A 102371-nucleotide genomic window follows, 5' to 3' on the forward strand; every position below is an offset into this window, starting at 1 on the left:
GTTATGCAACCCGTATTACTTTTTTTTTTTGTCAACTTAGCGTATCAACTTGGACACACATGGTTTCCAATTCTAGGCCCGCCACTACTCGCACGATATGTCGGCGATGGTGGTAATAACGGTAGTGTGGTGGTGGCGGCGGGCAGTGGTGATGGAGGTGGTGGCGAAGGAGAGGCGGTAACCCTAAAACCAGGTATAAGGTTAATATTTTTTATTGCAAAAGCATTTGAAGATTCATATGCAAATCCGGTCCAACCCTAATGCATCCCAATTGGACTAGAGATCTAGCCAATGCTAATTTCCCGGTGAAAGGTCTTCAAGGTTATGGGGACATTTTGGGGGCTAAATGTTATAGTATATTTAATCATAGGGTCTTTCTCACTAATAAATTTTGTTTTTTAACGAAAATTTATGTATTTTATATCTAATATAATTACAGTTTTACTGCTATATTATTTGTGTACTGAAACCTTATTGTTTTACATACTGGTGATAGTGAATTGAAGGCTCCTAAGACTTTTAATATTTGAACCTAATACGTTTGGTTTACTAGTCTTGCTTTGAGGCTTGAGCTATCATTGATTGAAAAATAGTCTTTTTGTGGGTACACCGTACACCATTCATGTTTTAAAACTGAATGAAGAATATATTATATGTCAATTATTGTCCTCCTAGTCCTACATATGTTGAGTTTTACAATGGCATGATATAACATGTCACGTTTTTTGACTTGCAAATCGCTGTCTCAATATGTAGGGCCGTAGAGACGAGTGTTATGCTTTCCGGTATTAATTAATATTATAGTAATCACAAGGTCTTTGATTTTGAAAGTAAGTAATCTGGATTCAAGTATCTCTTTATATTATAAGCCGAAAATATATATTACATATATATGAACTTAAACATAAAATTTAGATAAATTATCACAAATCGTTCATGTGGTTTGCTCGATTCGCATTTTCATCCTTGTACTTTTTTTTATCATTAGGCATCCCTGGGCTTTTCATTTTCATTGTCAGTCGTCCCTCATACAAACGTCCGTCACTTTTTATCCGTTAATGCCCTCACGTGCTTGCCACGTGAGGGTAAAATCGTCCATATTCATTAAAAACAAACCACAAGGACTATTTATGGTGGGGACTCTCAATCAACATCATCATCAACCTCATCTTTAACATGACAAGAAAATAAAACACAGATTCCCTCGACAATAAAAACAATAACAAATGTTAAAAAAAAAAAAAAACAATAACAACAACATATTCATATCTATTTGATCAATCCTTTACCAAATACATATACAATTTGTAAGCTATATACAACGAGACTTCAAAGCAAAAGGTGTTAGATTGTTAAATTCACTCCAAGACTATACCCTTTTGTATTGCTTCCACATAATTAACTTTGTTTATTGCTACTGACCTATGAATCCCTCACATAATTAAACTTACTATCACAATTCCCAACCTTCACCACCACAATCCACCACTGCCACCACCACAGGCCCAGTAAATGCCACCTCTATCATCGTCGTAGGCCTATCCCCTGCCACCACAAGCCACTGCTGCCATCACCATAACCACCGTCGTCGGCCAACCATCACCACTACCATCCGTTTCCCTCTTGTTCATCTTTATTCTTTTCTTTCCCTCATGTTTAATACAAGTTTAAATATTGAGGATGGAAACCCACATCAAAGATTCAATCTTTTTTGTTTTCATTCGGAAGCATAACCCAGATCTGGTGCTACCGTCGACCAGCCATGGTGGGTTTTCACGAGATTTTCTTTATTTCATGAGATTTCATTTAGATAGATCGTATATATATATATATATATTATATATATATTTGAATGATTATTGTTTTGTTGATTAGATTTTTTGTTGGAAAAATTGAAATTTAGGAATGATCTTATTTGTTGAGTGATTACTTTGGGGAGTAATAACAAATGTAAACATATATTTGTGTATGAATGTCTTTTGGGAAGAAATTCTGAAGATGTGAAGGTATGAAAATGTATGATTATTTTTACACAAAAATATGTATACAGGGACATAGATATAGATTTACAGTTATGTTTATGTATTTACAAATTCACTAAAATCTAATGTAATTTATGAGGAAGGAGAAAATTAGTCCCTGTGGTTTGTTTTTAATGAATATGGACGATTTTACCCTCACGTGGCAAGCACGTGAGGGCATTAACGGATAAAAAGTGACAGACGTTTACATGAGGGACGACTGACAATGAAAATGAAAAGCTCAGGGATGCCTAATGATAAAAAAAAGTACAGGGATGAAAATGCGAATCGAGCAAACCACAGGGACGATTTATGATAATTTCTCTAAAATTTAATATACCAAACACATTTTTCGTATTTTGAGCCCACGGTTGGAATCTCGACATGATGTTGGTTGGAATTCCTACGTAGGAGAGGTTGGCATTTGCATGTTACCGAACAAGCAAATAAAATGGGGATTTTGGTGAAGGTTATGATCATTGATATCCGGTTGGTTTTGCTTATTTGGGTTTGGGAATCGGATGTTTGGGTTGTAGGTGTATGGATGCATTTTGAGAAGAAGAATGTGAAAAATAGTTTCGGTTTGAATGGAAGAAAAATAGAGAAAATGGATGTGAAAATGTGGTTTTGGTGAAAGAATGGAGAAAAAAGGGTTATATGTAATTGGAAAATAAATTCTAAAAATAAAATGAAGTTGTTGGGGTTGGGGGAGTGAAAAATGGAAGGTGTTGGTCAAAGAGTAAGAAGGCGTTTGATTTTAAATGGGAAGAAATTTCTTTTTGAGCCGTATCGCACCCTTGGGGCGGTGTGCTCGGCGTTACATGGATATTCTATATGGTCACTTTTTAGGCGTGTCTTTTGCATCTAACGCCTTAGTCTATCTGGCCTAAATGTTAAATATAAATATAGGCTATTTCTTAAGTCTGTCGTTTGTATTAATCTGTAAAACATAACAAAGTTTGTTAAATTTTTTAAATTGAAAAAATAGCATAAAAATAGTATGTATAAAATTAAAGACATAGATATATAAATTAGGGTGTAAATCTTTTCAAGTTAAAAATAACTGGAGAGATCAAGTTAAAATTATTTCAAACCCTTGAATGAAATTTAAGGGTTAATATTTAAAGATTATCTTTAAATTTTAACACTTCATTTATTCGAGGGTTAAGATTTCTTCAAATTAACTAAAGTTGAGAAACTTAAGGAATATCTCACCCAATAAAGACAAAGGTCGATCGAATGAAAGGAATCATGTGGTATACTATTCGTTCAGTATAAACATAGAAGCATGTACACTTTGCATGTGCAAACTAATTCTTAGCGAATTGAAGAAAGCATTTATTTATATTATTAATTAATAAAAAGTATTGCAAATACTTGAGAAACAACCATAACCACCCATGTCAAATTGTCAAGTTGTCAACTACACTCGGACATGCAAAATCCATGTCACCAAGCATTACATTACATTCTACTTGTAAACATACCTACCCTATAAAGACCAAAATCATAATGTATCTACAGAGTTTACCAACAAGGTGAAATCTATTTATAAGATGTTATATAATAAGTTTAAACTTGTGTCTTAGAAAAATAGCTTGTAGGTGGCTAAAGAAATGGCTGGAAATGCAATACCAAAAATAGAAATAAAGTTTCTTAGGCATTTATATCTAGTTTTTTTTTTTTTTTGAAAGGTGTTAATCAAGAGATAATTGATCACCATCTCCGGCAACTTGATTGAAAAAATAATAATAAAAAAAAAAATCTTCCTCTACCCTTTTTAACAATTCTTGAGATTACCCATAATTTATTAACCATAGATTGGTAGAACCGTAGAAGTCGGTGATGCAAGAACGACAATAATCCCCAATAAGTTACGTTAAGTTACCCTCACGTAAGGTCAAAATATGTTCAAAATTGAATAGCCTTGACTTGAATTAATGTTGTACTTGGTCAATATCCGTTGTTTCTAACCATCAAATTTGACTTATATGGATATCGGAAACGATAATCTTAACTTTGATGTATCTCCCTTTCCACAGTCGCCTTTCGTATCAAATGGTCAATCAAATATCTTGCGTCTCTCATTTCCTTGCTTAAAGCATCATGGTTTTGAATAAGTGGTAAACACCTTGGCCTCTGAAGACAGAGGCCATGAATTCGATCCTCATCCCATGCAAAGGTTGGAGGGTCTTTTCTACCTAGTAGAAAATGAAAGCAGCCTCTCTACTTAAGTAGGGGTAATGTCTGCCTACACCTTAACCTTCCCCATACACCGTTGAGGTATTGGGACTCAAAACCCGCAGAAAGCGACACTGAGCAGTTCTCATTTCCTTGCTTAATTCCACGTGCCTTCGTGACTCAACGTGAGAAATGGGCTTTTTCTTTTAGCAACAAGTTTTAGTAATACATTAAGATCGACTTTATAAGAAAACGTCGAATTTTAAGAAAAGAAAATAACGTCACAAAGTTCGGGGCAGTCTACCACATGCATAGACCACCACATACAAATATTACGACAACAATTAGATATCATAAATGAAATCGATAAAATAATTTTGAACACATCTTCACTCGATTCGGTCTATTTTTAATACCAAATCTTTTGAAGGCCAACCTAATGGAATCAATACACCCAGTCGGTGAAAAACATGAGATGTTAATCCACAAGCAGTTATTGATAATGTTCGTAGCTTAGTCGTAATAAATACAGCCACAAATTCAGTAGATTGACTTGCTATAATATTTTTCTAACGGCAGAATCACTTGCTAGAAATTTAACCGACTGAAGAGACAAGACAACAAATTGATTATATCAGAATGTCAACATTGAATAAACTAGGGAGTAATTAATCTTCGAACAAGCACATTAACCTTTTTAGGGATTAGATTATTCCATCTCGTTGGTTGAGGTCCTGATTGGACAATCATGTTACGAATCCATTGAATAAACTACAAACCGATAATTTTTAAGAACCAAAAAAATTCCAACCCTATCGATCCTTTGGTCAGACATGGATACTAACCGTAGACATTGAACCTTTTTGTAGAGTTGAGCCGATTCAACACCATCAGGTATTGAACATCTCTAGTTCCATCTCCACCGCCCAAGCTCTTGCAATAAGCATTAGTCTATGTCCAAATCAAATAGGTTAGGGTATCCAAATTCCAAACACCAAATATGTCCCTCTAAACCAAGGCTCGTTCTATAATTTGATATTCGAGTCATACCGGACATACCCCAATCCTATAGTAGAGATTACGAAGTGTGGTAATTCATTTTTGTTGCCTTTACCCTTTTTCAAAGAGTTTTTCTTTGCACAATAAGACATTGTTTATTTTTTACTTAATAAATTTAATAATTAAGAACTTAATCATTCAGTCAAATTTCATATTTCTTTTTTGACTTAATTATAAATAAAATAACCGTCAATTACATATATTTTACTTAATACATACAGAGATTCTTAATACATTTAGTCACTTAATACATTCAACACTTAATGAGTAAAAAAATAAACGGGCCCTACCTAGTATGCATAATAACCGTTTTTGAGTGTACTTACTTTAATTCCATTTGCTAAATCATAAACACATGGATCACCAATTCACCAAATGTCTTAGAACTTTTGTTACTGTTTATTTCTTTTAACTTCATGAACATCAATTTCATATGAAGTCATCAATATATCAAGTAAAATTTTCATCGGTCAAAGAATTACACATATTTCACCAAAATAGAAAGGGCCGAGGTTTAATTTCATTGGCTAAAAAACACTCGCACGGATAACCAACACTAATCTAATATATACACACTTAATATCAAAAAGTAATAGACTATAAAAGGCCGAGATTTAATTTTGTGACGAGAGTTTCACTGATGTAGATATATAAAAAAAAATAATAATAAATAAAATCAATGGAGTATCACATTAATAACCATTCACCAGTGACAATATAGTTAATAATAAACAAGGTACGAAATACGCCAAGATAGGAAAGTCCAAGGACCAAAAGTCACTCACACTTGTACCAACAGTATCGACTCACACGCACTTTCACTCTCTCACAAGAGAAAAAAAAAAAAAAAAAGTACAGAGAGATAGACACACTACACTTTCTCTCTTTCTCTCTCACACACACAAATAACACACACACCGACGATGCATCCTCACCCTCTTCTGTCCGCTTCTACTTCCACTTCTACTAACCGACGAGATATTCCCCGCTGTCAAAGATTCCTCCACCACCGTGGAGGGCCCCATTAAAAACTATTACTTTCATTCCCCCCCACCCCCACCCCCAAATCTAATCTTAATCTATTTCTTTTCTTTTCTTCCAATTTTTATTTTGTGTGATGGGGTGTGTGGGTTCCAAGCCCGAAGAATCACCCGCGGTGGCGTTATGCCGTCAACGCTGTACTTTCCTTGATGATGCGATCCATCAGCGTTATGTTTTAGCAGAAGCTCATTTAGCTTACTGTTATTCTTTAAAAAACGTTGGTGTATCGTTACGTAAGTTTTTTGATGTTCACTCTGCTGTTGCTGCTTCTGGTCACGGCGGTGATAGTCCGCCGTCACCCGTGCTTAATTTACCTGGACATAAAAAAGGACAGGACCCTGCAGTTGCTCATCATCGTCATTCGCATTCGGGTTCGGGTTCTTCTCATCTTCATTTTCATTCGGATGATGATGAAGATGATGATGATTCGGATTCCGAAATCGGTTTACACTCCGTAAATGACGGTAACGGTAACGGCTTTTCACCTCCGCAACGGTATCCTCCTCCTAATTTAATTTATAATAATAATAATATTAGGAATGATCAAAATGAAATTGAAACTGAAACCCTGGGTTCTAGTTATTACCCCCCACCCGGTTATCCTCCGGTTAATTATCCCCCAACCGGTTTTCCACCGGTTAATTATCCGCCTGCCGGTTATCCTCCTGCAGGATATCCACCGGCAGGCTACGGTTATCCTCCTGTGGACTTTCCGCCCGCCGGATATCCACAGGAGGGTTACGCTACTACTCGATATAACATGAATTTCATGAGAAAGCAACCAACGCCGTCAGTGGTGTACCAGCAACGGCCGATGAATCCGGAGGCTATACATTACGGTGAAGCATCTACGTCGTCTTCGTCGTATTATAATAGCAATGGTTATGGTAATTATCAGAACAATGAGAACCCGAATGCGTCTTATGCGTATAATAATGAGTATTCTGGATATGGTGAGTTGTTTGGGGGGTCTTCTAGACAAGCTCCCTATGGTGGTATGGTGTCAGCACAAGGGAATGTACAGAACGAGGCGTCGACTTCCGGGGCTAAACAACAGCCACCGCCTCCACCTCCACCTCCGCCTCCAGCTAGCTCAAGTTGGGATTTTTTGAATCCGTTTGAGACTTTTGATAGTTATTATCCTCCGTATACACCGAGTAGGGAAACAGCAAGTAGGGATTCGAGAGAAGTGAGGGAGGCAGAGGGGATTCCTGATTTGGAAGATGATGATTACTATCAGGAAGAAGTTGTTAAAGAAATACATTCTACAAATCCGAAATTCGTCAATGATGGGGGCGGCGGTGGTGTAGGAGGCGGAGGTGGTGGTGGGGGTAATTTAGATTCGAAGAAGGCGCCGGTTGTTGAGGAAGAGAGTGAGAAAAGTCCTGCTGGCGATTTGCAATACAGAAGTGGGCCGACTGTTCCTGATGAAGAACCTGTTGAGTTTGAGGTTCATGTGGTGGAGAAAGGCGAGACATCTAGAGGGGATAAACCTCCTAATGAGTTTCATAGTGATTCAGAAGTTGTAAAAGAAATTCAAATCCAGTTCGACCGTGCTTCAGAGTCTGGGAGTGAGTTAGCTAAGATGCTTGAAGTTGGAAAAGTTCCACATAACCGAAAACATGCTGCCTATCAAGGTCCAGATTTTTTATATAGTTGATTATTGGTTATTGTTTGTTTATGATGTGTCTTTTTTGCAAATTTGTTGGAAGATGCTGACTTTTATTATGGAAATATGTATGAATCAGTTCCCTCAAAGATGTTGAATGTCTTTTCACCGTCATTAGCTGTAACAGCTTCTAAAACCTCTGATCCTGACAACTTAGATGTCGATGTAGATTTAAGGGCAAAGTCTAATAATCTGTCATCTACTTTGCATAAACTTTATTTGTGGGAGAAGAAATTGTATGATGAAGTCAAGGTATTCAAACGTTATTCCCGCTAATGTAACTATAAATGATGTTTCTTTTTAAAGTTGTTTCCTTTAGTTAGTATGATAACACGCAAACTGGATGCAAGCTGTAGGTTGAGGAGAAAATGAGGTTACTCCATGATGAGAAGGATAAAAAACTAAAACGTTTAGATGAGAAGGGTGCTGAACAACACAAAGTTGATGCAACAAGAACTTTAGTTAGAAGTCTATCAACCAAGATTAGAATTGCAATTCAGGTTGTTGACAAGATCTCTGAGCAAATCAACAAATTGAGAGACGAAGATCTGTGGCCGCAACTAAATAACTTCATTCAAGGGTACGTGTAACTTTAGAGTAATCTTATTTTCATTTAGGATAACCTACGCACAGCTCATTCAAAGTACAGGAAATGTTACACTACTCAGATCCCTTCATATAAAATCAATCAGATTTATCAAACCCTATACTGCGAGGATTTGGTCTTAATAGTTTTGAGGGCATTTTGTCATTCTGCAACTTATGGCCTGAATTGGCATAAACACCATCAATTTGATACATGGGTGGCTTGAAATGCTGTTTGGTTATCTGGGTGATCTTAGTGTGATCTTTTTAATACTTTGGGGGGGGGGGGGGGGGGGGGGGGGGGGGGCTTGTTTATGCATAATCCTGAAAAAAGTTTCTTTTAATGATCAAACATGCTGGAAATTAGGATTTGATTTGTAAGTAATTCGTGTTTCCAGGTTAACAAAAATGTGGAGGTCAATGCTCGAGTGTCATCGCAGTCAATGTCAAGCCATTGGAGCAGCTAAACGGTTAGATGCCATTGCTTCCCACAAACACTTTTCTGATGACAGTTTAGAAGCCACATTACAACTTGAACATGAACTTCTAAACTGGACTCTTCGATTCTCATGTTGGTTTGGAGCACAAAAGAGTTTTGTGACATCATTAAACAACTGGCTTCTAAAATGTCTTTTGTACATACCTGAAGAAACCGCTGATGGACCAGTTCCGTTCTCGCCTAGCCGAATAGGTGCACCAACCGTTTTCATAATATGTAACCAGTGGGCTCAAGCCATAGACCGGATCTCTGATAAGGAAGTGGTGGAGTCGATGCGGGATTTTGTGAAAGTTGTTCTTCAGTTATGGGAACGAGATAAGCAAGAAATGAGACGGAGGTTGGTAATGCATAAAAACATGGACAGAAAGGTTAAGGATTTGGAGAGGGAAGATCAAAAGATTCATAAAGAGTTACAAGTGCTCGATAAACGGATAGTTCTTTCTTCAGTTGACGATAATGGACTCTCAGCAGTTTTTCAGAGCGAGACTAGTAAAACTGTTAGCGCACAAACGAATCTAAGACTTGTTTTTGAAGCCATGGAAAGATTCACTGCAGCATCTTTGAAAGTTTGTGAGGAACTATTGCAGCGTATAGAAGAAGACAAAGTTTCTCGAGAGCAACAGAGAGTTTCATGACATACCATGAAAAGAATTATATACAACCAAAGAATGGAACCAAAAGGGTTGAGTTATGGTCCATTGGGGGTCACAGCTAGATCGTCTAGCTGATCATGCATTCAGGAGCTCCAACCCTGAGTTTGCAAATGCTTGACATGATTCAGTCAAGGGTTAAGATACGTGGAGTCCTTGCTTTTGATTGCAGCTGGCACGCGACTCGATTTTCAAATGAAAGCTAGATGGCCTTCTAAAGGCCTCAATTTTGGTAAGTGAATGTAGGCTGTTTTTTGTTTGTTTATGTTTTAACGTAGATACAGTAGATAGTACTTAGTAGGATAGTCTATGTCCAATTTTTGCATCCATTTGTTTCGTGTAGCTTCTTGTTTTCATCTGTGTGCGCCTCATATTAAAGCTACAAAATGAAGGCGAGAACAAGGTAAAACAGTATCCCTCTTATTAATATAGTTCCTGTAAATAGCCACTCTGTTGTCTATTCTTTGAGTTTAGCTATTCAGCTTCCTCACAATTTTAAATGTAATTCATTGTAAGTTAATTTTGTTTTCTCTTTTACGTCAATAATAACAATATTATAGGCATATCTGTTACAATTAAAAGTTAAGTTTATTGGCACAAGGAGAAGGGGTGTAAATCAGATTTTGTAGCCATGGGCTACGAAACTGTGAATCTTGACACCAATCCGTGTCCCTTTTTGGCAATCGGAGTTCTGATAGCTTTTCTGCTCCTGTTGGTAATTTCAGGCTCGGTTCCTTGCTGGCGTCACTCTTCAAGTTGGATTCAACATTGATTGATTTTATTGGTAGTGGTACCAACGAGTCAAGATGCTGACTATGAATCGAACTTGGAGAGGAAGGGATCTGTACTTCTTCCATGGCTGCCCTTTGCTCCAACACCTTGATGGAAGTTGCCTTTCGGTATACTTTACACAGCACCATTTCCTGCTAATAACCAATCAAGTACGCCAGCAGTTCAAATGGAGACCAGGCAATTTCAATCTTTAGTCTGGTCAGATTTGGGCTTTATTTTACATCTATCAATCTCAAAGCAGAAAACGGGTTTAACAATTTCAAAAATGGCAAAAACGGGTCAAACAATGTAAAGTGACATTTGACAATATTAGTTACTTGTATTTTTCTTAAATAATTGAAGATGTGTCAATTGAGCCCATTTTCAAGCAGCTTTTGTATATTTTGACCCGTTTTTAACCCATACTCTCAACTCATTTGGCACCTATACGGTTATAGTGTTTCTCTATGAAACTCAATTTATCATTTATCATGACACTTGCTTTTGGATAAATAAAGTAGATCAGAACTATAAAAATAGCCAGACAGATATTATCCTACAAAGATTGTTGCTAGTTTCTACCTTTGATAATGGGGAAGACTCGGGCAACCGGTACTCACTCATGACCCAATCTGTTTTGCTTCCGTTAGGTGCCCTGCCTTTGTAGAACACCAAAGTTTTCTTCAAGCCAAGGTACTTGTTTGTCTTAGATGAAGAGAATATTTTACGATCCGACCCAGTTGCCTTCCAAAACCCATTTTTGGTGGTTCGATTTGGTCTTCCCCCGTTACCATTCTTTATGCTCCTTGGCACAAAAAAATACCATTCTCTCTCCCCAATCTTAGAGAGTTCTACAGTTTAAACATTTAAAGATATTTATCATTTCAGTTTTACCACTTTCTCAACATACAAACTTTACTAATCACTTCAATCTTCCAAATTTGCATCTTGGTGATAATCACTTATAAGTTCTAACTGAAGCAAAACAATGAATACATAAGCTGGTATTCCAAGTTGGGAAAGTTACCTGGCAGGATCCAAGGATCGTAGAGGTAAATGTTGAGAAATCCGATTATTTTGGCACAAGTATTGCTGCCAGAAACCATCTTTTTGAGATAATATTCTAGCAACTCTTCTTCGGTCGGGTGAAATCGAAATCCAGGCAATTCGAGCTTCAACCTAGTATCCTCCATGTAGAAAACTATTGCACAATAATGATTATGTTCATCTTGTTATGGAAATCAAGATATTATATCAAGGGATAATGAGGCACGATTGACTCGAAAGTCTTTGTGGAATTTCAAGTGCTAAGGACTTGGACGTAGTGGAGTGGGGCTAGCTGTGGAATTTTCATTCTTTGTCTTTGTCTCTATGAAAATCTAGATCATTATAGTGGTTATTTGATGAGCTTACGATGGGTTTAATTAATAAAAATTAAGGATTGAATATCTTACGTTTGTTTAATAGTGTCTAGGATAAAGCAAAAAAGGTATTGATTTTATTTTTAGAACAAAGACTGTAATCGGTTCTTTAAAAACAATACCTAATACGTGTTTGTGTAATTCATATGTACATAACATCCAAAAAAATCAACATGAGCCGAGTTATGGTGAGCTTAATCGCTAACCAATTTTGCGATTTTTGGCCTTTGCTATTTCAATTGCGTAGTTTATCTATATATAATTCTAAAGGGTATTTTTCAAAAAAATAAAAATAAAATTAAACTCTTAATAGATGATTGAAAAAAAAAAAAGAAAAGAAAAAAAGAATCGCACCGACTGCATTGACCTTGACTCCAACACTACAAGTTGCGATCTTGACTCCACGCTTTGTATTCTTTGTTGCACTTTCCTCTTGAAAATCATTCTCTTGAATTGTACTCTTAACCAATGTACCAACAATGCAGACTTTTTCAAACAAGGTCGAGTGCTCTACGTGCTCTCCTAAATTGTTTTAAAAACCAATTCACTAAATTTACAAACTTATTCACCATAAAATTTAAACCCGCAACCTTAGTTAATCGATGGACCATTTCACATACAAAAAGAAAGAAAGAAACTGCTTAGTGCCGCCTTTTGAGCCTCATTACCTCGTTGGTGTATAGGGGAGATTAAGATATAGGCAGACCTTACCACTACTTAAGTAGAGAGACTGATTCCATTTTCTACCTAAATGGTAAAAGAAAAGGCCCAATAACGGCCTGGGTGTTTACCACTTATCCAACCATGCTGCTGGACCATTTCACATATGTACCATTAAAACCAAGGTTGTCGTTAGTTGATCGATATGTTCTGAGATCCTCATAGGATATAAATATATAGTTCTCTCTATGAAGTTCCTTTTTTATATCACTTTTGTTAATTAAACAAACATTTAGGCTGCATTGTTAGAGTTTTTTTTCCAAAGGAAAAGAAATGGAAAGATAAGAAAAATCACCTTTTTGCATTCTTGAGTTTTTTTTCCAAAAGAAAAGAAAGCGAAGGGAAGGAAAAATCAAGTTTTTTTCCCCCAAAAGTTTTCTGACCATTTTGGCTTGATTTGGAAGGAAACTCGTGGAAGTGGTGGTTGCAGGTTTTCGGTGGTGGTTGCAGGCGATGGTTGCAGGTTTCCGGTGGTTGTTGTGGGTGGTGGTTGCAGGTTTCCGGTGGTGGTTGCGTGGAAGTGGTGGTTGCAGGTGGAAAGGGTGGTTTCCGGCGGTGGTTGGAGGTTTCCGGCGATGGTTGCAAGTTTCCGGCGGTGGTTGCAGGTTTCCGGCGATTGTTTCGATTATTTTTCTTTCACTTTCCTTTCAAACTCAAGAATGACTTTTATAAATCTAATCTTCTATCCTTTCTTCTCCTATCCAATCTTCCCCTTTCTTTTCTTTTAAAAAAAACTCAAGAATACACTCTTTTTAAGACTTAACTTATACTAAAATTTATGTGATATATAATATAATCTGAGACGATAATACATGCATGATATACCCCATAGAAAATGGGTTCGATACTACATCAACATATATGAGTTTTCTCAAATGACATATCTCTCTATGACATTAATTTGGAGAACTATTTCCGAATCTATTAATCACATTGTCCGCAACCTTCTTCAGCAACATCATCGATTTGGACACCAGAGTCATACACGACTCCAGCGTTCCAATTAGCCGGGAGGACACTTTTGGCCCAAATACTTTTCCGATCATATCCAGAGGTCACCACCAACCGAAATTGCAATGCTCCTGCTGGAACTCGACTTGTGTCCCAAATAGCACCTGACTTTCTACTAAGAAAGCCCCAATTTGTCGAACCAACCTAAAGAACAAACGATTATGTAAGTTTTCATGTAGGATTAATAATTATTTATGTTTGAATTATGGTTATAATAACCAAGATGTAATTACGTACCCTTGCAACATTAACAGCCACGATCTCGGTTTGGCCACCTTGATACAAGAACTTAATGGCAAGATAACTACTGGGCTTGTTGCTTGATTCTTCCACCCTCACAGCTAAGTTCTTTCCTTTGTAATTACAAGGTACCCTACACACAGAAAATAACAGAAAATTCGTGAACGATTTGGTCTTATAGTTTTTTTTTTCTTGATTTTTTGTGATACAATTCATGAATGCCCCAACAATATTTGAGATGATCATGAATCTCGTTGTAAACAAATATTTCATAGTAAAATATGTATAGATGTTGGAGGTAGCGGAGGTGAAATTGTTTCACATTCGATTTATGTGAAAAACCCTCCATATTTAACTTTTTAATATGTTTTGTAGAAAATAAGAGACCCATTTATTTATTTTATATTTTATTTTATATAAAATAATAAAAAATTAAGATGTGAGAAAGCTTTTCAGACAACCACATACTCACGTTTAAGGGTGTTAAAAGGGGCTATTCTTTTGAGAATGTCAATTTGATGAAAAATATTCTTATAACGTAACATGCTATTTGGTTCGAATATTATCTTTAAAAAATTTTGATTGAATAAAATTTAATTAATCTATTTTTTATGTTAAGTTAGTATAAAAAATTTCAAAATTCTTTGTAATTAGATTCCTATAAGTTTTTTTTTTTTTTAAATGTTTGTTCTAAATATATTTCGTTTAAACTTGTATTTCTGTTTTTTTTTAACAGTTAGTCAGTATTCGATATCAGAGAATACCTTACCGTATAATGATGAAACTCTACACGCATTCTAAACTACGAAATGTAGATCATAACCCGTTTGACTTATATTTCTATTACTGTAATAATAATTTTTGAATCACTCGTCACGAAGGAAAGAAATTAAATGACCTCCTTGTGGGCTGCAGTTTTATTTCTGAAAAAGTCTACTGGTCAACAAAAGAATAAAATATTTCCAAAGCCCAGTTTGGAGCCCACCCGTCCATCACAACAAATACCAAAAGAACAAAACATTGCTAAATTTTATACGAGTAGTTTTTTCTGTAGTTTTTTATTCTGCTTTCCAACTTAGAAATAGAATGAAAATGCCATAAGACATATAATCGCTAACTGGCTTTTTAGCTAGATTAGTTTAAGATTGTCAAAAAGATCAAGTACACATACATTTAAATATCAGCAAATGCATTATTTAATAAATTAAACTTGTAGTACCTTTTATATTCCACATTGGCAGCACCAAGTTTTAATATATTTTGCTCCATACCCTTGTTAGCCATTGCCATTAAAGCTCTACTGCTCAACACCAACTCAGCCTTTGTGTTCTTATCATTCAAATCAGTCACTATCACTTGTGTTCCAGCTTTTGAACACAACTTACCATCCATGCACCTCACCTGTAAAAATTAATTATTTGACAACATTTTCATCTTTCAAATTAATTTACTTTTTTAATTAGCTGTCTGTTAATGTTGTAAGGACCAAAACAAGAGGGTCAAATATATAAAAAATTTGTACCTGGAAACAAGCACCACAACCTGACCCAAGTTTGAAAATGCTAGGAATAGCAGCAGCAAGATGGCCATTATAGAAGCTTGGAGCAGATGAACCATACCCACATGCTCCATCTACATATTTTGGAAAATCTAATTAATACCCATTATGTGAAATCAGAAAATATTATCATAGTCAGTGTCAAGTTCAAATTTTTGTATAAAAAATAAAATGTACTACATGAAAGAGCAGAAGCATTGGTGAAAGCAACAGCTTTAGATTGATGCAGACATCTATCACAAGCACTACTAGCAGATGCAATTATTGTTGAAATAGTAAAGAGAAAGTAAATGAAGATTGACATTGTTCTAATTAATTTGCAGTGTGTGTTTGTAGATATGATCGATACATGCATATGTGTTTATATATGGGTTCTTTACATAGATATTTGACAGCTTACTCTACCTATGTCATTTTTATATATATCTTTTTTTGACGATGTCGGTGAACATGGATTTGTCTTGGGAGTGTATCATGATATATTATTGGTGGTTTCTATTTAAAATACCACGATTTTTTTTAAGTAATCCAGTAAAGGATAAATGGTTAACGCCTTTCATCCGGATGGTTCGACTTTTAGCAACCTTTATTACTGTATTAGATGAGTATATTTACCTCATTTACATATGTCATATATGAACCTAAGACCTTTGGGTAGGAAACCACATTGTAAGGCAACCCATATTTGTACCATAAATGTTTATTAATCTATCACACTATACAACTGAAATAACACATGGTACAAGTATAAATGCATAATGGTGATGGATTTATTAAAAGTTGTACGATTATCAAATTTTTTTTTTGGAATTCCCTTAATCACTAGGCTAATACCCGGATTTTCATACTTTCTCAAATATTTAAAAACTTAATATTCATTCTATATTCCTGTACGTTTTTCTTTATTCGATAAATGCTCAAAGCCTCGAACTTTAAAGTGATTCCACACATACGGACGAAGTAACGATCGAGAGTTTTATACAAGTAAACATTCAACACAGTGTCTTCGAGTTCGTTATCAAAAATATACTTCAAGAGAGTCAATTCTCTGCAATCATAAAGATAGATTGTTGTTTTAACATTTTATTAGTAAACAACTTCATGATGCATGTGCACATGACTTTGTCTATGTGTTAAATACCCATCCATACACTTGCCACAAGCTTCTACGATGACTTAAGAGAATATCTAGCTTCTTGAATCAAAAGTAAAAGAATAGTTACATATATGTTATTAAGTTGTTCAAAATTGAATACCGACCATTCTATTTCTATCGATCCATCATGGCTATGATGTAATGAATTGTCTACGCGTTGGCATACAAAATGAAGGAGATTTCTTTTTGCTAAGTTGAACTTATTTTTTTTATAAAAAGAGTCAATTACGTACTACATGTTATATGATTAAAGAGACATACACCAGTGAAAATTTTGTAAACGTATCGTTATTTAGTCTTTGGTCCGCCACTTGTTATCTTAAAAAATAAGAAATTGTTTAATCTACAATCGAAGATTGGATCGATAAAATTCTCTCTATATATTAAACTGACATGCGTTTCATTATAAATTTTCTTATTGTTGTGTTGAGTTTTGATTAAATTAAAACTGATAACCAGATGATTAACAACTTAATTAACATCAGCACCAGCTTGACAACATTTTGTACCTCTTTTAATAGAATTTTGGATTCTTACAAAATGGAATATTTTGAAATGGTATAAAACATTAAAAGGAGTTAAAAATGTGAAATGAGTAAGAAACTAAGAAAGAGACAAAGCAGGAGGGCGGTGTTAAATGGGAAACAATCGCTAATGCATGCCACCGACTCTTCTGTAAAACTATTTTCGGTAAAAGTACATGTTAAAATTTTAAAAGAAATGCTAACTACAGCCCTTTATGTATATAAAAAAATTTGTACTTTTCGTATTAAAAGTCTGCCTCCTGATTTTCATGGTAAATGTACAAACAATTTATCCACCTTAAATACAACGCTGTATTTAGCAAACCCCAAAGTTTAATATTCACATTTATCCTGAAAAATAAAATCGGATGCCGATACTAGCTACATAGTACGGAGTACAAAAGATACCTTACTTATCTTATCTATTTTTGACGGTAAATTAATTTTTAATTATCTGATTTTCTATATCTTTAATAAAGAAAATGTTAAATGAATCTTTGGATTGATCACTAACATGCATAAAAAATCTTTATCTATTCATATCAAAAACCCATCTCTTAATTTTATGGCAAATGTGCAACTATATAACAAAATCTCTTAGGCTTCGTTTAACAAGACCCTTAAATAAATAACATTGTAGGTAGGGTTTTGTGTCCTCAAGTTCGAAACCTTCTTCTAAAATATATATATATATATATATATATATATATAGTTAAGTTATTGTGAGAAGTAATAAAATGTCGAGAACTGCGAGAACTAATCAAGACCATTAGATTAATTAAATCAATGGTTAAAATGAGTTGATGGCATTTATGTAATAATGTTGAATACATATTAATTTAATAATAAATAACAATTAGTTAAGGGCATAATAAGAATATGAAAAAGTAAAAAAATGAAAACGGAACACACGTTTAGTTAGTTCGAAAATCATGGAACTCACATTTTAAAAGTTTGTCTAACTTCTTCTTAACTTCATATTATATTAATTAATATTAATAATTATTGATGCATATATTTTTTTCAATTTTTTTTTATTTTACAAATTATTTATTATATTAATCAAGAAAAATATAAATAATATTTTTATTGAAAAAAAATTTATTTTTTAGTTAGAACACATGTGAGTGTTAGCTTGTACACCTGTGAATGACCAATTTCACAAGTATTGTACACATGTGAATTATCCTATTCAATTAATTTTTTTTTATTATAACAAAGTATATCTTTTATTTCATACACACGTGAATAATCCAATTTATAAGTGTATAAGTATTTTTTTATTGTAAAAATATATACATTTTAGTTGGTACACATGCGAACGTTAGCGTGTACGCATGTGAATAACTAAATTCACAAGTGGTACACATGTAAATGACCCTATTTACAAGTCTATACATATATAAAAAATATCTTAAAAATCATAAAAAGTCCATTTGCTTCGTTATATATTTTAAAAAACCATTTATTATTTATGCATATTAATTATTTATATTATTATTTGAACCGTATGATATATGCTAGTTATTAACTATTATTTATTTAAATTAAATCATTTATGAACTACTCTGTATATTGTATATATGCTAGTCTATATATATATATATGCTATATATTATTATTTGAACCGTATGATATATGCTAGTATATATATATATATATATTATGTTAAGTTGAACAAGAAAGTTTCATCGATTAACGAGTGGGTTTTAACGACAGCGGCATTTTGAAGTGAACACTAGGAAAACCTCGCTAGTTTTGATCACATGATTTTTTTAAGGGAAGTGACATTCGTATCAAATTTTTTGATTGATGTACCACAATTATGCATTGCTGACTTATACAGTTAATTATACAATTTGTACATAATGGTACATTAATCAAAAATGATGGTACCAATATCACTTCCCTTTTTTTAATATGTGATTTTTCTCATCGAAATGGTAAACATCTTGTGAAATACCTTTTTCTTGGTGTTTATGTGACTTTTAATTCACGAGGGTGTAGTGGGCTCAGAGCACAGTAACTTATCAGGCCCACTTCTCTGTAGCCCATACTGATCTTCCAACATCTTAAAAGCTCCAACATCATTCGAGGTTGTTATTTTTTATTATTTTTTTTTCCAATATTGTAATCCTTTTGAGTCATAACAAAGTGTAAAGGGGGATCTAAAAATGAAGATATTGTGGAATTATTGTCAAGGAAACCCAATAATGCATTTATAAGGCAGTTGGAAGAGAGATAATTTTGGAATGCTTATAACAAGCAACATTATGTGTTAGTTATAGCGAATCCAATTGTGTCAAATACCGTGAAATATTAAACATATTGAAGAAACACTGGTTGGTGTAGAGAAAGAACATATATAGATGACGAAGGTACCGATTTTGCATATGAAACCAAACTATTTTTCCATAATGTTGAAATAAGTGGTTGGGACATTTTGAGAATTGTTTGACATGGGAATGGAATAGGGCGTGTTTGGTTCACAAAATGTTTTTGGAAGGAATGGAATTTGACGTAATGGTTTTCATTTTTTGAAGATTTAAGTGAGAAACAGAATAAGATTTCTTCCCCGTCCCCATGGAATGTAGATTCCATCAAATGAGGGAATGTTAACATTCCAACGAAATGATATTCCTTCATCATTGAGCAACCAAACGCACTAAGGAATGAAATTCAATTCTAATTCCATCAAATTCCATCAAAATCTACGAACCAAACACAACCTAACACGTAAGGCTTCCCCAGATAATGATTATTTGTAGTTGTGTTGATGGCCAATAATACCAACCACCAAAGCATGTGTATGTCACAACCATGGTTCGATGGAATGGAAGCACTGAAGTATAATTAACTACACTTACGACTTACTTTTGTCCTTACATGTTTGGTAAAACTAATTGATTTTTTTATTTATTTATTTTTAGGGGGGTCTTTTTTGTAGTCCTACCCTGAAAGAATCTAAATCGTGTAGATTCAATCTGTGTATAGATTTATAATTGTAATCGTATTTTTTTGGTCCTGACATCTTGTTACTTGCAACAAAGACTTCTAAATGTAAAATCGTATAAAAACGAAAAAACATCAAATCAGTCACTTGCAACAAAGACTTCTAAATTTTGTCAAAATCAAAATTAACTACTTGTAAGTTGTAACATAAGCTAGTGCGTAGATATGTTAATTGAAATCTATACCTAATCATAGAGTTTTATTCATGTGAAACCACCAAAATTGGTAAAAACCCAAGGGCTCAATCTGAGCCCTTGGATCAAATCTAATGAACATTCAATATTAAAGGAAAATCTTTATCTCCGGTGGTTTTCCGTCGTCAGCTCTGGCGATCCCTTGATCTCCGATGAAATTCCGGCGATTATTCTGGTCACTACCTCCGGCGATCTACTCCGGCCAACCAGTATCCAATCAAATCTAATTGGTAATCATCACCGCCGTTGAAAAACAGCGGCGAATTACTCCGATGTCGTTTTTCGGTGGATACGGTACGGGCCAGTGGCCCTTATCCGTTCTAAGCTGACTATCAAGGGACGCATATGGGAATCGTATGAATTTGATGGGCGGCGATACAAGAGATGGTGGCGGTTTGATACGGTACGGGCTCCGACCTTTATGTCGACGCCATGGTTTGCTCGCCGGAGAAGGAGGAGGAGGAGGTGGTGGCGGCGGCGGCTCTATCGCCGGAGGAGAAAATGAAGCAGGTGGTGGCCGGCGGCTGTTTCGCCGGAAAAGAAGAAGAAGTCAGTGGCCGGGAAAAAAAAAGAGAGGAGAGGGGAGAAAGATGATTAATCTCATCCATTGATGAAGATAAATCAAAGGCCAAAATTTGGTCCTTCGGTTTCACCAAAAATTAAGGATTCATATGAACAATCATTCCCAATCATAATAAGTAAATCTCCCCAAACAAATTGCTGTAAATTATCCTCTACTATATATATGTTGGTGTATAGACTAAATTGGTCATCTAACATAAATAGACCTATCTTGGTAAGAAAGATGGACCAACAAACAAGATGAAGCAGCATACAGAACGGGCCAACACTTAAGATGGACCGGTAAGCATGATGAACCAACAAGTATGATGCACTAGCAAGTATGAAGGACCGACAAGTCAGATGGACCAGCGATCAGAATGAACCAATGAGTAAGTCGTACCAATCCTCAAGAAACAGCTAAGAAGGGACTCACTATTGTCCAATAAATACAAGGATACATAAGACAAGGGAAAGTCTAATACCCGGGTGATGAAGCACTCCCAAAGCGAAGCATCCTATTACCCAAACTGGGCACTATAAATAGGTGCTCTCAGATTATCATTCCAACATTACAATCACCACACTTACTGCTCTCTCTCTCTCTCTAAACTATGATTATCTCTCTCATCGGAGGTTCAGTCCATATGAACCGTGGCGTACCATTCCTCCTATATACGAGGTTTGTGAGTTACCAATAGGGAATCGCCACTCAAAGGAGGTCTCTCCTCCGGCTCTCTCATTGTTGTGTGTTGTTCCATCGTATTCAGTTTATCTCTGATCCATCAAGCATCCGTCTTAAAAGAACTGGACCACTTCTGGTCCGGTATGATCCAAACTCTTGCACATCCATTAGCACGTCTGGTCGAGTTGACTCGAGCCAACTGCATCATCCAAAAAAGGAGCAAAAATACCCTTCGACAATATACAACGTTTCTTTTTTTTGTCTCTCTATTATAACGTGTGTATGTATTCAATTCCCGTCCTTCCTCGACAAGTAACTATTTGATCATAAGACACATGGATGAATTAAAACCATGTTTCGATATATGTCTTATGAGCCTAACAATAGTATACTATGATCAATATATTTTACCACCTTATGAAACAAATTAAATGGTCCCGGAATTGAACTTGGATTCAAATACGAAAGGGATTTGGATATTGTGTGGTTTGTGTAAAACGAACAAAGATGTCCTCGTATTTGGTGGTACGAGGGACATTTGGAGTTTCCATAACTAATCACATGATATTGTTGACTAGCATTCCAAACCTACGTACCTAGACCTCTTAACTCCATTATTATGCCCCATATAAATATGAGATATTTCCTTTGTTATATTTTCATAATAAAAAAAAAACACATCTAAATTTGTGATGGTATAGTTAAAATTATTCCATAACAACTTTACATGTTGTCAACATTTTCGCAGTTTGGAAAAAACGTACTCAAGCGCAATATAGTTCACCATGACGCCTAAGAAAATTGCAAAAATTGTGAATAAATGGCGGAAAGAGGCTCTGAAAAGTGGTTGTCACAACAAAGAAAATGGTTCTGTGACAAACAAGGGCCATTTTGTGGTTTACGCTATCGATCAGAGTCGTTTTGTGATGCCATTGCATTATCTTAACAACAATGTTTTCTTGGAGCTTTTAAGGATCTCGGAAGAAGAGTTTGGGTTGTCTAGGAATGGGCCTATCACTCTACCTTGTGACGCGACTCTTGTGAAGTACTTGATCGATGTTTTCGAACGAGGTTTTTCTGATGACTTGGAGAAAGCATTGCTTGCTTCAATAGTCGGCGATCAATGAATTCATTAGCTCGGCGAATTGAAGGCCATTATTTTCTATGTACAACATGCTAGATTTTATTTGTTTAGGTCATTTAGGCAAAGAAATATCTTATCATTTGTACGTACGTACTATACACGGAAAAACATGTTAATACAATTCAGGAAATAATTATCTATATATATCTAAAAGTTCTATGGTGAAAAAATTAACGCATTCTTAACGCTTTATCGATTGTATTAAATAAGGTTAATTAGGGTACTTAATAGGGTTTTAGCACAATAATTATAATGAAATATACAGGAAGAGTAATTAACTTATTACTTTCATTCATTTTTGTATCTAATCTATATATAGTAAATGGGGTTAAGTAGGAGCTTAATTGAATTTGTTTAGTTACTATGGTAATATGTTTGTAATACCATATCATCATAAACGAATGAGGTTAGTGGGGTTAATTATGTGCTTAATGCATTTGTTTTACTGCTATAATTGATAATTGATCATTGTGAGAGATTTATTGAGCGTCCATCCATTCACATATCTTTTGATTCTCCCTGGGCAAAAGAAAGGTCGAATATTTATTCTGGTTGCCAATAATGATAAAATTAATGCAATTATATATACAACAAGCCAAAAACAATTTGATGGGCTTACACCTACGGGAATTTTTTTATTTCTCGCTCCATCCAACCGACTCTCCACTATTCTTTCCCTCTTCTCCTCTTTTCTTCATCTGCTGGTCTACATATGTGCCCTAATTTTTGATCGTTTCTTCCATGTATTTAGGTGTGTTTGAAGTGAATCTTTATATATTTTCTCTTTGGAGGAATTTTGAATTTTTTTAAAAATTTTAATCCATTGTTGTTGTTGGTTGTTGTTTTTTGTGGATTAAATTTGTAGGTGCGAATCAGTATTAAGTTTTGCAGCTTCCATCGAAGAAATAAAATATCAGAGTAAAAAGCCAACGGTTGAAAGGCTATATGTAAGTTTCTTTTCTTTTATATGTTATGCAACTGTTATTATTTTTTAATTTTTTTTGAGGTACTATTTATTTTACATGTAAATGATAAGGCCAAAGGTTATACGGAGTATGCAATACAAAGATCCTATGCTATGTCTAAATTGCCTCTTATTTTTGGTAATTTTGACTTTTAGTATTCTGCAATATAGCCATCAAACAAAACTGATGACTAGGCAGGCTTGCTGGTAATCTATAATTTTCTAACTTGGACCATTGCACAAATCGACTCATTTATGAGTCCATGTATCGAGTTTTCCATCTATAATCATATATATAGTTATTGAAGCCAACTAAACTAATATAATGATTTTGGTAGTACGTGTCTAAGCATGCATAGTCACAAGATGATTTAACCAAAAACATCTCCCCTCCCATTCTAATGTTGGCTATTTCAAGTTTGAAAAATTAGAAACTCTAGAAACGAACTGGTGGCCTGCAGTTTCAAATGGATTAGAAATTTAGAACAAAGCGCCATTCTTAAGATATCCCAAACATAAACCGTCATTATGAATGTCTATAGGTTTAATTCCTACCAGAGCAAAATATGCTTGCACCTGTCTCTGCGGATGGGTAGAAGTTCATGTGACCAGCACAATCTTTAACAAGATCGAGACGCTGAAAGATCACAGTGACTTGTAGCTGCATGTACTTTTAAATGACCAAAATATATTGATTATGGGTGTAATATTGTTGTGTATAATTACATTTTGTAGACCTTGCTGGATCCGAGAGAGCAGGTTCGAAGAGGTTCGCTTGAAAGAAGGTAAGTGCAAATGTGAACAGTGTACCATTCAGTTTTGAATAATCACCTTACACCTTTCATTGATAACTATGACACTTCTCTCTCTTGGTTTCATCTTCGGTTGGAAACAGGTATTCAAATCAATATGGGTCTCCTGCACTCGGGAATTTCATCAGTGCACTCAGGGATGATAAAAATGAAAAAAGGGATCGCATATCCCACAACGAGACAGTAAACTTACTCGCCTGTCGCAGGTTTGTTAAATACTGTTAATTTTTTAAAGGATCTGTTGTGGCCGGTGGGAAAGTGTTCTTGCTATAAAAAATCTTTAGCATGCTTTTTATTTGTTTATTTTCTTAATGCATATCTTCTATATAAAATGGTGTAGGTATTAATTCTCAGGTTTAACGTCGAAAACAAAGGTAAAGTCATATCAATATATAATAAGTCAAGTTGAAAAAGGCATTCTATTAGATATATGGATGTATGAATGTATATATTTGACATCACTACAACAAATATGTCATTTGCTCACATTTGTTTTTTCATATATTTAAAAAGTGTGAAAAAATATGTTAATTTAATCACATTTAAAAGTGTCTAAAAATAATTTACATTTAAAAATGTGAAGAATTTTAAAAAATCACAATATTTACACACTTATATATATGGAAAATAAAAGTTCACACTTTCAAATGTGTAAAAATATACCAATTGTTCACACTTAAGAGTGTGAAAGTTAATTTGCAACACCCAATTTCTTCACACATGGAGAGTATGAAGAAATTATGTGTTACAAGTTGACTTTCACACTTTTAACTGTGAAAATATTTGACAATTGTTCACACTTTTAAGTGTTAACATTTTGTTTATACATTTATAAGTGTGAAAAAATAATGATGTTTAAAATTTATTAACACTTTTAAATGTAACTTTTTTTTCCACACATTTTTAGATGCGATTAAATTAATAAATTTTTTTACATTTTCTATAACCAAGCGTGAACAAAGGATATTTTTTTTGTAGTGCATGTATATATAGTATTAAAAGTTTATTTTAGCTGATATGCGACCTGTTTCTAACACTTTTGAGATAAATTATAGCCTGAATTCATCCATTCGTAAATAAATGGGTTGACCTTGCAACCTTAGAATCTACATTTTTAGTATCCTTAGTTTCATAATATAGCAAGATCCATGTGCATGCAGCTGCCCGGCCAATCATGGTTTAGTCTCTTACCCCCTTCTTAGTTTAATATTAGCCCTAACTGTAATAGTTTTTCTGTCGAGGTGACAAGATGGGTGGGCTAGATAATGGTTAAAACTGGGATGGGTAGGAACAAGTCATTTTAGAATTGGTCAAAATCAACTGGGTTGGTTCGGATTAACCAACACACACCTTATTTTTCCATTTTATTTTTTTAGATAACTAAATATTGCTACAAGAACAATAGTTACTACAATAATCAAATATATAATGTAAGTTGATTCGTCATATTGTCTATTTTAAAAATAGACTTTTGGAGATTTTAAAAGATTTTAACCCGGTTCCTCTTAGTTGACCTGTTAGACATAACATACAACTTATAATGACACATTTAGAAGTAAATGGGTTGAAAATGTTACCTCTAGATTTACATCATATACCTTTGTTCTTTCAGACTTTGTCCTCATGGGATGCTTCAAGTGTCGAAGAGACTGCTTCAACTGGTCCGGTGTTTGCTTTTTTCAACTCTATGTGAGTCCATGTATCCTTATTCAAAGAATATCCACAATTGTCACATTAAACAGTTTTTGATCGTGATTTGTTCTATTTTTTATTTTTTTTTGATATTAATGAGAATTGATCATGCGTATGTCGCAAAGTTGTATTAGTAGAAGACAAAACCAGTATGATTTTTAAGTGCGTAACCATTGGTGCATGTGATTACTTGGAGGTTTTTCAGGTGTTATTGCAACATGTTGCGTGCAAGGAGTTTCTTCGTTTACGCTCTTGAAACAGATCGATAATGCGCGACAGATGAACCAAGTTGATAAGGTGGACAATAAAGAATTGGTTGGAGTGATTCTGAAGAAGAAAAAGAGGTATGCAGAAGCTTGGATGGTGCTCCAGTGGATCATGAGGGGAACGATAAGGAGGATGAGCAAGAAAAGATCCAAGGTAAAAAGCAACGCTTGGTTTGGACTCACGAGCTTCATCTAATATTTGTCAAAGCTATGAAACAATTGGAATTAATACTATGGACTATATTATTGAGCCGACAGTGATTATTCCATGACATATTTAACAACATAGGCTACATATTTATAACATTTTTCAAAAAAAAAAAAGGGATTATGTCTCAATATTGGTGCATGTAAACTACAAACATGCCATTATATATCAACTACTTCACCATACATGTTTTGCGTACCGACCATTCCAACCCCATGATTGATGTGAATATGCATCTCTAAAACTGCATTGTAAAACCTCAATACATAACTAAAAAACCGCACAAAACGCATATACGAAACAACCTACCAGGTTGTGCATCGGGCCTTTCACTAATAAATAAAAAATTATGTATGTTCTCTTTCTATATTCTATACTATCGATCTCATTATTAATCCTTAAAAGAGATAAACAAAAATTGCCCACCTTTATTCTCACATCTGATCTAAAAACGAAGAAATCACCAATTGGCCCAATAACGTGCTCTCTTGCCAGCATACCACGACACCCGAAAATAGACGTAAATCCAAATTGCTTACCTAGCCGTGCAACGCACAGGTCTTCACTCTAGTTTATCTAATATTATTTAATTGGGGTGTAACATTACGACGTATTGTGTTTACACAATGATGTTTGGCAAAATTCCACATCTACTTACAAAATAAAGTAGTGTATATTTGCAGCAGTAAATTAATTCATGGTCCAATTGTCGTGTTCATTACCACTTACCAGTTTTGTCAATTAATATTGAAAAATGATTTATCTTTTTGAAGTTAGTTTAAAATCCTTCTAAAACTATTACAGTACATTATAACATTGATTTCATTGATTCTTTTTTTTAATTTCTTCTTTATTTTTCCACATATTTTCATTTTTCCACATATTTTCATTTAATAATTAGGAGAATTTTAAGTTACTATTTTAAAAAAATTTATCATTTCCCATTAAAATTAATTGCCATAAACTTCGACTTATATTATACTAATAGAGTAGCGTGTTCCATACCCACATTTCGCCCCCTATCGGCCCGGGGGAGCATGGACGGAGCTACAATGGGGGCAGTGCGGGCAACTGCCCCCAGTCCAATTTTGGTACAATGTAAATTTTTTTAAAGGTATATTTGTATGTAATTTTTTTTAAAAGTATAAACAAATAGAGAATACATACAAATGTCATCTTTGTTGTCAAAATCCTCTTCTTTGATAGTATATCACTGGAAGCATTAATTTTGAGATAAATCTTTCTATTGGTAAAGTAAAAATCTTGAATTATTTTAATTATTAATAGATTAGAAAAAGAAAGGTTAAAAAAAAGGGTTTTCTTTGTTTTGGTAAACGTATAATACATTAATAATATAGTGTATTTGTAAATGTTATTTTCTTTTCAAATGATTATATAGTAATCATAATAGTATAATGTAGAAAAGATATGTAGAAGCTTATTTATGTCATTGATTTCGATGAACTTACCCTTATTTTGTTTAATATAACGCAACTCTTTCGTCATAACATGTTTCAAAATTTCAAAGACCGATGTTAAAGATAGTCATTCCCATAGACTGCACTTATCTTAGCGAAATTCGACCATCTCAACACCGACTGTTGATAATTTGACTAAACCTGAGGTTAACCAAATTCTTTAGGAACTCTTTTTTTTATATAGCTAGAGCCTTTTTTGACAGTAAATTTTTTTTAGATGACTTTGATTAATATAATAAACAACTGTTAAAATTGTCACCTTACCAAAAACATTCTGGCTCCGTCCCTGCTGGGGCGTCCCTGTCGAAATTTTTGCTTGCTCGTTCCATTTCTAACGCGTTTGCCCTTTTGTCGTGTAACCTGCATCTAACCGTTGGCTTCCATTGGGTTTTGTAATTTTTTTTTCCTTTCCCTTTAAATATATATTCTATATACATATATATACTCTATAAATCTATATTCAATTCTATGGGGTATTCTCTCACTCCAAAAATAAAGAAATATCCTTCTTAATGATTGGATGCCACATGACATGTTTTGATAGGAGAAGGGATACTCCCATAATGAGCTACTCCTTTTAGTCTTAGACTATCTCCAATGGGTATGTTTTTGGGCGCCCTTGGGTGCTCTTAGGTGCCTTTGAATATCCTTTGCGGTTGAAGCTTGTCCAAAATTATAGATTTTTTTGATGCATGCCCTTAGGTGCCCTTACTTATATTTTTTTTGTTTTTAGTAGAGTTAAAGAATATGTAAAGATGTTTGTATGGTTGGAGATAAAATTATAGGATTTTAAGGATTTATAAGGATGTGTAAGGATTTGTAAGGATATGATTTGGCAACTCAAGTACGCCTAAATCCATTACTATTTCTATCCAACACACAATTACACATGTTTCATATGAGAAATTTAGTTTTTAATATTTTTCACACATTATAAGTAGAAAAGTTTTTAATTTAATAATCGATCGACTGAATCTAGAATGCAAGTTTTGACTTGTTTACGAGAATGCATATAATACACGTATTTCTATCATGTGTCTGGATAATGGCCCGTTATCAATTTCCCAATACACATTGCCAATAGGTATATCACGGAACAGTAGGATTAGTGAGGTATATAAAAATTGAGATTTAAACCCAAATTAGGACTTTTTTCTGTTGTATACCCCCTTATCATTAAAAAACTTTCGGCTTTTTATAAAATCTTATAAAAACTAGTACTTGTATTTATCAGTTGTACAAGTCTTAGACTATGGAGATACTCGGTCTGGTCCGCCACGCAAAAAAAAAATAGCTACCTATGTACACACTGAGCCACTATTTTTTTTTATAATGTTGATACACGGATAAAGATCCTCTAAAGTTGTTTTCAACTTCATAGGTGAAGTTGAGAACATTTTAACCTTTGGATTAAAATCAAAGATCAAGATTCAAATATAGTTTTTGAATCTTGACCTTTGATTTTAGTTCAATGATCCAAATGTCAACTTTACCTATGAAGTTAGGTTTTAACTTTAGATGATCTGAATCCGTTGATACACTGATAAATAGTTTCTAAAAATACATTTCAAAATACACACATAGCAGGAGGCTATGATAGTGTACATAGCGTGATCAGCACACGAGAATATGTAATGAGCAGTGACCAACTGACCATAGTGACACAGTGTGGTGTGAAGCAAATAACACTACAAAAAATAAGTCAAATATTTACATATTTTTGATCAACTATTCGCACTTAAATGAGTGACAAATTATTAGTTAGTGTGGGTAAATATAATATAATAAGTTAAATATGAAAATTTTACATTTAAAATTATGAGATTTTCAAACTTTACACTTTATAATGTTGATAAGTTTCTATACATTTATAATTGTTGACTTTGTAATTTATCATACTTATTTCTACACATTTAAAGTGTAAATTTTCAGTTTGATATACTTTTACATACTTAAAGCATGATAAAATTTTTATCTACAATAATTAAAAGCCTTGTGGACTTGGTTTAATCCACGAATTTTTAATAAAAATTAACAACTCAAGAAAGCAACCGAATTGTATGATAAGACCATATGTAGGTTTTACCATAACTCCATAAGTTGATAAGTACGCAATCATAATCTGAGGCCACCATTCAAACAACCATTCGTCTAGCTGGTATAATAGACTTTTAATAGCTTTCTAAAAATTGGGTTTCATAGTCCGACCGTTAAGATTTCTCTCTAGAGAGGGTTTCGTTTCTCTCAAAATCTGAGATCCCTTCTTTTGCTTTGGTTTTGCCGTCAAGAATTTTTTTCAAAGGTTAAAGCTCTAGGCCGGAGGTCCTTTTCAAAGCAGCCTCTTTAGATTTAGGTAAATATAATACTGTCTACATCTTACCTTTCACATTCCCGTTTATGCCCGGATTGGGTACCGTTGTTATTGTTGTTGATGCTAAAACTAGGTTTCACATTCTGATTAATGTAATATTGCGGTTGTCGTTCAATCGAAATGGGTCTAATCCTGTTGAGAATAAACTTTGATAATGGTCACTTACATAGTTGTTCGATGTGACTCAATATGATTCGTACAAGTCGATTTGTACGAGTCGATTCGTAATTCGTAAAAGTCTAAGAATTATAACTATGACATATATGAACAATACACATGTAAATAGTTTTTGAATAAAACTTGTATATGTGTATTTGTACTTGGGTACTTCTGATCTTTCTGAATGTTGATGGCTCTAAGACAAGCATGTCTTATCTAGAGACAACTGGCGTAAGTTAAGAAACTTGTGCCAATACCTTGTAAGAAATCTCAAGACATCCCAACCATTTGTTTCTAAAGTGGTCCTTCAAAATTGTTTTGAATAGAGAAAAAGGTACTTTGGTTTTGTGGTTTGTGTAAAAACCCAAATGCTGTTGTATCTGGAGACATTTCGATTCGCCATAACTAATCACATGATATTGCTAGCAGCCGATCATTTCAAAAGTAATTTACTAAATCGGCCCCCCTTTGCACTATAATAATGAGACTTTTGTATCTATAGCTTTTTCAGCCAAGAGGTAGGCATGATCCAAGCTAGGTTTCGGGTTTTTACATCTAGACCAATTTAACATGTACATATGTACATGTTACCATCCAAACCAAAATTGCAATGGTTTCTGCAAATCAGTCTCACTCTTTCATGCATGATCTTTCCATCTTAAAAAGGCATTGACTTGCACATGTAATAGACTGTAGTAGATATCATAAACTTACTTCGTACAAAAGATTCAAGCAACCGAACTGTCTAGTTTGACAGACGAGACCACAATCAGAATTCAGAATCTCAGCTTGCCCGATTCTGAATAACAGAATTGTCAAATAGCGGACCTGCAAACAGCTCTTCAAAATCTGGCTTTCACGTTATGATTTTGAATTCCCAAAGGTATGTGACACAAAGTCAGCATTACGAATTTGACTATAGCTGAGTTAAGAATTCAAAGTTTGACCTTGAAATCGAGATAAAGGAAATGAGATTCAGACAAAAGTTACATCTCAACGGACATCTCAAATTGTGGTATTAATTTCTAAAAGTAAATTTATTCAAACCTATATATCTGGTACAAATATAACTTTAGGATAATTCAAGGAGTGATGCTCTTGTTTTAGGCACAAACAAGAACCCTTGTGCGAAGAGTAATTTAAATCTTCTTTTTTTTTGTTGATATAGTAGAATACACAATATGATGAAGTAATTTGAATTAGATTGGCCAATGAAAACGTCCATCAATTAGCTAGAAAATGGTAATAAACCTAAATATCATGGGCCACTAAAACCACATTTAATATTTTGCACATAATAGTTACTAAGAAGTAAGAAGTCCAGACAAGTTAACGGGGCACGTTCCATTGAGGTCACTGATCAGCTATTCAGCTTGCACACTGAATAGCCTGCTCCCAGACCATCTTGGACCAGTGAAGGTTAAATCATATCCTTGACCACCTTGCTAATACGAGTCAGTATCCAACCATAGATGACATGAATTGGCACACTGGCATCGTTGATTTCCATAGTCACCGACTATGCTTTAGGTGAGGTCCTATTCATCCCCACTTGTTGTATAGCTGGCAAGACTGCCACAAGGGCCCTCCTCTAGGACCCTGCAAGGAGGGCGCAAACCCCTTGACTACTAATATTTGTGTCCGAGTTGTCATTAACTTGATACGCAAACATTGTGTACTAACTCATTTCGAAGTCAAGTGACAAGATCACTCAATTGCACTAAACAAACCAACACTCTGGTCATGAACTCCATCATTAAAAGAAAACATTTTATAGACAATGGGCTGAAGAAAATAATTTTTTTTCAGTATCATCTAACAGATCCCAAAACATTCCAACCATTAAATTTGTTTGATAAAAAGGAACCTTGATTCTGTGGTTTGTGTATAGCCCAAATGGCAAATGCTCTCTTGTAACTAATGGTATGTGGCATTTCGATTTGTCCTAACTAGTCACATGATGTTGCTAGCAAATATCCTAAAAGTTCACCAAAACTACTACCATAAGTCCATAACAATACCCCCATCATTTAGAAAATATGATTTAAGAATCTTCCACAACCAAATGTTATCCAAAGCACACACCGCATAAATCCCATGCCCGGTAAGTCACCATTCTCACACATGGATCACAAGATATAGGAATTCCACTTGCCTTTGACAAGTTTTGAACCTATGACCTCTAGCTTTCATCTATAGGCCCATGTAATCACATGATCACGGTACCACATAATTCCAGCAATGCGGGAGGCACAAGCATGTGTTCTGAATGCTTGGTCTCTAGCCATGAAATCAATCGCAAATAAACATCTCTAATGCATTTCCATAAGAAAAAAAAAAACATTTCTAATAGACAACTGGCATGAGTCAAGAATCATGTTTAAATATCATCCAACATACTAAGATATCCAAAGCACCTCAACAATTTATTTCAACAAAGTGGTCCAAAACATTGTTTTAAAAGTGTGGGATGATATTTTGATTATGTAGTTAGTTTGTAACCCAAATGCTCTCTCATATCTAACGAGACGAGGCATTTCAATTTGTAATAACTAGCCACATGATGTTGCTAGCAGCCTAGCAAGCATTCCAATGTTCACCAAATTTGCCATAATCCGAAACTATACGGTCTATACATCTATATAGTATAAACCCTTTTTTGCACTTTAAAAAAAAGGAAGTTTAACCATTTTATATATATAAAGCCTTTCGGGCCAGGGGCTAGAATGCTAGATGAATTAATCTTGGATTTGCTTGCAAAAGGACACTTTCATGAATCATTACAAATAGCACCAATCCATATAGCTTGACATTTCAATTATGTACTTGTGTTACCTACCCAGACATAATATGCAAATACTTCCATGAATTAATCACGATAAATGCAAGAATCAGTCAGGTTGACATGTTTGCCAATTTGGTTACCTCGTAATGTGACCTGGCACAAAACATTTTTGTAGAATTTGGGTTTCACCAACTTCCCTAAGATGTATGCTCTTGACCTCATCTTGAATGTCATATTAACAGGAACTATTACATTCTTGAGATGGCCGATAGCGGCATTGAAAGGCGACACCCCACCATATAGTGGCATTTGACACCCTAAAACATGTGCAACGATCAATCTTTCACTCTTTCTTGATTGGTAAAACTTCCTCACCTGTTTTAGTTAATGAATCATCAAACAAAGAAACACCTTCTAGGTTACAACCAGACTTTATACATTGATAATGTTCACATTTTATCTCAATATGTAGTCTAATATAACAGTCAATGATCTACTCCAAGTCTCCAAGTAAACAAAGGGATATGCATCAAAGTAGTACCACAGTACCACGTCAATATGTAGATTGAGATTCATCATGAATTTATTGTTACAAAGGTTTAAGTAACACAATTCCCCAAAGGCCCAAACCCAATTACAGTAGATTGACCCGGTATTCATGTGGTTGTTCATTGTCATCCAAGATGTTTACTTTTTCATTATTTAAAATTATCAGTAGTAATTTCTCATGGGAAAAAAGACTAATATGCCCATTCAAGAAATATTCATGTGACACGGGATGACAGGGTGCATTCACATTTCACTTTCAGCATGGGCCCAAAAAATACAGTGTAATAAACATAAAAATGTCTTGAAAATTGTATAACTATGATCTACTATCTCTAGACATGAATCAACACTTACACCAACTTGGAAATATAGACCCTCTTTTGCTAGTATTAATTACACCAAAATATACCCGAGTTCAAATAATTGAATCAACCAACTAGACCCTTCAAAAGACTAGCCTAGTTCTTCACCAGAGCTTCAAGTTTCAAATCAAGATCAATGTACAGGTTCTATAACACAATGTACATGTTATGGTAATATCATTGTTGTATTAGACCCAAATAGATAACTATTTGGAGGGTGTCAACCAGATAAACATCTTGGAGTAACCAAAGAAGTATCCGGAAACACTTACACGGAAGACTCGTCCAAAACGGGTCTAAAAAACTATGTTAGCGACTTAGCCCTTGCTTCTTCTTTTTTTAATTTTAGGAGTGGGGGTCACCTTAAATTATTGGATTTTGCTAACTTTGAAATGTGAAGACACTTTCTTGAGTCCATAATTACTGCAATTTTCTAGTATCACACTCACCCCAAAGCATATATTCTTATTAAATACAACAGTGTTGACCACAGAGTGTCCATTACATTTGAAAATACAGTAATTGAAATGAATGCCTGATGTGCTTTTCAGGCATTGCTTACAATAAATTATTTCATGCATAACTATGTTGTTTTTTTATGTGTGCTTCTGTTCATATTCAACTAGTCTAGTGAAAAAGTTTAAAGTTGGGTCCGAAGTCATTGAGGACACGAAGGAAAACGTGCTACTAATGATGCAAAAGTTATATATGTCTATACAATCAAGATTCTAGTTAATGGGTCTCTTGTGAGCCATTCGGAATACATATAAAATATGTAATAATAAAGTTACACATATGACAAGTGAACATAATTAAGCTTGCAGTGTACGTTGGCAAAAGGCTTGGTAAGAAAATGGATAACCGGCCCGTTATTCATTTTCTTGAGCAAACCTTTTGTTAAGGTACAGAATATAAAATAAATTAAGCTTAGTCAGGTAGAGCATATATGTCACAAATTGTGAAATCAAATTAAATGACATAGAAACACACAAAAGTAACAAGTATCTAATACATCCAAGAGTCTTAATGATCTGATATTTGATAAAATTATCCAAAAAAGGGTATATGATGGGCACTTACTAGTTTAATAGGCAAGTTGTGGTGAGCACATAAATTGGCCATCCGTAAAGGCAAAAAGTTGTATATATGACTTCTTTATAACTTGATAATACCCAACTCACAAGTATACGCTTAGGCAAACTTACTTATACGTCTTTGTGACTATGTGAACCGGATTATGTAATATAATAATTGGTGTATACTTTTATTAGTCCATCATATGATCGATTTGGTTGATTTGCCATACTTCGTTAGCAGTCTCTTCAACCATCCAATAAGAGTATGGTCTACATTTCACCTTGAATTTTGTTGTTGTTGCACTATTATATTCTCATCTTTTAATTTTGTCAGCCTCTTTTTCCAACTTTTAAGACCTTTATACAGCTTTAATTAAGATATAGTAGAAAAGTTCCACAAACTCAATCTTTTGATACTACATCAATCTGAATCTAAAGTGTGATAAAGTATAGGCTTCAACAATATTATCAACAATGCCTTTTAGCATAAAAAGTACGGAGTAACATTAGTTATTATTAAAATATAGTAGAAAAGACCATTGAACTTACATGGCCAGAAGCAAGCTTGAGTTGAAAATAATGGATTTCAATAGGACTAACAGTCACATGGACACCGAAAAAAGTCGCCGGATTCCGGTAAAAAACCTTGACCGTTGTATTCAAAGTCAACATATCCGTTGGTACTCCTGTTGCATCCATCCCAGATTGCACATTAAAGTTGTCAAACATCATGCTCTGCCCAAAAGCCACCACGCCATTAATATTAATACAGTAATAATAAAGCTTTCAAAATTCAAAAAAAGCAACCACACCGGCCCTTTGACAGAAAAAGTACATCCTAAACCAGTCACATTGTCATCACACTGAAGAGCTTATTCAGATTTTATCTGACTTTCTCCTTCAAGCTTTTTTACCAAACAATTCAATTAATGTAACATATTCAACTATTTTATCTAACTTGCCCATTTTGTCCTAACCTTCAACTCTCAATGATATTCAACTATTTATGTGTTTTGTAACTAAAAAAAAATAAATAAATAAATAAATTCTGTAAAATAGTAACTGTAAATATTTAGAATACCTTGACAAAAACCTTTGGTTTGTAAGAAACACTGGCAGCCCACAAAATCAAAGAAAAGATACTAAACAAAATCACAAACGACAACACAAACCACAACACATAAAACCTAAACGGAACCACGTCATCACCATCACCACCATCCACGTCGTCATCATCATCTTCAATTCTCTTCCAAGGAGACACATCCCTGCCACCGTGTCCACCATGATGGTTAGCCTTAACGATAGCGTTTTTAATAGAAGCTGAAAAAGTTCTAGAAGTAGAAGATTCACGAGAATGATGGATTGGTGAACAATGGTAATGGGTTGGGTGACCCGGTGACCCAAAGGGGCTTGACCCGAATGACATTTTGTCATTGGCGTCATGGTTAGATGGGCTTTGGACGTAGTAGAGTGGGCGGCGTGGTGATCGGGGTGGTGTGAGTGCTTCCACGCTTGTTGCATCGGAATCGGATTTTACATGCATTGTTACGCCCATTAATGTGTGTTTTTTAGTGACTCACAGATTGTTTGTATTTTTGTTTTTTAAATGACAAAATAAATAAGAAACGAGAAGACTGAAGTGTGTTTGGATAGAGAGGTTTTGTTTGAAAATTAACGTACGTGACGTTCTTCTATGGAATTGGTTTTTGGGAGGTCGTGCCGAGTGAAAATGATTTTTTTTTGTTTTATATTTTATGAGGGACTCGGTTTGTATTCCGGCCAAAATGTACACCCCGTTATTCATTTCGGTCTTAAATAAACATTGATATATCCGATTAATCATTAAAATAATTTGTCTTTTTAAAATGATCTACGTTGATACTTGATAGATTGTTGAGGTGATTCTGATTCATAATCCCTTGTACTTTGGGCTATAAAGACTTGGATAAAGTAAAGATGATTTGTTATTCACTACTAAGGACTTTGTTGGGCCATATCTTTTTTTCGCAACTGGGTATAAATGGGTCTTTACTTCATGTCCATTTTTTGGTGGGCTTGACCCGGGCCTTTCTCATGTATGCTGTGGAAATGATTATTAGTAATATAATTTATAAGTTTTTGACATTTTAATCTTTGCATGCATAATCTAGAATTCTAGAGAGTTGATACTTTGAAAAAATAGGAAAAGAGAAGACCAACCATAAAACTCATCTCTTAAAACTTAAATACGTAGATTATAATTTTGAGCATAATTAATTACTCATGTAATACTCTACTATCTAATATGGTCATATAGTCTCAAGTGTGAGATATATCTATACTTCTATATATCTATACTAATATATAAAAATTATAGTAATAATGTTGGAAGTTAAAACAAATATTATAGTAATAATGTTGGAAGTTAAAACAAAATAGTACAAGCGAATTTAGCGAACTACCCTTAATCTATACTAATATATATAAAAATTATAGTAAAAATGTTGAAAGTTAAAACAAAATAGTACACACGAATTTAGCGAACTACCCTTTAATTAATTAAATCATCATCAATCTTTAATATTAAATTATACTATCAGTCCATTATATTATGAAATATCAGTATTACCTCTTTTAAATCAAATTGTTTACATCAAGTACCTACACAATTTGAAATCACCATTGTCACCAGGGACGGCTCCACAATGGGGCAGTGTGGGCAACTGCCCCCATTCCAATTTTGGTACAATGTAATTTTTTATAGGTATATTTTTAGTTTTATTCCTAAATAATACTCGTAACAATAAACAAAAAATACATTATAAATACAAATGTCAATCGCTGTCATAAGCCTCTTCTTTGGAAGTATGTAACTTATGTTGCGAGCATTAGTTTTGAGATAAAATCTTCTATTGGTAAAGTAAAAATATTCGGTTATTTTGATTTTTAACGAAGTTGAAAAAAGTGTTTTATTTGTTTGGGTAATTGTATCAAAATTTATCACATGCTCTAAAATTGCAAAGAACAATGTTCAAGTTAAAGATAGATGTTCTCATAACTGGCACCCAGACGAAATTATTTTAAGGGTCCATTTTTTCTAAATTCTCCGTTGAGAGTTAATTTTTGTTTAAAAAGTTTTTTTCCCTCAAAGATGACTCTAATAAATATAATAAGAGATTTTTAAATTTGCCCCTCACAAAAAAAGTTTTGGCTTCGTCCCTAATTGTCACCATCTGTCGCATTGCGTGTTACCCCATTGAAGATAGTTTGATGAGAGCTTAAACTTGTGCAGTTTATCACATTTTGACTTTACATCTGAAACATGTTATGTACTATTCTGTTTCTATTAGTATTATAAGGTGATAACTAAGACTCGACAGGTTATCCATATAACATGTAAACATCCATAACTTCAAACTTTATTCGAAAAATAAATAAATGTACATATTTATTTTATTGATAATTGAGAAGCGTGATCCTTTAAATTATGAGATTTTTATTATTGGATTAAAATCAATTGTTAAAATAAAAAAGTCATCTTTAAATCTTAATTGTTAATATTAATCTAATGGTCAAAATTATTATAACTTTACCTATAAAGTTACTTGAACTTTAAAGGATCTTTAGATTTTTGAGACTTGTATCAAGATTTTGGATATACTGTAGCTGAGTTATATTTGTAGTGGCATTAAGTTTGGACCTTTGTTTGGTGTGGTGGTGGTTACTTTGGAATCATAGAAATCAAGTTGTTTATAGGGGCATTAATGATTCATGCGGTGATGTTTTTCAGTCCATTGTTTATATGTCACATTGTTGGATATCTAATCAGGATATAAAGTCTAGCTTTTCTTGGTCGATATGACTATCGAATCCTTCGTTGCTTTTGTAACTGTTTTGTAATATTTAATTGCTTAGATGCCTCGCCGAAACATCTTTCAATAAAATCATAGTTGTTAAAAAAAAAGTTTGGACCTTTGTTGTTTTATAAGTATTGTCTATTTAGTTTTAGTTAGTTTAGACTTTAAACTCAAGTGTTCTTTGTTTAGGATGACATAGTTTTATAGGTTTTTTTTCCAGAATTGTGTGTTAAAGAAAATAGTGATTTAGTATGTTTGATGGTATAACAAGAATAAATTTAGACTTTTTGACAAAGTGTTCGAGACTTCGAGGTAGGAGAAGACCTAGCGAAGAATATTGAATCATATATCACTTCTTTGGATCCGAAATGTTCACGTTTTGATGAGATTGGGGATATGTCAGGTCCACATGTGCCAAGTCACTGAGCCCAAGAGGGGGACATCATGACCACACCATCCCCATTCCCCACCCACACGACAATAAAAAAGGGATATGTTCTTTCCTTACGTTAAGTCTCTCCGTTAACGCCGTTTCTTTATTTTTTTTCCCTGGGCCACTAACCCCATATTTGTACCCAAAGTTACTTGTTAACTTATTTACCAACAAGCTCCGATATCCTTTGGAAAAATCATACTCCGTATATTTTTGGTTGGTGTGAAAAAAACCTAAATTAATTATTTCATTGTGAAAATCCATTTTCACTTTAGGATGACATAATTTATAAGAATTGTGTGAATTTTATACCATAATCATGAAAATCCATTTTCATTTCTTTTAACTTTGTAAATACTGATATAGTCCTCGACTAAACTTCTTAAAATGTTTTGTTGGTGTGAAAAATTCAAAGTGAGGTTGGTAACTTAATAGACACATGCAATATTATCGATTATAGATTAGAAAAAAAAACTGCATTATTGGAATTATGTTTTAAATCAATTATCAAATTATAACATTTGCAAAATGCAAATAATTAAAAAAATATGTGTGTCTATAAAAGTGATTAATCGTGTTTAGTTGGAGACAAAACGTATTGTTGAAAAGTTTTAGCAGGTAAAAACATGTTTTTCACACAAAATCTAATTTGAGCACAACCCTAAGAGCCAACTTGAAATTGTGTTTTTCAATTGAAAGTGTGTGCAAAAAACTGGGGGTTAGGTAAAGTATGCAGTACTTATCTTAGGTAAAGCAGGGGGGATTATGTAAAATTTAGGGGGCTATGTATGTTTATCAAATTCAAAGGTTTAATTTATAACTTTTTTAAAGTGACAGTACCTAAGCTTAGGTAAAGTCTGCAGTACAGATCATTTTCCCAAAATTTAAATACCTTATTCATGTTGCTCACCGGCTACAGTGTAGCTTTTCTTCTAACAACAGGAGTGGTTGGAAATTTCGGATTCTGCTTGAGCATCCTTTTCTCTCTTAGTTATGGCAAATGTGTTTATTTTAAGGATAAACCTATTCAAAATATTTGAGAAAAATTAGTATTATCTACTTCAATACAAATAGCTGGTGATTGATTTCTAACATGTGATTATTTCCTATTTGACCACCTTCAATATTAATATTAAATAAAATTCAAACTTGAAGCTGATTTACATAAGTTTGTGATAATAAATATCAAGCCATCTTAGAGGTGGTTAGCGGTCGTGAAACCAATGTTTAACACAATCCTCGAACATGAAATCAAAATATACTTGTCAACCTAATAGGATGTGACTTCATTAGTTTTGTGAAGTTTAAGACAATGAAGTGCATTATTTGATGACAATTAGCTACTAGGTTGAGATAATAATATAGTTGATTAATTTGACAAGTTCATATATATACTTACAAATTTAGATTCTTACTTCACATTATTTAAAACGAGAGGGGTATCTACATAATGCGGTGATAGTGACGGCGACGGGTGACAATGGTGCGGTAATGGTGTGATTAATAATGTAAAATTAATGATGTAAAAAGGGTAGCGTAGTGTAGTAGCTATTTTAAAGGTTAAAGGAAGTATGTTGTATATATCTATACTATATTATAAAGCAAATAAGGTTTCAACTTTCAGTTTCAACAATGTACACATGATAATGCATGATGTGACATACATCAATGCCTATAACTTTCTCTCTCCTCCATAAATTATTTTATTCTTCTAATTCTTTCAAAAAATTTTATCTCAAAAACCGTACATCGATAATTTATAAAAACTATATGGGTTTTCTTAAAATTTAATGCTCTTTCATTAGAAATGTCATTCGATATACTTTCGACGAATTTTTAAATCCGAGGGCGGAGCCCCCCGTACGGCTAACGCATTTGGCTATAACACTTTATGGCATATCACGTTTAATAACCTATCACACTCCATGACTTATCACCTCACCGTCTCACCGCTACAATGTGCGGGTACTTGCTATCGTTTTTATTAATAGTGTTATAAGTATATTAAATGAAAATAATAAATAAGAAAAGTAGTTTGGATGTGTAGCATTAAAAAATATTTTAATGATATTTTGGGTAAATGTTATGTAGTTATAAATTAAAAAATTTATAAGTCAAAGACTATCTATATTTCACCTTACGGTATTTCGGTTTAAAGGATTGGGTCATGTTGTTTGTAAATAAAAAATTAGCGAAAACATCGTTACAAACTGTAGGATGTGAATAAACATTAAAGTTTGAGGGGCATTTGTAGAAAAATTTAGGTCCCCATGTAGAAGAAACTACTGTCTGCTGTAAAATTCAATTCTGTTGTGTGTAACGTGTGGTGTCTGCATTTCATCCTGCAAATTTACAGCTTTACATCATCTTTTTTCACCCACCATCACTACCACCACCACCATCACCCTCACCACCACCTATCGATCCGTATTTTCACAGTCCTTTTGTCTGTACTCATATCCACACAACCACATTTCACACCAAATTTCTTTCTCATAAAAATGCATCACACACACACACACACACACACACTAATTAATTACATCTTCTTCTAATCTATAAATCATTTCATCAAATCCTTTAACCATAATTTATTAATTTATAATTTATTTATTTATGTTATGGCCGCCACTGTATCTATACCTGTATCATCTATATCCAAAGAGGTAGAAGAAACCGATACAAATGCTACCAGTGACAGATGTTGTGATTTTAGTTACAGTCTCAGTGCTGACGTCAGCGAGTCTGAAAGCTCCAGTAGTTTCTCCGGCCGCCGTTACAATCTCGGTGGCGCCGCTTCCAGCTCCTTAACGTCGTCCCCGTTCCGTACACTTTCAGTCACCGATCCTATCTTTCCGTTCTTGTTTGGCGCCAATGATGACGTCACCGTTTGGGAAAAGAAACAGCAACCTGTTAAAAAACCTGTCTCCGATTTATCCGGTTTGTCTCCGTATCTGTCTATATGTATATGTATACGTGAATGAAGTATTTTTATATTATGTGATTATGTTATTATTTTATTTATACATTTTAGTTATATATATGATCTGTATGTACAGGACATAGTTATATTAAAACCAAAATTTGATTTTATTAGATTTAATGGCAAATTATCTGAGTGTAGCCATTTAGGTGTTGAATATTACACATTTTGCTATTATATGTATTTGAACAAAAATATGTCCAATTTATAAAACTGTTAGATATTCCTATTGTATGTATCTGACCTCTTATAACATGTAAACTGGTGAGGTCACTCCTATTAGGATGATGTGGCAGTGTATATGGCTGTCATATTGTTAAAAATTTGGTGACCTGATGAGGAGGTCATGGGAATTGGGATACATAACTACAGGAGTAAGAATTAGAAGTTTAATACTTCAATACATACAGAAGGATGTTTATAAATATGAAATGTGTAAAGTGCGAAACATTTCTTAATAGTTTGCCGTGGATTTGGAAATGTTTCACTTTATTGATGTGGTGGGTTTATTTAATTTTGTGGTCATATGTTTGTGGGAATACAGAGGTTGACATGATGAAGGAACGTTTTGCTAAGCTGCTTCTTGGAGAAGACATGTCTGGAGGGGGAAAAGGAGTTTGTACAGCCTTAGCGATTTCAAATGCTATAACAAATCTATCTGGTTAGTGCCGATATGTATGTATTTATATATGTATGCACCTTTGTGGAAATTTGTATGTAGTATTGTTTTCTAATTGGAATTCGTTTGTGATTGAAAAACGACAGCTTCTGTGTTTGGGGAATTGTGGAGGTTGGAGCCATTGGCGCAGCAGAAGAAGTCAATGTGGCAAAGGGAAATGGAATGGCTTTTATCTGTAAGTGATTCCATTGTGGAGCTTGTGCCTTCGATACAACAGTTTCCTGGTGGAGGCACGTATGAAGTAATGGTACCACATCCGCGCGATGACTTGCATATGAATCTCCCTGCTTTGAAGAAACTTGATGCTATGTTAATTGGTATGCTTGACGGGTTTTGCGATAGGGAGTTTTTTTATATTGATCGTGGGATAGTTTTAGCTCAAGGTGACGGTTGTGATGCGTATTCATCAAGTGTTTCAGAACCAAGGCCTTCAATTAGGCAGGAAGAGAAGTGGTGGTTACCATATCCGAAAGTTCCTTCCAAGGGGTTATCAGAGGATTCCAGAAAGAAGTTACAGCAGTGCAGGGACTGCACAAATCAGATACTTAAGGCAGCCTTGGCTATAAATAACAATGTACTTGCTGAAATGGAGATACCAAGTGCTTACTTGGAAACATTGCCCAAGGTATGATTTCAAGCACATTTGATTTTTTTCCCCTCCTAGTGATATCTTCGACTCCCCGATTTAGCTACTGTCTACTAGTAACTTCCTTTTTTCAAATGGCGTTTATATCCATGTCAATTTTTATATGTTAGTAGTTTCAAGTATCAGGAAAGTAGATTTAAAATTATTTTTAGTGAATTTCACTTAAGTGCCTACAACATAATGGATAACTTGATTTTTTGTTTGTCCGATATAGTGTATGCAACTTATCATAATCTTTGCCTCTACTTTTTGTTGTCACAAGCGAGGCAAACAGTGGTTGATGAATTCTAGATATTTGATTTAGATACACCCAATCAATTGATCATAGATCAATTGGTACCACCACCATGTGACCACATGGTCCCACAGATAAAGATTGCAAGTCACAGGTTCAAATCTTGCCAAAGTCAATTGGAGAAACTATATTTTGTGATCATGTGTGAGAATGGTGAGTCACCGGGCGTGAGTTCTATGCGGTGTGCGCTATGGGTACCACGACAGTACATGGGACCAGAGGGTTCCCACCCATTTACCCTTTTGATTTAGATACACATACACCCTTCATATGTTGTTTGCTGTTGCAGCAAAACTTAGTTAGAACTTTTAGGCCAGACGGAGTGGGAGTAGGCACCGACCGGTACCGGGCCGGTACCGGATGGCACACCGCCCCGACCCTCCGGTACCGGTTGGGTGGGGAGTGGACTGGGCACCGTGGTGCCGGTTTGGGTGCCGAGTATTTGACCGTTAGAAAAAGAAAAAAAAAAAAAAGAAATGGGGCCCACACTCCAACGTCTCTCTCTCTCTTTCTTCTTCCCTTCTTCTTTCTTTCCTTGTTTCTCCCTTTTTGCATTTCTGTTTTTTTTTTTTTTTTTTCTTTCAACACACAAATCACACACACATATATCTATATTTTCGGAATCATGAACCCTTTCTTCAACAATCCTTTATTTCTTGACAATCACGACCCAACACCCCCAAATCTCCAATCGGACTCGAGTTCATCCGACGAGACGGAACGGTATATTAATCTATTCACAATGGCACATTATGCGATTCAACAAGATGTCCGTGATACTGCCTCCTCTTCAAGAACGTATACAAGACGCGACGATCGCAGTGAGTCTCACAACCGTGTTTTTCGAGATTATTTTGCCGAGGAACCGAAATTTAATGAGACTTTTTTTAGACAAAGGTTTCGTATGAGTAGACGGTTGTTTGTGAAGATAGCTTCAGATTTGGAAAACAATTTTAGTTATTTTCAAAGGAAGATAGACGCTCGTGGTAAATGGGGGTTTTCGGCTTTACAGAGATGCACATCTGCAGTTCGCCAGTTAGGATACGGTAGTAATCCCGACAGTTTAGATGATTACCTAAATATGTCGGAAAGATCGTCACGTGACACCCTTAATGCTTTTTGTGATGGAGTCATTAAGTTGTATCGGCATGAATATTTGCGTAGGCCAACGCGTACTGATACGCAACGCATTCTTGATCATCATGCGTCTTATCATGGTTTCCCCGGCATGTTAGGTATATCTATACTTAATATATATTTACTTAATGTATATATGTATATATATTTTACGTAGTTTAGTTAATAATGTATATATATATATATTACGTAGTTTAGTTAATAATGTATATATATATATATTTTACGTGTTTATAGGGAGTCTTGATTGTACACATTGGGGTTGGGATAATTGTCCAGTAGCTTGGCGTGACCAGTACACGCGAGGTGATCATCACGGGCCGACGATATCGCTTGAAGCAGTTGCATCACAGGATTGTTGGATTTGGCACGCATACTTTGGTGTTGCCGGTTCAAACAACGACATTAATGTGTTGAACCAATCTCCTTTGTTCAATCCTTTTGAAGACGGCACAGCACCGTTGGTGTCATTCACTGTAAATGGAACTGAATATCAGTACCCGTATTTTCTCGTGGATAGGATCTACCCAAGATATGCGATGTTTGTGAAAACGATTTCCTATCCAACCGGTGAGAAAAGGATTCAATTTGCTAAGGCACAGGAGGCTGCAAGGAAGGATGTGGAGCGAGCTTTTGGTATTATAAAAAAAAATGGAAAATACTTAGAGAACCGGCAAGACAAATGGAAGAAACCCGTATGTATGCGTGTTGTATTCTTCACAACATGATTTTAAAAGACGAGGACCACGCTATAAGTCCTGATTACATTCCAGATCCCCCTGTTGCGCCACAGCCATCGGATGAACGACTGTTTGAGATACAGAACCCAAACGTTCACGAGGATCTTAAGATGGATCTCATTGACCATATTCATCGCACATTCATCCCGGGCATCGATCGCTAGTTTATTTATGTATTGTGTTGTCGTTTCGTTTAATATTGTACTTTGATGTTTTATTTTGTTGTTTGTTTTATATTTCATATTTGTATTAGTTTTAATTTATTAAATAAAATGTTTTACTTTTAAAAATAAATAGAAATGAAATTAAATAGAAAAGGGTGGGGAGGGGAGGGGAGAGGTGGTGAAGTGCTCCTAGGTTTCGGGGAGGGGAGGGGAGGGGAGGAGAAGAAAAATCAGGGAGGGGAGGGGAGGAGTGGGGAAGCCCTCCCCCCACCCTTAACAACTATAGTATTAGATAATGTGACCCATGGTGGCAAATACAAGACTTGTCCTTTGTATTTTGTTTACTTGTTTGTATGATTTTCACCTTTACAAAATGGCAGCCATATTCTGCTGCTTGGGAATTGGAGAAGAGGTTGAAAAGTGTATGCAAAGTCACTTGGTCTAATTAAAAGATGTTAATGTGATATTTTTCTTTCTTTTTCTGTATGCTTGTGGCAATGCATTAGCCTTTCAAGTATAATTGATACTAGGTTAGGTAGTGACAAGGATGATGGTTGGTGGAGTGGTATGTATAAAACTATAAATGTGCTGTATTTTTCTTTTCAGGCTGCTGGTCAGCACTGTGTGGTTTATCGGTTCTAGATGCACCAGCTTTTTGTGGTTAAAGTCTAGTGTACTTTTACAATCATTATTCTACCTACTTGAGTCTCAATATATACGTTCTGGTTGTTATCTGGGAACTAGACTGCAAGACTGACATGATATACTGAAATGTGACATGCATAGATAATTATACTGCAAATTTTATCTGGATGGTGTAGAATATCATACTTTTATATGGTCACATCAATGATGATTATTTATTACAGTATGTCTTAGGATATTAAGCATGTTCCATGTGAAAGACCATCTGTTTAAAAGTTTGAAAATATACTGAAAAGTTCATCCTCCGGCTGTTAATCTATCTCAATACATTATGCTTTGAGAGTTAGGGTTAGACTTTAGAGCCCCCTTGTTATAAAGGAAGGTACACACGTGAGATTTTTCCCTATCCCGGTTACGCAGGGAGGGAGAGTCTTTTTGACTCGGATGTAAATATATGATTATACTTTGGAAATTGTCAAGTTCTTTTGGGATCTCGGAAATAATGTGTTGAGGTTATATTCCACCAGATGAAAATATTATCTTGGTCTGGAGCAAAGTAAAAATAGGTTGAAGCAATAGATGTTATGACAATGTATACAGACAGTCCTAATATTGTATTTAAGAATGTATCAAAGACTTGGATTGGGGTTTTATGTTGCATACTGGATTAAAATAAAAAAAAAACAACCAAAGTTCAAATTTGATCTGCAACACACTTTTCTGACATTTCTTGTCTAGGGCAGCTTCCAATTTTAAAGGAAGACATGTTTTTTCCCCATATTGTTCTTTAGATGTATGTGATACAATAATTGATTTTGCTGTCTTTTTATATTTTGTGGTCCAAATTGATGCAGAATGGAAAAGAGTGTTTGGGTGAAATCATCTACCGCTACATAACCGCAGACAAGTTCTCTCCAGAATGTCTTCTTGATTGTCTAGATTTGTCTTCAGAGCATCATACGTTAGAAGTAGCAAACCGGGTTGAGGCCGCCATCCATGCATGGAAGCTAAAAGAGCTTAAAAAGCATCCAAATCATTCAAAAGCAAAGCGTTCATCATGGAGTTCAAAGGTTAAGGGCCTAGTTGCTGATAATGATAAGAACAGTGCGCTGGTACTAAGAGCGGAGACTCTGTTACATAGCTTGAGACTTCGTTTTCCTGGCCTTCCACAAACTTCATTGGATATGAGCAAAATCCAATATAACAAGGTATACTTATAAGACCATCCTAAATCCTAATATATCTCTATGCAACATTGCAATTCTTCAGATTGTTGTTGTACAGTTTTGTATGTAAGATCAATGCATGCACATAATTAGTCATTAGGTATTTAGAGATGGCAATTTCAAGCCAGCTACTTATGAAGATCGTGGTTTAAAGTAAACAAATCAAACAGGCAATCATATTTATTAGCAAGGCAAATAGCTTAAATGTTTAATGGGTTAAACGGTTTGAAACCTGCACAAACTTAAATTCTTTTTGGTGCATATAACCTCCTAAATCAATTCATTTGAAGATTTAGATTACTGTTGTAATCATATTATAACTATAAACGTGATTAACACATTAACTAGTTATCATTTTCTCTTTTTATTGAGATATGGGCAAGAGATGTTTGTGGATCAAACCAACCTGGACTAGCCTGCTTTGACAGGTTAACCCATACTGAAAAGTAAAAAGGACTCATATCAGCTTGAAACATTTTGAGCCCAACTGCCATCTTGCCACTTCTAATTCGACATATCCCGGTGTTATTTCTCTATCTGATGGAATTCTTGTTACAGGATGTTGGGCATTCTATTCTTGAAAGCTACTCAAGGGTTATGGAGAGCTTGGCGTTTAACATAATGGCAAGAATCGATGACGTTATCTTTGTAGACGATGCTGCCAAGCGTTGTGTTGCTTCAGAATCTTTGTCAATTTTCAACAGAGGAGGTTTAGGAGGCCGCCCCGTTCAAAAGAGAATGTCCCCTAGTCCATTCTCAATCCAACATTCCCCTTATTCCTCCCCGTTTGCCACTCCAACATTCTGCTCATCTCCACCAATCCCCATAAGCAGTGACAATCATCTCAAGGTTGCTGATCCGGATAGGCCATGGACATATGCTGCAGGCAAAGTACCTGCTAATGCTCCAGAGCGTGATTAAGTTATTGGCACTGTCGTCCCATCTGTGAAGCTAAGGAAGACAGCTGATTTTTAATATCTGTGCAGGTCCTTAGGAAGATAGCTTATTTTGTTATTCAAGGTTTTTATCATTTCTTCTTTTACACAAGGAGTAGATGAACATCATATGATTTTAGCACGAGCAGGTTATTGTCAGGGCAAGTTATTTATATTATACAGTTTGATACTAGTATGTATTAAATATGCTAGGTGCGGTTCCGTTGCTCTCTTGTGCATATTTGTATGCAAAGGAGTAGCAGAATTGCAGAAATATTCAATGAGTAATCGCCCTTAGGCATTTCACTCATGTCAATTAAAGCTCTTGACATAACTAGCATTGTAGGATCTGTTTGTCCATATTTTGTGGTAAGTGGATTCCCAATAACTTCATTTTATCTGAGTGGGGCATCTAAATTTTAAAGTAGCCTTGTATTATTGAACTGAAAAGCAACAAGAAAAAAGAGCAAATCCTTATAATGTTTAGGGGTTTAATGTGTGTGAATGTACAACACTTAAAAGAACAAATACTTAAAAAATGTCTAAGATCGAACATTCACGAACTAAGGAAATTATATGTTAATGTTCATTTCTCATCAAATCATAAATCGAATCTTGTTCATGTATAAATAATTTTATAAACTGTTCACAAATATACCTTTTGTTAGTCTTAGGCAATGCGCTAATGGTCAAAATGTTTGGTTAGTATGTCCAGCATATCGAACTTTAGTATGCTTTCATTGTACATTCAATACGCTTGTTTAGTTTGCTCCTAGTAGGGATGAACAAATTGTCCGAAAACCCGTGACCCGGCACAGACCCGTCCGAACCCGATCGTCGGGTTTTGGTCCCGGTCGCCCAGGTTTTAACAAGTGAAAGAACAAAAATTCCTTGAGAAGCGAACTGAGCCCGCCCAAAACTGACCCGACTGTAACGGGGCTAGGTCACGGATTTGATTTTGTTGCTTTGTCGGGTCGGGTTTTGACCCCTGCACATGCCTACTCCTAAGCATACTAAAGACAAATTGAGATTGTCAGGTCAATTTGATTTTTTATCTTACTTTTAAATCATATGTGTATGTATACCGTGTAATTTAGTTTTATATGGATGATGATGATGTGACATGTATAAATTAAGTTTCGATATGTTGGGTTGAGGGTATTATTTTAGTGTGCTATTATAGTTTGCTGATGTATTACTAAGGTGACTGGTTTCTGTAAATGTCATTGGAAATGGCGTTAAGAGTATTATGCATTAGGAGAAATCGGGTTTGGTATTATTGATATGACAATCAGCATTGATGGTTTCTTGGTTTCCCCCCCCCCCCCCCACCCCCCCCAAAAAAAAAAAAAAAGAAAAAGACACACAACGCAAACATAAATTTAGTGGCGAAGATGCTTTAGGTTTTTCATTAGAATGCTGATGTTTGACAAAACATTTATGTGTGAGTATACGTATTTATTAAGTAATTTAAAGTTGTTTATTTTTGACATAATAAATAAATAAACAACTGTATTGACTATAATAAACTATTCAGCCATTTTATCAATTAAATCATTTGGTAGTTAAAAAAACAAATTTTTCATAAATTTTTCCTAATAAATAATAAAAACCAAATGACGATATGTTTTGGATCTTAATGGGTTCTTAACCATATTGGTGCTCTAACTAAAACCATTTTGCAACCTAAGAATCTTACAAGCGTGTCAAATACTATGTTTCACACGGCGCACGATTCCATGGATAGTTTCATTCGAGATCGTGATGGGGAACACCAATGCCAACCAATTTGATTTTTAGTGCTACAAATTGTCCTAATCAATTACACAAAAGAAAAAGGGAGAGTTTATGAGTCATGACATAAAAGAGAATGGGAAATATTAAATATTGTTAATAGTATTAATTCTTCTCTCATAAATATTCCCATGTTTGTCATATGTTAAATCAATAATCATCTCCCTTGAATGTGAGGGCAACAACAGCTGTCTAATTGCTGTTACACTACCCACATTAGTGAACCAATCTAACCCGATTTTCAATTAAAAATTAATTTATCTCTCTTCCACCTATACAACCCAATCTAACTTAAATTTTCACTCTCATCCACAACCCAACTTAAACCAATTTTTTAATATATTAAAATGATTTATCAAAAAAAATACTTTTTTTTTAAATAGCCCTGTTTTCAATTAAATTTATGTTAAAATGTTTGCAATTGAAAAATATAGAATATTATGTTTTTATATTTTTATAAAAAAAATTATAAAATGTAAGATATTAAAGAAAAACCAATAAGATTTATAACTAATTGTATACAATAAAATATAATAAAAATATCTACCAATAAAGATACAAGATTGATGGCACAATCTTAGATTGTTCTTAAGTCTAGATTGATAGAATTTAAAAAAAAATCTTTTATTTTTATTAATTTTCTATTTTACAATTTCAATTAGAGTTCACATATAATGATAGTCTTTAACAGACAATCCCAAAAGAGAAACTTCCCAATCCTATACATCACAAACACAATCAAAATAACATAACATCATCAAAAACAAAACAAAACAAAAACAATAACAATAACATCCATCCATTAAATTTCCCCACCTCCAAATCATATAAAATCAAACCCCAAAAGTTTTCATAAGTCTATCATTTCCATTCCCATTAACCAAAAGCCAAAAACAAATGGCAGACTGGTCCCAACTCCCTCGAGAGCTCCTTGATCTCATATCCAAACACCTCCTTACCGAAACCGATCTTCTCCGATTCCGATCCGTCTGCACTTCATGGCGATCTTCAATTCAATTTTTGCCTTGTCGTTTCCCCATTCTCCCCAACACAGGAATCTCCGATACCACATGGGGTTTCTATCTTTCCAAACGCACCATTTTCCGAATATCTTTACCACCTGATTCCCAAAATCATAATAATCAAAATCTGCCATGGATGATTAAGTTTGAAAAAGACAACCCAACAAAAGGCCACCTCATGAATCCATTAATTGGGTCTGAATTTATATCCCTTTTGCCCAATTTCCCTAGATCGCTTGATTTAATTAATTTTAGAGTTCAAGAATTAGGCCAAGAATATGCCTTACAAAATATTAGTTATAGGCCTAATGCTAATTCAATTGGGGATTCTATTAGTTTATATATGGAAAAGGTTGCATTTTGCGGGTTGGGTAATGATGGGTTTTTTGTTTTATTGACTATTCATGTTTCCGGAAAATTGGCTTTGTTGAAATTCGGCCAAAGAAAGTGGAATATTATCAATGATTTGCCTTCCCCTTATGATGATGTTATTTTTTATAATGGGGATTTTTATGCTGTAGATAGTACTGGTAGGACTGTGATTGTTGATTGGGAAGTGGTGTCGCTGACAGTTGTGGCTGGGTCGGTTTTTGGTGGGGATAAGAAGTTTTTGGTCGAGTCGGATGGGGGTTTGTATATGGTTGATAAGCATTTGAGTGTTGGACCTGAGAATGATTTCGATTATGATGATGAGAATTATGAGTTTTATGAGGATTTTGATTGTTTTATGAGTGAACGAACGGTTAAACTTGAGGTTTATAAGTTGGATTTTGAAGGACAGAAATGGGTTGAGGTGAAAGATTTGGGTGATAGGATGTTGTTTTTAGGTGATAATTGTGGGTTTTCGGCTTCTGCCAAGGAGTTTCCAGGGTGTAAAGGGAATTGTGTGTTTTTCACGGGGCAGAATAGGGAAGACGATGGTTCCATGAAGAGTAAAGGGGTTGGTGTGTTTGATTTGGAGAATGGAAATATTGGGGCTATTCCTAATAATTCTGGTTATTCTCAGTTATTTTGGCCCCCGCCTTCTTGGCTTCATCCCAGTCTCGCGGCTTTGGAAGTAAGTGTTCAAGTTTGACTGTACCTGTCTTTATATCGATGAATTATTGATTAAAGTAGGGCGAGTTGGTAGCTGATTGCAATGTAGTTGATATAGTAACTATTGAACTCTGAAGGTGCTTGCAATAATATATTAGCACACTAAATTTGATTGTTTTGTGTAATGCCTTATGACTCATGTTTTAGTTTTCTCACCGATTAGTTTGGGGATGGGTGTTTATATGTGCTTTTTGAAGTGTTTATCATGACTTCGAGAATCAAATATAGATAATTCACTAATAACATAATTAGGTGATCAAAGCTAGGGATAAATAGGTAGTTTTGCGTATATCTAAAACAACTCTTTAGATGCTTTTCCAAGTTGTTTTGACCATTAAGGCATTAATAATTATAAAATTAATCGTAAATAGTTTTGTCAATCACTGTGAACTGTATAGTTCGAACAAAAAAATCCCCTAAAACCAACATACTCGATGCTGCTAAATAATACACTTCTGTAGCTGGTCTAATAATTTCGTTCAGTTGTTGAGCACTTCCTTATCTTGACATTGGGATATCTCGTGACTGTTCCCTTGAGTTCACAATACAGGCCTTTAGGATAAATGCTCCAACATTTTGGATTTTCAGTGTAACATTTAATTTTTCAAGTAATTTGTAAAAATTCTGCGTGTCATATAATGTCTTGATTGAACTTCTATTTTGGGGATTCAAGATTTTATTCATCTACCTGCAAGAATGTTGATTACACATTAGGGATCAAGAGAGTCACAGGTTCCAGTCCTAACCATAGTCGATTTGCAAAAGTATGCACAAAGACTTTTTGCCCATTAGCTATAAGCGTATAAGTTGAAGTATGTCAATTTACACATCGTCTTTGTATACTGAATCATTTGTTTCTTGATTCCCTTCAATTATCAACACCTATAATGTTTGTGTTAACTTGTCTTAAAGGGAACTAACTTACGTTTGTTGTATGACCTTGCAGGATGGATTGGATCATCTTAACATCTAATCAGATCCGTGCAAGGCTACTTTCAATGCCACAAGTCAAAACATTAAAGTGTATATATGCTCTTCGTGGCTCGTGACCCTGCACTACTCAGCGTGTAAACCCGATCATCTATTTTTCGATTATGAAAAATAATTCTCATGTTAATCTTTGTAATTTATTTTAATAATTTTGCGTTTTCACTTGTATGCTGATACTGGTTGTTTATGGCTTTACATTCCTTTCAGCTATTTGCTTTAGGTCCAAGAAAATTCAAATGTTTGTCGGTTTGGTTTGTAATTTTAGATTTTTAGTTTTTAGCCAAAACCGAATTTCAAGTTTTTATTATCAAATGAAGTTTTGAATTTGCTCAGTTTTCTCGTTATATTTATTTTGATATTCATATCCAACTAGGAAGTGTGAACTCTGAGTTGTGGGGCTTCACTTATCGTGTTTGTTTTGAAAACGAGCATAATACCCGCATGTTGCGGCGAATTTTATTTTAAGAATGAGATAGATTCAGGGGTAGTTTAGTCCAACTGTAGAGATGGGTATAAAAAGATGTATTAAGGCTGGTGAGGGGCATTTTAGACTTTTCAGGTTCTTAATGACTTAAAATTAGTTTGCTTTATAAGGAAGTATAGATATTTGTAAAAGAAAAACAAAAACCGACAAAACTATTCTATCATCCTCTTATACAAATGTTATAAATCAAATACTTGACTGATGCAGTTATAATCATCATAAACCGTTCACCTAGGAATATAAATTTATTGGAAAAGATACCAAAAACGAGAAGAAAAAAAAAATGAAATTTGGGTAGTTAAACATATCGGATTCATTTACTTAGCTTGGTTTATAATACAGATAAATTTTCCATGTACTTTAAATGACCGAATCTTTGATCCGCAAACATACAAGATAATCAAAGTAATCCCGTTTTCAAGTATTTTTTTTGTCAAATACCTTAATTCTTTTTGGTTTACGTATCAAGGGTTGATCAAATATCTTTTAACCATTTGGATTTGATCAAGTGGCCACCTATTTGCAACACTTAGATGAATATCAGCGCAATGCGGCGGTGACGACTTATAATGGCAACGACGACGAGTAAGATACATAATTGATGTAAAATAATTCATGTAATTTAAGGAGTTAATGAATGTAATTTACTAAATAAAAAATGTATGCTATAAATGGGGTAGGGAAAGGTTTTATTAGAGAGTCTTATGTTCGAGTCTCTCTCAGTGTATCCTTTCGAGAATAATATTTGTTTACTGAGAGATCGTGAATCATGGTTTGAGTTTCAATACTGTCTAATTGGATATCATTATAAAGCCTTAAATGCTAACTAATAACACACGACAACGACAACGATTCTCAATACCGGAAAAAATCGAGGCACGGGGAATGTATGATGTAGACAGACCTTACCCCTAATAACACACTTTTAACACAACTTTTAAAAAATAAAATAAAAGAAATCTCTATTGTAAAGTCCATCTTGAACTTTTTATTAAAAACTAAAGTGAGGGACTAATGTTATATTTAACTAAAAGTTAAGATATAAATACCCAAATAGGACACAAGAAACTCTGTTTCTCATTCAGTCAAAAGTCAAAACCCTCGCAGTCCCGGAACTCTTCCGACGATCATCTTTCCTCTCCTTATCATAATAACAATAAAAAAAAATGAAGAAAACAGCCACTAAAAAAGGGGAAAAACCCAATAACAGTTACAGTAAGAAGATGCCTTCATTTGGAGGTGAAAAGGACGCAGCTTCACTTGTAATGGGAGGTATTGTCGAAAAAGAATTTAACCAGACGGTTTCGCAACCGCAGCTCACTGTTCTTCCATTCCCGGTTGCTCGACACCGTTCGCACGGGCCTGTAACCTTTCCTTTCTTTCTTACTTACTTACTTCTTTAGTTTATATTCTTGTAACTTTATTTTATCTAATTGGTGACAACCAAAAAAATATATTCTTGATTATAATTGTTAATGTGTTATCCCATTCGGACAAATATCATGCTAGTTAAGTATTTATCGTACTATTATATATAGCGCACCCCTTTTCATGATTAAGGAGCTCCAATAGGATTACAATACATCACCCGGACCGAAAGAATACAAGATGTTTTGTTTCCAAAAAACCAAACAATCACAAGCTGTCACATTTTCTACATCTACGTTGCACGGGACCATGCTAGTAGTATGTAAGAACAGTTTTTAAGAAAGACTTTTGTAGTGGTAGACTGGTAGCACAAGTTCTTTAGATATTGGCGTGGACCATTAAAAAACCATGCTTGTCAGGAAATGGTTGCACTTCCTCGCTCTTGTAGATGTTAGATGGGGTTTCAATGTACACTGTGTTTTGGCCACAAGATTATGATTTATATATGCAACATATGGTTGCATAACGGAAGTTTGAGATAACCTTTTGAGTTCTCACACTCTCTCGTGATTAAGAAAGATATATATGCTGTCAGATGGTTTCTTTATTTTTTCTTTGTGAAAAAAAGATACGGTATATATTTTTATTTGTTTGTTATTCGGAGTAAGTTTGGTCGATTTACTGAGAAATTTTTCAGAGAGATTAATTGATATAAATGTTGTTATTCGTAGCATTGGGCTCCGAGAAGTAGAAATTTGAGGACTAATGGGAAAGATGAGGAAGATGATGATGATGGAGAAGATGAAGAAGATCTTACTAACTTTGATCTGGTCGCGGCTGATGCTAAACCTATAAAAAGGAAACAGAAGAAAGGTTTGGATATTAGTGAGTGGAAAGAGCTTATGAATGGTGGTGAAACTAAATATGCGCATAATGTCAAAGAAGAGAAGTTTGATGGTAATGGAAAACCACGTGATGTGAAGAAGGGATCAAGCAGCACAAAATTAGAAGTAGCAAAGAGCCATGAGGATATGATATGTGATGTTGGTATCAACGATTCCCTGCGTATTTTTGACCATGGTATGCAGACAGCCAAGAAGGCAGAGAACATATCTGAAAATGTGAAGGTGGAAGTTCAGAAAGAGGTTAAGGTAGATATGGGCGACTTAAATAAGCACACATCACGTATGACTAGAGGTGAGAAGTTATAACCCGTTTTGTTATTTAAGAGGTGAAAATAACGAGTTGGCTACCAAGAAAGTGATTCAAATGGGTCAAACAGGCTGACAGTTGACTAAAAGTCTTTCAAATCTTATAATTATTCTTTTAAAAAAATTTGGTTAGTTATTTAGATAAAATAATTGCATAGATGTGTTAATACATGACTTATATATAAAGTTTCAAAAATCGAAACATCAAGTGTTAGCGGATCAACCCGACCCTACCTTCCCATTTTGTCAGCTTTACTTAGGACTTTGAATTCTGTTTTGTAGGTCTAGACATTGAGAAGGGTTCTACAAGTATAGAGAGTGAGATCGATGCTGAAAATCGTGCTCGGTTGGAGAAAATGTCTACTGACGAGATTGCAGAGGCTCAGGCTGAGATAATGAAGAAGATGAATCCAGAATTGATAAAGATATTGCAAAAGAGGGGGCAGAGCAAGATGGCTAGGAAAAGTTCTATTAACTCTGGTGCCATTGGTTCTTTTGCTGAAGCGGTTCAGGACAAATATGAGAAAGAATCGATTGTTGATGATGGTCAGAACAGGGTTATAACAAACCCCTTTCATAGACAAACGGGGTTAGAGAGTAAAGAGATGCCAGAAGTTAAGTCATCTGCTAGCAGTTTGTGGGACATCTGGAGCACAAATGTCGAGGCCACAAGGGATTTAAGATTTTCTTTGGAAGGAGACGTTATTAACAAATATGGTCAGTTTCCAGGTATTGAAGTGCCTTTTTCTATGAGATTGTTGTTTCTATTAAGTTAAACAATTTCTCTTGATGTATCCAATCGTTGTTTATTATTATACAGCTAGATGTTAGCTTATGAGATATAACTTCTTCCAGGTGATACAAATGCTGTGGTTAGTTATGCTCCTGAAAATGCTTCAGAACGTGACTTTCTTAGAACTGAGGGTGACCCTGCTGCTCTTGGTTACACTATTAAAGAAGCATTGGCTCTCACTAGAAGCGTGGTTGGTCAATATTTTAATTATATTTCTTCCTTTTCAGTTTGTACACGCCCACATCGAGGCCCCTTACTTCTTTTGACGTAGAGTGTTAAGCAGTCTGCTTGTTAGGTTACAGAATCGATGCAAGTCTTTCTGTAATTTTGATAAACTTAAACTGTATTTGTCAACTTTTTTCAAATACTTGTGAATTATCCAATATGTGTAGAAGGGAAGGTGTCTGTTTGATAGCGTACACCTTCTTTTATTATGTAAAATTTGGAATAATGATCTGTTTCATCAACCTTGACATGCAATATTATCTTATACTAGTTTGCGTTTAATGCTACATATTAGGTTCCTGGACAACGGGCGCTTGCTTTGCATCTTCTGGCGGCTGTTCTTTATAAAGCACAAAATAATATCTTTGGAAACCAGAAAGGTTTGACTTTGAAGTTCAGCAATCAGAGTAATGATGTTGACTGGGAGGCTCTTTGGGCTTTTGCATTAGGTCCAGAACCCGAACTTGCTTTATCACTCAGGTAAATATACGAATTTGATTTTCTTAGGCATCTAGCACCAGCATTATTTAAGTGACCACATTTTAAGAAGTTCAACTTCACTTTAATATATATTTTATTGTTCAAATACTTATACAGTGTGTGTGTGTGTGTGTGTGTGTGTGTGTATATCCTGGCATGTTCAATCTCACAAGTCAAACTGTATCTATCTTTTTGTGCGTGCATTGTAATAGATAGTTGTTAGCAATCATTATTTGGGAAGCAAAAATCATTTTTTATTATTATCTGCTAATTCCCGTACTTGTGATTTCTTATTCGACTTGTAGGATGTGTCTTGATGATAACCATAACTCTGTGGTTACTGGTTGTGCAAGAGTGATTCAGTGTGTCCTGAGCTATGAATTAAATGAGCTGTTTTTTGATATCTCTGAGGTAAAAGGTTACACAAGTGAATTCTTCTTTGTTAATTTATCTAATAATTACTCACAATATACTTTTTGCATCCAGAAAACTGGAATGTATGATAAGGATGTCTATACAGCCCCCATATTTAGAAGTAGACCCAAGATTGAAGTTGGTTTTCTTCATGGCGGCTTTTGGAAATACAACACAAAACCATCCAATATTTTTCCTTTTGATAAGATTATGAGGGATGACGAGGCTGAAGATGAACATACTATTAAGGATGACATTGTGGTTGCTACACAGGATATTGCCGCTGGTTTAGTTAGAATGGGTATCCTTCCAAGAATACGTTATCTATTGGAGGTAGGTAGTATTGACTTTTTGGTCAAAAATGCCATTTTTCTGATTTAGATTTGTATAACTAATATGTTTTAGACGTATGAAGCACTATTAATGTTAATGAGTTTTCCCACCTTCCTGTTAGTGGATGCTAACAAGCTTTGCTGAAAGGAAGATATAATGATAGTTGGACCATATCAAGCAACTAATTTAGTTGACGATAAACTGTTTCTGTATTATTTTTGCAGTCTGATCCTTCAGCAGCTTTGGAAGAAAGCCTATTTAACATAATGCTTGCAATAGCAAGGCATTCCCCTACATGTGCAGATGCAATCATGAAATGTGATAGGCTCCTTCAAGTCATTGTCCAGAGGTTCACAACAAAAGACCAAATGGATGTTGATTTTTCAAAGATAAAGTCTGTTATCCTTATAAAGGTAGGCTCCTTCTAAATTTTTTTGGTGTTATTATGAAACCAATAATGTTTTCTCAATCTTTTTATGATAAAAGGTACTGGCTCGATCAGAGAGAAAAAGATGCATAGAATTTGTGAACAATGGAATATTCCGAAAGTTGACGTGGCATTTGTATCGCTGTGCATTTTCTCTTGATGACTGGAGGAATATCAAAGCAGATAAATTTAAACTTTTATCATCGTTACTGGTGGAACAGTTACGCTTGTGGAAGGTCTGCATCCAGTACGGCTATTGTGTCTCTGACTTTTCAGACCTGTTTCCTGTTCTTTACATTTGGTTAGATGTTCCCATATTTGACCAACTAACTGAAAAAAAGATTCTTCCTGAATTCGCCGCCATTACTAAAGAAGCATATCTGGTCCTCGAGGCCTTGACTAGAACACTCCCAAACTTTTACTCAAAATCTCACAAGGTTGACCAGTCTACAGAAGATCCCATGAACGACATGGATACTTGGCGATGGACCCATGTCGGTCCCATGATTGATTTAGCTCTTAAGTGGGTATCACTGAAAACTGAGCCATATCTATCTAGCTTATTTTCCAAAGGAATAAAGAAAGAAGGAATGACTTCGCTGTTATGGGTAATATCGTCAGTTATGCAATTTCTTTTTGGTGTTCTCAAAAGCGTGGTTCCAGAGGATAGCTCCATTATTATATGTGGAAATCTTCCATGGCTACCTGAATTTGTCCCAAAGATTGGACTTCAAATAATCAAAAACGGGCTTCTGAGTTCTCCCCAAGTGAGCGAACGTGGTTCGTTCCTTGAGTTTCTATGTCAATATAGGCATCAAAATGATCAAGAAACATCATTGGCTTCTGTATGTGTTCTTAACTGGTTAATAAAAGTTATTGTTTTAGTTGATAAGTTGATTCAGCTCGCCGACACTAACACTGAGATTACCAGTTCATCTATCGATCACCAGAGGTTAGAAGATGCCAATAAAGTTCTTACTGATGGCATGTTAAAGAGTTCTATATCTGAGATGACAACCTTACTGACAACTTTCATGAAGTTGACTTCTTCTTCAGCTCAACTAATGCAATCTGTTGAGATGTTTGGAAGAGGTGGTCCTGCTCCAGGTGTCGGTGTTGGCTGGGGGGCTGCCGCTGGCGGGTTTTGGTCTTTAAACATTTTGATGGCCCAAATTGATGCAAGAATTGTCCTGCAGTTACTTGAGGTCTTTCTATATGAGCCTACTGAAAATAAAGAAAACCCCACAAACGAAGAGATAAATACTATATTGGAGAGACTAACTAGTGCTTTTGGCTTATGTCTACTTGTGGGACCCAGAGATGAAACTATAATGGAGAAGATAATCGATACCTTGCTACAACCTCAAATTCTCAAGTTTCTTGATTTTGGCATTCGCCGTTCCCTTACATTTGGGTGGCAATATACAGAAGAAGAGTACTTGATTTTTAGTGATAATTTAATTTCTCACTTCAAGAACCGATGGTTGCAAGTAAAGAAGTCAAAGTCAAAAATCAAAACTAGAGTTAATCAACATGCAACCTCCAAGAAGACCAAAGTTTCTCTTGACACCATTGAAGAAGACATGGACACATCAAACACAAACAGTTCTTTGGTGGCGGAATGGGCTCATCAGAGGCTACCACTACCTGATCATTGGTTCCTCAGTCCAATCTCAACTGTTGACTACACTAAAGTGGCCGGTCTTCCTGCCAAACCAAATGTCCTCGAACTTACCAGATGTGGGCTGTTCTTTATTTTAGGTCTTGAAGCAATGGGAAGTCATGTTTCTTCTGCTACATACTCCCTTGGCAGTGTGCCAGTTATCTGGAAACTGCATGCTTTATCTGTAACTTTGTTTTCCGGAATGGAAATTCTTGAAGACGAGAAGACCAGGGATACTTATAGCAGTTTGCAGGAGATCTATGGGCAACTTCTTGACAAAAAAGTGTTAGAAGTTGGACGGGATAATAGTGTTGACCTTTTGAGGTTTGACAAGGAGATACATGACAGTTATCCCACATATATAGAAACTCTTGTGGAGAATTTTGCTGGTGTATCGTATGGTGACTTGTTATATGGTAGGCAAATTTCAGTATATTTACTTCGTTGTGTTGGAGCTCCAATTCGACTTGCTGCTTGGAATGCACTATCAAATGTTAGAGCTCTTGAGCTTTTGCCACCACTACAAAAATGTTTAGCCCAGGAGGAAGGATACCTAGAACCTTTGGAGGTAATTCTTCTTTTTTCTTTTTCCTTGTTATCTTGTAGGAGAATTGCATAACGGGAAGGTTGGGTAACGGGTCTCAGCACTCCCAAATCAATACTAATTGTGTAATGGGCTGAAACAGAAATGATTGGGTGGTTCATTCAAAACCTTTTTGGCCATAAGTCGATTACAGAACTTATATTATTTCAATGGCAATAAAATCTTCCAAGTTCAGTCAGTTAGAAGGTTTCACACATTCAAAAGACATTTTGAGTTACTTAGATCTGGTTCCATGTAAGTTAATTTGTTTTTCTATTTTTTTTTTTTATGTTGCCGGTTTGAGATTGAAAGACAGTATAACTCGATTTGACCCCATTTATAAGTAAATTGCCATCTTCAGTTTGGAGTTTTGAACTAAACCAGTTATACACCATAGTTTTTGGCACTTCTGCAAGCTTGTTGAAATTAAAATGTTGAACTCAGATTTTTTTTGGAGTTTATGTTATTTTACATACTGTTATACTAATGCTACTTATTTGAAATATAATCTTAAATCTAACATACAAGCTCTACAGGATGATGAAATGATTCTGGAAGCATATGTAAAATCATGGGTTTCTGGTGCTCTAGACAGATCAGTAACTAGACAATCTGTTGCGTTCTCACTGGTTATTCACCATTTATCATACTTCTTTTTTGGTAATAATGCTGGTGACAGAAAATCATTACAAAATAAGCTGATCAAATCTATCCTCCGAGATTACTCACGAAAATCAGAGCATGAGGTATGTTATCTACATCAACGTTCTTTTAATCTATTTTGTTTTTCATCTTATTTTTGCATAAAGAGTTCTTAAGATAGAATATGGAACAACCTAAGATCTGTACACGCCTCCAATTGCATACACCTGGTCTTGAAATTTTCATTTCTTAAAGGTTGTGAAAAAAAATGTACATTTAAATTCAGGCTTATAGTTTTTATGTCTCTAATGATAGGATATGATGGTGAAACTCATAAAATATAAGGCAACAACTTATCAAGGACTAGATCAAGCAGAAGATTTGTCACTGCAGGGTCTAGAGATAGCAAGGAGATTTACAGTATTGACTGAAGCATGTGAAAGGAATTCTACCCTTTTGAGTGTAGTAGAAAAGCTCAAGAGCGCTCTCCTAAAAACCGAATAGTTATGTTGTAGAGGCAACAAGCAACATGTAACGCATGACATGTAAAATATGTTATGGAATCGTGAACGATTATGTTGAATATGGGAAACATTATGATTTTGAAAGTAACGGCAATTTTGGAAATGATAACGAGACATGCAGAGCCATGGATTCTTGTTTTTCATGACAGATGATCATAACCTGTAGAATGTAGATGATGAAAGATGATACTTCTAATTGATTCCGAAAGTAGTTTAAATTAAGATTTTAATTTGCATTTAATTATTCAATCATTATTAAAATCCATCACCTGGTAGGATTATTGCCTTATTGCTTGCTCTAGTATATTAAATATAGAGTTTTGTTAAAGGCAATCTTAAGGGCTGTAATTAATGTGCATTAAATAGTTATATATTTATCATAAAATTCAGATAAGTAATTCATCTATCTATTTTACTCTCTCAGTTGGTTAGCTAGTGTCATTGTCCTTCTGCTTGGGGAATTTTTAATGTGAAAAGTATAAGTTTTGTATGAATATTAAGTGCAATCCTTAAGGCTAATGTTAGCTATACACTAAACCAAATCCCAAGTGGAAATGACTTCTGTATAACGAATTGTCTTGTGGTTCCACTTTTTCTAAAGGAGTAAAACTTTGAATCTATGTCCAGCGAAATGACTAAATTACCTCTATATATTTGTTTATTTGTTTGTCAGTTTGTCTAGTGATTTATTACTAACTCCGTTTCAAAATTATAGTTTACCATAACAATTATTCTATTACATGGATTCAATTGAATCTCTAAATATATATATAAAATAGAAACCTTAATCTATAATTGAAGAAATATAAAGCTCAATTTTTGATTATAGTCATTAGATCAAATGATGATGTCATATACCTTATTCAACTTTTTTAGATTGAATTTTATATTTTAATAAATTTAAATTATTCTTATTTGCTTACTTAAGTTTGTAGAGATTAATAATTAATGTTGTTAATGATATAATTATGGAAACTAATATTTTTATATTTTACATCATTTTTCTATTTTTAAAATTAACTTTTAACGTTTTTATGATAATTTTTTTTAATATAATACGTTTTTATTAAATTATATATTTGTATAAAATTTTTATCATACAACGAATAAAATTTGGTTATATGGATTTTTGTATAGAATTTTTATCATATAAAGTTTTAATTAAATCAATGTTTTGAAAAACGGACCGGATGTCAAACCGACCTTTTTTTATAAAGAACTAAAAAACAAATATGGAGTCTATACTAAGCTATCACAATTATATATCAGAAAAATAATTGTGTGAAAATTACAATGGTATTATGCATAATTTTAAGTTAGATTAACACAACATGCGATATATAGATTGATAATTAAATTGCTTAGTAATTTTAGTGTATAACTAAATTATTCGACCAATACGTTAAAGCACAAGTATAATGACAATACAGACATATCTGGATGAATGAAAGACATTCAAAAAAACGAAAACCTTACTTAAGGAGACTACTAATAGATGATGTGTCTATCTTTCAACTGTATAGTCATTGTTAACCGGAATCTAAACGACCACTAATGTAACTTCATGTTTTTTAGTGGTTTACTTTTTACCTGGTTAAATATTTTTCAACTTATGACATTATAAAAATTTAACATGTCATTAATTATATATGTTTTCCCGCTTATTACGTGAGTAATAATCTAGTATAATAATCAATACTAAAAGAAATTGTCCATTTTCCCTTCTTAATTTTAAGAACCTGAAATGACACATTTACACTCCATCTTAATACATCTTTATTTTTAATTTATAGACTATGACTAAAATGCCTTAAAAAAAAAATTCAACATTTATCACTCCTCATGCAGAAACAAATAGAAAAAACTCTAACTCAAAATTCGCCCTCTCTTCCCCATTTCATATCCCACCGCAACAATTCATTACATCTTCGGCCGCAATGAAATTATTTTTATGTTAATAACCACACCATCACCGTTGGCGTTAACGCCGCTACATTACGCGGATACCAATTTAGTATATTTATTAAGCCTTGTCTATTGTCAATCTCTAAATTGGATGCATAAGCAAGAAAACTTTCAAATTGTAGTAACCAATCACAAACCACAATTAGGTGCTAACGGACAATTATGAATTATCCATGCCCATAAATATGATTTTAATCAATCTTTATAAAAGGATATGCACCTGTAACTAGAATTACATTATTTTATCGATATATAATGAATGTCATAACTTTATGAGAAAAAAAATAGGGATAAACATAAACTCAATTTTTTTAAGTAACGATAAAAGTTTCATCAAAAATTTAACTTAGGGATCAAACATTTTTTATTTTATTATTATTAAATTAAAAAAAATCTCCTTTCACTCGGCATTAAGGTTGATTTCATCCCTCCTTAATGTATCAAACTTATTATTTTCAAATTGATATGAAATGTTTCAAAGGCTCAACATACCTTTTTTTTGTTTGTGTTTAAACCCAATTCCTACAAATACAATGATGAATTTACACACAATTAGAATTTAAAAGAATTATGCAAAAGCTTAACAAGATGATCATGACTAAAAAATGATCAACAAAAAACAATCGATATTTCACGACCAAACTGTATCTCATAAATCGAATATAATTGGTTCAATTCAACACGAGTAAAAAAAATCAATTAATAATAATTTAATAAATGATTATAAAACAAGTTAAATATAAAAAACAGAATTTGGATAAACATAAACCCGCACGCAAATGATATGTAAAAGATATATCCGCTTGCTTGTTGTATGATTGTATCATTAATAATATCCAGATCCAATGCGGTTACTGCCGAAATCATTAATAATTTCCGATTAAAATGGCGGAATCTTCTGATCGGAGTGTCAAAATTAAAACGAAATCTCCGGCACCAGAACTCGCCGGAGATACGACACTCGACCGATTATCATCTGAAATCATGGCAACAATCATGACGAAACTTGACGTATCTTCAATCTGCTCTGTTTCCCTTACTTGCAAATCCTTCCGCCTTTGTTCTCAACATATCCTCACTTTCCTCCCTAATTTCCACCTCCTGGTAATCCTCTCTCTCTCTCTCTCTATATATATATATTATGTGTGTAGGAAATTGATATGTTATGTGTGTAGGAAATTGCGGCACCGATTGATAGGATAAGGAGGTTGTTGTTACCGAATGTTTGGCTTAGAAGTGTGAAGCTAGATTGCAGGAGGTTGAACGAAACTTCCATGGATCATCTTCTACAGCCTGGATTGCGTGAACTGTCTCTCCGCAATTGCTTTAAGTTCAGCGGAAGGCTGCTTTCTGAAGTCGGAGCACGGTGTAAAGACCTAAGGTGGTTGTTTATTTCCTTCTGATGTTTACCTGACTTTGATTCTATAGAATTTAGGTTTCTGCTTTGTATATGTATGTTTTGTTGTGAGCGTATGTAGTTATATACTTATCGGCAGTTGTATATAAGTCGTTCCTTCCGTTGAACGAAAGATGACGAATTATGGAAATTGGTAAAGCACATTCCCTGGCTAATAGATTTGGTTTGAGTAGTTTATGACGTTCTTTCTTATTATATCTTGTATTACACTATTAATATATGACCGTTTAGTTCATATTTGACAACCTTTTTAGTTTTAGCATTTGCTAGATACTAAAGAATCCGAGGATGAATTTTTAAGTATATGCAATTAATTAGTAGCATCAATTACGTTTTCTTCAGGTCTCTGTATGTGAGCTCTATGGCTGATAATCGAGGACACTTACATGATGTATGTGACCTAGAGGGGTTACTCAGGGGTTGCACTCAATTGGAAGTAAGGTTCTATTACCAAAGTTGCTTTATAAATGTAATCAAAATGGCAGACTGATTTCATTTGGTGTTCTCATTTATGGGACTGAGTAGGCACCTTCAAGGTCCAAACCCAATTTCACAAAACAAAATGTTTTAAGTCCTCGTATGCTTGGCATGCCAACGGATGTTTTTTGAATTCCATTGTTTTCTTTTCCTTAAAGACAGAATTTCGAGTTTAAAGTAAGCTGTTACTAGTGTAACACGCCGCTAGAATGTTAGTCTGTTTGCTAAAGCCTTACGCTTACTTATGTTTTTCACCAAACATCGACATCAATTATCTAACCACTACACCCTATGATGGAAAAGAACATAATATATAGATTTTTCGTTTTAGTAATTGCAGCATCTGATAAAATCAGCAAATTGGTCTATATCTTTGAAACTGGCATTTGTCATTGAAAATTCCAAGATGAGATTCAGTTTCTAAATAGAAAGGTTCAGTTTCCAGATATAATTCAACCATCACTAAGTTGGTCTAGTGGCAAGGAGTCCTATCTCCTCACAAGTGGTCTCAGGTTTGAATTCTGCCTTAGGCATATCTGGCTGGAACCAGCCACTGGCAAAGCCTGGTTAAACCGCTACAATGAGTCACAGATAGATCGCCTTCTCAGGGTAGCCCTTAACCAAAGGAAATCTTAATAAAATGAAATTAGAAAGAAAGGTTCAGCTTCCAAACTTAGTAAAATTGTGACTATCGCTTCGTATTTTTGTAATAATCATCATGCAACCTCTACTCCATAGAGAGAAAGCATCTTCTTTAGCTGACATCTTTCAAGTCTATTACCTTTGACAAAAAGAAAATCAATATAAGAAAACCGGTCCCTAATTGGTTCTGATATGAACTGGAGATAACATTAAAAGGCATAGCTTATTTATCAATCCATGTTTACTCATTACACAAAGTTCTTCTATAAAGCTCTTGATTTGAATGCAATAATAGTATTCTATTTATTTTGCTACAGTTTCATTCTTATATAGTATACATTTAAGCATCTCATAGATGACAAATTGTCTATTTTTCTCCAAAAGCTCTAGTTGGAAAGAAAGTTATTGCACTGGGAGCAACTCTGTTAGTTGATATGTTAAATTGATACGGCTATCTGTTGGAAGATATTATTTTAATTAAAAATATGAGGATGAAGTTGATGGTTTTATATATAAACAATTATTGCTGAAGATGAAATTAGTAGAGTTTTAGACTGTAAGTGCAAAAGCATAAAATAGTAACCTTATGGACTAAACCTGTAGATTGAATATTCGAGGTCCAAATCATTTACCCGTTTTAATTCTTTTTATTAGTAATGGTGTTTTACAGTAATTGTGATAGATCGAATGTAGTGGCATCCCTTGTAGTTGAACGTGTTGCTAGACAATACCCTCATCTAATTAGAACTTTTGTCCCCCCCCCCCCCCCCCCCCCCCCCCCCCCCAATATTTATTCTGAATTTTGAAACCTTATTTTGTTCCCCAGGAACTTGTCTTGATGTTTGATGTCTCCATATTTCATCGGCCAGACTTTGCACGTGTATGGAATTTAGCTTCTGCAAAACTCTCGTATCTACAGCTTGGCTACATAACTCAAGTAATGGTTACAGAACTACTTAGCCCCATTTTACCACCAAATCAGTCATCCATACATATCCCCCCACCAGTATTTCCAAATATCCAGAAACTTTGCCTTTCAGTGGACTACATTTCCAACACTATGGTCAGCATAATATCATACACTCTCATACAATTAAGTCATTTGGATCTTCGAGATCAACCCATCATTGAGCCCGGACTTGCATTTGACCTTACAGATGAAGGTCTCCAACTAATTAACCAACATGGGAAATTAAAACACCTTTCCCTTATTCGTAGCCAAGAGTTTAGTCCATCATTCTTTAGAAGAGTTACTGATCAAGGCATCCTCTTCATGGCTGACAGATGTACAGTTATGGAAAGCATATGTCTTGCGGGATTTTGTCAGGTCACTGATACTGGTTTCAAAACGCTCCTCCATGCTTGCACAAACTTATACAAGCTTAAGGTATTCAACGGGACCCGAATGACCGACCTTGTGTTTCATGACATGTATGCAACTTCCCTTGCTCTGACCCTGGTTAGCTTAAGAAGCTGTAACCTCTTAACAAATTCTGCTGTTCAGCAGTTGTCGCTAAATACGGATCTTATTATGCTTGACTTTAGAGATTCTAGAAATATTGGTGATAAAGCCCTTCAAGCTATCAGCAAACTTCCAAACCTTAAAACTTTGCTATTAGATGGAACAGATATTACTGATATGGGTTTATCATACTTACAAAAGGGTGAAAGAAGCACTCTTGTTAAATTATCCATAAGGGGTTGTAAGAGGCTCACATCCAAGTGTATATCTTCTATCTTTAATGGCGGGTCTAACAGAAAGTTACGAGAACTGGATGTGTCTAATCTGCATAACCTCACAAATGGTGGTATTCTTTTTCTTGTGAAGAATCGGATTCCACTAGTGGACCTACGAATGCGACAATGTGCTCTTATTGGTGATACATCAGTGATGGCATTAGCATCAATGACGATGGCTGATGGTGACAGGTGGCATGGTAGTAGCTTGAGATCATTGGATATATACAACTGTGGGGGGATTTCCAAACTTGCATTCCTGTGGCTGAAGAAACCTTATTTCCCAGGTTTGAGGTGGTTGGGGATAGCTGCTTCCATGAACCATGATTTAGTCGACTCCTTGGCACTAAACAGACCATTCTTGAACTTGATGACTCGTGGGGAAGAGCTCGGGACCGATAAGTGGGATAATTTGGATGATATTTATATGCACGATCATGAGGAGATTGATGAACTCGAACAATGGATATTCCAAGATGGTGAAAACATTAATGATGATGATGGTGATGAGGAGAACGAGGATGAGGATGAGGATGGTGGTGATGATGATGATGATGATGATGATGATGATGACGATGATGGGCAGGTGGAAGCTGAAATCGAAGAGTAGAGTGAATCCCATCTCTTCTTTCTGGAATCTGGTTAGGCCGTCTAAAACTCTGTTTATATCATGTTTAATATTTAAATCTAAGTGTCCTGTTGTTTAGTCCATTTCCTAGTTTTCATTTTTTGGTCTCTATATATTTCTCACGTGATGGAAGTAGAACCCACAAAAAAAATGCTTAATGAGTGAGATGGAAATAAAAGAAATGACCCTGAACATCTAAATAGGACGTGTGTGTGCTATTGTCATGTTACAAACTGTGAGCCTGTGTTGGTTAAGTTGTAACCTTTTAGGTGATACCCAGTATGTGTAATATATGGGTCAGTGACAGTAGTACTATGGAATGTGTATTAAACCTGGGTGAACCATGTAATTTATATGCTCTCTTTCTTATCGTTTGCTGTGTCGTTAGAAACATCTGTTTCGATACATCTTATTTGATTACATTACATTGTAAATGAAAACTGTTCGTTGACAAGCCCAGACTCGTGTTAAGAAACCAGGTCGTTAGTTTACTAGCTCAGACTCGTACTTGAGGCTTGAACGCTATTTTGTAGCGCAAGATGCTGAAGAAGAATTTGGTTATCGAATCCACACACTTATTTCTAATTTCTTAATTTCCTTACACCTTGGATAATGGATATATGAGCTGACATAATAAAGGAAATGTCAGACCTTTAGTCTCGGTGCTTATCTCATTGTTTGATGCCAATTTAACCTAAAATAATTTATAAGAGTTGAAATGAAGAATCTACAATTTTGTAATCTGTTAGACGCTTTGTGGTTTAGAATTTAGATGGAAGTGTTATCATTATGGATATAGTCATAGAGAAGCCTTAATTTTACGAGATTAAAAAAGAAAAAGAACTTTTATTACTACAGAATGTTTCATAGGTTGTTTAACGTCGCTTGATTTCAAGAGAAATCTCAAACATCGTACATATGACTCGAGAAATTCAAAAAAAAGAAAGAAAAAGAAAAGAGAATGGGTTTTACATCCTCAATGTGCATTTATGTTTAAATTTAGTATTTATGTTTGGAAGACCTTCTATAGGTGCTCAATGTGCATCCCTCGATGTTTATCTTAATGTTGCAGCTTGAATGACTTGACCTAATTAATGACTGAGAGTCGCAAGCTTTTACAGAAAGAAGCAAGATAAAATCCGCCTTCCCTTTTAAACTTGAATTCACCAATTCTCATGTAGCCAACAACTTTTACAACTTCAATGAATTATGCAAAAACAGTTGAACACTTAACGTCTCAAGATTATTTAACCTCGTAGTATTGGGTAAGCCAATTCAACAACCAGCGGTTACAGTCAAGGGCGGTACCACATGGGGGCAAAAGGGGCCAATGCTCCTCTCGAAATTTAAGTTGTCATGTATTTTTTGATTTTTTGTGGATTTTTAAAAATTTCTTATAAGTTTATAATATTTTGCTCATTTTTAGATTTATTTTTCATTGATTTTTTAATTTTGCCCCTCTAAAATTTTTTCTTGATACCGCCTTTAGTTACCGTTACTAAGAGCAACTGACCTAACGGTATTGGATGTTGTATCAACTTTAAAGGCCAGTTAAACAACCAGCTAAAGGAGATTATTCTCTCTTTAATCTCACTCTAGTAGATTTTATTTATTTATTTTGAACATAAGAAAAAAAAACCATCGATATCAAAGAAGAAATAATAACAATACCACATCATAGGAATGACAACAAAGAAAGTGAACGATCCAACTTAATATACGTACTCTCAGTTGCTATCGACCATTTAATGCGAGTGACACCCAGAAAAATTTACCGATGATTACTTAACTTTTTTCTCATAATAATAGATTATTATGAATATGGAGGTCCTATTACGACTGCGCCAATTACACGCCTAATTAAATGGCCCTGAGCCCCTGAGGGTTGGAGATAGTAGTGTTAGCGGTGTCACTTCGATGAAAAAAATTGTGTTTTGTTTTTAATCTTAAAAAGTTAAGAAGCAAATCTATTTCCACTCCATTGGTAAAAAGTAAGTAACACTCAATGTTAATTTTTTACGGATTTTGAATCTCAATACATTATAGTGTATATGGAAGGTTGAGATATAGAGAGTCTTACCTCTACATAATGTACGTAGAGGCTTCTATCTAAATGATAAAAAATAATTGCCGTTCAAAAAAAAAATGATAAAAAATTATTATTGTGTTATTATGATAGAACTCGAATTTGTCATCCCATTAAAAGTTACTTATTCACTGATACGGAGTAACTTAATTATGGTAACCATTTGGTTAAGACAGCTAGAGTTAAAAAAAAAAAAAATCATATTTTTTTTGAGTTTTAGCACACCAAAATACTGTTCAAAAAAAAAAAAAAACCACCAAAATAATTAAATCATCGTCAATTCATTTGTCTCATAGGAAACCTTTAATTTATTGTTTGTTCATTACTGAAAACATAAATTTTCAGAATATGAACAAACATAAGACTTGATCGGCCGTTACCTTACATGCATGAAAACCAGCTAGCTGATCATCATCAAGAAATAATTAGATTTCTTACATTTAATGGAATCTTTCAAACGATCATTCAAATCTCCACGTTCACACAAACACACACGTAAGACCTCAGCCGGTTCTGTCGACAACCCTCACCAACCAATCCTCCCCGATCATCACGACGCCACCACGTCTCACTCGGTCAATCATTGTGAAGTCATCGTAGACGTTGACGGAGAAAACAGGTTTCAACGTGACATGAATTACGATACTGCTAAAAAAGACGGACAGATGAGATCAGGCAAAAGTAGAGGTATGGCCGAGGATCCACCTTCAAGGCTGATAGGAGAGTTTTTAGATAAACAAAAACATTCGGGTGTGGAAATGACGTTGGATATGGATTTGGATATGGATGAGCTTCGTCATTCTTCCGTTCCAAACAATAATAATGTTATCATTAATAAAAACAATAATATTAATAATGAAAGTGTGATGAATCCTAATAATAACAATAATGTCGGTAGGGTGTTGAATTCTAGAGATTTAAAAGTTTCATTTCAACAGCCTAGAGCAAATGAATCGTCATCAAAAGTGGTGGATATTGAGCCGGATAATAATGAATTAAAAATGAAAAAGCAACGTAAAGATTTATCGTCGTCATCAGATGATGACGATGATGATGAAGATTTAGATGAGGTTCGGGTTTTAGAACAACAACAACATAATTCGAGAAGGAAATCAAGCAATTTGAGTAATATAAGCCGTGTGGCGGATGATAAAGGAGGAGGTGAGGTTTTGAAATGTACGTCGTTTCAAAGGAGAGCGACTATAATGAGAACCAAAACACACCAATCAAGATTAATAGATCCACCGGAGGTTGAAGTTGAGGTTCCAGTGACGTCAGGTCCTGCAGTTGGTAAGTCAGGGCAATATAAATCAGGAATGTTAGGAAGACCTTCAGGAATACTCGCACGAGGTGAGATTGAAGAAGAGGATGATTCCTTGTTTGAGGAAGATAATCCGGATGATTTCAAAAGGGCTAAACTTGATGCGTTGACGCTTGTTCAATGGATTAGTCTTATTTTGATATTGAGCGCGTTGATTTGCACACTTTTGATTAAAAATTGGAAACGGAAAGTAGTAAGGGGACTTCATATATGGGAATGGGAGGTTTTAGTGCTTGTTTTGATATGCGGTCGTTTGGTTTCTGGTTGGGGTATTAGGTTTATAGTTTTCTTTATCGAGAGAAATTTCCTATTGCGCAAACGCGTTTTATATTTTGTGTATGGGATCAGGAAACCGGTTCAGAATTGTATTTGGTTAGGTTTGGTACTAATTGCTTGGCATTATATGTTTGATGAGAAAGTTGAAGGTCACAACGGGTTCCTTAGGATAATGAACAAGTTGTTGGTGTGTATGCTTGTGGCTACATCATTGTGGCTAGTCAAGACTCTAATGGTTAAAGTACTTGCATCGTCGTTTCATGTCAAAAAGTTCTTTGATCGGATTCAAGAAGCTTTGTTCAACCAATATGTGATTGAAGTGCTCTCAGGGCCACCTTTGGTTGAGATCCAAAACAATCAGATAGAAGAGGAGAAAACAATGGCAGAAGTCAATAGACTTCAGAAAGCAGGTGCTAACATGCCTCCGGGGCTTGGGGAGAGTGTGTTTCCATCAAAGAGCGGTAGGGTGATTGGGAGTGGAAGATTACAAAAGACTGGTCCTATTGCCATCAAGATTGATGAGAAGGAACAGGGGATAACAATTGATCATTTGCATAGACTCAACCCCAAGAATGTGTCGGCTTGGAACATGAAAAGATTGATGAGAATTGTTCGTCTTGGGACATTGAGCACATTGGATGAGCAGTTACATCATGACATGAATACACAAGAGGATGAATCAGTGAGACAGATTAGAAGTGAAATTGAAGCCAAAAGGGCAGCTCGCAAGATTTTCATGAATGTGGCAAAGGCTGGCTCCAAGTATGTTCTTAATTGTATCCATTGTATATAAAATGCAACTAGCTACTAGTGATTTAAATATCAAATCACATGATTGAGATTCTAGGATGGGAAGTTTGGTATTTGCAGGTACATATATCTCAATGATTTGATGCGATTTTTAAGGGAAGATCAGGCGGTGCAAACCATGACTCTTTTGGTAGGAACACCTGGAGATGAAAAAATTAGCAAATCAGCCTTGAAGACTTGGGTGGTAATTAGCTAGCTTTTTATCTTTTATGAACCAGAATCAATGAATTTGAAGTTGCATCTTATCCAAATTTTTTACAGGTTAACGCATTCAGAGAACGGAAGGCACTTGCATTGACATTAAATGATACAAAAACTGCAGTCAACAAATTGCGGCAAATGGTGAATGTGCTAGTTGCCGTCATTATTCTGGTAATTTGCCTCCTCATACTGAACATAGCAACAAGCAAACTCCTAGTTTTAATAAGCTCCCAGATTGTGGTGGCGGCATTTATATTTGGGAATACCTGCAAGACTGTATTTGAGGCCATCATCTTCTTGTTTGTCATGCACCCTTTTGATGTGGGCGACCGATGTGAGATTGATGGCGTTCAGGTATAAAAAGAACTTCGAATTATGCTTGAAATGCATAGTTGTGTCTTACTGATATTTCATAAACTTGGCTTAATTGACTCTTTGATGCATTTCAGATGATTGTAGAAGAGATGAATATTTTGACTACTGTGTTCCTGAAATGGGACAATGAGAAGGTTTATTTTCCAAATAGTACTCTTTCGACGAGAGCCATCAGCAACCATTACCGCAGTCCTGACATGTGGGATTCAATTGATTTCTTCATCCATATCACTACTCCACCTGACACTGTAGCTGTCATGAAACAAAGAATAATCAAGTAAGAAATCATGTTACATATAATTTGCTGCATATATATATCTAGTATAACATGTATTGGTGTGTGACTTATCCAATCTTCTATTACATGTTTTATTGATTAGCTTTCATAACTCAAAGGTATGATCATGTACAAGTTTCTATTCTAGTTTGTCTCAATTTCAATGTCCCTTTCCAAAAGTATATTAGCAACTGTACCCTTAATCATTACAAAATTAAAAGGCATATACTTTTAGGGGTAATTGTCATATGACGAACCAAATAAGTAATTAATGGTTATGCTTTTCGTGAACTTTGTGTTTTGAAAGTTCACATTTAAAACGAGACTGGAGGGTATTAGGAGTATCCTGGTTTGGGCTTCTTGACAAACTTGTTACAATAAACTCAATAGAATCAATTTGATAAACTCGGTTGACCTATGTGAATGTGACTTGATTCGGGTTCTGTTGCAGCTTCATAGAGGGAAAGAAGGATCACTACTACCCAAATGATATAACGGTGGTGTCGTTGAACTTGAATGAAATAAACAAGATCAAGTTGCAGATATGGTGGAGGCATAAAATAAACTTTCAAGATATGAGCGAAAGGTTGATAAGAAAAGGTGCAGTCATTGATGAAATGATACGAATCTTTAAAGAACATGATGTGGATTACAGATTGTACCCACTTGATATCAATATCCGAAGCATGCCTACACCTATTACCCCTTCTCGGATTCCTCCAGCATGGGAAACTTCTAAATGAATATATATCGAAACGTGGGATGGATTGAACAACTACGTACGTACTTTATAAGTTGCATCGATCATCTGCATGCTTAATTATATGGTCGATGCAAGCTCTTAAACCCAAGGACCCTTAATCAAGCGCCGGAGGAACGTATGAGCCTTGGGGAAGTGATTGTACACAAACATGAGTGCTAGCTGTTTGTTTCTACGGGATTAAATGTGTTGCAGCGAAAAAGAGATTTTATTGCGATTGCATCTTTTTTGTGATGTGGTTTGAGAAATTGAAATAAGCAGTTTCATCTTTTTTTGGTTTTATACTTTCTTGGTTTAATTAGGTGATCAGAACGATCGATAATTACATATATATATATAGCTGATTTATCTTTTTAATTAGTCAATGGTTACGAGATGAGGCAAGTCATTAAAACTGAGATAGGTACCTGAGAATGAATGTATTCTACTATAACCAAAAGTTTATACTTTTAACCGGTTTATTGTGTGTATCTATAACTTGTTAAAGTTGATAAATGATATAGCATGACATAATTACTCATTAGCCAATGTCTATAGTGAAAAGCCAATTATAGCTAGGTTAAATGTTTATAGTGTGTTTCCAACTATATATAGGTTGTATATATATTTTTATTTTTAACGCTTTGCTGGTAATTATTATTTTAATATTAAAAAAAAATGTCAATAGTGTGTGTCCCTACGTCATCTCTTACTTGTTAGAAGGTCGGCTACAAGATTATTCAAAATCAACAAGTCATAGAAACACAAAATATATATATATATATAATTAAAGCAGTTTAACCTCCGATACACACTACATACATACAAACTAAGCCAAATCAACTCATATATCATGAAATGAGTTTAGATCAACCAAAAGACTTACCATGATAAACATAAGTGGACCTAGAAATTAGGAGCTTAATTAGTGTGCTTTATAAACTTAATCTAAAACAAAACTTGGTTCTTTTACGTGTGTTTGTAGTATTTGTTACTAATTAAAAAGATTAAATATGCCATGGTTAATAGAAAAAAAGAATTCATATATCTTCCTAATTATTATTATTTTTTAAACTCCTCTTAACTACGTACACTATTATTGAATCAAAATGAAAAGATGAGACTAGAAAATTAAGTGTGTTAAAGGAATTTACATGTTATTTTATGATGAATTTTATTTTTAAGAGAACTAATCATTATTGATGATATTACTGAAAGTAATTTTATTTTTATACTATTTCGGGAACATAGATAAAAATAAAAAGTATCGAGTAGTATTCTACTTTCTATTATTTGTTGTTGAAATTAGTAAATCCCATATATAATATACTAATTATATAATAGTCCGTATTAATTATAATTATAAAGTAGAATAGTGTGAGTGGCGAGTGAAAGTAACATGGGGGTTGTACGTACGTGGGAGTAATTATATATAAAAGCGTCGTTGTTTGGAGAGTAAAGTATTTCATCTTCATATCATTATTTTCAATTCATCTTCAGATCATTTTTTTCCTTCCATATGATATATATATAAATTTCCTGGTATTATTTTTTCTTACTAGCTCACACTTAAATCATGTTTTCATTTCAATCGTATCATTAATCATTTATTCGCATTCCACTCAATTATTATTTGAATAGTAGAAGCTTTGATCAATTTGTTGTCTTTTGTTATCATTCAGGATGATGAAAACAAGAAACAGGGAGCCGACCCTTGATACGGCCGTCCTTGATATCTGCCGCCGTGAACTCGGCCGTCTTTCCACCAGAAACTTCTCTCGTCGTCTCGCTTCTTCCCAGGTACATAATATATGTTGTATATGTAATGAATTAGTAGTTGTTTGTTCAGTAGATGAATCAGTTTTTTATCCTCATTGGTAACTGTTAATTACCCTGCATATAAATTGCATCTTTTTTTGTTATATGTAACATACGTTTATGTGTTTTATTGCTTAGTTTATATATATATATGTGTGTGTGTGAGAATGTTGATACGGATGACGTGGTCAAGCTACATTGTAGAGTGACGATGCACGCGTGTATTAATTAGTTTGTTTCCGTACTTGAACTTACTCATTTGGGACAAGGTTTCGTAATCTATATATGTCTTAGCTGTCGATTGTGCAAATGTATCTGATATATAGTTATTAGGAAGGTAGTAAGTTGACATTGTTCCAATCCGGAGAGTGAATATACTTGTGATGATATATGGTTTGAAGTTTTTGTAAAGCTTGTTTATGATTGGCCTCCAGCGTGTAGACTCATTGCTTCTAGCTAGATAAGATGGGAGTCTTAAGAAAGTATCCCAGGGTAGATCCACACGAATTCAGTGAGTAACTTGATTTATCAGATAAATACCTTGCTGAAGGTGGACTAGCTGATTTGACCACCATCTGAGCAAGCTGCTATGTGAGCTTGATTTGCCTATCAGGTGATGGGTTTGGGGCGGTTTGGCGTGTGCTGGTTGAGGTTGCAGAAAGTTAACCGCTTTATGTATGTGGCCGTTTAAATATCTAAAGTTTGCTAAGAAAATGCTATGTTATTGAGAAAGCCGGAATCTTCATGGTATTGGTAGATTTACCATGATCTGCCTGTAATGCATGGATTTAATATGATTAATGATCTGTAGGAAAGTAGTGCTGTTGGTAGTTATTAGCCTTCTGAAATAGGTATCATGGCATGTGAAAACTAAAATCGACGACGCTTTAAGAAATAGCTTTTGAGAATCTTTTTACTTGTTCAAGCTATTTTACGGGAAAAAATCAGACCTACATTTCCTAAAGGTCCTTGTGTGTATACGTGACACCTATTATCTACCATTAAGAATTTTCTTTCTAAAATCATTTGATCAGGGTATGTTATGCGTCACCTGGAAGCCTGTTAGTACTGCTTCTTGGTTTTGATGGTAATAAGGATGTTTATATATCCTCATAATCTCTTACAGGATCCTTTGAACGCATTTAAGTGGTATATCTATGAATAAGCTGCACAGTCCCCTGCTTGTGATAAAAGAAACAAACGAAATTTGTTTTCAAAGCCTAGCAAGACTATGATTTTCTAAATGTACATTTGAATGGCCGATGACTGATTGTTGTTTCGATATTCAAATTCTAATATGTGTGATAGGATCTAGTCTTGAGACTCGATCTTGCAAGGAATCTGGATGAACACAAAGGTTGTGTGAACACTGTAAGCTTTAATCAAGATGGAGATATTCTCGTGTCTGGTTCAGATGACAGGAGAGTTATACTTTGGGATTGGGAAACCGGGAGTGTTAAGCTTTCCTTTGATTCTGGTCATACTAACAATATCTTCCAGGCTAAGATCATGCCAGGCACTGATGAACGGAGCATTGTTACTTGCGCTGCCGATGGCCAGGTATAAGTTGAACTTCTTGATGCTTATAAATTGTGCATTGAACTTGTCCATTAACCTTTCTGAGTGTTTATTCATCTCCTTTTTTGTAATGTAATTTTCCAGTTTATACTTTATATTGTTGCCTGTACTTTATGATAAGGAGAAGTAATTATAACATTATATTTGATCATAGGTGAGGCATGCAACTATCTTAGGATGTAGGAAAGTGGAGGCAAAATATCTAGGAAAACATCAAGGAAGAGCTCATAAGCTAGCCATTGAACCAGGGAGTCCACACATCTTTTATACCTGCGGAGAAGATGGATTGGTTCAACATGTTAGTCATCATCAACTCTAACTACTTTAAGTTGAATTCTAATACACTTCTGATATTCCTTGAATTTAGCAATCCACTGCTTTCTAAATATCTTTTATTATGGTTCTTCTTTCTAAAGTTATCAAGTATCACGTTTTTCAGTTTGATCTGAGGACAGGAAAGCCTACAGAACTTTTAACTTGCCAACCTGTGCGTGGTAGAAATTTTAGGCAAGTAGTTAATCTGAATGCTATAGCCATAGATCCATGGAACCCTAATCTGTTTGTGGTTGCTGGATCTGATGAATTTACTAGATTGTATGATATCCGAAGCTGTAGGTATGATGCTTCAGCTGCTTTCGGTAAGCCAGCTGACTATTTTTGTCCACAGCATTTATTGGGTGACGAGAATGTGGGGATTACAGGATTAGGATTCTCAAATGAGAGTGAACTTCTTGTTTCTTACAGTGAAGAACAAATCTATCTTTTCTCGAAGGAGATGGGATGGGGTAGCAATGTAAATGCAGCTTTAGATGATCATCTCGCTGTTGAATCTAATTCAGAGATGGAATCTGACACTAAACCAGGCCCTCAAATCTTTAAAGGGCACATGAACTGTATGACAGTTAAGGGTGTTAGTTTTTTTGGTCCCAACTGTGAGTATGTTGTTAGTGGGTCGGATTGTGGTCGAATGTTCATTTGGAGGAAAAAAGATTCAGAGCTTGTTCGTGTTATGGAGGCAGATAAGAAAGTGGTGAACTGTATCCAATCTCACCCGCATACACCTATGCTTGCCAGCAGCGGGATCGACAGGGACATAAAGATTTGGACCCCAACAGCACTCGAGAGGGCACCTCCCCCATCAGATATTGAGCAGGTATGTTTTTAGTCGATATATTGGGTTATATAAACTTTTCTGAGGAATGGTCTAATTTTGTGTTGTGATACCAAATGATTGCTAATAATCATAAGTCGAATATAACTCGTGTTTTTTATGGGCAATGATGAATGTTATAAATCTAATTGGTTCTAACTTCTTGGATTATCTTTTCGCTTTCTAGTGAGAAGTTTTGCGAAAATCTAATATGGATGAATTAGTTCGGAAATTATTTCAAGCAAAAGGGCGTTGACCTGTAATTGTTGAATGTGGTATATTTATAATAAAATGTTTTAGTTTGCCAAAATATGGCTATCAATTTAGGGTTGAGTAGACAATCTTAGGAGGGAGATAGCTACCTCCTGAAGAAGACTTTCAGAATTTTAGTTCCCATTTTTAAGATTTCATTAAAACCGAGATTATTAAGAAATACACTTTTTTGTGTTTCTAGTTGAGGCCCAAGATAAATAGTTGGATGCATCAAATGATGTCGCCAAGAGATATGGCACTCCAACTTCTTTCACTGCGAAGTCAACGATGAAGCCCAGAGGAGGCGTAATGACAACATAGTCGAAGGTAACATGCTAGGGTTTATCCTATCTTTTGATATCAACAGATTAAATCAAGATGGTAGTGATGATGAGGAATCCACAATTGACAACTCTGTCTGAATTGTATAAACTTTTCATACCAATGTATCTTTCGCTAAAGTGTACATATAATGTAGAGAAATAAGTCAAAGAAAATAGAGGCCCTTGATGATAACTTTATGGGTTATCTGGAAGATATTGTAAACCTTAACATATATACTTATGTTTCAGTAATTGGTGTGTTGATGACATTGATTGCTTTGTGTGATAGATCTTTGCTTGCTGAGTATATAGCCTTTACTTGATTCACCTGCTTCAGACTGGTTATGCCGTTGCATAGGTGTCAAGCATTCTTTCACCGGTTCATTTATCTAGTCCCCTTAATTAGTCTTCCAGAAGTCGAGCATTGTTTGTCACTTCAATTACAGTTAATCATCGAGTAAAGTGTTTCCGTCGATGTTGGATAGAGTTTAATCAGCCTTGACATAAACCAATTTATTTTATCCTAAAGAAAAATATTACTCCACATCCCTTAGCCAGTTGACATGACTTTTCGTTCATAGATGACATCTACGAATGGTTGATTGTACTAACACGGACATTACTAAAAGAAACCAATATATACTTAAACTAAACTTATTATAAATGTCTCTGCAGATTATTTTTTTTAGAACGGCTGAATATTATGATTAAAGATCTCCGGCAAGACATCGAAGAATTAATATTTACATCAAAAGGCTCGGGCTAATTTGCGCCACAGTCCAAGAAAAGGAAAAACATTTATATCGAGTAGTAATCCAAAGATATGAAATCGATACAATCTGGTTAAACAACTCGTCGCTTTTTACGTCCGTACCCTGAAATTAAACGTTCCTTTTGTTTTTCCATAGACCCCTCCAAACAAAAAAAAATGCCTTCAAATCAAGATATTCAATAAGAAAATAAGGCCAAACGAAGATTTAGATGCCTTTTTAGCCCTTTATTTTTTTATCTAACACTATATATGCACTATGTTCACGAGTTTATATACTAGTAAACATGTCAATAAACTGGATCGTCCCTAAGCTGTGAGATGGGTGTTTGATTATAAGTTAACTTTAACAATCCCAGGCCCCTTAAAGTGGGAATTTAGAAAACTCAGAAAACAGAACTGCTCAACGCTTCATATCTTCGTACATAATTTTCTTACTACCTTGGTCGCCAAGATCAACAATGTAAAAAGTGAGTTGGATCTCAATCAATATGGCTCACACCCTTTCACAACATTCACCATTAATGATATACTTTGGTTAAAGTGAATTGCTTGCTTAGAAAAATGATTAATCATCCTAACTAAATATAATCGTATTAACTAAATAACCTAAAATCCTCCTAATCATAAGATAATGACAAGTGACAAAATCAAAAAACAAAATTAGAAAAAAAAACTAGTAAAATCCACATATCAGGGCCTTATGATTTTAATAGAATTTTTAGAATAATTTTTTTGGAGTAAATAGCATTTCCCGCTTACATACTAACAGCCATCACCCAACACAGTGACAGCCCACTACCCAAAAATGCATGCCTACGCATTCAACTAATTACTCCCACCACCTTCTTTTTTAATCTTGGATGGTTAAACAAACAAACTGATGGGTTTAATGAATCACAACAAAATGCCGGATATATCGAAAGCTATACGTAACTCACATCATTTAAGCCGAACTTAGCAATCAAATAAAAAAAATGTAACTCAAGGGATATGATATAAGAGAAAACTCATGGAATAGAGCAGACAACTTACCATTTACTGCTACACAAAAGAACATTCAACTACAAGCAAAAAGAATATGCAACTTTAGAGCCAAATCCCGCAGCCATGCACGATTTTTTATTCTCAAATTTTGAGAAGTTAAGCCACTTCAGGTCAAAAAATGTCATGGCAATAAACGAGATGGATGAATCCTAACCGAGTAACTAAACAGTTTTTCCCTTGCTGTTGATATATAGTATGATATGGCCTAAACAAAACAATAATCTTATGGTTGTTTTCAATCTCAAACCCGCTAACAGATTTACTCGCTACATCTCCATGAAACTGTTGTATTAGCGTCGCCACAGACGGCCCTCTTGTCTTTTCTCATGCATTCTCCTGAATCATCATTCCAACAGATAAGTCAGGCAGGAATGATCCCCGGTCAAACAAAACTTTATAGTCAAAATTAGGTTACAATGTATAGATACTATTGAGAAAATGTAAATGTTTTCAAGGTTATAGAGACTATTAACATTATAAATATGTAAATGTTTCTAAATTCTGATCATAATATAATTATAGAAAAAGCCAAATAATCTAATTATACCAACACCAGGTGTATATCATGATATAGCCCTTGGCAAACCTGCCCAACAAGCCACAATCCAATATCACTAAGATTAGGTATTGAGAAAATGTTGGGAAGTTTATTGGTGAAATAGGTTTTGTATTGTGGCCCAGTGGGTAGTCTATCAGTAACTGTTTAAAATTTGCATGAAATGAATAAGGTAGTAACTATGTAGAACTCGTTAAGAACTTAGACCCACTGCATTTTACTGGCTTACAAGGATAAAATATGAAAAAGCAATTTCAGATGTTATCCAAGTAGTGAAAAAGGCCACTTATTTAGCCATAAGAAATCATATGTCTTCACAAAAAATGGTAGTAGAAAATTTAACGAACAGCAGTCCTTGATAAGTGTGGCTCCCACTCCCAACAAGCCAAGTGATTATACCTTTTCTATACAATAGCAAAATATACTTTTTGGAGAAATATTATAGTAATGCTCCTTCCATTTAACAGTTGCAAGTAATTTACTAGGATTGTGATTGTCTGATCAATAGTAAACTATCTAATATACCATCTAATTACAATAGAGTAGACAGAACTTTTGGTACACGGTAAAATTCTATCAATAATTGTAATGATGTAAAAAGCTAAAAGATAATTCAAAACTGAAACTTTGCTCAAATGAGAGACGTAGGCATTGCCAGGCATTGTTTTGACATGTATTAGATATTCAACAGATATGCAATTCGTAATTTTTAAGTGTATTAGGAAGCAATATATTTCTAAGAATAAGAATAAACTAAACACAGCATAGACTTACTTCCGATAATCTTTAGTACGTTCAATGAACTCTTTGGCTATGTCGCGTCCCTGATATGATTCTAGTACCGGTCGGATATCGGCAGGCCTATGAAGTGCAACATCTGCAAATATAAAAGGACGACATAAACCCTAGCATCACATCCAGTAAAGTTAATATCATAGGTATATCAAGTCTCAACAAGTGAAACCTAGTGCTTACATTCAAGAAATGGTATAAGATCCACAAGTGCTGTGTCATCAGCTTCACATTTCCACGGTTTTACTGGCACGCAATTCTCTGGCTGAAGGCAACTCTCCAGAGCATTGCCACTCACATACAAAATCCTTGAGGGGTCTCTGTTAAGCTTTGACAAGTCCTAAAAGAGGAAACAACTTTTAATAAGTTACAACAGTTGTATTGTAATAATACACTCCATCCATCCCATTATCACAGCAATGAAGTGTGAATATATTTTGGTAAATTAAACACTCCATCCATCCGTATGCCTCGAAAAATAACTGGAAACTGATACATCATTACATCATCATCAAAAATTAACTGATGGTCCTTATTGCAGACATGATTTCCATATTCTTTACATTAATTTATACATTTGAAAATCAATGACATAATTTTATTAGACTGTCTCCTAATAAATAGGATCTGTTGTTGGATAAAATAATAATCTACTTTTAAAAAGCTCCAGTTCATATAGTCAAAAGTTCTTGCAAGAGTTTTAAGGCTTTCACCTCTGAGCGGTTTATGAGTTCAAACCAATCAGAGCCATTAACAGTTAAACCACCCCTAAATGTTACTTAACATACACTTAAACCATCCCTAAATGTTAGTCCACATACAGAATATATAGGACTGTAAACAACTTTCTGTGGCTGAGCAATGCGATTATAATATAATTATGTCAAGAAGCTGAGTTGGCCATTTGGTTTTGCTTTATCACTACAATTTTAAAATTCAATGTGGACAAAAACAAACAAAACTTTAAAAAGAGAGGGGTCAAACGGATCCAACAGATCAAAGCTACAAAGTGGAGGACATTAAGCAATTATCATTTGTTATATAATTTAGGGCCTTAATAAAGATTATATCGTAATCGTACTAAAACACATGAGATATGTCATTTTTATGATTTTGGAGAGAGTGCTTCAGCAACCCAACTTGACCATTTTGCTACCTCTAATTATATTCAAGAGAATACAAAGTTCAGTTAAAAAAGAAGGATGTTGGTCAATACATACGCCATGCAAAATAATATCCAAGAAAAATCAAATGTGGATACGTACTCTATAGTGCTTTCCATCTTGGTATCTTGTTGCAGCCCTTGATAACCTATACCTTATACAGTGTTTTCCATCCAATCTATCAACAATAGGATCAACATACTGCACACGAAAACAGAGGCCTCACATTGTCAAGAGTACAGCATCATAATCTCTAAATATATATAAAAGAGAAACCTTGATTTCAAAATAAAAAAGTTTGGACCTTTGGATAAAGCTCAACTTTCAATTAGACCCATTAGATCAAAATGCTTATGTCATATACCTTATTTAACTTTGTTAGATTTAATTTTAATTTAACTAATATGATTATTATTTCCTTATTTAAATTTCTACACATTAATAATTAATGTCATTTACTGATATAATTATGAAAAGTAATATTTTATACATTTTAAATCATTTTTCATCTTTTTTTATCAATTTTTGATTTTGTAATTTTTTTAATGTTATACGTTTTTATTAAATTATGACCATTTTTATTAAATTATGACTTTGTATAGAAATTTTATCATATAGCATAATAGATACTGGTTATAAGCATTTAGTTAAATCACTGGTATCTTATCATATTTAAATCAATGTTTTGAAACTGGACAGGATGTCAAAACCGGCCTTTTTACCAGTTCACTGGTCGGAACAGTCGGATCAATCGAATCAAATTAAATAACGAGATAATATCTTATAACATAACTTAACATGTATATATACACACAAATTAGATTATGCCGGTGCGCACATATTTACATAACTTTTCAATAATTACTCAACGAAATTTAGCTGGTTGATAAAAAACTAAAAACAAACACGGAATCTATAGTAAGCTATCATAACAATGTATTAAAAGAATAAATGTATGAACATCACAAAGATATTATGCAAGAATTTAAGTTAGATTAGCATAACATGCGATCTACAGATTGATAATTAAATTGCTTAGTAAATTTAGTGGATAACTAAACTATTCGAGCAAAATGTTAAAGCACAAGCACAATGACAATGCATACATGTTCGGATGAATCAAAGACACCCAAACAAACGAAAACATTACATAACGAGAACTCTAATAGATGATGTATCTATTCACCAACGGTCCTATCACTGTTAATCGGAATCTCAAGGACAACCAATCTAACTTCATTTTAGTGGTTCAAATTCTATCCGCTTAAATATTTGTCAACTTCCAATATTATAAAAATTTAACACGTCATTAGATTATATATGTTTCCTGCGTATTACGCGGTCGCGGGGTTATAATCTAGTATTTGAGATAAAGGGTAAATAGAGGATGTACCATGCTCTGTTGATCAGAATAGACTATGATTTCATAAAACTGAGCAAGGTGCTCCAAAAAGTCATCAACTCCTGGTCTTTTAAATGTTCTCCAACCGCGATCACGCTTACATAACATAACAGAAAAAACAGATGTCAACAAACAACTCAACCCAATACAATGTTATCTATAGCAACATGCAAAAGCCAATGTTGAAGTACATCTACCTTCCAATCAGAATATAATAAAGTTTCATTGAGATCCAACACTAACGTGAACACGTGTTGCTCTTGTGGGTGCAAATCGGGAAGAAGTGCCTCTGACAAGGGTTCAGTAAAACCCTATTTGAAACCATAATTTAAAGAAAAAACCAAATAATTACAATACAATGGCAGTGTTTCAATCTGATACAAGGGTTAACATCAAACTAACGGATAAGTTTGAAAGAAAATATGCGTACTCGAACATGTTCTTCTATAGCTGAACGCAGATCCAAATACAGCTCAGCCATCTTGGCAGGAACTGTAATAATAGAATAGCGAAACCAGGAAAAACTAGTGATGAGCTAAAAGAATACCAAGAAGATCCAAAAATGCAAATAAAGAAAGATGATCACATTGAATGCACTATTAATCATATGCCCATCAATTACTTCCTTAAGTTCAAAATAAAATTAACCATACGCCCATCAATTACTTCCTTAGGTGCAAGTTATTTTAGGACAACTTATTTTAGGACATGTGTTTTTTGTAACTTATACACCACCATGATCATCTCCGACCACCACCATGATTTTCCGGCCACCGCATCGCCGGAAAATAATGTGTAAGTTAACTTACACGTGTAAGTAACTTACACATGTGTAAGTTAACGTACACATGATTTTCCGGTGGGCCCGTCGCCGGAAAGTCTTAGTGTTTTTACAAAAAAGTCTTGTATATCGTAGTAGATGATGATGGTGATGCGTAAGTTACAAAAAACACATATCCTAATTGGTTCTAAAATAAGAGGTGGTCCTAAAATAACCCACCCTTTATTTTATATATATATATATACACAGGGTAAGGTTCATGTGAGAACTATTCTCACATGAACATAGGTAATTTTAACTAAAACTTGATAGTTCATATGTGAACGAATATGTTCACATATACCATCCGCGTATGAACATTAAGTTATAATTTAAAAGTTCTCATGGTTCTTCCAATTTAAATGATTCTCACATGAACCTTTTCCTATATATACATACATATATATATACACATATATATACTAGAAGGGTACCCGCACAATGCGGTGGCGATGACAACGGTGTGTTATGACGGCGACGGGTGGTGATGGCGGCGTCGAGTGATCTAAGTAGATGTAAAGGTGGTGGTCAATATATTTTTAGAAGATAAGGGACTGGTGGTATAAAGTAGTTCATTTTAGGTAATTTGTGATATGGCATACCTGTTTTTTATAACGTTCATCAAGGGTGAAAGAATTTTCATAAGGTAGTAAAAATATATCCACCAGGCCCTTCATCTGCATAATGTTGAGCGGGAAGATTTATGTTGTCGGAAGCTAACTTGAATATGATCTCTCTAAAGATATGACCACTGCTTTATTACCTCTTATTCTTTAGTTTCTCTCTCTAACAAGATGACCACTTCTTTATTACCTCTTATTCTTTACTTTATTACTTGCTTCTTATTTCTTATTCTTTAGTTACAAAGATTTTGCTTTTAATTTACTAAAGTTTTACATTTGTTATTAAGAACTATCCAAAACAAATCATATAAGGGGAAACAAGGTAGCAAGAGTGATATTAGATCCCCGACAGTTATATGGAAATGTCTTCCTCCTTCATCTCATATTACTGGCCATTTTGACATCATTCCAATTCTAGTTATTATGCAACTCATCAAAATATATGTTTGGTTATAAACAAAAAGCAAATTATCCATAAGAACCAGCATTAAGTATTTAGTCCATGAAGCAGAAAGGGTGAAAAAGGTGTATTCCAGGCGCAGATGGCCCGACAAAACCAAGTATAACAAGTATTTATTAACATCATAAGAAAATTACTCGGATCTAACCTATCAATGCAGCTGATTTCAGCTGAGGTTGAAATTTCTGCATCACAATGAGTATATATGTTAGAAAATTGACGTTTCACATTCCATGATTATAATTTGAGTTATTAACAAGCAAAGATGAAAAAATGTAATCGAATCTACAATCAGATATGTGAATTAGAGATGATTAAATAAAGATATGGTACATATTTCTTTTCCATATTGAATCCAAGGTTACCATTATGAGATAGTTCATAGAGCACAAAAGAATAAGCAATTTCATTTTAAGTGATGCTCTGTATCTGTCTTTTATTTGTATAAGGTGCAATATGACAACTAAAATGAGCACAAAGTTGATTAACAAAAGAGCAGACTTTAGGTTTAAGACATGTATTGTGTTCAAAGGTTAGAATGAGATATAATACAAATGACATGTCAAAGACCTACAATAATATGAGCAAAACCAGATAGATTAAAGATTTAAATCCCGTAGGAGTAAGTGTAAAATTAATCGGACTTAGCAATAAATTGTTACTCTAGTTTTAAATTATGCTCGACAGTCCATAATTCTAGTTTTAGAACAATGAGCCTATTCTGATTTTATTATTTTCAAGGGTGCCCCAACTAGCAAAAATTTATTTATGCATTCAAAGTTTCAATCAAATACTTTATCCCTTCAATAAGGCTGAATATACAATAGAGACACAATCAGCAGGCCTGTAGCAATTTCTTCATCTTACCTAGCCCATATGTGCTTACTATCAACCGAAGAAAAAAGAGATGGGAACAATTTAATAAACCTACTCTTGAAGCTATCTACTAGCAGATAATAAGAAGCAAATTCATCATGATATAACTAGATAAAACAGTTGCAGAAAAACAGTTGTTCCAGTTAACATAGAAAAACGGGGTAACATACTAAGTCATACTTACATCAAAAGACAAATCATCAAAGACAGGAAGTTTTGCTGATGCGCGCAAATTCTTTGTCTTCTCGTCAACTTCTTCTAAAGTGTATGCTGCAAAATGAGGATTATATGGATGAGTAAATATGAGATCAAGACAATAATAATATTATGTGAGACTAGATTGGTTATAGGAGGAATTGGAACTAAATTCAAAATACTAGGTTCTTTTCTTCCCGTTAATAGTGCAGAAGATAATGAAGAAAACAGGTAAGCAGAATTACAAGTCATTTGAAACTTTGCAAGTTAATAAAAGTGTTAACATTCAAATGAAAGGGAAGGCACATACCATAGGTTGCATAACCAGCAGTAGCAGCACCTCCAGTAAGTGCTGCAAGTAAAGTATACCGGAAAAAACCCCATGGTTTCCTACCAGATCCACCCACTATTTCACTTTCCAGAGGTAGAGGTGGAGGAGTTAAAGGTCCACCACTTCCTTCACCTAGGATAGACGACGAGATGATAGATTTTTGGGGACCTTCTGAAGTGACACCGGAATATGAGCGAGGATTTCTTTTGTTCCTCAAAAGGATGGACAAAAGTCGTCTAGATCGAGTAACCATCGACATTGCTTTCTATCTTGAGATCACAGTGTTAAGACTCTGTCATGACCGTTAAAAAACAACTGGTTATCACTGACATAACACGGCTATTACTAACAAGTTTTGCAATCGCTTGCATTGTCCTAACCTATAAACTATAATGACAGCTACAATCTGATCATAAATAGTGTGAATTACAAAGCCATAAGAAAATGTGGTAAAACACATGCATTATAGTTACTTTACATTTGTATTTGTATCTATTTGCACAAATCATACCACAAAAATGAGCTTAGACATCACGATAACACTGCAACGTTACCACAATCATAATACACATAAACCTATGTACTATACATGCATTAATCATTTACGATGACATTATTTAAAAACAGCTATCTCCTAAAACCACAGATCAAAACTAAACCTAGGATAACTAACGATTCACAAAACAGCAATTCAAATCAATTTCTAACTCTTCGAAGAAACACACAGGTAGTTTCAAACAAACAAGAAACAATAAATGTTAAGCATCAATAAACCTATATATTCAGACATCACAAATATATCGCTACTAAGTTAATTATATCTCGATATCGATACACATTAAACTATATAAGATATACTTGTTGTACACTAACTACTACGATTACACAATTTCACAGCTACTATTCTCCTAAAACCCTAGATCAAGGTAAAACCCTACCTAACATCAAATCTCAACATAAACATAAATAATCTTCACAAAAAGTAATATGTCTATATATGTATAATTTTGCTAAAACATTAGGTGAAAATGGAACCTCGGATGCTGAATAAAGTGAAAATGGAAATATTCATATATATTTTATCTGTTAATTAACTGTATATAAGAGAGGGGATACCTGTGAGAATACAAATATAAGTTCACCGGAGAACCGGCGTAGAGGTGAGAGCAATGGCGGTTTATGTTAGTAGAAATCGACGGCGGCGTGATTATATAAATGCTTAATTATTACTCATGTTGGAAGAGTCTGGTGTTATGTCCAAGATTCCGAGCGGACAGGCATGTTATTTGACCCGAATACTGTTATAAAATTTGGATCGGGTATCTTTAGCGAATTTGGGTTAGGCTCTCAAATAGATCGATAATAAAACCCAAAATGTCGTGAAAATGTGGCCCATTTAACCATTATATATTGAGTGTGACAACGTAATTTATAAAATTTATCAAACACCCCTTATTTTTATAAATAGTTACACAATAGTTACATACGAAATTACTAAATTACTCTTAATATACATCCACTATAGAAAAAGTCTTTATAAAATACCAAATTTGCCATTAATGAATTAATTTACACTCTAAACCTTTATTTCTAAAAAATTACACTATCACAATTACATCAACCTACACCACTTGACGCCGCCACCACCACCACCATCGATAGTACTATCACCGACACCACTATATCACTTTTCCCATCACCGCTGGCACATTACACATGTATCATGCTCGTTGAATGTTAAAAAGAAAGGGTAAGTGAAATGCATTTATAAAAAAATTATATATGTTCCCATCATTTTTAATTTAATTAATACATGGTTGGTAATTTGATGACCTCTTAGACCAATTCAACATCGATTTTGTACAAATTTAAAAGGCTTGTATATAAAGCATATATCAAAAGTTTATGGTACAAACATGATTTAAACACGTGGAGTTAAAAGTTATCTATATAGGTTTAGACTTACAATGCATTCTTGAGTTTTTTTAAGTTGGATAAGAAAATAAAAGATAAGGAAAAAACCAACTTTTTTATTCTTGAATTTTTTTAAGCAAGATAGGAAAAGAGATGATAAGAAAACATAAAGAATTTTTGTTAAATGTATTGGGGTTGGTAGCCCAATATTAGTACTTTAACACTGTATTCTCGAATTTTTATTAAAGGAAAAGAAAATAGTAGATTGGATAGGAGAAAAAAAGATAAAAAATTATATTTATAAAATGCATTCTTGAGTTTTATCATTTAAAAGAAAAGAAAGTGAATAAAAGGATTTAAAGGCATTCTTGAGTTAAAAGAAAATGATAAGAAATGATAAAAATATGTAATATTACATTTATAGCCCCATAGTTATTATAGTTCATATAAAGATTTGAAGGGTATATTGATAAATTTATAACTTATCCTTTCAAATCATGTCAAATATGGAAGGAAAGTTTTTAGCTTTAAAACCCCTTACTTTTCCTTTCTATCACTTTCCTTTCTTTTAATCAAAAAACTCAAGAATGCAAAAACATAAGTTTTTCTCTCCTTCCCTTTCTTATCCCATAAAATTAAAACTCAAGAATATACCCTAAGGGTTTATACGAGCTTGAGAGAATGGTATTTTTGAATATTGTCGTAAGTATCATCATAAGCATTAAGTTAGTTAGGAGGAAAAAAAACAAAATACGTATTGTTTTATTTGAATTAGAATAGCATCTGTCGTAAAATGCATACCTATGGGCTATGAGTCACAACCTATGGGTTATTATGTTCTATGTGGCCGATGGATCATGCCTTCACATTATGAAATCACTTTTTCCAAACGGTTTTGAAGAATTCGTTATTGTTGCATTACTTGCAAAAAGTTTTTAAAACATTGGTTTAAGGGAAAAACCAAAATGCGGCTAGAAGCATGCGACTAGAAGCATACTTATTAACCCTTTGGTTTAATTACTGAATTATCGACATATTTTTCTCTTTGTACATTTTACCGAGAATATTGGGAATATGTGATATAAACACGGTTTTGAATTGATGATATTTAAACTTGTTATAAAATACGGTATACAAGATGTTATATAGACATTTATATCGCAATTTAGACTTAAAAAGACGGCTTATATAAATGAACCTAAAAGTGTATCGAATGAAAACATGACTCGTAATGTAGCAATTTATCTTTTCGGCACCTAAAAAAATCGCTGATATAATTTGCGAGAAACGTTCATGACTTCATGCTTTATATATATTACTAGGTGACACAAAATTCACAGAAAATTTTTAAATTAAAATTATGACTTAAAGTTAAATTTAAAACATTATTATAAGCTATCTACCATCCGTGCATATGCACTGATCGGATTCGAGTTATAGATGATGACTGAACTAAAGTATTTTTTTATTTTATTTTATTTTATTTTTTAGAATAAAATAAAATGTTCGAGATGAGATTCGACTCGGTAAATTCAACTCGCACGCCAATAATATTGGCTAGTAACAATGTTTGAGATGAGATTCGAACATATGACCCTTGTTACAACGTCCGGGGTGTCCAACCACTGCGTTATCAACTAGAGTATTTATAGGTGTGTTTCTTTACTCATTATGTCCTTTCTTAAGTCTTCTAAGATTTGCAGCACACTCTTGACATTTTCTTTTTAAAGAGCAACAGCCCCTTGGTAAGTTTATTTGAGTTCCTCCTTTGGTTAGCAATAGTTGTGTAGAAATTAAAGGAAAAGTTGCATATCACTTGAGTTGTAAGTTGTAACAGTTGAATAATACAAATCTTGTTACACATGATATATCAAATTAAAACAACATGATGTGTTACCAGGAATATTAAAGGCAAAAACCAAATCTGTTTGGAATAAGCCAAAAGACCAGAGGTAACATAATGCAAACTATATTGATTAAAATTGCAAACCGCCAACAAAGAATTTAACCGCTATCATATACACAAATCAAGCAAATAAAATACCAATATCAGATACACAAGGCACCACCTTTCTGCGTGGCTAACCGGCTGCAAGCTATATTGTGCATTTTTAAAACAAAAAGATGTCTAAACAACCTATCAGCAACACTAAAAAGAGGGGGCCAAAATGAGAAAAAGTGTTGGAGATCCTTAGATGATCGAGTTCGAGGTTTGAAAATTAGATTCGCGTAAGCTTGCAAACCTAAACAAGCTTAAAAGAGCATTATTTTAATTCATATACAATTATCTAGTGTAGAAGTTAATAAGTAGATATTAGTCTGTATCATCCATTTTTATTTATAAGTAATATTAGTGAATGCTAAAACTTATTTTAAAACCAAGTTGAGCTCGGAATTCAAAAAATATTCATGAGCCAAGCTCGAGTTTACTCATATAGACACAAAACGAGCTAAGCTCTAGCTCTCTGAGAATATACGAACTTAAGCCGAGCTTTGACTCCGTTCCCATACATAAAAAGAAAAAAGAAGCCGGCACATAACAATTAGCATATGGTTCAAAATTCATAGTCTATATTAGATAAATAATTATAGATAAATCTTGTCGGATCCATCAGCAGCTAGTGCTTGTTGAGATCTGCAAAAACATTATACTTTTCAAACCCAAGAGGCTGGCAAATTTTCTGGTGCTATAAAGTATTGATGGTGAGATTAAGGGAGTTAAATTAATCACACGCTCTGATCTACAAGAGCCCAGGTAACAATATACACATTATATATAAAACTTTGGTTCCTGATGATTATAAACAAATCATCAAATCACAATCTGCATTTCACTAATCATGAGTTGAAAAAACAGAACAATAATGTACAACTACTACAACAGATATAAAATCAGTTGAAACATATTTGTGATGCATTGAGTAGACTATGCAAACCCTTGCATTTTATCTTTGTAATTGCTAGTAGATCAAGTAAAACAACCTCTATCACTTAAGATAACTATGTCAAAGTAATACACAATGTTGGTAAATCGTTTAAGAATGAGATTTTGTACCAGTGATAACTATCACATAGGATTAAGAAATATAATATATATGCATAATAGTAATAAGTGGAGATAAGAATCAGATAAGACCAGAACATATTAAACAACTCCTGACAGGTTCAGCTGCTGATCGGAATCATTGTCATGTGAGGTTTCTAATCAATTAATCTATTTAGATGTATCCTCGTCACATGACTTTGCTAACTTGGAGCTCCTTTCTCACGTGACTATCTCCTTCAATCTGATCTTTCGTTCACAAGATCAGTTTTTGGAATCTTTTGCCAATCATACACTGCTGGCATTTTGGTTTCACAGCTATAATAACAACCTAATCAGATCTACAATGTGTTTATCATGTCCCAAATCCAAAAGCTACATGACACTAATTGATAAGCCTCTGGCACATAACTAAATCGGTGAATATACATTCAAATAAAATGGAAAACTCCTAACATTTTTTCTGCTTAGTAAAGTAAGATGCTTTTATAGTTGATTCAAGCTTAAAAGATAGAATCTTTCTTATCACTAGTTTCCAATTAATATACAATTGAAGGAACAGCTTTGATATGAAGCTATTTTAATGAGAGCCTATGAACAAACTAACAAATGTAGAATAGCCTAAATTCATATTATTTCCATCTTGAAAAAAAAGACTAAAAAATGTCACACATACTCTATATCTTTAACAATGGCTAGTGACATAAAGCATCAACACCATAACAAATAAGTAGTAACAAAATTCATTACAACTAAATACTAAATAGCAAAATCTAGAGTGATTGATTTAAATCGAACATAGCAAATCATCAAAGTGTAACAATTAAAATAAAAAAAAAAACATACTAAAAAGTAACCATAAAGCAAACGATATGATTAAAAATAAAACCTCAAACATCAAGACTCCTCCTGCGCTTTCTCGACCGGCTTCTTGCAAAGGATCATATGCATAGGGGTGAAAATCCCAGTCTCACCGCCTCTGGTGAGATAATCAGCAGTCTTAAACAACATCTCATGAACATCAATTGTCCCTTTAGGCGCAACACCAAGCGTCTCAAGCACCATAACCACAATATGATTCCTCCAATAAGCAATCCTTCCCATTTTCAACCTGGACCACCACGGCTGACTAGGCGGCTTCGCTAAATCCAATTCTTTCACAACCTCAAAGCCGACCCTTTTGGCGGTCTCAGCGACCTCATCATACCTTCTTAACCCAGGCAATGCATCACCCCTTTCAATTCCTTGAATGATATCCACGTGTTCTGCATCTTCTCCTTTGTATAACTCAGTTGTCACCCATTCGTAACTAACATACATCGCACCCGGTTTCAATACCCTATATATTTCCGCGTACACTTCTTCAAGCTTAGGCGCGTGGCAAGTCGCCTCAATCGAATACGCTCCGTCAAAAGTGGAGTCAGGAAATGGCATTTCTAAAAAATTTCCACACACCACGTCACATAAATGGTCCAACCCGGCTTTTTTATTATGAGCCTTGGCTCGGCTCACTTGATACTCATTTATTGTAATCCCAACCACATTACATTGAGAATGCCTAGCGATTGCACGCATCGGGCCCCCGACGCCACACCCGGCGTCTAGAATCTTCTGACCTGGTTTCACTTTTATCAGATCTACAGCCATTTCTTCATGGATTCTAGTAGATTCAAGATTTGACTTCCCGGGAACTGCGGGGGAGAAATGGAAGGATTGACCCCACCCCCACTCGTAAATATCGGTGACTAGATTGTAAAAAGTGTCGACAAAAGCGGGGACGTTTTCGGTTTTTTCGATCTCTTTTGGGCGACGGAAAAAGGACCAGTATTTGTTGTAATTGTCTTGGACGTTTTCACGTTTGATTGAACCGCCGGTGAGGTTAACGGCGTGCTTGCCTTTTTGTTCAGCGGATCCGAGAATACAGATGAACCAATACAGGCCGCCGGCGAGAAGTGAGGCGGTACAGACAAGAGTGAGAGAATCCATGTTTGTTTGTTTGTGTGTGTGTGAAAAAAGGGTTGGTGTGTGTGAGTGTGTGGGTGTGAGTTTTTGGGTGGTTTTATGATTGAGTTTTTAGTGAGTTGTATTACATAAAATGACATTATGTAATGTATGTCATGTGACTGTTTATTAAAATGTTTTCTTTTTAGATTGTTTTCGTGGGCCCTACCCACGTTTTTGCCACGTCAATGAAATGAGTGGAGTGAGTGGAAGACTATATGGACGGACAGGTAATGTTATTTTGTTTTGAATTGATTGCATTGTTGCATTGAACGAGATTGTAGGGATATTTTCTTTAATTTTGAATGTACGTTTGAGCGAGTCGGGATGATTTTTATTTTTTTTTCTTCGTCTTTTTCGATGTCAGACAACACGATATTATGCTTGACTCGCTTTAACATTAGTCTTTCTTCCTTAATAATGTGACCTAATACTTGCATTCGAATCATATCACACATGATCTTAAATAATGTTAGATGAATGTTCAAAAATGATTACGGGATATGTCAATTAAACATACATCAGAATATTGAGACACGCCTACTATAAATAACCTCATCAATAGAAAGAAAGAAACTTGCTCAGTGTCGTTTTTCGTGGATTTTCAGCCTCAATACCTTGACGGTGTATGGGGGAGGTTAAGATGTAGGCAGAACTTACCTCTACTTAAGTAGAGAGGTTGCTTCAATTTCTACCTAAATGATAGAAAAGACCCTCAAATCTTTGCATGGAATGAAGATCGAACCCATGATCTCTGTAATCAAAACCTTATTCATCTACCCATTTTAGTTTTTGAGTTTATCGTTTTCAGGTTTGAAAAATGATACGGATATTTTATGACGTTAGTTAGCAACATGCATGTTTACTTATAGCCCTGAAACGACATTTTCTATTGTAATTAGCACAAGGACTATTTATTCATTTAACTAATCTATTTATTTGTCTGCCTACAGTCCACTAATAATTCACATGTCAATATATGAGTAACTAGTACTTTTTATACAGAGAATATATTAGTGAGTTTAGAAATTTAACTTGAAGGACAAAAGTAGCTATCATTAGTTGTATAAAAACTTTGCTTAAAAAAAAAAGTTAGAAAAACAACAAAAATGCAAATTGAAAAGAAAGAAAGCAGAGTTAAAATTATTGTCTGTGGAGTGGAGAATGACCGGACTTAATGAGAAGGGGTCCGAAAAATCATGGGCTTGATATAATATTGGGCCATTATTGACGTATCCAGCCCAACCCTTCTCGATCCGCTCGTAGGGAATTATGGGTTATTACGATTAGTTTATCATCATAATAATAAAAATAAAAAATATTAATAAAAGCAGACACTCTAAATCCTGATTCCTGATGAGAAGTTTCAAAAGTGAAAGTACATGTTAAGTCAACAAACTTTGCCAATTACTAGAATATTATCATATTTTATTACTTTGCAATACTAACCAATTTCATTTTTCAACTTGAACGGAATTATTTCGGTCCTAATATTTAAAACAAGAAGAATTTTCTAATGCGTAATGATACTATTTAATATTAATAATCTATATATCTATATATCTATATATATAAAAGTTGGATCAAGGAGTTGAAAATATTAGCGCTTTTTAGCCTTACATTTATGAGATACTTAATAGGATGATTAAGGTACTTAGGGGTTAATTATTAGCATGTAAATTTTCCATGATTAATATTAAAAAACCTTTTTTATCTCCGCCCAATTAATATTGTTATTATGAGTTATAAAATTTACTTAATAACAACTTTTAGGTGTCCATGCTTCATAAGCCCAATTAATCCTATTATGAATTATAAAACTTAACAAGAAGCCGTCCAAATTCTAAAACAATGGAGACCTTCCTTTCGAGACAAAATAGTTCCAATTATCTTTCAATTGTCTTTCATATCCCAAACTCTCCTTTCTTTTTTGCCGTCCAGCAATCTAGCCTACCACCGAACCGTTGTATTTTTTTTTTTTTTGGCAGGGTGTGTGATTGTTTATTAGGTGTTTGATGTTATGTCCCAGAGAAAGTGTTCCACCATTTGTTTCTCTCTACAAGGTAATATTTATCTCATGTAGGCGTATTTTTATCATTTTTGTTATTGTCAAGTCTTAGCTTGATGATGTTGTTTACATTTTGTAAGAGAATAATTGAAGATGAGAATATTGAATAATTGTTGTATTTTTTTTTCATATAGATAGTATCTCCTGTTGGTATGGGATCTTGTAGGTATTGATTTGGAAATTTGAGTGCAATTATGAAACTTTGATAATGCAGATTAGCAAATTGAGATAGGTGAAAATCTAATTATCAATATTATTACCATTGGACTTTGTCATAATATAGTTTTTTTCTTTTCTTTTCTTTTTTTTTTAAAGGTAGGATTGGGTGATTGTCTTCCATGTGTTTGATGTAATGTTTCAAAAGGGTATGAAAATTCACATTTCTATTGGTAATAACATATAGGATGTAGTCTCGGTTCAACAACAGTTGTTTTTAGGTGATAGGCCTCGCTGCTGAGTTAACATTTTTTTGCTTTTCCGTACCTGAAGTAATTGGAGGGACATATGATGGTTGCTAAAACTAAATTATTCCCTTCTCTGGGTTTGTGTTTTCAAATTTTGATTCTCATTTGTCTCAGATAACCTTGGATTATCAAGTTCATCCTCCACCCTACTACCTGATGATGATATATCCCTGCTTTGAAGCAAATCAAATCCTTGGTCAAGTAATATCTATGTTTTGTATAAAATGGTAACGATTTGGTGATGCCCAATACATGTTTAATTAAGTTATGGCTTTGTTGTTTTAGTGGAGTCCAAGTGAACGAGTATAGTGAACCCATTACTCAAGAGATACTTATGGTTTCTACTCTTAGTGAAATGTTGGATCCTTCTCGAGATGGCATGGGTAAAAAGAATGTATGTGTTAGGCAATGTTTCCCTTTTACTATAATATGTTCAATTTATACTCATCTGTTTAGTTATTGGGCATGTGATATATACTATATACAGGTTGTTTGCTTTGAAAACATAGTTCAGATATCTGGTGTGAGGACGCGAAACAGCTGGTACAACTTCACTTGCCCGCTTGGCAAATGCAGAAAGGGCCTTGAGCACGCTGGTGGGTATTTCAAATGCACAGGGTGCAATAAAAAGGTGGACTACCTAAAAACAAGGTATGTGGTGTTATATTACGAAGAGTGTTTTACCACAGCCTCATAGTTTTGTTAGCTTATTTCAGTCCTTTCATTACTTATCTGAAAGGGTTGTTTAATATTTCGTCTCTGGTAATACAATTAGTTGTTGTCCTCAGGTTTAGACTTGAACTTGATGTGATTACCGGTAATACATCCATTGTGGTCGTGTTGTTTGATGAGGTAGGTGAGAAACTGGTATGCAGGACTCCTAAGTCCTTAGTAAAGGAATAATCGGGGGCACAGATACGATTGATCATAGTCTCAGATACAAATAGTCATGTAACACTATTTTAAATTGTTTATTTTTTGATATCCAGAATACGTCACCTGATGCAGGTGTGTTGCCCCCCATTATTGAAGGGCTTACTGGCACTAAACATGTATTTCAAATTAAGAGTCTTAGTTACTATCATTTTGGTGAATATGAAAGCTTCAATTGTTCAAAGGTTACCGGTCGTCCTCGGGTAATGATGGAACTAATGCAAGTAGATACAAACCAGCAGGTGGGGTGGCGTGTGTGGGGTCATCCTCATCAACTCCCCCTGAAGCGTCCAGCTGCGATAACTACGCCTGCGAAAACAAGTGGCCGCAAGCTCCGAAAGTTGTAAGTTGTTGCTTACACTATGTATTTGTCCAATGATGGTTCATAGTGAGTTGTCTTTCGTACAATCATTTTTTTCATCATTATTGTGGAAATATTAAGCTAAAGATCATTTTAACGTCGTAGACGATTCCAACTGTGAAGAATTGGGTGTCCAGGGTCTTGAAGAAGGTGACAACCCAAACAATGAATCTGCAAATCTAGGGAAAGCGGAAGGTTATTATACTTTATTTTCGAGTCATCATGCAATCTCCGTGACGCTCATGTGTTGTGATGACTGCAGGTTGATTCACTTATCTCAGTTGACCAATGATACACAAGAAGATGTTGCAGAGAATTGTTTGAGAGGATTCTTTTGATTTATCATAGATAAGTAGATAACCATCATTACCAAGAGGCACACCCATTCTTAGAACATCTCTTAGAATCGATACATTTAGACGCAAAACCCCATCAATCGTTGTAGTAATCTTCATTCTCTTATTGTTTATATTAAAAACATATACATGACGTAAATGATTGTAATCCCATGTATCCAATCGAGCCATGAGTTGTTTTCCCTTTGTAAGTCTTGGTTCTGACTTCTGACTTTACGGTTTCATACAAGGAGAATTATAGTAACATATTAGCCTATTTATATACAATAAGAATAGTAATACTCATAATTGTCATTTATTAAATAAAAACTATACAACTTTCTTAGCAGTTAACAATTTTAGACCATTCCAATTCTACCTACTATTAAATCGTTTACACCTTACAATAGTTGACAACAAATATTTCGAATTAAAATATTGAGTAAAAATCAACTTATTTACTTATGTTTTTAAAAATATACTTATACTTGTATAAGACTTACACTTATACTTATATATAATAATAAAAATATGTATCAAGTGGATCATTATCAGACTTTTTATTAATCTGCATATTCAAGGTATCCATCGCATTCACATTGACTCTTGCCGCCATCTCATAAACAATAAAGGAAAATGATTAATCTTCCTAACAAAATAGCTTAAAAATCCTCCTAACAATTGGATGATGACATGTGGAAAAATCAGGGGGCAAAATTAGGAAATAAAATTAGTGGATAGCACATGTCACTTTCTTAGAGTTTTAGGAGAATTTTTAGGCTATTTTGTTAGAAGGATTAATCATTTTCCCACAATAAAACATAAAAAAAATCTTCTTTGCTCTCTCCGATCTTCTATGATCCCTGCACAAGAATCATAAATATATGTTCAATAACAAAAACTTCGAACTGAAACAACATGCAAACGTACGAAACAACCGGTGAAGCCCGGC

At 34.4% G+C, this 102371-nt stretch overlaps 15 protein-coding genes and 1 long non-coding RNA gene across 24 annotated transcripts; 11 read left to right on the forward strand and 5 right to left on the reverse strand.

The window, feature by feature from the left end:
- The first annotated feature begins 6107 nt into the window (after positions 1-6107).
- Positions 6108-10833, forward strand: LOC122578956 (protein ALTERED PHOSPHATE STARVATION RESPONSE 1-like). Of its 2 annotated transcripts, none has more exons than XM_043751023.1 (5): positions 6108-7939; positions 8051-8223; positions 8328-8551; positions 8955-10108; positions 10431-10833. In XM_043751023.1, exons 1-4 carry the CDS (start codon positions 6379-6381, stop codon positions 9688-9690), a joined length of 2694 nt encoding a protein of 897 aa, XP_043606958.1. In that variant the 5' UTR covers positions 6108-6378; the 3' UTR covers positions 9691-10108; positions 10431-10833. The 2 variants fall into 2 exon arrangements, with proteins under 2 accessions (XP_043606958.1, XP_043606957.1); XM_043751022.1 differs by having other exon boundaries at positions 8955-9937.
- LOC122578959 (NAC domain-containing protein 6) lies at positions 10245-11736 on the reverse strand. Its single transcript, XM_043751025.1, has 3 exons — positions 11504-11736; positions 11059-11327; positions 10245-10628 (listed from the first exon to the last, which is right to left on the reverse strand). The coding sequence occupies exons 1-3, from the start codon at positions 11667-11669 to the stop codon at positions 10281-10283; spliced, it is 783 nt and encodes a 260-aa protein (XP_043606960.1). The 5' UTR covers positions 11670-11736; the 3' UTR covers positions 10245-10280.
- Positions 11737-13384: 1648 nt separating this feature from the next.
- Positions 13385-15773, reverse strand: LOC122578957 (expansin-like A1). The gene is made up of 5 exons (XM_043751024.1): positions 15607-15773; positions 15391-15500; positions 15088-15269; positions 13866-14001; positions 13385-13772 (listed from the first exon to the last, which is right to left on the reverse strand). The coding sequence occupies exons 1-5, from the start codon at positions 15728-15730 to the stop codon at positions 13542-13544; spliced, it is 783 nt and encodes a 260-aa protein (XP_043606959.1). The 5' UTR covers positions 15731-15773; the 3' UTR covers positions 13385-13541.
- Positions 15774-22238: 6465 nt separating this feature from the next.
- Positions 22239-22855, forward strand: LOC122580337 (auxin-responsive protein SAUR66-like). The gene has a single exon (XM_043752609.1). The coding sequence runs from the start codon at positions 22344-22346 to the stop codon at positions 22683-22685; it is 342 nt and encodes a 113-aa protein (XP_043608544.1). The 5' UTR covers positions 22239-22343; the 3' UTR covers positions 22686-22855.
- A 1972-nt stretch (positions 22856-24827) lies between these two features.
- On the forward strand, positions 24828-26724 carry LOC122609908. The gene is made up of 3 exons (XR_006325418.1): positions 24828-24852; positions 26091-26167; positions 26376-26724. It is a non-coding gene; the product is annotated as an uncharacterized LOC122609908 (long non-coding RNA).
- A 6696-nt stretch (positions 26725-33420) lies between these two features.
- Positions 33421-37061, reverse strand: LOC122580511. Its single transcript, XM_043752787.1, has 3 exons — positions 36506-37061; positions 35974-36159; positions 33421-33812 (listed from the first exon to the last, which is right to left on the reverse strand). Exons 1-3 carry the CDS (start codon positions 36980-36982, stop codon positions 33522-33524), a joined length of 954 nt encoding a protein of 317 aa, XP_043608722.1. The 5' UTR covers positions 36983-37061; the 3' UTR covers positions 33421-33521.
- A 4931-nt stretch (positions 37062-41992) lies between these two features.
- LOC122580560 (rop guanine nucleotide exchange factor 1) lies at positions 41993-49570 on the forward strand. The gene is made up of 5 exons (XM_043752831.1): positions 41993-42636; positions 43224-43340; positions 43445-43983; positions 47840-48193; positions 48770-49570. The coding sequence occupies exons 1-5, from the start codon at positions 42318-42320 to the stop codon at positions 49130-49132; spliced, it is 1692 nt and encodes a 563-aa protein (XP_043608766.1). The 5' UTR covers positions 41993-42317; the 3' UTR covers positions 49133-49570.
- Positions 45019-46359, forward strand: LOC122580561. Its single transcript, XM_043752832.1, has 2 exons — positions 45019-45534; positions 45674-46359. The coding sequence occupies exons 1-2, from the start codon at positions 45042-45044 to the stop codon at positions 46162-46164; spliced, it is 984 nt and encodes a 327-aa protein (XP_043608767.1). The 5' UTR covers positions 45019-45041; the 3' UTR covers positions 46165-46359.
- Positions 49571-51688: 2118 nt separating the features above from the next.
- Positions 51689-54257, forward strand: LOC122580461 (F-box protein SKIP23). The gene is made up of 2 exons (XM_043752732.1): positions 51689-53019; positions 54004-54257. Exons 1-2 carry the CDS (start codon positions 51838-51840, stop codon positions 54028-54030), a joined length of 1209 nt encoding a protein of 402 aa, XP_043608667.1. The 5' UTR covers positions 51689-51837; the 3' UTR covers positions 54031-54257.
- Positions 54258-55628: 1371 nt separating this feature from the next.
- On the forward strand, positions 55629-63297 carry LOC122609783 (transcriptional elongation regulator MINIYO). Its single transcript, XM_043782725.1, has 11 exons — positions 55629-55895; positions 56631-57096; positions 57393-57839; positions 57966-58093; positions 58424-58608; positions 58914-59019; positions 59095-59355; positions 59580-59768; positions 59842-62013; positions 62565-62774; positions 62986-63297. The coding sequence occupies exons 1-11, from the start codon at positions 55698-55700 to the stop codon at positions 63172-63174; spliced, it is 4551 nt and encodes a 1516-aa protein (XP_043638660.1). The 5' UTR covers positions 55629-55697; the 3' UTR covers positions 63175-63297.
- A 2599-nt stretch (positions 63298-65896) lies between these two features.
- On the forward strand, positions 65897-70494 carry LOC122609784 (F-box/LRR-repeat protein 10). 3 transcript variants are annotated; one of them, XM_043782726.1, is made up of 4 exons: positions 65897-66263; positions 66335-66540; positions 66919-67012; positions 68522-70494. In XM_043782726.1, exons 1-4 carry the CDS (start codon positions 66045-66047, stop codon positions 70040-70042), a joined length of 2040 nt encoding a protein of 679 aa, XP_043638661.1. In that variant the 5' UTR covers positions 65897-66044; the 3' UTR covers positions 70043-70494. The 3 variants fall into 3 exon arrangements, with proteins under 3 accessions (XP_043638661.1, XP_043638662.1, XP_043638663.1); XM_043782727.1 differs by having other exon boundaries at positions 66180-66263; positions 66358-66540; XM_043782728.1 differs by lacking the exons at positions 65897-66263; positions 66919-67012 and having other exon boundaries at positions 66474-66540.
- Positions 70495-72478: 1984 nt separating this feature from the next.
- On the forward strand, positions 72479-76183 carry LOC122580247 (mechanosensitive ion channel protein 8). Its single transcript, XM_043752525.1, has 6 exons — positions 72479-73111; positions 73157-74505; positions 74614-74737; positions 74815-75108; positions 75204-75406; positions 75858-76183. Exons 1-6 carry the CDS (start codon positions 72590-72592, stop codon positions 76147-76149), a joined length of 2784 nt encoding a protein of 927 aa, XP_043608460.1. The 5' UTR covers positions 72479-72589; the 3' UTR covers positions 76150-76183.
- Positions 76184-77628: 1445 nt separating this feature from the next.
- Positions 77629-81533, forward strand: LOC122579815 (DDB1- and CUL4-associated factor 8-like). The gene is made up of 6 exons (XM_043752050.1): positions 77629-77687; positions 77828-77945; positions 79272-79523; positions 79696-79839; positions 79981-80694; positions 81146-81533. Exons 2-6 carry the CDS (start codon positions 77829-77831, stop codon positions 81233-81235), a joined length of 1317 nt encoding a protein of 438 aa, XP_043607985.1. The 5' UTR covers positions 77629-77687; position 77828; the 3' UTR covers positions 81236-81533.
- A 1520-nt stretch (positions 81534-83053) lies between these two features.
- Positions 83054-91557, reverse strand: LOC122578681 (mitochondrial import inner membrane translocase subunit TIM50). The gene is made up of 11 exons (XM_043750700.1): positions 91417-91557; positions 90280-90592; positions 89959-90044; positions 89047-89083; positions 87426-87487; positions 87193-87306; positions 86987-87091; positions 85696-85794; positions 84614-84770; positions 84413-84515; positions 83054-83418 (listed from the first exon to the last, which is right to left on the reverse strand). Exons 2-11 carry the CDS (start codon positions 90557-90559, stop codon positions 83373-83375), a joined length of 1089 nt encoding a protein of 362 aa, XP_043606635.1. The 5' UTR covers positions 90560-90592; positions 91417-91557; the 3' UTR covers positions 83054-83372.
- A 4399-nt stretch (positions 91558-95956) lies between these two features.
- LOC122578710 (24-methylenesterol C-methyltransferase 2-like) lies at positions 95957-97330 on the reverse strand. Its single transcript, XM_043750729.1, has one exon. It carries the CDS (start codon positions 97241-97243, stop codon positions 96155-96157), a length of 1089 nt encoding a protein of 362 aa, XP_043606664.1. The 5' UTR covers positions 97244-97330; the 3' UTR covers positions 95957-96154.
- A 1750-nt stretch (positions 97331-99080) lies between these two features.
- On the forward strand, positions 99081-101631 carry LOC122578734. Of its 6 annotated transcripts, none has more exons than XR_006320543.1 (7): positions 99087-99321; positions 99905-100184; positions 100278-100441; positions 100579-100642; positions 100780-101066; positions 101190-101279; positions 101347-101631. XR_006320543.1 is itself a non-coding variant. In XM_043750762.1 (7 exons), exons 3-7 carry the CDS (start codon positions 100125-100127, stop codon positions 101203-101205), a joined length of 591 nt encoding a protein of 196 aa, XP_043606697.1. In that variant the 5' UTR covers positions 99087-99321; positions 99905-99991; positions 100076-100124; the 3' UTR covers positions 101206-101631. The 6 variants fall into 6 exon arrangements, 3 of the variants coding, with proteins under 3 accessions (XP_043606698.1, XP_043606697.1, XP_043606695.1); XM_043750762.1 differs by having other exon boundaries at positions 99905-99991; positions 100076-100184; positions 101190-101631; XR_006320544.1 differs by having other exon boundaries at positions 99081-99321; positions 100799-101066; positions 101190-101631.
- Positions 101632-102371: the final 740 nt, after the last annotated feature.

Source organism: Erigeron canadensis, chromosome 8 (assembly GCF_010389155.1).
Source record: "Erigeron canadensis isolate Cc75 chromosome 8, C_canadensis_v1, whole genome shotgun sequence".
In the NCBI taxonomy this organism is placed as follows: domain Eukaryota; kingdom Viridiplantae; phylum Streptophyta; class Magnoliopsida; order Asterales; family Asteraceae; genus Erigeron; species Erigeron canadensis.

Excerpts from the sequence above, each read along its gene's own strand:
- LOC122578956 (XM_043751023.1), top strand. The coding sequence starts at position 6,379 with ATGGGGTGTGTGGGTTCCAAGCCCGAAGAATCACCCGCGGTGGCGTTA. Across the intron at positions 8,224-8,327 it reads AATTGTATGATGAAGTCAAG|GTTGAGGAGAAAATGAGGTT; the intron begins GTATTCAAACGT and ends TGCAAGCTGTAG. Across the intron at positions 8,552-8,954 it reads CTAAATAACTTCATTCAAGG|GTTAACAAAAATGTGGAGGT; the intron begins GTACGTGTAACT and ends TCGTGTTTCCAG.
- LOC122578959 (XM_043751025.1), bottom strand. The coding sequence starts at position 11,669 with ATGGAGGATACTAGGTTGAAGCTCGAATTGCCTGGATTTCGATTTCAC. Across the intron at positions 11,328-11,503 it reads CGATCCTTGGATCCTGCCAG|AACTCTCTAAGATTGGGGAG; the intron begins GTAACTTTCCCA and ends TTTAAACTGTAG. Across the intron at positions 10,629-11,058 it reads AGTCTTCCCCATTATCAAAG|GAAATGGTGCTGTGTAAAGT; the intron begins GTAGAAACTAGC and ends GGTTATTAGCAG.
- LOC122578957 (XM_043751024.1), bottom strand. The coding sequence starts at position 15,730 with ATGTCAATCTTCATTTACTTTCTCTTTACTATTTCAACAATAATTGCA. Across the intron at positions 14,002-15,087 it reads GCCAATGTGGAATATAAAAG|GGTACCTTGTAATTACAAAG; the intron begins GTACTACAAGTT and ends TTCTGTGTGTAG. Across the intron at positions 13,773-13,865 it reads TGGCTGTTAATGTTGCAAGG|GTTGGTTCGACAAATTGGGG; the intron begins GTACGTAATTAC and ends TTTGTTCTTTAG.
- LOC122580337 (XM_043752609.1), top strand. The coding sequence starts at position 22,344 with ATGACGCCTAAGAAAATTGCAAAAATTGTGAATAAATGGCGGAAAGAG.
- LOC122580511 (XM_043752787.1), bottom strand. The coding sequence starts at position 36,982 with ATGGGCGTAACAATGCATGTAAAATCCGATTCCGATGCAACAAGCGTG. Across the intron at positions 36,160-36,505 it reads AACCAAAGGTTTTTGTCAAG|AGCATGATGTTTGACAACTT; the intron begins GTATTCTAAATA and ends GCTTTTGGGCAG. Across the intron at positions 33,813-35,973 it reads TCAAGCTTGCTTCTGGCCAT|GTGAGGAAGTTTTACCAATC; the intron begins GTAAGTTCAATG and ends TAACTAAAACAG.
- LOC122580560 (XM_043752831.1), top strand. The coding sequence starts at position 42,318 with ATGGCCGCCACTGTATCTATACCTGTATCATCTATATCCAAAGAGGTA. Across the intron at positions 42,637-43,223 it reads ACCTGTCTCCGATTTATCCG|AGGTTGACATGATGAAGGAA; the intron begins GTTTGTCTCCGT and ends GTGGGAATACAG. Across the intron at positions 43,341-43,444 it reads TGCTATAACAAATCTATCTG|CTTCTGTGTTTGGGGAATTG; the intron begins GTTAGTGCCGAT and ends GAAAAACGACAG.
- LOC122580561 (XM_043752832.1), top strand. The coding sequence starts at position 45,042 with ATGGCACATTATGCGATTCAACAAGATGTCCGTGATACTGCCTCCTCT. Across the intron at positions 45,535-45,673 it reads TGGTTTCCCCGGCATGTTAG|GGAGTCTTGATTGTACACAT; the intron begins GTATATCTATAC and ends ACGTGTTTATAG.
- LOC122580461 (XM_043752732.1), top strand. The coding sequence starts at position 51,838 with ATGGCAGACTGGTCCCAACTCCCTCGAGAGCTCCTTGATCTCATATCC. Across the intron at positions 53,020-54,003 it reads CCAGTCTCGCGGCTTTGGAA|GATGGATTGGATCATCTTAA; the intron begins GTAAGTGTTCAA and ends ATGACCTTGCAG.
- LOC122609783 (XM_043782725.1), top strand. The coding sequence starts at position 55,698 with ATGAAGAAAACAGCCACTAAAAAAGGGGAAAAACCCAATAACAGTTAC. Across the intron at positions 58,094-58,423 it reads TGGCTCTCACTAGAAGCGTG|GTTCCTGGACAACGGGCGCT; the intron begins GTTGGTCAATAT and ends GCTACATATTAG. Across the intron at positions 59,356-59,579 it reads GAATACGTTATCTATTGGAG|TCTGATCCTTCAGCAGCTTT; the intron begins GTAGGTAGTATT and ends TTATTTTTGCAG.
- LOC122609784 (XM_043782726.1), top strand. The coding sequence starts at position 66,045 with ATGGCGGAATCTTCTGATCGGAGTGTCAAAATTAAAACGAAATCTCCG. Across the intron at positions 66,264-66,334 it reads TCCCTAATTTCCACCTCCTG|GAAATTGCGGCACCGATTGA; the intron begins GTAATCCTCTCT and ends TTATGTGTGTAG. Across the intron at positions 67,013-68,521 it reads GGGGTTGCACTCAATTGGAA|GAACTTGTCTTGATGTTTGA; the intron begins GTAAGGTTCTAT and ends TTTGTTCCCCAG.
- LOC122580247 (XM_043752525.1), top strand. The coding sequence starts at position 72,590 with ATGGAATCTTTCAAACGATCATTCAAATCTCCACGTTCACACAAACAC. Across the intron at positions 73,112-73,156 it reads CAAATGAATCGTCATCAAAA|CAACGTAAAGATTTATCGTC; the intron begins GTGGTGGATATT and ends AAAATGAAAAAG. Across the intron at positions 74,738-74,814 it reads CAGCCTTGAAGACTTGGGTG|GTTAACGCATTCAGAGAACG; the intron begins GTAATTAGCTAG and ends AATTTTTTACAG.
- LOC122579815 (XM_043752050.1), top strand. The coding sequence starts at position 77,829 with ATGATGAAAACAAGAAACAGGGAGCCGACCCTTGATACGGCCGTCCTT. Across the intron at positions 77,946-79,271 it reads GTCGTCTCGCTTCTTCCCAG|GATCTAGTCTTGAGACTCGA; the intron begins GTACATAATATA and ends TATGTGTGATAG. Across the intron at positions 80,695-81,145 it reads CCCCATCAGATATTGAGCAG|TTGAGGCCCAAGATAAATAG; the intron begins GTATGTTTTTAG and ends TTGTGTTTCTAG.
- LOC122578681 (XM_043750700.1), bottom strand. The coding sequence starts at position 90,559 with ATGTCGATGGTTACTCGATCTAGACGACTTTTGTCCATCCTTTTGAGG. Across the intron at positions 87,488-89,046 it reads GAAATCAGCTGCATTGATAG|TTCCTGCCAAGATGGCTGAG; the intron begins GTTAGATCCGAG and ends CTATTATTACAG. Across the intron at positions 85,795-86,986 it reads ATTCTGATCAACAGAGCATG|TATGTTGATCCTATTGTTGA; the intron begins GTACATCCTCTA and ends TTTCGTGTGCAG.
- LOC122578710 (XM_043750729.1), bottom strand. The coding sequence starts at position 97,243 with ATGGATTCTCTCACTCTTGTCTGTACCGCCTCACTTCTCGCCGGCGGC.
- LOC122578734 (XM_043750760.1), top strand. The coding sequence starts at position 100,032 with ATGCCCAATACATGTTTAATTAAGTTATGGCTTTGTTGTTTTAGTGGA. Across the intron at positions 100,185-100,277 it reads ATGGCATGGGTAAAAAGAAT|GTTGTTTGCTTTGAAAACAT; the intron begins GTATGTGTTAGG and ends TACTATATACAG. Across the intron at positions 100,442-100,578 it reads GTGGACTACCTAAAAACAAG|GTTTAGACTTGAACTTGATG; the intron begins GTATGTGGTGTT and ends TGTTGTCCTCAG.